This window comes from Rhinatrema bivittatum, chromosome 3, assembly GCF_901001135.1.
Source record: "Rhinatrema bivittatum chromosome 3, aRhiBiv1.1, whole genome shotgun sequence".
NCBI lineage: Eukaryota > Metazoa > Chordata > Amphibia > Gymnophiona > Rhinatrematidae > Rhinatrema > Rhinatrema bivittatum.
Window position 1 is genome coordinate 122,734,003 of NC_042617.1, and position 144,179 is coordinate 122,878,181.

The 144,179-nt window shown below is 44.0% G+C and overlaps 1 protein-coding gene and 1 long non-coding RNA gene across 6 annotated transcripts; one reads left to right on the forward strand and one right to left on the reverse strand.

Annotated features, from left to right (window-relative positions):
* Positions 1-7,112: 7,112 nt before the first annotated feature.
* Positions 7,113-86,092, reverse strand: B3GNT2 (UDP-GlcNAc:betaGal beta-1,3-N-acetylglucosaminyltransferase 2). Of its 5 annotated transcripts, XM_029593687.1 has the most exons (3): positions 85,904-86,002; positions 26,736-26,794; positions 7,113-10,727 (listed from the first exon to the last, which is right to left on the reverse strand). In XM_029593687.1, exon 3 carries the CDS (start codon positions 10,716-10,718, stop codon positions 9,525-9,527), a length of 1,194 nt encoding a protein of 397 aa, XP_029449547.1. In that variant the 5' UTR covers positions 10,719-10,727; positions 26,736-26,794; positions 85,904-86,002; the 3' UTR covers positions 7,113-9,524. The 5 variants fall into 5 exon arrangements, with proteins under 5 accessions (XP_029449547.1, XP_029449548.1, XP_029449545.1 ...); XM_029593688.1 differs by lacking the exons at positions 26,736-26,794; positions 85,904-86,002 and adding an exon at positions 86,017-86,092; XM_029593685.1 differs by lacking the exon at positions 26,736-26,794 and having other exon boundaries at positions 85,904-86,033.
* Positions 86,093-86,370: 278 nt separating this feature from the next.
* Positions 86,371-89,672, forward strand: LOC115087038. Its single transcript, XR_003855402.1, has 3 exons — positions 86,371-86,476; positions 87,043-87,109; positions 87,229-89,672. It is a non-coding gene; the product is annotated as an uncharacterized LOC115087038 (long non-coding RNA).
* The last annotated feature ends 54,507 nt before the right edge of the window (positions 89,673-144,179 follow it).

Sequence of the window (144,179 nt, forward strand, 5' to 3'; positions counted from 1 at the left end):
GAAGTAATCCGCCATGATGTTCTCTTTCCCGGCGATGTGGATGGCAGAGATCTCCTGGCGATTCATTTCCGCCCACGACATTAGGGGGGTCTATTTCCAGAGACACCTGTTGGCTTCTGGTTCCTCCCTGACGGTTGATGTAGGCCACTGTTGTGGCATTGTCAGACATTACTCTGACCGCTTTGTCTCAGTCTGTGACCAAACCGTAAGCAGGCTAGTCTGACTGACCGGGCTTCTAGGCGATTGCTGTTCCATCCCGACTCTTCTGCGATCCACTGCCCTAGGGCAGTTAGCTCTTCGCAGTGTGCTCCCCACCCTCATAGGCTAGCTTCCATGGTGAGCAAGATCCAGGTTGGTGAGGATAGTCTTGTTCCCTGGCTCAGGTGGCCATCTTGTAGCCACCATCATAGCTGGGTCCGAACTCTGCCTGGGAGCTGCAGACGTACGGTGTAGTTCTGGGACAGTGGATTCCATCGCGATAGAAGTGAGCACTGTAGGGGTCTCATGTGAGCTCGAGCCCATGGTACTACTTCCAGTGTGGATGCCATGAGAGCGAGGACTTGTAGGTAATCCCATGCTGTGGGGTGAAGTTCGCTCAGCAGGGCTTATAATTGGTTCCTCAGTTTTGATCTCCTTGTCTGTGTCAGAATGACCTTGTCCTCTTTGGTGCTGAATCGGACTCCTAAGTATTCCAGAGACTGTGAGGGCTGCAGACAGTTCTTGTTTGTGTTGACCACCCATCCGAGGCTCTCCAGTAGAGTTTTGACTCTGTTGGTTGCCTGGTGGCTTTCCTCTGGGGATTTCGCCCTGATCAGTCAATAGTCTAGGTAAGGGTGTACGAGGATTCCTTCCTTTCTCAGTGTTGCCGCCACCACCAATATGATCTTGGTGAACGTCCAGGGTGCTGTGGCTAACCTGAAGGGTAGTGCCTGGAACTGGTAGTGAAGGTCCAGGATTTTGAAAATTAGGAAGTGCTGATGTTCTTGATGGATCGGAACGTGTAGGTAGGCTTCTGACAGATCTAGGGATGTGAGGAACTCTCCCGGTTGTATCGCCTTTATTACAGAGCGTAGGGTTTCCATGCGGAAGCGGGGAATCCTCAGGTGACTGTTGACTGACTTGAGGTCCAGGATGGGCATGAACATCCCCTCTTTCTTGGGGGACAATAAAATAAATGGAATAATGCCCAGTATTTATTTCTTGTGGAGGTACTGGGGTTACGGCCTTGAGGACCAGAAATCTGGTCAGTGTAGTTTCCACTGCCACCCTCTTGGAGGGGTCTTGGCAGGGGGATTCCATGAACTTGTCTGGAGGAAATCCAGGTAGTACCCCTCTCGAATGATGGTTAGGACCCACTTGTCCTAAGTTATCTCGACCCATCTTTGGTAGAATAGGGTAAGTCTGTCCCCTATGGCTTCTGCCTTTGGACGGGTCGGCTGATTCTCATTGAGGGGTATGGCTGGGGCCTGGACCAGAGCTGGTTCCCCTTTTGTTGTGCTTGTTCCGAAAGGACTTGTTCCTGCCTGTAGGACGAGGTGGTTGATAAGTGTTTCTGTATGGATTGAAGCGCTGTGAAGCTCTGCCCCTCGAGGATCGGGGGGGAAGGGTCGCTGGCTTCTCTTATTCCTGTCCTCCGGTAGCCGCAGCAGTGGGGACTCGCCCCATTTGTTAGCCAGTTTATCTAGTTCACTGCCGAACAGGAGGGATCCCTTGAAGGGCATCCTTGTGAGTCTTTGTTTTGGAAGATGCGTCGGCCGACCAGCTTCGGCACCAGAGTTGTCTCCTGGCTGCCACAGCTGATGACACTCCTCTAGCTGCAGTGCACACCATATTGGAAGCAGCATCCACGAGGAATAATACTGCTGGTTCCATGGCTTTCCCAGGAGTATTGCTCTTGGTCTGTAATAGGCAGGCACATGTCACCACGGTGCAGCAGGCCGCTATTTGTAGGGACATAGCGGCGACATCAAAGGACTGTTTAAGGATGGATTCCAGATGTCTGTCTTGAGCATCTTTGAGGGCTGCACCTCCCTCCATTGGGATAGTAGTGTGCTTCGAGACCGTGCAGACCATGGCATCCACTTTTGGGCATGTCAGAAGGTCTTTGGCTGCCAGGTCCAGAGGATACATGGCTGCCATAGCCAGTCCCCCTTTGAATGTAGACTCTGGAGCAATCCATTCCAGGTCAATTAGCTGTTGAATGGCTTGTAACAGAGGGAAATGGCGGGAGGTCTGCCTGAGTCCATCTAGCAGGGTATTCGTCTTGGGCTCCCCCAAGGCACTTGTGCCCGGGATAGCAAGCTCCTTCAGGCTGTGGGTGACCAGGTCTGGAAGTTCGTCCTTGGTGAAGAAGCGTCTCATGGTCCGGTGAGGCTCTGTACCCGGAGGGAATTCCCCCTCCTCCAGGGGCTCTGATTCCTCCTCAGAGTTGTCCGTGTCAACATAGGTGGGGCTTCTGGGCAGTGGATTCACTTCTGTGGGCCTAGATGGGCCCGGGGTGTAAAGGTCCTTTGGTGAAGACTGTTATCGGAGGCGCCGTCTGCATGTGGACGAAGGTGTGCAGGCCTTTGAAGAATTCCACCCAGGAGATAGACGCTGGGTCCAAGTTAGGAGGTGCTGTGTCTCTGGGGGGCCCCATTTGAGGGAGGGTCCTGCTGGGATTTGCTAGGTCCGGGGTACTTATTGAGGCACTAGCACTCAGTCTTGGCTGGGGCTGGCCCTGGGCTGGATCCCCCAGGTCTTCCTCGCACTGGATACACAGGGCGTTGGCCTCTTCGTGTTGTGCGGCTCTGATGTAGCATGCTGGGCAGGGGCTCTGAGCCTTGAGCTCCTTTTCCAATGGTGCCATAGATGTAGGCGCGTAAAATCTGTTATGCGCTCCGGTGCGTCGACTGTACATGCGTGGAATTAGTGTGCGCTTAGGATGTGCGCCCAAGTCGTAGATATGCGCCCGGCACAGTGAGCGTGTTATGCGCGTAACTTGTGCGCACGGTAGTTGAACGTGCGATGTGCGAAAAGTAATCTGTGTGCAGATTGAGGCGGCGAACAGGGCCAAAAGGCGACTGCGACCACGCGGACAAGGTGGCGACCACATCAGAGGGTCTCCACGTGGGAGGACCCTTGGAACTAACCGGGGCCTAGCCCTGCTAGGGCGGATCAACCCAGTGACACCAGTCCTGGTCGGCAACCTGTGTGAAGATTTCTACCTTGTCTCGTTGCTTCCCGGTTTCGTTCTGGGTGGTCTCTGGCTGCGGGGGGGGAATACCTTCACCACCGTGCTCGAGGTTCCGGGCACGGCTGAGAGGCAGCCGCACCCCGATTGGCCGCCCCGCCAAGGTTGGCCGCCGGACCGAGGCTCACCTCCAAGGGATCATGGAAATCACCTCGGGAATTCTCAACTGAGGGAGGGACCCGAGGGTGTCACCGCCGGAGAGCGGGACTCGTCCATAGAGGTAAAATTTCTTCTTGTTTCGGGTTCTCTCAGTTAAATTTACTCTAACGCTGTGAGAGCGTGCAGGTAGTCCCTAACTGCTATGGAGATGGAAAATACTGAAGAGCTGCACTTCCTGCAGGGGTATATGTACTAGAGCTGACATCAGATTGAAATCTGATCCGTCTCCAACTGCTATCAGGAGTACACTATATCCATTGGTCCTGAGTCCATCTGCTACATGCTAGGAAATGTTTACTTTTATTTAAAGCATGGGATGGCACATATTTTCGAAACATGGTTCTGTGTTGGGGGGGGACTGTGTAAAGCTTCTGTCTAATCTGCAGCGCTATCCCGTGCTTTAAATAAGAGGGAAAATTTCTGCAGTTTCTGATAGTGGTGGACTTTTGAACTCTGATAACCTTCCTCGAGCAAGGGGGTGGTAATCACCACCATTGTACAGAGCTGCATATGTTTAGTAGCGCTATAAAAATGGTAAGCATCAGCAGAAACATTGTAATAACGATCCTACCTCCCTACAATGAAATACAAGTTAGAAAGGTTTCTGTCTCTTTACCATTTTTAACTTGATGTTCTAAATCACATTCTTTTTTCCTTACTCCCAAATAGAAAGCCTTTACAATTACTGGCATACATTTCTCAGATATTTTTAAAACTTGATTTAAGTAGCTCTTAAACAACTCAATAGGATCCATTTTTCTTATCACTGGGAAATTATTAATTCTTAAATTTAAAGATCTAACTGTATTTTCTAAGTTTTCCAGTCTTAAATCTACTTCATTCTCCTTTACCATCTGATGACATTGAATTTTTTCAACCTGGAGTATCCTTTTATCCATGACTTTCATTTCTTCTCTTTGTTTTCCCAGCTCTGTTGTATGTTGAGCTAGTGAGTTAGAAGTTTTAATAGCTACTTCCGTCAATTTATTTAAAGAAACATCTAACTTTTCCATGTAATTCCATAAGCTCTCTAATGTTACATTTACAGGTTTACTTGGTAAAGTATCCATTTTAATTATCACTTCAATCTTTTCTTTATTGCTATTGATAGGGTCAACATTTCTTGGCGTACTAAATTCCCTCGGAATTTGTGTAAAGTTTTCCAACATTTCCATTGATTTTTCGTCACGTTTTTCCTGGTCAATGGGGTTCATTTTCTCAATTTGTTTTTCCAATCCCTCTCTAAAATCCACAGAGCTCACATTTTCCTCTGATAAACCACTCGGGTTTTCTGGGGAGAATCCTTCCCCTTTCCCAGGTGGAGATGGAGGAACCGGCGCCCCAGGGCTCAATGATATTTCAGTGGCCAAGGAGGTAGTACTCCGTTCCAGTGCTATCCCTCCAGCGGCCTGCCCTACCGGGGTATTCAATGGGTCTAACCAATCCAGCACAGTTTTTTGTCCAGTAAAAGTATCAGCCACATCACTTGAAGGCTTTATTTTCGCCTTCCTTTTCGTGTGTGGCATTTTAAACGATAGTAAACCAGGAATCTAATCAGGGACAAACTTGTGTTGGAGGTTCGATGTATGTTTACTTAAGAAGGATCCACTTTGGAGATCGTGGGGAGAGATAGAATAAATTCAGTCCTACCTGGAGGCGCGCCGTTGTACCAGGGATTTATATCCGTAGCCAATAAAGCAGGAAATATGTCCAATACAACTAGGTTAGCTTATCCCGGCGAATCTCGGCGAAGTCCGGCAAAGTCCTTCTCGACAGTGCGCCCCTTTAGCGCGCGCGGCTTAAGCAGCGCGCCGGCGTCGTCTGCGCGCCGCTATAGGTTCTCTTAAGTAGGCAGGACTTCCGGGTTCGCCCCTAGTACATGCCCCTCCGGCGTCAACAGGAAAAAATCACAGCTGCAGATGGTTTCAGGCTCCGTTCGGGCAGCACTCTCCTACCCTCGGGCTCAAGCAGCTGCAATGAAGGTAAACGTCCACTCTTCTCACGAGATAGAAGTTGGGGAAAATTCCATAGATTTATCTGACCTCCTACAAAAATCTCAGGAGGATATTGAAATAAAAACAAGGGAAACCCTTTTAGTGCAATTTGCTTTTGCTTCAGATAGGGACAACACAATGAGATTTTTCTTTCGTAATAGACTCCTAACTTTTTACGGTCAAAAGGTGTGGGTTTTCCCAGATCTTGTTAAAAATACCCAAATTCGTAGGAGGAACTTCCTACAATATAGGAAAACAGTGCAAGAAAAAGGGGGGAATTTTACATTGAAGTATCCCTGTAAATGCATTATTAAATTGGAAGGGAAAATCTATGTATTCCATGATCCACAGGGTCTCAAAGATCTCCTCGTGATTAATGACCAGCAAGATAAAATTAGGTCTTAGACAGATGTATATTTTCACTGTTATGTCTTTTTTATCCTTATTACCGTTCAATATTTTGAAGTATCCACTTTATTTCCTTAAAATATCTTGAATGAAAGATGAAAGATAAAGATGTTTCAAGAAATTGTAATTTGATATGTATTTAATTCTGACATTCAAGACAATTTTCCAATGTAAGTTTGTTTATTGTATTAAAGATGAAAGCAATAAATAAAGAATTAAAAAAAAAAGAAAGGTTTCTGTCCTGGAGCCTACTGAAGCAATTTGTAAATGTGTATACAGGATATGGATTTTTCAGACAAAACAGTAACCCTTGGAATGATTTATAATGGATACTGTGTAATAAAACATGCAAACCTAATGGCTGATAAGATATATATTTCATAGAGTTGAAACACATGGTTATTTTTGTGGACAGTTATTTGCTGGCTGTTTTCTGGTATTTGAAATATGCTTCCACAATTACTTTGCATTACTTGAAATATAGCTGTTATGTGTACACACTACTGCTTTCAATAAAGTATTTTGCCAAAAAAAACATTTTCTCATTTATGTTTGAGAACTGTAAGAGACTTGCATAAAGGTTTTTCATTAAGGGTTAGGAGTAAGCCATCCCATTCCCCCTGGCGACCTCTTTTCATTATTATTTATATATTTCCTAAATGGAAGCTTTTAAGGAATTCAAAGCCACTAGGCCCAGCTCTTTTTATTGCTTCAACCATGAGGTGAGAGGAAGATTATATTTTGAATATGCAAATAAGTAGTAGACTCTGTTGAAGCTTTGATGGTTAATACTACTGCTCACAAGTTTCAAGCTTGTACTAATTCAATTTCTTTTTGTGTATGTTAGCATGTGTCCAGTGTTTATCACCTTGAAGATGAAAGACAGTACTCAAGCCAGAGCATTTCTTCTTTAGAAACCCCCTCCCACCAGACAGACACACAGACACTTCACATGGCCAATGAACAGAGACTGGGTGTCCATCCTTCCCCCCACATGCACATCTGAAGGCTTTCGCATCACTTTTTATAGTATTCTGGCAGCCGTTGTAAAGGTGACGACACAATCATACACATGAAGAGAAAGATAACCAGTAATAAATCTAAAGTTCTGATGGATATCTTTAAGGATAAAGTTCAGTTTGACTTGTTATGCCACGTCTTGGCATCTGCTTTTGTTTTGTCTGTTGACTCCTTATAATATACCTGAATTTCATCTTATAGCCTGGAAAATTAAAATTCTCATAAAACAGAGAAAAAGTTTAAAGAATGTTTTCATTTTAAACCCAGTCTTTAAATATAACAGGCACAAAATAGTTAAATCAAGTTTTGGTAACTTTAATTAAAAAATAACGGTTAACTTTATTAAACATATGTCAATTTAAATTACAGCAGATTTAAAATGTTTTCAATATTTTAACACTGTACAAAATAAAATGCTGCACAAGTTATTCAAGAAACTGTTTTGGTCTTCCATCTCAATAAATAAAAACACACAGGCACTTCTACATAGATTCACAGGAAGCAGTCAATATTATGAATTATACAGAGTGAAAATATGGCAAGAAAGAAAAATTCAGGTAAGAAGAGTATTTAAATTACCACAAAAAAATATTTAAAAACCTATTATTGATGGTGAACAGCATATTTTTAGCTTTCTGTTCAAATCTCTAGAAATGAGTGGAACCCAGATTTTACAAGTCATATGTAAATGAAGGTCTTTATTGATAAACAGAAATGTATGGGTGTGACTTGAAGGTCCCAGTGGCTGACAGCATCCTTACATGGGAGACCAGGGTTTGGAAATGATCCTGTAACTCCTATGGCTTTTACGACAGGCAGGGCTGCAAATATTGTGGTACTAGCTTTTTCTGGCCTCCTTGTGAGAAGGAAAAAAAAGGTCTACCATCATGAGTGCTATTAGTCAAATAAAAAAAAAGTGGCAGTGGAGGAGGCAGAAGTCAACTCCTAAGGTAAGCTGTCTTCCAAAAAATTAATGGATAAAGATAACCAGATTGCTTAGGACTACAGAGAGGACAAAATCAATGGCATCACCCCCCAGATTCACAACTATTCAAGATCTTTTCATAATAGGTTTGTTTCAGTTAACCAGAGAATGCCTACGCATGGCGAGAGGGGAAGAGAAAGTGTGCAAAGGTTCCTGCAAAAGTAAAAGTTAACTGAGAGTTAGCCACAGCAGAGAACAAAATTATAGGAGGCCCAAAGACAAAAAAGTGGTGATGCACTTGTCAGTGTATGCTTTGGAGTAAGCTTTCCAAGATGTGCACTTAATCTCAGTAACAACTGTAGCTCTCTGGATTCTTAAGCTGCTAGAATTTAGGTAGGTCATGAAGATGAGGTAGCATAACTTGAAAGCAAATGGCTGTCAAATAACCAATATTAATGGCTTTGACAACAGGCGTATTTAACTTTTAGCCACAGAGGCCTTGGGAAAAAAGACAGGTAGAACAGTCTCTTAGTGGCCAATGGGCTAAAGTACCCAACAAGACAAATGACCTATATAAAGAAAATATCAAGTGCCACCTACTCTTTAAAATATCTGCCTCATCTACTTAAGGTCTCTTATCTTTCCTTAAAACATTAATTAAGCAACTAACAAAATGAAGAAAACCTAGGTAATATACTTAGCGTGTCTTGCTTTCTCTGAATTCTTCTTAAACTGTTAGGAATCAGGCCACCAAATGAGTGCTTTGAGCAATACCAACTATTGACTGCCTTCCAAATCACTGAGGAGTTAAACAAAACAAAAAAAAAACCCCCACGCAAGAAATGAGTCTACTCTACTGCCTTGAATTTTCTTGATGCCTAATTGTTTACCTGCCTTCCAATTTTAGCCTTTTTAAAAATCAGACCAGGAGAAAAATATTTCCCTCAATCTTGCTGCAACATTTGTTTCAGTAGAAAAAAAAAGAAAAAAAAAAAAAAAAGGTATACAAACAGAAAAGGAAAATGGCTTGGGGAAATGCCCTCACTGTGCTGATTTGACATTTGCCAGCCAGTAGAATCATGTTTCACATAGTCCATTCCACTGCATTAGGAGCAGATTTTCAGCATAAGCTATTCCTGAGCATTAATATACATTTCAGCATTTCAAAGTTTGATCTTTGCTTCAAACGTCACAGTGTGACTTCAACAAAACTGCATTCTTTCATGTGGCATCTTTAATTCACCAATGCTAATTAAACATGACTTAATCTGAGTGATAAATACTATTTTCAGGTTTTTTTTTCTTTTTTTAAACATCCTATGTAACATAGTAAAATTTATATTTCATTAAGCCAGGTAACTCACACTAGCGCTCCCATTACCAGAACTCAAAAATATAATAGAATATGGTGATGGGATTTATTAACTTCAGACACCAGAAGATGAATCACATTTTAAAACCTCATTTTAGACTGTATATGTGAGGAAGCAAGGCCTCTAATGAAGAACAGGTCACATCATGCTATAATCTCAATAAAAGTACCATTGTACGAATGCAGATTTTTGAAGTAACACATGACAGTCTGTAGCCAACTCAGATTAACAATATGAGATATTGCAAATGACAGATTAGGAAGAGAGAAAATACATACAGAGGAAGTTGCAATGTTTTATCAAGGGAATTCCAATCATAAATAGGAAGAGTCTTTGGAGAAAATGTTGTACAATCTGCCAGGTTTATCAAGAGGAAAAAATACATAGCTTTTGATAAATACACTTTAGATCTTTTAACAGTTTAAATGTGGATCTTGCAACTGTGACCAAATTTTAATCATTTCTTGAGGTTTTCTGCTATGCACTAGCATTAAGTTTGTATAAGAACAAATGTTGTTTTTCTGTTTCTCTTCTATGTCAAATGTTTTGAAACCTTTATGTTTTTCTGGAGCAAGCCCAAGTTTCTGAAGGCACATTCCTGTATAAACATCATCAATAGGATACAAGAGGACCTGGTCAGTTATTTTGTACAGTCGCAATGCTAGATTGCCAGAATAAAGAAATCCTCCACCCCCTGCGTATGGAGGGTAAGATCCTGTATATATACTTTCTGGGATATAGTACTTCAGTTTTTTGTCTCTATGAGGTCCAGCATCTTTGATCACATCACCTATAAATAAATCTTTGGCTTTATCCTTTGTTAAACTCTTCAAGTAATCCAGGATCTGATGGGTATTTACAAAGACATCATCATCTCCTTTAAAAATAAACTGGACATCTGCACAGGAATGGCTAACCCACTTAAGGAATAGTACCTCCTTCAGTGTTAAGTTGAAGAATGTGTCCCTGTAATTCCAAAGAAGAAGGTCTTGATGGGTTTCACTCTCATATCTCAACATGTCTGAAAGGTCAGGGAAGTTATCCTCCGAAGGAGTCTGCCCCAGCAAAAATACCCTCACAACAGATAGGTCACCAACTTTCAGTTCTTGTCCCCACGATTCCCTAATTGCTTGTCTTCTATCAAAATGTGGTGTTAGTGACTTGATTGCAAGCAACAGAAAAGGTTTTTGCTGGCATTTATTTTGCTGGTCCACCAATAATGAATAATTCCTACATCTCAGGTAGAATAGGAAGTCTTTAAATCTGGTTGGCAAGTTTTCAAAATCTTTTATCTCAGAAATTACTGTAGTATCCATATCACAAATGTTCAAAAGACTAGTATTGTTAACCAAATTCTCTTCAACAGTCATGTTGGATAATAAAGTCAAAATAGGATTGTATAAGCTTTCCAGCTTCTGTTGATGTCTATTCCAATAAGCAGCCAATGGAGTGTATTTCCTCCAGAATTTGCCCTGGGGCATTATAACTCGTCCTTTTTCATTTTTGTCTCGACCATCACCTCTCGAGACCTCCACAATGACATAAATAAAGAAATTTACCATCATTAGAATTAGCAGCAATTTTAATCTTCTGCGTCCAACACTCATTTCTCATACCTAAACAAAAGGAAAAAAAATTGTTAGAAATAACATAAATCTTGCAGGAAAGCTATCAATATGAATAAACACTAAAAATGCAGCAAGGGGCTTTTACTCACAACAGAAATGTGATAAACCATGTATTTTCCATAACTGGCCAAATATACCTAAGCATATACAAAAGAAGTTAAAGAACAAAGTAATAGGACATGAAGTGAAATACCTGAAGTACTCTTAGAAAAGTAAGCAAAAAGTAGTACCAAATTACATTTTACCAAAGTATTTACTAAATTTACATCTACTTTTAACTTATAAAATAATTTGGTACTACAGAAACTTCTGGTGGCTTAAACTTTGTATACTGCTATGGAGGCGACCAAGTTGCAATCCACTTGAATATATTTTTAGTGGTCAAGTCAATTAAGTAAACTGGCAAGCTGAGTTCAGTTTCTACATAGGCCCTGTATCTCAAGGGCTATGGGACCAAGCATCAAAAGGCACCTGTGAGGCTGCATATAGTTTTAACAATGTAATTCTACTGGTAGTAGTGGAACTGAAGAAAAAAAAAAAAATCAGATCACAGTATATCAGTAAAGCAACACTATAAGATATCAGGTGCTTAATAATGTCTATGGAAAACATTTGAGGACGACTGATCATCCCCCAGGGGTCATAGGGACCCTCATCCTCACTGAATGCCACAGGAGGTGGGGGCCCTGGGTGCTCTGCCTACATCCAGAGCTACAGGCACTGATGGAACTGGATGGGGGGGGACGGGGGGGGGACGGACTATAGGCCTCAGCGTCTCCTGTGACCTTGGTAGAACTTCCTCAGAGGACATTGTGACTACCACTGTACTGATAGAAGTTGGCCTCTGTGCCCTGCTGGGCATTGGTGCCATCCTGGGAACTGATGCTAGCTGGGTCGGCAACGCACCGATAAGCACACTGAACTTCTCCAGAAGTGGTACCAGCTCTGATGCAATCGATACCACGGGACTGAAGCCCTGTAGCACCTGGGAGGAAGGAGGGGTGGTCAGATCTTCCTTAGAACTGTGAAGGGGGGGGGGGGGGGGGGAGGATCAGTGGCTGGCACAGGACCAGTGGAGACCGTCGCAGACCCCGGGTATCGATGGAGGATGGGCGCTCAACATTGGGTCCCCTTTGGGGGATCACGGTAGGAGCCAGTGCATCCCCGTGCATCAATGGGGACCCATGCCGGTACTTCTTAGGCTTCCCTTGATGCTTGGCCTGGGCCTTCCTGTTGCAGAGGACGACAAACCCAGAATCCTCGGACCAAAGGAGATAGACTATGGTTAGTCTCCTGTGCCACTGGCGACTTCGACGGAACTGATGGTTCAGCCGATGTCAATGGTCTGGTGTCCATCGGTGCGACTCAGAGGTCCTTCAATGCCGATGGTGCAGACTTCGACCCGAAAAGCTGATCCATCTTGTCAAATCATAGTTGTCTCTCTTTGGGATCATCTGGGCACATAAGCAGCAACCCCCGATGTGATGCCCCCAAGCAGAGGCATCGAGAGGGACCAGGTGACACACCTGAAGAAATGTGAAAAACAAAGTTTTCCACCAGGCAAAAGCTTTTTAGAACTCAAACTGCAAGGCTCATAGTTCTATAGGGGGGGGGGGGGGGGGGGGGGGGGGGGAGGGAAGAGACTGAAGAGGGACCCCACGTGGATGTGTGGTATAAGACATGCTGGCATGTTCAGTGTGCCTAAAAGTTTTTCACGTCAGGCTCCATCTGATGTCACCCATGTGTGAGAACTACCATCCTGCTTGTCCTCTTAAGAAATAAAATTTTATTGGTTAAAGAGCATGGGACAAGAATAGAATATCCTGGTCATAAGAAAAGGAGGACAAAACAAGTAGGGTCTGTGATATTGCAGGGTATACAGAAAATGAGCTGATTAGAAAGACTACAAAGTCCATTTGTCATCAGTTATGTTTCACTTCTCTTTTGTATTAAAAACGGAAACATTACCAACTAGAAACTACCCAAATATTCTAGGCCTCAACATAATGGCCATCAGTTTTCAGTTATTTAAGCAAAGAAATTTCCATTTTTGAATCCTGCATTCAGTCATTTTCTTCTAGGTCCCAGCATGCTCTAGGTACCATATCATTGTGGAGACATCAGATTACAAATACACAGGCAAATAAATAAAGGAGAACATTCCGGCTGTTGTAACTCAAAAGATGGAGATGGACAAAACAAGTGCTGCATGGCTCTTACCATCTTCATGCAGTTCCAGCAGCAGATAGAGGACTGGTCTCACTATACCCATTCCTATTATTACTCAGGCCAGTTGAAATGCCCTATCCTCTACTTTAGGTGAACTGGTGGTTTCAGACTAGATCCATGTTGACATGCCTACAACACAACAAACCATTATAATTTGGAACTAGCTGGCACCACTGTAGACAGGTTCAGCAAAGGGAACAAAAATACTATATAGCTATGAAGAATAAGGGTCAGGGGTGGAGTATGGTGGTGGCGATTGAGGGAGACACTTAGTGAATGTTAATGAAACAGTGTTTCATTTCATAAGAGAAATGACAAACAAGTATCTGTTTTCCAAATCATTTTAAATGACTGCATAATCTATCTGTATATGCTTAATATTCCATGTTTTCCAAAAATAAGGCACAAGGCGTATTACAAGAAGAAATGTTAAATAAATATGTACTGTATACTTTATTTTTAATTTTTATATATCGATGATCCTGTATAGAATACATATCGCACCGGTTTACAGAGAACTGAACTGTCGCCTCAGGGGCGGATACATTGAAACAAGGTTGAAATTAAACTTACAGAGAACAAGTGGAATGCAATTCAAAACATGATTAGTTAAAATAAAGTACAAATCAAAACATATTTACAATGGGATTGGTGGGCCAGCTGCTGTAAGGCTCGATTCATCAGCTCTTAGCTCTCAGGGAACGCTTGGCTAAATAGCCAAGTCTTTAGCTTCTTTTTGAAATCTAAGAGGCAGGGTTCTTGTCGGAGGTCCGGAGGGAGCGAGTTCCAAGGTGAGGGAACTCGCTCCCTCATAATGAGGAAAAGAGTTCCCTCATTATGAGGGAGCGAATCATACATAATGAGGGAGCGAATCTATAAGACAATTATATAGTTCAGAATGAGGTTGAGAATATGTAAATGCATACTGGCAAGGTACATTAACATTAAAGAGGACAAGGCTCCTACTTTGACTATAAGGAATGGATATTTAAGGGAGAGGGTGAAGAAGAAGTAGTATATGGTGTGGGGTTAGTTGGAAGTTTGACTATGGAGGCTAGCACTCGCTATAGTTTAGGAGGACTGGTCTTAATGAAGACAGAAGAACTTGTTTTGCATTGCTACTGCCCATGCTATACCTGCTGTGTATAAATGAAGGCTTTGGGTTTCTATGTCAGACACCTTAAGCCTCATTTATCAACAGGTATAGCATGGGTAGCTGCAATACAAGTTTCCCCAAACCAGCCACCATTGTTTCTCAAGCTTTGGAAAGAATTTGCCTCACTTTCGGGCCGATACAGTAAAGTCCGCGGGAGAGTGGGCGAATGCCCACTCTCCTGTGCACGCGATTCAGTATGCAAATTAAGCCCAGCGGTAAAAACAGGTAAAAGGAGGCGCTAGGGACACTAGCGCATCCCTAGCGCCTCCTTTTGGACCGGAGCGGCGGCTGTCAGCGGGTTTGACAGCCGACGCCGGTTCTCGAGCCCACTGACAGCCATGGGCTTGGAAACCGGACACTAGCAAAATTGAGCGTCCGGTTTTTGACCCGCGAGCCGCCTTCAAATTTTTTTTTTTTTCCCCCTTTGGTAACTTTCGGGACCTCAGACTTAATATCGCCATGATATTAAGTCAGAGGGTGCACAGAAAAGCAGTTTTTACTGCTTTTCTGTACACTTTCCCGGTGCCTGAAGAAGTTAGCGCCTACCTTTGGGTAGGCGTTAATTTCTGAAAGTAAAATGTGCAGCTTGGCTGCACATTTTACTTTCTGAATCGTGCGGGAATACCTAATAGGACCCTCAACATGCATTTGCATGTTGCAGGTGCTATTAGGTTCAGGGGATTGGACGCGCGTTTTCGGCCCCTTACTGAATAAGGGGTAAAACGCTAGCGTGTCAAATGTGCGTCCAATCGAGGGTTAACCGTGCGCTCCGAAGGAAATATTTAGTCACAGAAAGGGTGGTGGATGCATGGAATGCCCTCCTGGAAAAGGTGGTGAAAGCAATGGGAATGAATTAAAAAATGTGGGACAAAGAGAATCCCTGCTGGTTAGAGGATTGAAATGAAGTAATGGGATAATTTCTATTACACCTATAGTTTACATTTAGGCTTGGGAGTGGCTTGCATAGAGCAGCAGTTGCTTCGCCCCTAAAAATAAATTAAAATTGCTGAGTAGTCTAGCTGGACCATTCTGGTCTTTATCTGCCATTTTACTATGTAATAAATTCACTATTTATATAAAATGTAATTGAGAGCTTACCCAATATCATTAAATATGACAGTCCTATTGTCTGGCAAAATGAGTATAGTATAGAACAGACTACAAAATCCAGTTAATTCATATATTATTCAGAAGCAAGCTTCTCAAGCTCAATCATCTGTTTATAGGAAAATGGGAAAGGTGAAAATGCATGTTTCATCAAACAATTGCACTGAAAACAGTATACAAAATCTCGTCAAACATTTCTGAAAACGGAACACCAGTTCATTTGTGAAAGGAACACACAAATTTCCTTAGGTCATTGAGTTGAGCTAAAACGCTTTTGGTCACAATGCCTAGTAGTCTGACATCAGGGAATGAAAATTCAATACAAATTGTCTGAAACACTTAGCTTCCCTTTCTGTATAAATAATGTAGCAACATGCTTTGAATAGGGCCAACTACTTTGTTGAAAAACAAAAAGGCAGGCTTCAAAGTCCACAGCAATATATTCAAAATTTGGCTTGCATAATGTATCTTGCAGAGGTCAAAGGGTTAACTGCAATTATTCCTCTAGACTGAAGACAGTAGTCATGAGGCAAATTTTGAATAGACTGTAGATTACAGATTGGCAATTACTTGCTGCATTTCAAAGGAGGATTCATGCATATTGTAATGAGGCTGATAATGATTGCCATGCCTTGGAGCCAGCCAGGCCCTGAATGCATCATTGTCCAGTTTCTACTTTTTGGTATCTTCTCAACCTTTGAATAGCATTTAAAATATTTCACCTAACCTTCCTGAATAGCTATGCGCCATAGGCTCCTTTTACCATTAAATTAAGTGAATCAACCCCTTCAAAAAAGTAAACACACAGTTAAAATATCAAAATGCTAGTCTAAAACAATTCCAGTAAAATAAGCTGCACTGTTTCCAGTGAATGATTTCGGCTGTCACCACACCTAGGTGCTCGGTGTCAAATGATAGGTAACCCCCTCCCCCGGACCTCCAAACCTCTCCCTCCCTCATCCAGTGAGGCAATTTTATACTGCAGTGAGCATGGGGGACTAAGCTTATGCTTACAGGTCCCAACCTCTATGGGCTTCTGTGACCTAGGAATTAGTTTCAGGCATACTCTACTCTATACATTTTTAGAGATAGTGATGAATCTATATTCCATCAGGAAGAGAGCAGGAAAACTCCTGTAAGCCCCAGAAAAATGAAGACTGGCTGTGGGACGCCTCCAAGTCAGGTAGGAGAAAAAAAAAAGAAAAAAGGGGGAAGCTACAATTCCCAAAATGCCAAAGGGTCCTGAAGGAGATTCTCCAAGAATAGGGAGGAAGGGAAGATTCCCAATTAACTCCAAATGAGCAGTTAATGAATGGGCCAATTCAGAGTGAAAGAAAAAAAAAAAAAAAAGAAAAAGAAGACCACACCTAGGAAGCATAAAGCAGGAGAGAACAGCAGCAGAGAGCAAATAGAAGCCAACCTTTCAAGGTAAAAACAGCTTGTCAAATTGCATGGTCCCAACTGCTGCATTTTCTTGCATAATCTGTGAAAGAAAGGAACCTTGGAGGAACAGGGAATAGCAGTATTGTGACTAAAAAAACAAACAAGCTTATAGGAGGGTGGGTGGAAAACTGGCAGACCCAACTAGGGTTTGCCAGAAAAGGACTACAAAGTAAAGCCTGTGCTGCTAATTGGCTGCTTGCACATAAAAGGTTTTTGGAGAGCTGTACAGAAAGGGCTACCAAGTAAAGCCTATGCTGCAGTGATAATTGTTTACTGGCATTTAAAAGAGCTAAAATGGAAAGAACCCTGTAACTGTGTATTATACCTTCTCTAAATCTTGTTGCCAGACAAGAGACTAGATGTCCTGTCTAACCATATCAGGGAAAGAGAGAGGTCTTTTAAGATAGCGTGGGCGAGGCAGAGGGGCTACAATTGGTGTAGCCCAGCATGAGGGATCCATATAACAAGGACCATCTGGACCACTGGCAAGGTGATTCTCCAGAACCACAGAGGTAAGGGTACCTTATCTATTTTGAGGATTAAATTCCAGGTGTGTATCCAGCAGCACGAGTCGTGGGAGAAGAAGAGTTGGGAGGGTGAGTTTATGCGTGGTACCACACTATGTGGGCTGTTTTCTTCTTATTTCAGGGACAAGATGAAATCACATATGGCAAAGTGGATGGTAGAACATGCAATATGCTGCGAGAACTTTTGGAACAGGAAAAATAGCAACTCTTGTTTCAATTTCTGGAGGAACAAGCCAAAGGCACTGAAGCCCCAAGAGAACATGGACCACCACAAAGGACTATAGGAGTTAACTCCATTTGAAGGGCTACCAGATACAGACGAGCCTGCCTAAAATGAGCACACATGTTTGGTCATTTGGGTGGGTGGTTGGTATACCGGTAGTAGGGTACCTCAAGATCAATGCGCTGTGAGGTGGTCTCATTTTTAACTGGGGAAGGTCAGGCTGCTTATAGGCATTAAGTCCAGAGTAGGCAGGAGATTAGGCGGCAATTAAAATAGTAATAGAAGATTGGGTGGGGTTAACCAAGGAGGAGTATAGGAGAATGTTTAGAGCCATGAAATATGGGAAAGGGATGCAATCAAGGGCTGGGGTCCAGCAACTTCAAGATGTGGCTAGCTGCTTGTTGGAACTTGACAGGAAAATGCTAAGATATGCTGGAGCAATATAATCAATCATTCTCCCTCTATGAGATAAGAATGTGGATAGGCAGTCAAGGGAAATACCAACAGTACCTGAATGTAATCTGCTTTGAAATGCCAAAAGGCAGAATATAAAATAAAAAGTCCTAACTTGCGGAAATTCACCTTATATAGTGAACAATCTGTGGATGGGGATAGGAGAATAAAGAAGTAGGGAGTGGGGTCTACAGAGATCAAACAAGTTTTTCCTCTGCAGGGAAGAAAATCAAAAAGGAAGACAAGATCCCCTGCCAATTCTGGACAGACCCTCTAACATCTAAATTAGCACCTTACAAGTCAAAGGAGGAAAGAAACAGGCAGTCTGGAGAGGTGTTTTCCTTGTGGGGAGGAAAGACACTTCAAATGAAAATTGTTCATATTTGGAATTGTTCTCTCAGGATAGGTGACCTCTAAAAAGTAGGTAGAATAAAGGTCAGGATAAATTGCTTACCTTGTAATAGGTGTTATCCCAGGACAGCAGGATGTAGTCCTCACATATGGGTGACATCACTGATGGAGCCCTATCGCGGGAAAACTTCTGTCAAAGTTTCTAGAAACATTTGACTGGCAGCCTGAGGCTACTGAGCATGCCATGATATGCTCTGCCACAGGGGTCTCATTCCAGTCTCATATGTAGCAATAAGCTTTAGTAAAAATAAAAGAAAAAAAAATCTGAGTCCCAACTCTGCGGGGTGGCGGGTGGGTTTCATGAGGACTACATCCTGCTGTCCTGGGATAACACCTATTACAAGGTAAGCAATTTTGCTTTATCCCAGGACAAGCAGGATGCTAGTCCTCACATATGGGTGATTAGCAAGCTAGATGCTGAGTCATTTTGTATTGAGGCAACAGCGAAGTATTGTTGGTTGTAGAAGGAGTTGGGTTTAAACTGGAAACAAGTTCTTTAAGACAGATTGTCCATAAGCTGAATCTTGTCGTCCTTGTTTGTCCAAACAGTAATGAGCTGCAAAGGTGTGAAGAGAACGCCATGTTGCTGCTTTACATATGTCAAGAATTGGCACTGAACGATAGTGTGCTACTGAAGTTGACATTGCTCTTACTGAGTGTGCCTTTGCTCGCCCTTGGAGAGGAAGGCCTGCTTTTTCATAGCAAAACTGTATGCAATCTGCTAGCCAATTGGATAGAGTATGTTTACCCACTGCTTTTCCCGGTTTGTTTGGATCATAAGAAACAAAAAGTTGATTGGATTTCCTGTGGACTGCAGTGCGGTTTAAATAAAAGGATAGAGCACGTTTACAGTCCAAGATATGTAAAGCCTGTTCTCCTCGGTGAGAATGGGGCCTTGGGAAGAAAGTGGGTAAAACTTTGGATTGGTTCAAGTGGAATTCCGTAACTACCTTGGGAAGGAATTTTGGATGTGTACGGAGAACTACTCTTATGTAGGAATTTTGTGTAGGGTGCGTATGTTACAAGTGCTTGTAACTCACTAACCCTCCTAGCTGATGTAATGGCTATGAGGAAGATAATCTTCCTTGTGAGGAATTTAAGATCACAGGAATCTATGGGTTCAAAAGGAGAACGCATGAGTCTTGTTAATACCAAATTCAGATCCCATTCTGTGACTGGTGGCCGAATTGGTGGTTTAAGCCGAGTTAAACCTCTCATAAACCTACTGACAAGAGGTTGTGTGGAGACTGGTGCATCTCCTATTTTGTTATGGAAAACCGAGATTGCACTTAAATGTACTCTTACAGATGAAGTCTGGAGACCAGAGTCTGAAAGATGGTATAAGTAGTCTAGAAGTAGTGGGGCAAGTGAAAGGATCAATATGGTTTTGCCTGCACCACAAAGTAAATCTTTTCCATTTGGAAGAATAATTCTTTCGTGTGGAAGGTTTACGTGAAGCTATAAGCACTTGGGATACATTGGTTGAAAGATTGAGTGGTTGTAAAATCAAGCTTTCAAAATCCATGCTGTCAGTGATAGGGATTGAAGGCTGGGATGGCGCAACCGACCCTGATCCTGAGTTATGAGAGTGGGAGCTACTCCCAGGCGAATGGGATACCTGACAGGTCTAGAAGTGTGGGAAACCATACTTGTCGAGGCCAAAATGGGGCTATGAGTATCATGGACCCCTTGTCCTGTTGTAGCTTCACTAGAGTTTTGGTTATGAGCGGCATCGGAGGATACGCGTATAGTAGGCCTGAGTTCCAAGGGCGAGCAAAGGCATCCTTAGCTGGCTGATTGTTCTGTGTGTGTAGAGAACAAAATTCATCCACTTTGTGATTCAGATGTGACGCAAAGAGGTCTATTGTTGGTTGTCCCCAACGTTGAAATATCCTGGTCACTACTGAGGGATCCAGGGACCATTCGTGTGGTTGGAACTGATGACTGAGTCAATCCGCTACTACATTGTGAATTCCTGCCAGATAAGTGGCCCGAAGAAACATTGAGTGGTGCAGGGCCCAGCCCCAAATCTGTGCAGCTTCCTGACAAAGGAGATATGAGCCCGTACCTCCCTGTTTGTTGATGTACCACATGGCTACTGTGTTGTCCGTTTGGATGAGAACAGTCTTGTATGAAAGGCAGTCCTTGAACGCATGCAGCGCATAACGTATAGCTCGAAGCTCCAGGAAATTGATTTGAAAAGTTGCTTCGAGTTTTGTCCAAGTCCCCTGGGTTTGGAGATTGTCTGTGTGGGCTCCCCAACCCAAGGTGGATGCATCTGTAGTTAACGTTATCTGTGGGACTAGCATGTCTATGTCTGAGGATCGGACTTTCCTGTGATTACTGAAGAAGTGGTGGACTGTGGCATTTTTGCAAGTCACTATGAAATCCACTTGAGGAAGACCTTTGGCCCACTATCATCTGAAATGCACCTTGACAGAGTTCCCATTCTCCTGGATCCAACAACTCTCTGCTGAGAGTCTGCCTGAACATTCTCCTGCCCTGCAATATGTGCTGATACTTGTAAGATTCTCTTCTGTGCAGCAGACTAGGAGACTGGTTCCTCAGACATCCCCAGGCTCTGACCCCCACCCCCCTGTTCACATACACTATTGCTGTCACAATGACAGAGCACTCTTACTGCCTTCCCCTTTACTAAGGGAAGAAGCTGCAACAGAGCTACCCTTTAGCTTGTTTATGGACCAGGTGGTCTTCTCCTTTGTGCTACCTGATCCAGACCGTGTGCTCCCCAGATTAACAGACTCGCATCCATGATGATTAAAATATCCCTGGAGGGAAGTTCCAGACGCACGTTCTTCAATGAATTCTGAGGAGTTATCCACCAAGCGATATCCTCCCTCAACACAGCAGAGAGAGGAAGACAACACTTGTAATCCTGGGATTAGAGCGATCATCATATATGTAGAGTGGCCTGCAGGAGAGGCATATGAAGAAACAGATCCATGTGGCAACCACAGAGCCCAGCAACTGAAGGTAATCCCAAACACTTGGAGCTCCTTGAACAGATCACCTCTGCACCTGTTCTTATGGCCTACTATTTTTACAACTCTTTCTGAAGTCAGGACGACATCCTATCCTCATATTAAACTGAGCTCCCAGATATTCCAAAGACTGAGAGGGAAGGTGGTTACTTTTTGTGACATTGATTACCCAGCCCAAACAGCTAAACAATTCTGTCAGAAGCACCTATACCTTCTTGATCAGATTTGGACCAGAACCAATAATCATCTAGATTGGAGGGAATCCATGGATTCCTTTCTCTCAGATATGCAGTTACCACCATCATAACCTTGGTGAAAGTTCTTGGAGTCACAGCCAAGCCAAAAAGGGAAGCGCCCTGAACTAAACATTGGTTCAGAATGCAAAACCAAAGAAACCTCTGAAGATCCTTATCAGAATGTAAAAAGATGCTTCGGACAGATCCAGACAGGCAAAATATTCACCCTCCTGAACCGTAACCTATAACTGACTGAAGAGATTACATTCTGAAATGGGAGCCTCAGAACGGCAGAGGAAAGTTCAACGCTCGATATAGGAACACCACACGAAGAGAGCATGAAGAAAGTGAAATGGTCCTTACAACGTGCATTATCTAAATTTTATTTGAACTCCACAAACATGTTGAATTAAAAAGTCCACTTAGACGAAGGTAGTGTCCCCCTTAAACAGTCATGTTTTGTCTGCGAAGCCAGCCTATTTGAATTATACTTAATGGCCCCTCCTGATGCAGCCCATGGGGGCGAAACATGGTGACCATGTTGGGGGACTATCTTTGTCTAAGTGGACTTTTTAATTCAAAAAGTCTGTGGAGTTTGAATAAAATTTAATGAATTTTGATACTACATGTTGTAAGGACCATTTCACTTTTTTTTTTTTATCTTCTCTTCCTGTGGCTGCTGTTTACTCAGTTTAGATCAAGGATTGGCCTGCAGGTGAAGTCCTCCCTTGGAACTATGAAATAGATGAAATATCATCTGCAACTTTGTGCTTTACATGGAATTGGAACCATCAGCCTTTAATAGCTGCAGCCTCTGGAGCATGACCTAAATTGCCAAGCTTTTAGTGGTTAAGGAACAAGGAGAAACCATAAAAGCATCAGGAACCAGAATGGCCAACTCTAGAGCATAACCATGTTGAACATCGCCCACTGGTCTTAAAGTTATGTGGGTCCATTCCCACTAAAACTGCTGCAGGCAACTGCCTACAGGCAACACCAGAGCGTCTGGAACTTCCCTCCAGGCAGAAGACCAAACGGCCCATCCAGTCTGCCCAGCAAGTTTCGCACTTATTTTCTCATACTTATCTGTTACTCTTGGCTCTTAGTAACCTTTTGGTTCTATTTTCCTTCCACCCCCACCATTAATGTAGACAGCAGCGTTGGAGCTGCATTTAAGTGAAATATCTAGCTTAATCAGTTAGGGGTAGTAACTGCCGCAATAAGCAAGCTACACCCATGCTTATTTGTTTACCCAGACTATGTAATTCAGTCCTTGTTGGATGTCTGTATATAGATCCACTTTTCTTCATTGCCCCTGCCGTTGAAGCAGAGAGCTATGCTGAATATGCGTGAAGTATCAGACTTTCTCCCCTGCCGTTGAAGCAGAGAGCTATGCTGGATATGCATTGAAAGTGAAGTATCAGGCTTATTTGGTTTGGGGTAGTAACTGCTGTACAAGCAAGCTACTCCCCGCTTTTTTGTGAATGCAAATCCTTTTTTTCCACATTCATTCACGTCCTCTAGACTTTATGGATCCACAGTGTTTATCCCACACCCCTTTGAAGTCTTTCACACTTCTGGTCTTCACCACTTCCTCCGGAAGGGTATTCCAGGCATCCACCACCCTTTCCGTGAAGAAATACTTCCTGACATTGGTTCTGAGTCTTCCTCCCTGGAGCTTCAAATCGTGACCCCTGGTTCTGCTGATTTTTTTCCCCGATGGAAAAGGTTTGTCGTTTTTGGATCATTAAAACCTTTCAAGTATCTGAAAGTCTGTATCATATCACCTCTGCTCCTCCTTTCCTCCAGGGTATACATATTTAGATTCTTCAATCTCTCCTCATAAGTCATTCGATGAAGACCTTCCTACCTTTTTGGTCGCCCTTCTCTGGACCGCCTCCATCTTGTCTCTATCTCTTCGGAGATAGAGTCTCCAGAACTGAACACAGTATTCCAGGTGAGGCCTCACCAAGGACCTGTACAAGGGGATAATCACTTCCCTTTTCTTACTCTATATTCCTCTCTCTATGCAGTCCAGCATTCTTCTGGCTTTAGCTATCGCCTTGTCACATTGTTTCGCAGACTTCAGATCATTAGACATTATCACCCCAAGGTCTCTCTCCTGCTCCGTGCACATCAGCCCTTCTCCCCCCATCGAATACAGTTCATTCGGATTTCCACTCCCCATATGCATAACTCTGCACTTCTTGGCACTGAATCTCAGCTGCCATATCTTAGACCATTCTTCCAGCTTCCATAAATCCCGTCTCATTCTCTCCACTCCTTCTGGCATGTCCACTCTGTTGCAGATCTTAGTGTCATCTGAGCCATGCCCAATGTCTGGCACTTATGCCTGCTGCAGAAACCCTGGAGGCGGTATCAAAAGATATCATACACTGCTCTTATCTCATGCTTGCCAGCATCTAGACCTTTGAGAAGGATGTTAAGACCTTCCTGGTATTTGTCAGGTAGAGATTCAGAATACTCCTATACCCTATTCCAGAGGTTTCTGGAGTACTGCGTCATATACAGTTGATATGCTGCAATGCATGCTATGAGCATTGATCCATGGAAGACTCTTTGTCTGAAGGCGTCTAATGATTCCTGCTCTTTACTAGGAGGTGCCTGGTTCTTTTAGATTTCTTTTGAGCAGACTCCACAATGACAGACTGGTCAGGCAGTTGTGTTTTTTGGAATCAGAGGGCTGATTGCACTAGATAAATGGCATCAGCTTTGCTGTTTACTGGAGGAATTGAGCCAGGATGTTCCCAGTTACGGTGTAGCAAGTCCAGCAGCACTTCATGAACTGGGACTGCCATGACCTCCTTAGGTGATTCTATAAATTACAACACTTCAAGCATTTTGTGTCTGGCATCCTCTTCTGTTTGTAAATTAAAGGGAATGGTCTCAGACATTTCCTTTATGAAGTTTGCAAACTTCAAGTCCTCAGGTGGGGAGAGACTATGTTCCTCTGGGGGTGAAGGCTCAGAGAAGTTCTTCTGAATCATCAGAATCTGTAGAATCATCTCCCCAGGTATTATAAGGTTGATCACCAGCACCTCTAGGACCTTCAAGTTCATGTTTAGGTCCAAATCCAGCCAGATCTGGAGGTGGCACAGATGGGAATCGAGGTGGCATTGATGGGGGAACAGAGGATGGTGATGGCATCTGTGTTTTCGAAGGACGGTGAGGTGGTAAACAGCCAGATGGTCCTGGAACTGGCTCTGGCATCGGTAGATTCTGTTCCTCAGAGGATAATGGAATCTGCATCGGAATCGGTGGCTTCGCAGGAGCTGATGGCATGGCTGGAAACAGTGTTGATGGCAGAGCACAGATTCATGAGTCCAGTCTATCCAGAAGTGGCGCCAGCATTGTAGGCATCGGATCGGGCACCGGTATGGGGCCGGTGCCGGTGGAGACTGGAATCCTCGTAAAAGCTTGAAGCACTGCCTCTTGGACAATCCTGTCCAATTCCGCCCAAGAAGCTGGCATGGGAGGCACAGCCATCGGGGATGGAGTTCTGGATCCCTGCACTGGTACTGGCGGGGGAGCGCCTCATTGTCCCGAGTCCAGACGGGGATGGGGCCTAGTCTCCTCGGGACCTTTTAGCTGGTGGCTCAGTCTATGCCGATGGCCTTCCGGTTCAGACATCGGAGGAAGCATTACGTCGATGGCGATGCTTCTCTCGATGGTTGGTCCGCTCTTTTTCTGGCATCAAGGAGGAAGATGTCTATGCCTTGGACCGGGACAAGGAAGGTGAAGTGATATCATCGGCAGGTTTTTGTCATTTAGACTTTGGTGGTAACGGAGTCTTTGAAGAGGGAGGTTTTTGACTCTATGCCAGCTTAGCCGAAGTCTATGGAAATACTTTGAAAAGGAGTTCCATCTTCTCCAAGCGGGCCCTGTGGCTTTTTGGAGTCATTTGCCAGTACTGTTGAGAGAACCTTGCTGGGAACAGACCATAAAACGACGGGAAGAAATTTACCGGCGAAGAAGGTCGGTGGGGGACCCTGGGATAGGGACAATTTTTTTAAATTTAAAGTTTGAATTCCATGAGGAAAAAAGTTGCGAGGTAAACTCACAGAGCTCCAGAATCCGTGAGGGGACCCCTGCTGGATGCAGGGTTGCTCAGTGGTGCCAGTCAAAGTTCTAGAAACTTTGACAGAAGTGTCTGTGATTGGGCTCCATCCTGTCGTCACCCACGTGTGAGGACTACCATCCTGCTTGTCTTGTGAGAATTGCTGCATCCAATGTAGAAGAGCTTGTGCCAAGAGGTCGCCACAAATCTGTACTGCCAGTGCAGTAGTAGTAAACGTGCTATAGAGGAATCTCAATCCTCTTGTCTTGAGGATCCTTTAACAGAAATACCTCCTTCCACCAGGATAGTAGCTCTCCTAGAAACTGAGACCTGATCCACCTTGGCATTTGAAATGAACATTGTAATGCATCCTGCAAGAGTGGAATTGTTTGCCAAAAAGTTTAACTCTTGAGCCCAGAATCTGGGGATTGATGCCCCCAACAGCATCTCCTCCAACTTGGCATAAAGGGGAAAAGCCCTGGCAGGCTTAGATAATCCTATGATAAGATCCCAAACAGGAGCCTCTTCAGCCTTTTCCTCTGAAATTCTTAGGACAGCATCTATCTGCTCAATGAGGGACACTACCTCATCTCTATTGGACAGTGAACAGAATCATCCTCCCTTACAGAGCAAATTACCCTTCCACCAAGCAGACCATGCTACCTATATCCATAAACTCATCCAGACCCTCCAAATATGGCTCCTTGTGCAGAGAGGGATATATGTATCCCTGAATCAGAAGCCTCCCTGACTCTTTCGGGGGTACCCTGGGAAAAGACCTATTCCAGAAAACCATGAAGCCTTCCCTCCCTTCACCAGGCCTCTGAATAGCAGAAAACCTGGTGGAAAAACCTGAAGAACCTCAGGGTAAAGTCTCCCAAAGATGCAATGCCTGAAGGGAAAGAAGCTTCCTTGCTCCCAACTGCAGAGAATACTGGGTGATCCAAACAGCCTAGCTGTACAGAGGCCAACTGCCCTAAGAGCCCAGCAGCTGTTCCCACCAAAACCACAACCTCTGATGACTCCAGCATCCTGCTCTCCAGACAGAAGGAAAGTGACTGACCCCCATAGCAGCCAGTCCCACCAAGAGTCTAAGAGTCTGAGGCCTTTGAAGTCTCCCAAAATACTTCCCTTATTTTGAGGCAAACCACACGTCATCAGCCCTACTCCTTCTCCATTGGAACATCGCACTAAATGAGAAATAAAAAAAACAAAAAACAAAACTGAATGCCAGTCAAGCAAAATTCACCCCCAGAAAAGTGCACTTACCCCCCAAATTCCAGCTGCACTGCTCACCTAACTAGAGCCTCAATGCTTTCTGAAGCTAATCATAAGCCTCTTTTTTTTTAGGGAAAAATAAAAGACTAAGAAGAATCTCCTGTTATTTAGAATGATATGGAGAAGGAAGAAAAAAATTATGTTATCTAACACAGCCTGGAACTCCACACTTTTCTTAAACTAAATTTTGATAGGACCAAACCACCTGGTAAAATGTCTTTTCAGCATCTTAACTACCGTATTTTTCGCTCCATAAGACGCACTTTTTTTTCCTCCCAAAAGTGGGGGGGAAAATGTCTGTGGTCTTATGGAGCGAATATATATAAAAACAAAAAAAAAAAGAACCCCCCCCACCCTCCTGACCCCTCCAAGACCTGCCAAAAGTCCCTGGTGGTCCAGTGGGGGTCCGGGAGCCATCTCCTGCACTTGGGCCGTCTGCTGCCAGTAATTAAAATGGCGCAGATAGCCCTTTACACCCTTACTATGTCACAGGGGCTACTGCTGCCATTGGTCGGCCCCTGCGACTTAGTAAGGGCAAAGGGCCGTCGGCGCCATTTTGATTACTGGCAGCCGACGGCCCAAGTGCAAGAGATCGCTCCCGGACCCCCGCTGGACCACCAGGGACTTTTGGCAGGTCTTGGGGGGGGGGGGGCCTGTAGTTAATTAAATTTAAAGGGCTGGGGGGTTTTCACAGAAAGAGAGCTATAAAAGTTTTCTGATCTGGGGAGTGGACAAAATGGCCCTCCCCAGACCCAAAAATGAAATGGGGACAAAAAAAAAAAAAAAAAAAATGAATTTTATGCACTCCTCTAATTTGCTCCATAAGACGCACAGAAGCCCAGGAACAGAGCCTGTTTAGCACACTTCCCCTGAATCCTAGGTGCTTCTTGTGGAGCGAAAAATACGGTAATTAACATAAAATAAAATGTCAATCCCTGTGCCAATGCTGCCACAGATTTCCTGAAATTAAATAAAGCATGCTTCTTCTGAACAAACCCCTTGGTTCCCTGCAATCAGATATGAAAATATTCCTTTCAGTTATGATTTTAGCATCCAACCTGATATACTGGTTAAGGAGAGCTAATTGCTGTCTGGAACTGGGAACCCTTTCCTTCTTTATAAAATTATAGTGATTAGAGTAGCTTTAGAAGCTTTAAGCATACTTTGTGACTTGGCTGCGGTTTCAAATACCTCCTGTAAAGAACAGATACAAATGGGGCATTAAGGGTTCAGATGTTAATTTGGGAAGTTGTAAGTTAGCAAAAAAAAAAAAAAAAAAAAAAACCCCACACCTCTCTCCGAATACCCCTGCTCTGCTGAGTGCAGCCTAGAAAAGAATTCTCTCAGCAAATTAGCATATTAAACTATTTCCTTAATTTTTTAAACACTGATGTATAGAAAACCTCGGTCTCAATAACTTTAGCTACAGAATCTTCCCAGTTTTGTTTTCCTACAGCTACAATTAATGGGGTAACATGTTCAAAGGTGTCTGTCCAGATAAGTTTGGGTCTCAGCCAGACAGAGTTTTAAATATCCCACCCTACTGAATGAGCAAATTATAGCTGTGTAAATCATTACCCAGCACTTAGGCAGATCTAAAAATAAAAAACATTAAAAACACAGCACGATGGGGGCATAGCTTTAGTTTTTCCCAGTTAGCACCAATATTTAGTGCTAGCCAAGTAAAGCTATCCAATTAACTCAAGATAGGAAAAAACCCTGGCCTAAACTTGCCCTATCATGCAAAAAAGTAGCTGCCAAGCAGTGGCCACCCACACTCTCACATACTGCTCTCTTCAAAGGTGGAGGCTCACACCCTGCATCCCCCACTTGAACAAAATATTCCAAACAGAGCTTGGTCCGTCACTGAGCCAATCCATTAAGGAGTAAAGTAAATCTATTAATACAGAAGTGTCAGGAGCTATCAGAGCTATTATGTCAGCAGGAAAAGTAAGACTAGGACCCTGCTGATCTACACTGGGGAACTGTTTTGAGAGGTTTCCCCCCCAAATATTCTGTTTAAAAATGGGGAGGGGGGGCTAATATCATACCTGCCTAGGGTACTAACTAGTGTGTGGGGGTGGAGGGGGTGTCTCCAGCTCAGTCAGAACCAGGATAGGGATTCTGGCTTCATAAGTCTTCATTTGCAAATACCTATGATTTTTCCTCTTCTTTTAGATGTCCCCCCTCCCCCACAACGTACCTAGTTATTCCGACAGACCTCAACCAGTGGCACTCCCTCACAACCCTTTCCAAACACAAACTCTTTCCCCACCATGCCTCCTGCATGCCCTTTTCCCCCAAGCAATTACAATCCTCACCAACACATACCACCCTTTTCAATACTTTCCACCACAACCCCACCAGATCCAGTACAATCCTCTCCAACACATTTAAGGTACAATTTTCTGATTAGATTCCTTGGAGGCTCCACTTAGGAGTTTTGTTGGGCCTAGATCTGCCCCAAGTTGAGACAGGCGATAAGTACAGAGTCTGAGGAGTCATAGGCTCACCTACCTCTGTTCTGCCCAGAAGGGTTAGCTGCCATTCCAGTAAAGGGGTCAGAGAATTTTCTCTCAGTGTCTAAGTGAAACCATACACAAAATTCAAAGTTCAGAATGATGGATGGTTGTTCAGCAAGTGGCTGACTGTAGGATTAGGAAAAATGAAAAAAATTCTGCCTATGGCACAAAAGTCCCTTTTAAAATGATAAAATCTGAACCATTAGATTCCCCTTCAGGCCAGCCAAGAGGGTGCCCAAGACCCTCCAAGAACGGTCTTCCAAAGGGCAAGCAGTGGCTCCTGAAGGCAGCTATGCACTTTGACATCTGGTGTGACTGGGAGGCAGAAGACATGGGCCTCACGAAAAATAAACCCTGCAGACAAGTGGGTGAAACAAATGGCTGCCCCAAAGTGATTGAAGAGCCTGCAGCTACACAAATGGTTGCCCCAAAGTGACCGCAGCTACTCTCTCCCTCTACCTCACCCTCCCAATTCCACACCCTGCAGCCAAAGTACAGGTAACAAAAAGAAATCCATTGCCAGTGGCAAAGTCATATGCAAGCAAGAGTACATATGCTCTAAGCAAGTACAGAGTAAAATGTACTTCTCCCTAAAGCAAAGATGCAGAGGAGCTCTAAGGTTCTTAACAATTTGCAGTCTCTCTCTCTCTCTAGTATTTTAATTAAGGCCATGCCTGGTAGCAGAGAATATTCTTACAGCTACCATGGAAGGAGGGATGGAAATTCAAAATAAGAAAGGTGCCTGGGTGATTGGAGAACAAGATACTGAATGCATCAAGTCAATCTGTCACCAGTACTACCTCATGTAATCAACCAAATACAACATTGTAGAAGCATGGATTAAGGTGATATAGTATTGTATTGCCATGCTGTTATTAAAAACAGAAGTCTTAGAAAACATTTAAAGTGTATCTTCATAAAATGATCAATTAGGACAAAAATGGACATCAGATTACTAAGCTTAAGGGAAAAAAATGTATGAAAACAAATTGGAGAATAAACTGGCTCGACAGTAATGCAGAAAAAGGATCAGAGAGTTATAGTGAAAGCTCCTAGTTTCCTGTGATTCCATGGAAACTGCCACAGAATTCTGGGAAACCATGAGCTTTTGACTATAATCCTCTGAGCTTTTTCTGCATTACTATCGAGCCCACTATATTCTCCAATTTGAATTCATACATTTGATTTTTTTTTCCCTTAAACGTAGCAACCTGATTGTCCATTTTTGTCCTGATCATTTTATCAAGATACATTTTAAATGTTTTATAAACTTTAATTTTTTTTTTTTAACTTTTCCCCAGCGTACAGGGCAGCTATATTTAACCAATACATATGGCTGCTTATATTATCAGTACTACAAAAACCTCAAATACAAAAGATCTTGTTTACATGAGCAACTGAGCATATATTGTCATGGTAGCCATGAACCAATTGTAGTTGCCCATAGTATTCCAAATATGGGCCCCATATTTGCTGGTATTTAAACTTCTCATTTTTCAGCTTATAAACGCAGCTTCTCTGTGTCAGCTATCTCAAGTACCTGGACCCTCCAAAGGAGGGCTTGATTTCCAAAAGGTGGCAATAATAAATCTAGTCGCCAACAAGTGGCCCACCAGACTCCTGCTTTTGACTGGGATCAGGGGGGCCCACCCATCTACCCAACAATTCCAGCTATGATCCAATATGAATCAGGAATCCCACCTATATCAGCAATCGTTGTGTGTGGCCAAGGACCAAAAATAGCTGACATTTGTACAATACTACCACATATGTATAAAGGTATCGACCTCCCCACATCCTCGCCAGCAAAAGATCAGCTTCAGGAAATATTTTCAAGTAATGAACTGGCATTCTGTAGGTTCTATGTAACAAACTTATCATCCACACAGTATGTCTAGCACAAATAGAGAGAGGTGATGCAGACACCCAGATAGTTTTCTAGTCTTTATGCCACATCTCCTTACTTAAATCTGTATTCCAAGCACCAATAAGGGATTATGGTGTACAATTCCGTTCTAGGATACCTTGATGTATATGAGCCATACCTCGAATCCACACACCTAGATCACTAACATATTTCTCCATACCGTTTCAAGGCATGCAAAGGCTGCACCAAGTTAAGACATCTAGCCAAAGCATGACACAGCTACAGATACTGGGCGCGAGTTTCAGGGCTAAGATCAAAATCCTCCCTCAACGTTTGAAAAGCCTGAATGCCTCCATCCTCCCATAGCTGAGAGAATAATTAATCCCTGCTTCTTCCATTCCTTAAAAAAAACAGGGAGAAAAGTGCAGTGGCTTATCAGAGAGAAGGGAGATCAGCAATAAAGTTTCACCATCTAACCCCAAGTATTTGATATGTCTCCAAATGTGCTCACTCTGCATCTATGAGTCTAATCAGGAGACAAAGGAAATATCACCAGCTTAGCCACATCTGCCTGCTCTCTTTCCAGCACTAACAGATCCAAGTCTGAAGGCAGACCCCATTAATATAGATGAAAACTGGGCAAAGCCATTCTCCCCTGATCCTTGCTCCTGCACAGCTGTCTTAATTTAATCCTAGCCTCTTTGTAATTCCAAAGAAACTTGCCAATTAAGCTATTTAGACCAGAAGTCCTGTGCTCCATCCCAGCACAGGTTATGTTGAAATAGGTGCAATAGCTTAGGTAGCACGTTCATTTTCAAAGACTAATTTTACCCACCCAAGTCAAAGGTAACTCCCCCGAGTTATGTAAATTTTGCTTAATCTTCCTGATCAGCTCAGCATAATTCCTAGAGAATAAACTGTGATAATCTGTTGGAACATAAATCCCCGATAGGAGAAATCTGTGACCACATATGACCATATATTATTGAGTAAAAATTTCAGATTTGTCATAATTTACTCTGTATCCCAGAAGGGTACCAAGAGTATCCAACAAATACAGGAAAATCAGCTCAAACACCCCAAGGTCTATCAAGTACACCAACACCCTTCCAAGTCGAATGTCCTTAATCCGGGGATGCTGCTGAACCGCAGCTATCAGTGGTTTAATGACCAGGTCAAAAAGGCAAAGGTGACAGGACAGCTGTGGCAAGTGCCTCATGCTATTGTAATAAAAGGGGATAACAAGACTAATTAACACACAGGTTCTTGGTTGCTCATACATGGCTTGAATTTCATTAACAAATCTGGTAACCCCACATGCTTCATAACCTGAAAAAGGAAGGTCCATCCTAGCTTATCAAAAGCTTTTTTTTGCATCCAGGGACACTACCAGTGCGGCAACCCCCCTGTCGGCCACATGCAAGATATTAGAACCACCGTCTGGTATTGTTAGCAGAAGCCCTCCCTTTCACAAATCCAGTTTGATCTCCATGAATCAAACTCAGCAGTACCACTTCCAGACGCAAATGGAGTACCTTCGCTGGTATTTTAATATTCGAGTTAAACAGATGGGCCTAATAAGAACGCTCCTAGGGATCCTTGCCCTTTTTGTAAACAAACAATACAGCAGCATCGGCCATAGTACCTAGGGACCTTCCTGGTTCCCCTGCCCCTTGCAAAAAAAAAAAAGAGAAAGAATAAAAATCTCTTCCAGCAGATGTTTTTTGAAACATGTCATTGGGAACGCACCTGGATCTAGACATTTGCTTCCTGGCAATGCCTTAATTGCACCTTGAACTTCCAAAACCACAACAGGGGCTGCAATTTTTTTTTTCATATCATTCAGCTAAAGCGGATTTAAATTGTTTTGAAATGCTTCAATCCTATCTGAGTCAACAGGATCACCAGCATCATACAATTCAAAGTAATAGTGAACAAACGCTTAATCTCCAAGGGATCTGTAACTGCCTGGCCAGAGCATTCTTTCATTACATACATACTAGATTTACCTGCCTGTTTCTTGACAGCTCTAGCCAGCATAGCTCCTGGTCTGGCACCATGCTCATTAAATTTCAGCCTTGTGTATTTTAACACTTTCCCCCATTTCTTCTACCCTCCATTGTTCGTTACTCTGGGCAGCTTCCAACTTGTAAGTACGACTGGAGCAGTCCTCCTTACGTCTATACCTTCTAGTTCCTGTATTTTGCCTGTTAGTTCCTCAGCCTTTCTACTTTCCTTCCAGAGATAGCTGGCATAAAACTTATTTTACCATGTAGGAAGGCTTTGAAGATTTCCCATATTAAGTCTGGTGTATAGTCCCCTTCAAGATTGAATTCTGTTATGGCCTCCCACAATATACAGTCAGTTACAAAGAAATACAATATATATTAAAAGAATTAACAGCTAAAAAAGTATAGAAAAAAGTATAGAAAACAATTTAGCTGTTAAAAGCATTAAAAATGAATATATAGACACTGCACAATACTTAAAACAAATATTAAAAATAAAACACAATTACTAAGCTAAAAAAACTCTGACTATTAAGCAGGCTGAAAAGATAAGCCAATACGTAACTAGTGCTCTTGCTCTGTATAGGCACATTTAAAGAGCCAAGTTTTTAATTCTGCTTTGAATTTTTCTTGTCTGCTTGCAGTCTCAGTTGAGTAGGAAGGGAGTTCCACACCTTTGTTCCTGCAATTCATATTACACATTCCCTTACTTGGCCAAGTCTAGCGGATTTTATTGTTGGCACATTTAAAAGTCCTTTGTTATACGATCTTAAATTTTTTTGCAGAACGTACAATCATATGGATGTATTTAGCCATTCAGTTCTTTCATTATATTATGCATTATACAAACTGTTTTATATTGTACCCAATAAAATTCTGGGAGCCAAAGTGGGTGTAATGTGATCACATTTTCTTTGGCCAGTTAGTATTCTGGCCACAGAGCTCTGTAATACCTGGAGAGGTCTAATAGTAGATGCTGGTAAACCTAAAAGCATTGCATTACAATAATCGATATTGGCAAAGATTAATGCCTGTAAATCAGATCTAAAATCTGAATAGTCCAGAAATGGTTTCAGCTTTCTCAAGGTTAACAATTTGAAATAGTCATCCTTCAATTTGGATGATATATGTTTCTTCATAGAGAGCTCAGTATCAAGGATAACCCCAAGGTCTCCAGCAAAGAAGGATGGTACTATCTTATGGGTCGATACAGTAAAGTCTGCGGGAGAGCGGGCGAATGCCCGCTCTCCCAGCGCACGCACAGGCCACTTGCCTGTGCGTGCGATTCAGTATTCAAATTAGGCCCAGCGGTAGAAACAGGTAAAAGGAGGCGCTAGGAGTTTGACAGCTGATGCTCAATTTTGCCGGCGTCTGTTCTCGAGCCCGCTGACAGCCACGGGTTTGGAAACCGGACACTGGCAAAAATTGAGCGTCTGGTTTTCGACCCGTGGGCAGACTTCAAAAATTTTTATTTTTTTTTATTTTATTTTTTTTTAACGCACACTTTTGGTAACTTTCCGGACCTCCAACTTAATATTAAGTCGGAGGGTGCACAGAAAAGCAGTTTTTACTGCTTTTCTGTGCACTTTCCTGGTGCCCGAAGAAATTAGCGCCTACCTTTGGGTAGGCGCTAATTTCTGAAAGCAAAATGTGCAGCTTGGCTGCACATTTTGTTTTCTGAATCGCACGGGAATACCTAATAGGACCCTCAACATGCATTTGCATGTTGCGGGCGCTATTAGGTTCGGGGGTTTGGACGCGCGTTTTTGGCCCCTTACTGAATAAGGGGTAACGCTAGTGTGTCAAACGTGTGTCCAATCAAGAGTTAGCGGAGTGCACTGTACTGTATCGGCCCGTTAATGTTAGCATCGAGATCCAAACCTGGGATGGGTTTAAAATTACATTTTCATTCCAGTAGAATTATTTTGGTTTTTTCCATATTTAAGATTAGCCTCATATACTGTAGTACATTTTTTTTATAGCAGATATATAGATTTTAATAAAATCAAAGGCTTGATCTATAGTATTATCAATTGGTACCAAAAATTGTATGTCGTCCGCATACAGATAAGATTTTAGACCGAACCCATTAAGGAGATGGCAAATTGGTAGTACATAAATATTAAAAAGAGTAGCGGACAGAGTAGACCCTTGGGGTGCTCCTGTGTGTAAAGGAATCTTTTCTGATATTGAGTTCTTTATTTTAACTTGAAAAGAGCAGTTTTTAAGGAAGGACGTAAACCATTCTAGAACTGTATCTGTGATGTCAATTTCTTTTAAATGATTAACTAAAATGCTGGGATCAACAGTATCGAAAGCTGCAGATAGGTCTAAAATAACAAATACCTTTTCCCCGTATCAAAACCCCTTAAAACAGAATCGGTAAGCGCAATTAAAAGTGTTTCAGTATTAAAATGTTTTCTAAAACCAAACTGATTAGGAAATAAATTACCGAATTCTAAAAAATTGTCTAGCTGTTTTTGAATGGCTTTTTCTAAAATCTTAGCTAAAAATAAGAATTTTAGATCAATCTCAAACCTAAGTTGTATACTATCTAGTTTAGGTTTTTTGAGAATGGGCTTGATTATTGCGTTTTTTTAGGATATCTGGAAATGAGCCTTCTTCCAATCAGTAATAAAAGGAGCAATTGTGCTTGCAATGGATTTGAGAAAAGAAACTTGAACAGCATCAATGGGATGTTTTGCGGGATTTAGTCTTAATTCATTCTATCTCTAGGGATGAAGTTGGTTCGAAAGAGCTCCATTTTATGTCTTATTTGGAGGGCATTTTAATTTCCTGGTTTGAATTTAACTCATCAATTTTCTTTTTGAAAAATAAAAGCAATCTCATTACATTTCTCTTTAGCTAATCCATTATCTTTGTCAGTTTGGTTTCTAGTTAAGTATTTTACGATTGAAAATAGTACTCTGGGATTGTGCAAGGACATCTCAATATATTTTTTTTTTTTTATAACAAACGTTTTTTGCTTTTTCTATATTTTTTTTTTTTATAACAGTTTAGGGTTGATCTAAACATTCCTAACAGTTGGACAATCTTATTTCTTCTCCAGTGCTTGCTTTTGTATTTTTAATTCTTTATTGTACCATGGATTTTGATTCTTTTTAGGTATAATTTTTTTGGTTGTGCAAGGACATAATTTGCAATTTTTGTACAAACACTTATCCATTTCATGGATAACTCTTCTGTGTTATTTGCTTTGGGTCTCTTTGATATTCTTAAATTCATCAATTAAATCTTCTAATTTAGGTTGAGTTTGAAAAGTCATATAAACATTGTCTTTTGCATAAGTGTTCTTTAAGGAGAATCAAATTCTGCCTTGGTATACATTAGAAAATGATCAGTTCAGGGCACCTGGGTTATATTAGTTGTGATATTTTTGCAGAGATTAATATTGTAGAAAATTAAATCAATTGCATGGCCTGCTTTATGTGTAGGATTTTGGAAGGAAAGATTGTACCCCAAAGCTGATAATGATTCTAATATAGTAGCACAAGTATTGTCTAATGGATAATCATTCATGTGTAAATTAAAATCTCCTAAAATCAAAGATGGCTTGTTGGGGTTTAATGATAACGTAAGGAACTCTATAAGTGGGGAAATGTTCCTAAGAAAAGATGTATTCAGTTTCCATGTAAAGGCCATAGGGCCTGGAGGCCCCACATTAATACTGATTTGGATAGAATGGTGATCAGAAGTTGTACAAGTAGTGATCCTAGAGTAAGCATTAGGAGAAAAATGAAGAGTCAATTCACATACAGGCCGATACAGTACAGTGTGCTCCGATGGAGCACACTGTTAACCTGCCCTTGGACGCGCGTTTTCCCTTACCCCTTATTCAATAAGGGGCAGAAAACGCGCGTCCAACCCGCGGCACCTAATAGTGCCCTCAACATGCAAATGCATGTTGATGGTCCTATTAGGTATGCCCGCGCGATACAGAAAGTAAAATGTGTAGCCAGGCCGCACATTTTACTTAAATTAGCGCCTACCCAAAAGGTAGGCGCTAGTTTCTGCCGGCACCGGGAAAGTGCACAGAAAAGCAGTTTTTACTGCTTTTCTGTGCACCCTCCGACTTAATATCATGGCGATATTAAGTCGGAGGTCCCGAAGAATAAAAAAAAAAAAAATTTAAAATGGGCCGGCGGCTGTCGGGCCGAAAACTGGACGCTCAATATTGCCGGCATCTGGTTTCCGAGCCAGTGGCTGTCAGCGGGCTCGAGAACAGACACCGGCAAAATTGAGCATCGGCTGTCAAACCCGCTGACAGCTGCCACTCCGGGTCAAAAGGAGGCGCTAGGGACGCGCTAGTGTCCCTAGCGCCTCCTTTTTGCCCCTTTCTGCGCCGCACTACCTAATTTAAATACAGAATCGCGCGCGCCGGGAGAGCGGGTGTTCCCCTCCCCGCGGACTTTACTGAATCGGCCCGATAATGTTTATAGGAGAATAGTAAGTAAAACCTGTCTCTAGGATGATGACATCCCCAGCTGTCTAATAAATGAAAGGTGTCAGTAATGTTTCTAGAACTAGTATAAGGAGTTTGTTCCACTAACCTTAGAGGTCCTATCCACAGTCACCTCCAATATAAATTTTCAAAACCAAAGAAGGCAACAGTATCAGTCAAATTACAGAAGGTTTGCTGATCAATATTTGGACCAAATACATTCATAAATGTATGACGTATCGCCCCTCAGTGCCACCTTTGTTCTGTGCACTTGTAACGGTAAATTCCTATCAATTAGAATGTAGACTCTTCTGCTCCAAGATTGTAAGAAGATGAATAATACCCATATTCCCAAAGCAACCTAACTTCTCCGTCCTCACTGTTTTGTTAAGGTGTCTCCTCTTAAAAGAGAATTGGAGCGTTATTTCTACGTGCAAACTGCAGATACACTCCCTTTATAGTGGCGAAGAGATCCCTCTGAGTAAACTGGTTAATTTGTCTCTCTAAATGTCATAGTAGCAAGAAACAAACCAAGGTAGATAGCAAGCCTATCACAATCATCCTATATACCTATGCCATACCTAGGAAAAGGACATTGCTTGGATTACATTAAGTAGTAACCTGCTCTGATAGCTCTGTATTTGTACATTTAACAATCCAACAAAAAATAATAACTCAGCAAGATTGTAGCTTGCTGTTTCCCCTGCCCCACACCCTCATCCTAAACACTAATCCAAACTCCCACCCAACCCACCACACCCAGTATTAACTACCACCTCAGGAATACAACTGGCAATCGATCCTGAATAAAGAATCCTTGAGGCCAAGACTGAGCCTCTGCTCTCCTCCCCCTTAGAAATCTCCACCCTCCCAACCACCTGCCCCACAAAACCTGAATCCCTGATCAGGACCTACCATGGATATCATCCTGAAATCAATCACCGTCAAAATACACAAAAAGCCATAATGGATTGACATGTCCATATGAATTGCCAGACGTAGAGCTGGACCACATGCATCTCCAAAGACCGCTCCAATGTGTGTACCTTACAGCGGCAGTCTGATAAAGGTCCAAAGCATGAGAGCACCCCGCCTGAGCCAGTACGTCTCAGCTTGCTGCCAAGAATCACAGTACTAGTTGCAGACACGCCATCAATCTACAGCATACAAAGATGTAAAAGGTGGTGCAGGGCAACCAATATTTTCTTTCCACAGTGACCCCTTTCAGCCAGCTTTCAACCACAACTCTCCACCTTGTATGTTTAGTCCATTTTGTTCAACAACAACAAAAAAAAAAAAAAAGAAGGGCGAGAAATATCCATACTAAGGGTCAGGTACTTGCATCCCCCCCCCTCCTTACCCCCAACCTACGTAATTTCTCCATAGCATTTAAAAGCAAACAACAAAAAAAAACCCCACAACAATTCCCTGCCCCAGCTCCCTCCCTTCCCCCACCAATCTTCCAATCCTCCACCTCTCCCCTTCCAAGCTCAGTAATTGAGACCCTAATTCTAGACAGGAAAGAGAGTAGGATTAAATGGTCAATATTCTCAGTGGAAAAAGGGTAAACAGTGGAGTGCCTCAGGGATCTGTACTTGGACCGGTGCTTTAATATATTTATAAATGATCTGGAAAGGAATAAGACGAGTGAGGTTATCAAATTTGCGAATACTACAAAATTATTCAGAGTAGTTAAATCACAAGAGGATTGTGATACAATACAGGAGGACCTTGCAAGACTGGAAGATTGGGCATCCAAATGGCAGATGAAATTTAATGTGGCACAGTAACAAGGTGTTGCCATATAGGGAAAAATAACTTTTGCTGTAGTTACAACTATTTTAGGTTCCATATTTGGAGCTACCACCCAGGAAAAAGATCTAGGCATCATAGTGGAAAATAGTCGGCTCAGTGTGCTGCAGCAGTCAAAAAAGCAAACAGAATGTTTAGGAAAATGTCATAATGCCTCTGTATATCGCTCCATGGTGAGACCAGCACCTTGAATAGTGTGTACAATTCTGGTCGCTGCATCTCAAAAAGATATAGCTGCGATGGAAGAGGTAACAGAGAAGGGCAACCAAATTGATAAAGAGGATGGAACAGCTTCCCCTATGAGGAAAGGCTGAAGAGGGTTAGGGCTGTTCAGCTTGGAGAAGAGATAGCCAAGGGGGAAATGATAGAGGTCTTTAAAATCAGGAGAGGTCTAGAACAGGTAAATGTGAATCTGTTATTTACTGTTTCGGATAATAGAAGGACTAGGGGGCATTCCATGAAGTTAGCAAGTAGCACATTTAAGACTAATCGGAGAAAATCTTTTCCACTCAATGCACAATTAAGCTCTGGAATTTGTTGCCAGATGTGGTTAGTGCAGTTTGGTTTAAAAAGGTTTGTATAAGTTCTTGGAGAAGTCCATTAACTGCTATTAATCAAGGATATTCTTGGTGTTTGGGTACTTGCCAGGTTCTTGTGGCCTGGTTTGGCCTCTGTTGGAAACAGGATGCTGGGCTTGATGGACCCTTTGTCTGGCCCAGCATGGCAATTTCTTATGTTATCACATATGAGAAGGTTAAAAAATGCATTTAGTTTGTGCTGAATTGGAGAAATTACTTATCTGATAATTTTGTATTCCTTAATGTAGACAGATTGACTCAGGACCAGTGGATTTATGCTCCCCTGCCAGCAGATTGAGATGGAGCAGCCTGCTAGTATTCTCTTCAAAGCAACTGTGGACAGAATTGCAAAAAAAAAAAAACCAAAAAACACCAACCCAATTAAAACATGATTAAAAACAGTAACCATAACTGTACTCAAACAAACACTGAACTCACGTAAGATTCTAGGTATTCCAAGCTATGGACTGGATCACCACTTACCAATAATCCCTGGGAACCCAGAGCCCCACAGGACTACTGACACGCTCATACGGTAAATCAAGGGCGGGAAACTGTCCATCTGTCTACACTAAGGAAAATGAAATTAACAGGTAAGTAATTTCTCAATTTCCTTAGCGTGTAGACAGATGGACTCGGGACTAGCGGGATGTATCAAAGTTACTCCCCAACAGGGTGGGAGGTGAACCGCAATCCAGTCACACCGTACATGCAAAGGCTGCATCATAAGAACACAAGAAATTGCTTACTGGGTCAGACCCAGGGTCCAGCAAGCCCAGCATTCTGTTTCTAACAGTGGCCAATCCAGACTACCTGGCAATACCCAAACACTAAGTAGATCCCATGTTACTGATCCTGGTAATAGCAGTGGCTATTCCCTAAGTCAGCTTCATTAATAGCAGTTAATGGACTTCTCCAAGAACTTATCCAAACATTTTTTAAAACTACATCCTCTGGCAACAAAAGTCCAGAGCTTATTGTAGTTGAGTGAAAATGTTCTGCGATTAGTTTTAAATGTGCTACTAGCTAACCTTCATGGATTACCCCCTACTCCTCCTATTATCCGAAAGAGTAAATAAACCGATTCCCGGTTTACCCATTCTAGACCTCTATCATATTCCTCCCTTCAGTCATCTCTCTACAAAGGTGAACAGCCCTAACCCTATTTCGCCTTTCCTCGTAGGGGAGCTGTTCCATCCTCTATCATTTTGGTCACCCTTCTCTGTAACGTCCTCCACTGCAACTATATCTTTTTTGAGATGCGGTGACCAGAATTGTTACATATTACTCCAGAGTGTGGCTCTCACCATGGAGCAATAGAGGCATTATTGACTTTATTCACCATTCCCTTCCTAATAATTCCTAACATTGTTTTGCTGGACTGCCGGCAGCACACTGAGCCGATGATTTCAATGTATTATCCACTACAATGCCTAGATTTTTTTCCTGGGTGGTGGCTCCTAATATGGAACCTAACATCATGTAACTACGACATGGGTTATTTTTCCCTCTATGCATTTCCTTGCACTTGTCCACATTAAATTTCATCTGCCATTTGGTTGCCCAGTCTTCTAGTCTCGCAAAGTCCTTCTGCAATTTATCACAATCAGCTTGTGATTTAACTACTCTGAATAATTTTGCATCAAATTCAAATTTGATTAGCTCACTAGTCATATTCCTTTCTAGATCATTTATAAATATATTGAAAAGCACTGGTCCAAGTACAGATCCATCATGGTCCATACCATTTACCACTGAGAAAACTGACCATTTAATCCTGTCTTAAGTTTGTATCTGCCTCTTATCCCATGACATTTTAGTCCCTCATGAGAGGTTTCTCGGGAAAACTATCAAAACGCCTTCTGAAAATCCAAATACACTACATCTACTGGTTCACTTTTATCCACATTTATTAACCCTTTCAAAAAAATGAAGCAGATTTGTGAGGGAAAAAATGCAGTTATCAAGCCCATCCTCAAAAAATCCCAACTTGATAAATCTGATCCAGCTAACTACAGACCAGTATCCAACCTCCCGTTCATAGCGAAAACCTCGAAAAAAAATCAGTTCAAATCAACTCACGGATCACCTAGAAACCCATAAAAATCCTACAACCAGCCCAGCATAGGATTCAGAAAACTCTTCAGTACTGAAACCCACCTTCTTACACTCCACTGATACCATCCTCAGAGGAACTCGACTGCGGCCCACTCATACCTCCCTGATACTCCGACATATCCGCCTCGTTCGACACCAACCACCCACAACACACTCCTCAGACTCAAAGAAATTGGCTTAGGAGGACACTTCAAATCAAATGGTTTGGCTCATATCTCAAACAGATCCTACAACCCAAGGATAAATACATCAGAATCCCTCCCAAATAACCACTTACACATGGCGTCCCAAACAAGGATCTTCACTTTCCTCCACCTATTCAACATTTACATCCTCCCACTCTGCAATTCCTCTCAGAATCTAACCTCACTTATTTTGTATAACCTGATGACATTCAACTATTACTTACCCCATAAACAAAAACCAATCAATTGATACAACTAGACAGATGGAACCAATTCAAGCATGAAAATAACTCATCTACTATCACCAATTGTCACTCTGTCTCAACCAAAACAAGAACTGAAATCTTACATATCTCCATCACCCCCCCAATAATGTGAGAGCCACAGCTGACACTATCTACAAAAAATCTGGGGAGTGACTATTGACAATGAATTCAACTTCAAGCACCACACTCTCCAAAATTGATCAAGGACGAATTCTACAAACTTCAACACTAAAAATAAACTCAAACCCCCTCCTTCACACTCAGGATTATCGAACAGTCCCTACAACAATAATCTTTTCAAAAAACTCGACCTACTGTAATACATACTCCTTGGCCTCCCAGAAACCTACACCAGACCACCTCTACAAGTATTACAAAACACACCGCTGCCAGGTCCATCACAAACTTAAAAAAATGCAACCACAACACCCCCACACTAAAAACTGCACTGGCTTCCCATAAGCCAAAGGATACAATATAAAACCCTCACCCTTATCCACAAAAAAACAAGGAAATATCATGGCTTAATACCGCCATATTCCCATACACCACACAAAGAAACCTCATGTCCGCAGACTCTGGCCTCCTCACCGTTCCCAACTCCAAAACTGCGCACCCCACCTAGACCCTAGACCCGAAAACGAGCCATTTCTGTAGCTGGCCCCACAATTTGGAACTCCCTCCCGCCCCAGAAATGAATCCTCCACGCAAGTATTCAAAAAACAACTCAAAATCTGGCTCTTCAGAAAAGCCTTCCCGCCAGATACTTAGCACCTCCCTGGGCTCATCTCTGCCTCTAAATGAAACCCACCACCTCATTTACCCACCCAGTCAATCACATCCTACATCCCCTCCCCCCCCCCCCCCCCCCCCCCCTCACCACAGAATACACGACATCTCTCGATACCTTTACTCGAGTTAACCACTATAAGACTCTATATAGATTGCTCTTCTTTAACTTATTTTCCCAAGTTTCAAAGTTGTAAAGTTAGAAAAGAAATGTTTATCTTTAATCATTCAAGTTACTATTGTTTCAATGTAAAATAAGCAGCCCTTGACTTATCTGTTCAGTTATATGTAAACAGACGTGATATTTCGATCGAATGTCTGTATATAAAAGCAAATAAATAAATGCTGTGTTCCATTTAACCATGTCTTTCTATATGCTCTGTAATTTTGATCTTTAGAATAGTTTCCACTATTTTTCCTGGCACAAGTCAGGCTCACTGGACTATAGTTTCCTGGATCACCCCTCGAGCCCTTTTTAAATTTTGGGTTACATTGGCCTTCCTCCAGTCTTCAGGTACAATGGATGACTTTAATAATAGGTTACAAGTTTTAACAACAGACCTGAAATTTCATTTTTGAGTTCTTTCTGAAACCCTGGGGTGCATACCCTCCGTCTAGGTGATTTGCTATGCCAGACGATAAAACCTAGAAAAAGCGAGTAAGGAGGAAACACGTCGCAGTTCGGCAGAATATAGATGGGGACAACTAACCTCCACCCATGACTCTGCCTGAGCCCTAGTGGATATGAGCCCTACCCTGAGTAGGCAACAGCTTTTTTCAGCATCCACATACACAGCTGTAACTACCTCCTTAATCCCAGCGACCTATGGTAGCCCGTAAGCCTTGAACCACCCTGCTTACCCTCCCGCCATGGAGAACAACAGGCTATCCCATTCTTCGAAAAGGTTCAGAAGCATCCAGATACCTACACAAGTCTCTTTGACATCAAGGAGCACAAGAGGCGATACTCCCCACATCCCTGACCTTATCCATGGTTGGCAAGAGATAGACTGATTCAAATGAAAGTCCAAGACTACCTTGGGCAAGAGGATGAACAATATGCAGCTGTAATGCCCTCGGAGTCACCCAAAGGAATGGCCTCCTGGCAAGACAAGGCCTGCAGCTCAGAAATGGACATGCTGAACATATAGCCACCAGGAACACAGGCTTAAAAGGTTCAACACAACCACAAGGAAAAAAAAAAAAAAAAAAGCTACGGCAGTGGGCAGAACATAGGGACCATCAAAAAAATCCAGCACAAAGTTTAAAACTCCACAAGGGAACTGGTAACCTCAAGGGAGGCCTAACAATGCTTCCAACGCCTTTTCCAAAAAATAGATCACATCAGGGTGAGACATGAACCACCATTAAACCTGGCCCGCTGAAACAGGTAAAGAGCCACAAACTGCATGTTCAAGGAATTAAGGGCCAACTTTTTTATTCAACTCATCCTGCAAAAAGCCCAGAATGAGTGGAATCTTAACTAAGTGAGGAAGACCACCACACTCACACCAGGCTCTCAAAAACTTTCCAAGCTGCACATAAGCGAAGAAAGTGGAGAACTTGTGAGCATTGGAGTAAGGTGGAAATCACTGCAGAAGAATAAGCAATGCTTCAACAGGAGAGCCCTCTCAAGGGCCAAACTGCAAGACACAGTCTGATCCTCATGAAGAACTGGACCCTTGCTGTAACAGATCCACGTATAGCGGAAAGCGAAGGGGGGTCTCCACCAGGTGTCTTCGCAAATCCGAATACCACGGATGCCCGGGCCAGTCCGGTGCCACCCAGGAGTCTAGCCCCCTGTGGCCTTCGATTTTGTGAATTATCCTTCCCAGCAAAGGCCATGGAAGAAAGGCATAAAGCAATCTGTGTCTTCTGGCCAGAACCTTACAAGAGTTTATTCCCAGGGACCACAGATCTCCTCCTGCAACTGTAGAACTGAGGACCCTTCCACACTGCGAGAAGTCACCAAGCAGGTCTAGGAATAGAAGGCCCAGCGATACACAATCAGCTGAAACGGCCTAGGCTGACAACACCCACTTTCCCGGGTCCAGATTCTCTCTGCTTAGAAAGTCTGTTTTTATATGGGTTTTTTTTTCCTGAAATATGAAAAGCTGAGATCTGCAGATGAACTTCCACCCATTCCTACAACACTTGCTGGCTCTTGGTTCCTCCCTAGCGACTGATGTAGGCCCTTGTCGTCATGTTGTCTGAAATAACGCAAACTGCTTGACCCCCACAGCCTGTGGCTGAACTGCAAGCATGCCAGCCAGGCTTCCAGGTGATTGATATTCCAGCAGGACTCTTCTGTATTCCAATGCCCTTGGGTCATTAATTCAGACAGCAAGCCCCCCCCCCAACCATGGAGACTCGCATCTGTCGTAAGTACCAACCAGGTCAGAGAGGACAAGGGAACTCCCTTTCTCAGATAATCCTCAGGCAACCACCACTGGAGGCGGGAGCAGATTTCCATCGGCAAGTGGAACCAAACTGCATAGTCCTGAGACTGCGGGTTCCAACAAGACAGCAGAGCTCGCCAAAGAGGACGCATATGCACCCTCGCCCACGGCACCACTTCCAGGCTTGCCACCAAGCAGAGTTCCTGTAGGTAGGACCATGCTGTCAGGGTGTATGGTTGTTCACACCACTGACGCACTTGAGACATCAATTTCTGAATCTGAACTTCCAGTAGGAAAAACGTTTGTCCTGCTCCATGTCAAGTCAGGACCCCCCAGATACTCCAATGACTGGGACGGCTGAAGATTGCTCTTGGTCAAGTTCACCGAGCCAACCAAGCTCCTGCAATAGGTGATCACCTTGTTGTCACCCAGGCAGCTCTCTTCCTGAGACTTGGCTCAAATCAGCCAGTTGTCCAAATATGGGTGCACTAGGATCCCTTCTCTTTGCAAGGCCACCACTACAACCACCATAACCTTGAAAAATGTTCTGAAAAAAAAAACCAGTTGGCTAGACCAAAGGCAGTGCCCGAAAACTGATAATGGCGCCCCAACACTGCAAAAAGCGTAGAAAAGTGTTGGTGTTCCAATTGGATGGAAATATGTAGGTAAGCCTCTGACAGATGGATTTACGTAAGAAAACCAAAATGGGATTCTCCTCGGCTCAGATATGGCATCCTCGAACCAGGGACACCAGGCTGTTGCAAAGTCTGGGAAATCAGGACCGGCAGTTCATTTCTATGAAGAACAGCAAACATGGTTCCAAATATGGGTCCAGCCCTGAAGGAATTTCCCATTCTTTCCAGGGAATCAGGATCAACCTCATCATCAATGCCATCTGGATTCCTGTCAGGAACACCCGCAGGGAGCAGAGGCAAACTCTGGTGCTTAAGCATAGGACTGGAAGAGGGAGAAGCCATCGGCTGAGAGTCCAACAGGACAGGAATAAGTGAAGCAGAGGATTGCATCGAGGAAAAGCTTGTAAGCCTTGAAAAAATTCCACCCAAGAAAAAGCAGCCGGATCCCAGACCAAGTTACCGAAGGAACTGAAGCTGGTGCCACAGAACTGTCCTCACCTTGGAGGAGCCAGTCAAGGAAGAACCAAGGAATGACATCCCTCCAGTCAAAAGAATTAAAGTCTCACTTCACAAATCCAGATGTTGTAACTCAAAACAAAAAAATACTGGGTTTTTTCTATATGGAATTTATTTCACCCTTAGGAAGGAAGGCCTTAGTTTCTTCTGAAACATTGCAATGTTGGGGATTTAAAGAGAGGTTCACTTAAGCCTCCAAGCACAAGAAATTATCAAGCGCATCAGCAGAGATTTAACTGGATATCCGTAGGGATCTTCAGTGATTTTCTTCCTGGTTCTCAAGGTTATAAAGTGAAGTTTTTCGGATTATAAAATTTAATACATAATTTTATAAAAATTTTAAAAAAAAAATTAAATCAAAACATTGTTTCTTGAGTTACATATCTGGATTATGAAGTGAGATTTAAATTTTAATATAGACACTTTCATTTCTGGATTTTTTATTTTTTCTATTGTCCCTCCAGTCAAGTCAGAACCAACCAATCATCAGAATGGGAGGAGCCAGGCTTAGCAAAATCCGAGGAAGAGAACCCTCCCTGAGCATCTGAGCAGCACTGACACAGATTAGAAGCCAGGTCAGGTTGAGAAGCCCTAATATAACAGGCAATACAAATAAGAAGACGCTTAGGCTTCTTGTTTACCGGTGCCATCTCGGCGGGAAATGTGTCTGAACAGCTTGTGCTCAAAAAATGTATGTGCACAAAACTGAAGCGTCACAGAAGCAAGCACAAGGCGCACGCCAACTTGTGCATCAAATACCAAAGCCTGAAAAGTTCCAAAAGTTGTGCATAAGTGCACCCAAAAATGAGCGCACAATGCGTGCGCAGAGACACTGTGCACACTGACAGCCTACAGAGGGCAGCAGAGCAATGCACAGGAGTGTGCGAAAAAGGCCGCCTGCAGCCTAGTTCGCATGTGCAAGAAAAAATCCGAACTGTGGGACCAGCCATGGGGCCACTCAACTCACCACACTGCCCCAGTTCCCCAATCCTAACAGGAGCGAGAACGGGACGCACAGCAAGCACAGAGATCTGAGGAAGACCTTTAAAAACAAAACAAAAAACAAACCCCACACACTCCTCTGTCTCTGTTTTAAGGTAAACCTTTTTTTTTTTTTTTTTTTAAACCTTACCTGAGGTCAGTGCTTACCAGCTGAGTACAGAGATAGTCTCTGGCTTGCGGGGGGGTAAAGGGGATCTGCTGTCACTGCCACACTCAACCTCCTGCACCCGCTGCCTTTCAGCTGGACGTGAAGCCAAGTACACGCCAGAAACCCGGCTACCAGACCAAGGCACACCTCTGAGGGATCACGGAAATCACCTCAGGAATTCTCAATTGGGGGAGGGATCTTTTGGTATCACCGTAGGATGAGCGGGTCTCTCTTTTCCTTAAATTCAGAATTTCAAATTTCTCCTTCAAAATTCAGGAAAATATACACACACACACACTGACACGTCAATTTGCTATGTCTCCATCTGCTGGCAGGGGAGCATAAAACCACTGGTCCCGAGTCCATCTGTCTACACACTAGGAAAACATTTTAACTCTGGTATGTGTGTACAAACTAATCTTGATGTATTAATATAACATTAGCTTACTGCATCAGAAGTTAAAATAAATGTGAGCATTAAGAAACCATGCACTGAATTTCAGTTTTAATTCAGCTTTAACTCACAATATTGCATCAGTCTCAAAATAAGGAATTAGAAAAAAACAAACCCCCAAAAAACCAGAGCTATTGCCAAGATTAAAAAAAGTTTAAAATACCTTCTCCATGCCTCATGCAATCTTGAAAGCCCAGGCAAAAAAAAAACCAAACCAAACAGTATTCAGTGGATTTAAAAAGAGAAGGAGGGGGCATTGAAGGAAGACCAAATTGTCAGCTTGGTTTAATGGTGAGCTAAAAGAGAAGCCAGAAGGATATCAGGAAATGGGAAAACAGACCAAATGAGGAAAAATATGCTTTACCCTAAGTACTGGCAAGTGACATGTAAAAAAACAGTAAAAGCAGGCCAGAAAGATTTTGAAAAGAAGCTTGCCTCAAAGGTAAAACAAAAAAATAAACTTTTAAGGATGTGCAAGCAAAAAGCCTGTGAGAGAACGTCAGCAGGACTGCTAGATTAACAGATAAAAGGGGGTGCTCAGGAAGACAAGGAAATAGTAGAAAAAACTACAAGAATCCTTTGCCTGATCTTTACTGATAAGGATGTTGGGGACATACCTACCAAAAAATACTAAAGGTATCGCCAAAACATACAAATAATCAACACAGTCTGTTCAAAAAATAGAAAAAAAAAAAACCTTAAAAACATTTTGAAAAGTGATTGCTAAGTATTTCAGTTCGAATACTTAGCAATGTACAAACTGGTATTCAAACAATGCATGATCGGCATCTCATGCATTGTTTGAATACCAGTTTGTACATTGCTAAGTATTCGAATTGAATGGACCAGAGTGTGTGAGTTTTGAAAGTGACACTATTTCACCTTGCTAGAGCTGATTTTTTGAACCTCACGTATTGTGATAAGAAACACTGGAGGGTGACATACATCGTGGGATTTTTGAACTACACTACATACTGTGAATCTATACAGTTGAAGATATCAATACAGTTGTGAACACACACTGTTATATTTAATTAATCCAGTTTGAAAGAACACCGGAGAGTGTATCCACAGGCTGCAAGTGATTGATAAGACCGGACGGCTTAACATGATTATACTGAGCACGTTGACAAAGGCTTGCTGATGCAGTCCTGTTTTCCAAAATAATCATTTTCAAAAAGTTTTTTAAGTTTTTTCTATTTTTTGAACAGACTGTGTTGATTATTTGTATATGTTTTGGAGTTACCTTTAGTATTTTTTGGTTAGTTTTCGACAGGTTCGCGAATAATTGCTCTTTGTGTTGTTGTTGGGGGACATACCTACACCAGAAACTTTCTTTGATGGGGTTATTTTGAGCAAATCATTTTTGAAACTGGAATATGTAATAGATCAAAATTGACAAAGTTAAAAACAAATTTTTAAAAAGTAACAAAAAATCACCCACACCATGATATTCACCCCAGAGTTCTGAAAGAACTGAAACAAGAAATAGATTACATATACAAATAATCAACACTGTCTGTTTCCTTGCTAGCAATCTGTAATCTATCATTTAAACAGCCACAGTACCTAAGAACATAAGAAGTTGCCATACTGGGTCTCAAAGGGACCATCAAGCCTAGTATCCTGTTTCCAAAAGTGGCCAAATCCAAGTCACAAGTACCTGACAAATACCCAAACATTAGATAAATCACAAGCAGTTTATGGATTTATCTTCTAGGAACTTATCCAAACCTTTTTTAAACCCAGTTACACTGACTTCTGTAACCACAAGCTCTGGAATTCATTGCCAGAGGATAACTATGTGATGAGTGAAAAAATAAATTTCTATTATTTGTTTTTTAAATGAGCTACTTGCTCACTTCCATGGCGTGCCCCTGGTCCTTCTATTATCTGAGTAAATAACAGATTTACTAAAGTCCTTTCGTGATTTTGAAGACTTCTTATCAATATTCCCCCCCCCCCCTCAGTCATCTCTTCTCCAAAACTGAAACAGCCCTAACTTCTTTAGCCTTTTCTTATAGGGCAGCGCGGTTCCATGCGCCTTCTCTGCACTCTCTCCAGTACAGCTATATCCTTTTTGAGATGCGGGTGACCAGAACTGCACACAGTAATTCGAGAGATACAGAGGCATATATGACCATCCTCAGTTTATTTTCCAACCCTTCTTAATTCCTACATTAACACAGCACACTGGGCTGATTTCAATGTATTACCCACAATGTCGCCTAGATCTTTTTCCTGGGTGGTAACTCCTAAGATAGAACCTAACATTGTGTAACTGCAGTAAGAGTTATTTTTCTCCATATGCATCACCTTGCACTTGTCCACGTTAAATTTAATCTTCCATTTGGAAGCCCAATCTTCCAGTCTCGCAAGGTCCTCCTGCAATTCATCACAATCTGCTTGAGATTTTACCTATTCCGCATAATTGTGTCATCCGCAAATTTGATCACCTCACTCGTTGTACCACTTTCCAGATCATTTATAAATATATTAAAAAGCACTGGTCCAAGTCAGATCCCAGAGGCATTCTACCGTTTACCTTTTTCCACTGTGAAAACTGGCCATTTAACCAGCTTGTAATCTACAAAAGGACATCACTTCCATGACTAAAGAACAGAGGGTGACCAATGTAATGCTGATTTTTCTGCAGGTGTGACCTGAGAAGCTATAGACTGGCAAGACCAACTTCAGCGGCAGGCAAAACTGCAAAAACTATTCTGAAAAATAAAACTGCTAGCATACAGGCAGAAATGGCTTAATGGCCAAGTCAATATTGATTTAGTAAAAGAAAGTCTTGCCTTATCAATTAGATTTTTTGAAGGTGGAAAAACAAACGTGGCTAAAGGTGAGCCAGCTGATTTGTATTTTTCAGCAGGCATTTGACAAAAGTCCTGCACCACTGGACAAAGGAGGAGCTTATGCTGTGGAAAAGATGAGAGGTGAATATTTGTCTCGCCGTATTTCCCTGAAGTCTGCAATGAAATTGGACTGACCTACACCTTAATCCTCTAAGATCCCTGCTTCCACATATTCTGCAAAAAGTGTAAGGGGGAATCAGAGCTTGGTTGGAGGAGTGAGAGATCAAGAGATGACAGGGATAAGGTGTTGTATGAGAACCATGTGGGGGAAATGGAGATGGCATGAGAGAGACAGGGATGGGGGATAGAAGAGGTTCAAAAGAAAGGGGAAAGTCAGTGGAAGGGTGTGAAAAAGCCAGGGGGAGGGTATCTGTGCAAGAAAGTCAGTGGTGGTGAATGGAGGGTGAAAAACCCCCCCAAAAAACAAACCAGAAATAGCACCAGGGTGAGGAGGATGTGTGAGAGAGATCCAGAGGGAATGAAAGGGAAGGGAGGATGAGGACTGGTGACAATCATAGGTAATGAAGGTAGAAGGGGGAGGAGAGAGAGAGAGAAAGCGAACTAGAGTCTGAAGGGGAGGGGTAACTGTCCCGACATGCTTTCTGGCTCTAAGGGGAAAATGGAAGCTAGAGGTGTGACTGGGTGGAGGAATGAGCGAGCCAGGAATGGTGATTGAGAGGGACGGATTTGAGAAAGACACACGTGCAAGAGAGGATGAATGCTTCTAGGGAGAGTGACTTGAAAAGAGGTGAATTTTGGAAGAGATGCGGTGGGTCTGAGAACCAGAAAGGGTAATTGTGGAGGATGTATGAGAGAGAGCACTGGAGGAGAGGGATCAGAGGGAGAGAGTAAAAGGTGGTGGGAGCAGGGGGTTATTGGTGGTAGACATAGGGCGAGGAGAAGTGAAGTGGACAGAATAGCACATGGGATGGGGAGGGAGGTGTTAATGCTGGAGCTACTGACCCCTGTTACTGTTTTTGGGGAATATTATGCTGGGGTGATTGAGTGATGAGGGTCAAAAGAAAAACAGGCAGAGTAAAGGGGGAAAGAAAGAAAATGCTGGTCAGAGAAAGGTGTGGACAAAGTGGGAGTATTGAGAGAGTAGGGGGTCAGGATGGGACTGAGAGAGGACTTGTAGGAGTATTGAGATACCTGAGGACAGGATAGGGAAATGGAAAGTGACTGGTGGAAACAGAATGAGAAGACTGAAAGGCTCAGGTGGACAGGGTGGAAGGATTATGAGAAACTTGGGGAATAAGAGTATAATAGGAACAGAATGAGATTAACTGCTTCGGACAGGGTTGGAGATTGAGAGACTACTGGGCACAGGATGTAACTGAAGGAGAGAGACCTGGGGGACAGGGTGGGTAGATTGCAAGAGGGAAATATACTGTTGGAAGAGGGGGCCCCACCACCTCATCTTTTGGAAGTGTGAGGCTCTCTGGTACTGTGCATCCTGATTTCTTTGCTCTTGGTGGCATGAAAGATTGGCCACCCATGCACTAGAAAGTCCTACGGACTGAAGTGGAGAGGTTTACCGTGTGGTGTGAGAAGGCCCTAGAACTCCAGTCCTCGAATGCCACAAACAGATTTGCATATGCATCACTTATCTTGCATATCTTTCTCATCCATATTCATTGTAGATATCCTGGTCTGTTTGTGGCACTCGAGGACTGGAGTTCGCCATCATTCCCCTTAAGATCCTGGCCTCTGGACCAACATAATCACTGCTAATCAACTCGCTCGACTATCCTTCTACCCTACTGGAAGCGGGCCTTGAAGACCAACTCCATTAGAGTTCACCCGAGTGCAGCTGCTGCACACCCACCATAGTGTAGATAGTATGCCCATCTCTGTGCAGCCTATAGCTGTACTTTTTATGCAGAGCCTGCTTCAGCTGAAGCCTCCCTTAAGGCCTCCTGCTGTGTCTTGGGACCTCAATGTGGTGTTAGCTCAGCTGATGAAGACCTCCCTTTGAGCAGCTGCACTCCTCTGACCTGAAGTACCTGACCCAGAATGTCATATCTTTGGTGACAGTCACTTTGGCACACAGGATCAGCAAGCTCCAGACCTCAGTGACTTCTCCATCTTACACTAAGTTTTTTCCGTGATAGGATGTGCCCACAAGACCACCCCAAGTTCCTTCCTAAGGTGGTGTTGGACTTCCATACTTAACCAGTTCATCATCCTGCCACATTCTCTCTCAGCCCCATTCGAACCAAGACAAACAGGCCCTGCCGTTTGGACTGCAAAAAAGCCTTAGCCTTTTATCAGGAATGGACAGAAGCCCATAAACAGTCTTCCAACTTTTAGTTTCTTTTGATAGGAATAAGGTGGGCATTGCTGCTGTCAAACAGACACTTTCTAATGGGCTAGCAGATTGCATCTCTCCTTCTGTTATGCCCAGGCAGGACTACATCTTGGGGACCATATCAAGGCCCACTTGTGAGCAGTTCCCATGGAGGAGATCTGCAGAGCTGTGACATGGAGTTCTCTCTACTCATTCACACCACATTATTGGTTGGATAGTCGATGCAAACAGCAGGTTTGGGACAACCTGTCCTTTGGAACTTATTAAGGTTTAGAACCCAACTCTGCTCCAGCCTAGGGCCCCATTGTGTATGTTCCAGACTGCCCCCTCTCCCCTTAAACTAGCTTTTGTCATGTCTGTGGCTGATTATATGTATGATATTTATATTATGTATGTTTTTACTGTACATCGCTTAGGTCTGCTTGTGTTAAGCAATTAATAAATAAAATTGGCACTTGTGCATTTTTTGTCCCCTTTTATGTTGGGGGAGGGGGCCAGCCTGTAGCTAGGGATTCACCTATGTGAGAGGACTGCTATCCTGCTTGTTCTCAAGAGTTGCTTACCTGTAACATGTGTTCTCCAAGGACAGCAGGATGTCAGTCTTTATGAAACCCACTCGCCAACCTATTATGTGGGTTTCTTATTTCATTTTATTCTTGAATTCTATATTATCGGACTGAAGGGGACCCCAAGTAGATATGTGGTAGTATGCATGCTCAATGAGCCTCAGGCAAAGTTCTAGAAACTTTGACGTAAGTTTTCCATGCTAGGCTCCATCCGATGAAGTCACCCATGTGCGGTGACAGACATCCTGTTGTCCTCGGAGAACACCTGTAGCAGGTACACAACTCTGCTTTCCAGCCTGAATTAAGAACCACAAACCCCCCCCCCCCCTCCCTCTCTTTCAATATATTTGCAGGTGTACAGGACAGAAAGTCATTCAGAAAAGTGAAGCTAGTGTGATAAGCAAATTCAGGAAGAAAAAAAAAAAATCTAGCTAACAAAAGTTATACTCCACAAATTGAAAAAAATCTTTCTACCCCACCCCCAATCACTCTGAAACATCACAGCAGGCCAACAGAGCGCAGTCAAGTGACTTTCAGAGTTACACAGCCAAACATTCTTGCAAAGCTCTAGCCTAGAGTGCTAGATTCCATGCAAGTTACACAGGTACTTCACACCACTTTGAAATACATACATGCACTTCTCTACCTCTTGTCAGAAAACTCACATCTCTCTAGAACTAATCCAGCATTCACTAATAATTGCAGACATCTAAAAGATGTTTCCAAATGTCTTTTTATTCCTTAAGATCATATAAGGAAAAAATGGCTTTGTGTATGCCAGCAGACAGCATACATCTTTAAAGTGTGCCTTTTCTTTATAGCAGTGCTTACCAACCTTTTGAAGCCCAAGGCTCATCTATATTAACAAAGCTTTTGTGAGGCACAGCAGCCTCCACAGGGCAGGACAATGTGGATATGGCAAGGACTCATATGGTTGCTAGGGAAGCACTGAAGTCCACCAGTCTCTTCCAAATTAAGAGGGAAAGGGGGCAGACACAAAATCTGTCACAATGTACAAGCTCCTTCTATATGCAAGTACAAGAGAAGGGAGAAGTCAGTGGGATGTAGGTAACCAGCTCAGTTAATTACCTTGGTTGTTGCATGAGACTGCCAGAGCTCTTCTACATTGCCGCGCCCCAACACTGAGTGAGAGTCATATTGTGTGATCAGTGCAAATTCTCAGATTCACTCAGCATGGATATAAGTCAGAGGATGGAAGGACTCAAAAGGAAGAGACCGTTACCCATGCCTTGCATGCTATCCATTAAATTACCAAACTCCGGGGTTTATGCCATGATTAAAGGAGGAAAAAAAAAAAAAAAAAAAAAAAGGCATGCATGTTTTCAGAAATAAATAAATAAAATATCTTACAGCCTGTGAGGTGCAGAGCACAGCCCAGGTGCTTGTCTGGATTTGAGCATCAGGCAGTGGCGACTTTTCCATGGAACACCTGATCATCTGGAAGCACGCTTATGGGAAATGCTGCTTTAAAGCACTTCCCACTCAAGAGAACAAAAATTGCCTATTCACAGCAGGTACAGATTTTAATCCGTTAACCACAGGCTTGAACATGTGTTACACACATGCATCTTGTACTAGCTATGACCAAAAAGGACTGTTTTGTGTGTTGTAATATTCCTGTTCGAATATAAATGTTAAAACAGTTTTTCAAAGTAGTCACAGCACAAGCATGCAGGAAGATAAGCCCATGAAGTAAATGTATGGGGTATGGAATCAAGAGTTAAAAAAAAAAAAAAAAACCAAAACATCTCAAATCATTCTTCTTACAATTATAAAGCAAAATTGCTTACCTTGTAATAGGTGTTATCCCAGGACAGCAGGATGTAGTCCTCACATATGGGCGACGTCACTCACGGAGCCCTAATGCGGGAAAACTTCTGGCAAAGTTTCTAGAAGCTTTTGACTGGCAGCCTGGGGCTACTGAGCATGCCCAGCATGCCATGATATTCTCTGCCACAGGGGTCTCACTTCAGTCTCGTATGTAGCAATAAGCGTTAGCAAAATAAAATAACAGTGAGGCCCAACTCTGCGGGGTGGCGAGTGGGTTCTGTGAGGACTACATCCTGCTGTCCTGGGATAACACCTATTACAAGGTAAGCAATTTTGCTTTATCCCAGGACAAGCAGGATGCTAGTGCTCACATATGGGTGATTAGCAAGCTAGAGGCTGAGTCATTGTCTATGTAGTTAGCAGTGATGCGTTGAGGAAATGAGGCAGCCGAAGATCACAGCAGGTTGGTTGTAGAAGGAGTTGGGATCAAACTGGAAACAAGTTCTTTAAGACAGATTGTCCATAGGCTGAATCTTGTCGTCCTTGTTTATCCAGACAGTAATGAGCTGCAAAGGTGTGAAGAGAACTCCATATTGCTGCTTTACATATGTCAATGATTGGCACTGAACGAAAATGTGCTACTGAAGTTGACATTGCTCGTACTGAATGTGCTTTTTACTCACCCTTGAAGAGGAAGGCCTGCTTTTTATAGCAAAAATTGTATGCAATCTGCTAACCAGTTTGATAGAGTATGCTTGCCCACTGCTTTACCTGGCTTATTTGGATCATAAGAAAACAAAGTTGATTGGATTTCCTGAGGGCTGTAGTGCGGTTTAAATAAAAGGACAATGCACGTTTACAGTCCAAAGTGTGTAAAGCTCTTTCCCCTTGGTGAGAATGAGGCCTTGGAAAGAATGTGGGTAGGGACTATGGTTTTGATTTAAGGGGAATTCCGTAACTACCTTAGGAAGGAATTTTGGGTGTGTACGAGAGACCACTCTGTCATGTAGAACTTTGTATAAGGTTCGTATGTGACAAGTGCTTGTAACTCACTAACTCTAATGGCTATAAGGAAGATAGTCTTCCATGTGAGAAATTTGAGATCACAAGAATGTATGGGTTCGAAAGGAGAACACATTAATGCTGTTAAAACCAGATTCAGATTCCATTCTGTGACTGGAGGCCGAATTGGTGGTTTAAGATGAGTTAAACCTCTCATAAACCTACTGACAAGAGGTTGTGTGGATATAGGTGCATCTCCCAGTTTGTTATGATAAGCTGAGATAGCACTTAAATGTACTTTGATAGATGAAGTCTGAAGACCAGAGTTTGAAAGATGGTATAAATAGTCTAAGAGAGAAGTAGTGGGGCATGTAAACTGATCAATATTGTTCTGGCTGCACCACAGCGTGAACCTCTTCCATTTGAAAGAATAATTTTTTCTAGTGGAAGGTTTATGTGAAGCTATAAGCACTTGAGAAACATTCGTGGATCGATTGAGTGGTTGTAAGATTAAGTTTTCAACATCCATGCCGTCAGGGATAGGGATTGAAGGTTGGGATGGCGCAACCGGCCCTGATCCTGAGTGATGAGATTGGGAGCAACTCCCAGGCGTATTGGATCCCTGACTGAGAGGTCCAGCAGTGTGGGAAACCATACTTCGAGGCCAATATGGGGCTATGAGTATCATGGACCCCTTGTCCTGTTGTAGCTTCACCAGCGTTTTGGTGATAAGCGGTATTGGAGGATACGCATATAGTAGGCCTGAGTTCCAAGGGCGAGCAAAAGCGTTCCTGGCTGGCTGGTTCTTCTGTTTGTGTAGAGAAGAAAAGTTGTCCACTTTGTGATTGAGATGCGACGCAAAGAGGTCTGTTGTTGGTTGTCCCCAACGTTGGAATATCTTGGTCACTACTGAGGGATTCAGGGACCATTCGTGTGGTTGGAACTGACGACTGAGTCGATCTGCTAGCACGTTCTGAATTCCTGCTAGATAAGTGGCCTGTAGGGACATTGAGTGGTTCAAGGCCCATCCCCAAATCTGTGCGGCTTCCTGACAAAGGAGATACGAACCCGTACCTCCTTGTTTGTTTATGTACCACATAGCTACTGTATTGTCCGTTTGGATCAGAACAGTCTTGTGCGAAAGGCAGTCCCTGAACGCATGCAGTGCATAACGTATAGCTCGAAGTTCCAGAAAATTGATTTGAAATGTGGCTTCGAGTTTTGTCCAAGTTCCCTGAGTTTGGAGAGTGTCTATGTGAGCCCCCCAACCCAATGTGGATGCATCTGTAGTTAATGTTATCTGAGGGACTGGTTTTTGGAAGGGTAGGCCCTTGCGTAAATTGTCCTTGGTTGTCCACCATCGTAGCGATGAACGCAGTTGGTGGGTTACTTGGATTGGATAATGTAAGGGCTGAATGGCTTGGATCCACTGTGATTGCAGAGTCCATTGGGTTACCCTCATGGCGAGTCGTGCCATCGGAGTGACTTGAACAGTTGAGGCCATGTGGCCTAGTAAGGTAAGAAACTGATGGGCTGTCGCCTGTTGTAAGGAAATAGAGTGAGCCAACAGGGACAGTGTGTCTGCACGATCTTCTGGTAGAAAAGCCTGTGCAATGTCCGTGTTTAATTCTGCTCCTATGAATTGGAGTAGATGAGAAGGGTTCATGTGGGATTTTTGATAATTGATGAGGAATCCCAGTCTGTGAAGTATAGTTATTGTGCGATTCAGTGAAGTTACTGCTCCTTGTTGTGATTGACTTTTGATGAGCCAATCGTCGAGATAAGGAAAAACATGAACCCCTTGCTTGTGTAAGTGTGCTACTATCACTGCCAGGCATTTGGTGAATACTCTGGGAGCTGAGGCCAGGCCGAATGGTAACACTCTGTATTGGAAATGATGATGGCCTACTGTGAATCGCAGATACTTGCGATGAGGCGGGAATATAGGAATGTGTGTATAAGCATCTTGAAGATCCAGAGAACAAAGCCAATCTCCCTTTTGTAGAAGTGGAAGCATGGTGCCTAGCGAAACCATCCTGAACTTTTCTTTAAGAGTTTGTTCTGAGATCTAGAATGGGTCATAGGCCTCCGGTTTTCTTTGGAATGAGGAAATACCGAGAATAGAATCCTCTGCCCTTCTGACTGTGTGGTACTTGTTCCACAGCTCTTGACTGCAGAAGAGCGGATAATTCTGTTTGTAATTGAGGTATGTGATCGTGATTGAGATGGGAATTGTGTGGTGGAAACTCCTGAGGGAGTGATGTGAAGTCGAGGTGGTAGCCTTGATGAATTATGGAAAGGACCCAATGATCGGATGTTATTGATGTCCACTCCTTGTAGAAATGGGATATTCTTCCTCCAACTGGCAAGGTGGTTTGGGGATTGGAATATAGGCCTTGTTCTCTGAATTTTGTTTCAAAAACCCGAGGCAGGTCCTGTTTGAGGAGCTGGTTGGGGCCTTGCAGACCGCTGTTGCCTCTGTTGAGGTCTTTGTTGAGACCTTGGAGGTCTCAATAGAAGTGGGAGGATAGTACCTTTTTGGCCTATAGAAAGGACGTTTTGGCTCCCTACATGGTGGTCTGTGACTTGTGTGCGTTGCAGGGTCATGAGGCAACATGGAGAGTTGCTTTAGAGTCTGAGTGCTCTCGCAGTTGAGCCACAGCATCCTGAACTTTGGTGCCAAACAAATTATCTCCCCGACAGGGAAGGTCTACCAGTTTTGTCCTGGACTTCTGGGCGTAAATCAGAAGCCTTTAGCCAGGCCCACCTTCTGGCGCTAATGCCTGATGCTGCTATTCTAGAATATATGTTTCAAAAGCATCATAGGTGGCTCTGACCTTGTGCTTCCCTGCATCCAAGCCTTTTTGGATTATGTTTTGTGCTGCCTCTTGGTGTTGAGGCAGAGAAGGTACAAATTCTTCAATCTGTTTCCAGAGATTTCTCTGGTGTTGAGTCATGTAAAGTTGGTATGCTGCAATTTTTGAGTTGAGCATGGCCCCCTGATAGGTTTTTCTTCCCATCTGATCTAAAAATCTATTGTCCTTTCCTGGAGGGATCGAGGCATGAGTTCTGGTCCTCCGAGATTTCTTCTGAGCAGATTCAACTACAAGTGAATTATGAGGAAGTTGAGTTCTCAAATCCTGGTGCAGATTGAACTAGATAGGTAGAATCTACCCTTTTATTAACAGCAGGAGTTGTACAGGGGTGTTCCCAAATCCTCTGCTGGAGTTGTAGTAGCACTTCATGGACAGGGATGGCCAGATTGTGCTTAGGAGGATCTACAAACTGTAAAATTTCCAGTGTCTGTTGCCTCATCTTTTTCTGCTTGTAGTTGGAAGGGTATGGACTCTGACATCTCTTGGATAAAAGAGGAAAAAGAAAGGTCCTCTGGAGGTGACTTTTTTGGATTGAGGTGGGGAGGGATCAGACATAAAGTCCTCTGATGAGGGCTCAGATGCTGTATCCGACCAGGTATCAGAAGTTGGTGTTTGATATGGAGGAGGTACCGGCCTTTGAGGTGGAGGTATCCCAGAAGGGCCTTGTAATGGATCTTGTGGATCAGGTGAAGTTTCTTGCTCCTCCTCTTCTTGCCCATGCATAATGGGCAATGAAGCTAGAAGGTCCTGATATCTCTTAGTGAGCAGGTTGTGTAGTGCTGCTTCAGAACTGGAAGTGTCTGGAGCTGTGGTAGAAGGTTTTGGCAAAGAATGCTTAAATTTCCCAGATGACTTTTGCATGGAAGTGGTTTTCCTTTGCAAAGGAGGTTTGGATGGTGCCATGGTATAGAGAGACATCGATTGTGTAACAGATGGCATCGATGATGTAGTAAAGGAAAACATCGAGATAGGAATCATCGATGTTATAGGCCAGGTTGGCATCAAAGGCATCGAGAATGGTAAAGGCACCGATGGTATGAATGCCGGAACCGGCTCCGTCATCGATGTTGTCATTTGCATCGAGGTAGACATCAGCGGAATCGAAGGCATCGAAGATACCGCTGGCATCGGCATAGTTGCCGGCATTGGCTGTGAAGCCGGTATCGAAGAAACTTCTGACATCAGCGATCCCGCTGGCATCGACATGGTTGTCGGCATCGGCGATGGCGCCGGAATTTGATGTTTTAAGGCATCGGTGACTATTTGTCTGATTAACACAGTCAAGTCAGGAATCGAAGTCGATGCCTGCTGTGAGGTCGACTGTATCGATGCTGGAACAGAGGGAACGGAAGTCACCGTAGGTGAGGACAACTTTTGCTTCTTAGCGCTCGGTTCATCAGGCGGCGGAAGCGGCGGGATAGATCGATGCCGTCAGTGCTTGTGCTTCGATCTTGGTTCAGATACCGACCTTGTCGATGAAGTGGAGGGTGTTGGAGAAGAGGCATCGCCCGAACCCTCCGGAAGTCTTTTCTTGAGAAGAATCTTTTAGTAAGGCCTACCAGCGATGATTTTGTGGAAGTTGTCGGTGAAGGCCCCGATTGGATTTGAAAAATCTGTGCCATTTTTTCTTGGTGGAGTTTTCTGCCTTTTGCAGTCATCTCCTGGCATTCTGGACAGGAAGCGATGTCGTGCTGTCCTCCGAGGCACCGAACGCATGCGATATGCGGGTCCGTTATGGACATTGTTCGGTTGCAGGCTGGGCACTTTTTGAAGCCTGATGACATCTTGACTCGACATCAGTCGATGAAAAAATGCTAAATTTATTAGTGGAAGCTAATTTCCTTGTCACCGTCCGGTGACAAACACTATGAGACCCGAAATGGGGCAAATTTTTTAAAGAAAGTATTGACTTTTGTCAACTTGTGAGGAAAACCTCACAGGGCTCCTGTGACCGCGATGTCGATGGCAGCGCAGAAAAATGAAGACTGAAGTGAGACCCCTGTGGCAGGGAATATCATGGCATGCCGGGCATGCTCAGTAGCCCCAGGCTGCCAGTCAAAAGCTTCTAGAAACTTTGCCAGAAGTTTTCCCGCATTAGGGCTCTGTGAGTGACGTCACCCATATGTGAGGACTAGCATCCTGCTTGTCCTGGGATAATGCATGTTTTACATGTCCTTCCCTCCCCCACCCCAATTTTGAAGATACGTTTCCATGAAATGAGGTAGACTACAATTCTATTGCTGCCCAACTGTCCTCTGTCACAAGTAGTTTGATACATCTTCATTCAACATAAAAACCTCGATTTCTCTATTTGCTTCTTTTAGGATTCGTATTGCTGTTTTGAAGGATAAGTCAGGTTTAACCTAAGTATCAATTCAACTTCTCTATATGCCACTTTTTGGGAATAAAAAGATTGCTGTCTTGTGGCTACAGTGTCTATTTTTCTCCTTTGTGTTCTATTCATGGTTTTTTTTGGTTGGGTTTTTTTTGTGTTTAAACTGTTTTTATTGGTTTTAACAATAAAAACATAAAACAATCCCGAGGTGGGATGGTTTCTGTACCCTCCTCAAGCATACGAGCAATGAATACCACTTACTAATTTTGAACCCCATCTCCCCCCTTCCCCTCCCCCCCCCCTATATATAAGCAAACAGCATATATTCTGAATACACTTCACGGTCCACAGTCCATGATGTAAACAAACCAAAGTTCTGATCACTCAAGCATTGAGAAGACGACTGCGAATGCGATGTGGGAGAGTTTGAATATATAGTTGCCACACAGAGAGGAATCACTTCCTAGCGTTGAAGGATTGCCGAGACGCTATATTTTCCATGTTCATCATCGAGTGTAGACTATTTCTCCAGGCCCAGTAGGATGGTTCATCAGTCGTCCTCCATCCAGATAAAATGATTCTTTTTCCTACAAGACAAGCTTTAGCCAGGAACATACGTGAGCCAGGATCTCGGATCCGAATTGGTGATATACAGCCAAATAACAACCATAATGGGGTAGCAGGAAAGGCTACATCCAGCAAATCTGCTAAATAGTCTGTAATAAGTCGCCAAAAATGTTTTATCGGCGGACAAGCCCAAAAGGCATGCGATAAAGTACCCAGGCTATGACCACACCGGAAACATCCTGCCGTGGGCGCTATTTTTAGGTGAAATGCTATTTGAGGGGACACGTATGCCAGACTCAAAAATTTGTATTGTAGTTCGATAATATTGATTAATCGAGATCCTGGCTACACGGCGAAAACACCTCTTTAATATTGCCTGAGTAACAACAAAGTCTCCATCTTTGTTCCACCGTGAGGCCAAGAGTGTACACGTCTTCCTCCGCGCCCTGTCGCATCCGCGCATAGTAACAGGACAAAGACGGGGGTCACTCTGCTCTCAAATTGAAATATCTGGTTTATGGAATGAAATAGGGCTGGGCTTTTATGTTCTTCCGGGAGGGACTGCAAATAGTGGCTTATTTGTAAATAAGAAAACGTGTGTGCATTACCCAACCCATAGGTAGCTTGGAGTTCCTTGTAGGAAAAAATCCTCCCCTCCGTGGTAAGCAAGTGTCCCAAATATGGGATGCCCCTCATCTGCCAGGTCCAAAAACCTGATGACTGTGATCCCGGGGTAAACTCAGCGTTTCCGCACACCGGGGCGAAATATTCAATTTCGCCGCCATGTCATTCGAATCGGGCGGACCAACGGAGTACCTAACAAAAATGAAGGGAGATTGGCCGATGTCGCCTGCAGCGTATAAGCTGGGGCTAATGGTGCCATCACTGCCCATTCAGAGTACATGGATGTAAAAGTTCCCACATCCAACACCCAATCTCTAATAACCCGCATATTACATGCTAAATTATATGTGGCCATGTCCGGTAGGCCCATCCCACCCCTGCCCCATTTAGCCTTCAACCAAGACAGAGAGAGTCGTGAAGGTACTTCCCTCATAGATCTTTCTATGAGTCAGTATATCCTGGGAAATGAAAGACAATACAGGCCCGAAGACCCACGAACTATCAGCTTGTGTCTGTGGATCATCTACAGAATACTGTCTATTGCAGCTTCTTATATTCTCATTATCTAGCTCTAATCCAGAATCTACAAGTTTTATATGTTCTAATTTGCAATCACAACTTTGACAAGATTTATGCCCAGCTATAGCTCATTAGGATATGGCCTGTTAGAAATCCTATACTGCCTCACTCTAAACACTGGCCTTATCTGATAGAGAACGGATGTGTTCCTTGCGCTTCTCAGCTCGTTAGAAAAACAGAGTATGCTAAATTTTCATACTTTAACGATCCTTATGTTTAAGCTATGTGCAATATATATATTGATCCATATTTATCAATTTATTGGTGATTACTCTGATCCACTATTAACCCCACCTTCATATAACAATGCTCTTCCGGGAAACTAAAAAATAACTCCCTAAAATCATCTTCAGTAGTTCTCCAGCTCTAGCCAGACCCATGAGTCAATCAATCTATAAGAGAACTACTTAAAAACTTCAGGTTTTCAAACAACCGACAAGAGATCTATATAAGAAAGAGACAAGTTCAACTCTAAACATTCCTCGAACCCCAAAGAATACCCCAATGAATAACAAATAATACCCCAAAGAACTCATCAATTCAGTTTCAAATCCTTGGCAGTCCAAAAAAAAAAAAAAATCAATACCCAACCCTACCGACAGTCCTAAATTCGATACCCAACTCCACGCCTATGTTTTATGCCAATGCCTACATTAGGCTTTATATATTGTATCTATGTTATAATCCCCATATATTTATTTCCAAGTTATTTCTTCCTGTTCATTGTAAGACAATTACTTGTCACTGTTAAAGTTTAAAATGTAAACCGAATTGATCAGTAATTCTGTTATTGGAAAGTCGGTATAGAAAAGCTATAAATAAATAAATAAATGAGTGAGTCTAGGACTCCTTGCCTGCCTGGTAAGCTCAATGAAAATTCTTTAAATCCTTTTGAACCCTCAAGCTCTATACTGGCTTTGCTCTCTTTTCCATGCTCATAGCCCCTCAGGATTCACAATGCTTTATGGGAATGGATGGAGTACAAATGTGTGAATTCCATGTCTCTAGAACAGTGGTCCCCAACCCTGTCCGGGGGGCCCACCAGCCAGTCAGATTTTCAGGATACTCACAATGAATATGCATGAGAAAAAATTTGCATGTTATGGAGGCAGTGCATGCATATTCATTGTGGGTATCCTAAAAACCCGACTGGCTGGTGGGCCCCCAGGACAGGGTTGGGGACCACTGCTCTAGAGGATTGCTTTTATTGTAAGGTACCTATAATTTCTGACCAAATACCTATTGCTCCAAAACCTCCAGATACTAGAGCACTGCCGTACAACCCTTGTTACTGGGAATGAAAGGGGTTGCCAACGCACGAGTCCATTATTTGAATGGGTATGTAGTTGTTGCAATCTTCCTAGTCTTGCAACACCTTTTTGTAGATGAGAAAAATGCTATGGAGAATATAGCTGCTTGGTAGTAGCAAAGTGAAAGCGGGCTACTTCAAAACCAACTTCTAAGACAAGATTCAGTCACAGAAAACTGACCTCAGAAGAGGTAGGCCCTTGTAGCGTTCAAGCCACTATCATTTGTGTTAACGTCTGCCACCTCCTTTACCCATAATGGGAAGGTAAAAACCAAGCCAGTTAAGTCTTGTGTTTAGACTAGATTCTGTTGAACCTGACTTACAATCACTGAATGTTCCTCTTAGAGCAGTGGTTTTCAACCTTTTTTCTGTCAGGACACACCTGACAGATGATTCTCACATGCATGACACACTGACCCATGATCATCATGGGGCTAGATGTAAAAGTACAGTTTGCATCCACGGGATGCAAACTGTACTTTACATCCACAATAATGGATGTAAAGCAGAATTGACATTCCCCATACAACTCACCCTACAAAAAAAAAAAAAAGATATTCTGGTTCTGGTGTCATCTCTGTAACAGCAACTCAAACTCCTACTTCCAGGCTCAATAGCCCTACTTATGAAAAGACAGCAGTTTACCACCAATGCATGTCCTCTTGAGAAAACACAACAAATAAGACTGAAAACGCTTACATGCTAGTAAAATATCTCATCTCGATAACAAACACAGAACCGACCTAACATACTCCCAGGATCTGTAGTAATGCACATAAACTAATCCGCACACAGTTACACCTGTATTATGGAATACACTCAAACAAGAGCAACCCTATCTATGAAAAGGCAACACTACAAATATTAAATCAGGTCTTAAAAACCAATACACCTCTTATTAGGAAAACAGAACTAGCAAGCAGCTATAGATCCCCACACAGAAATAATTGTAAAACTATACTAATAAGCAGAATAAATGTTTCAAAACAGCTATGAACAGAACAACATCCAACAATTAAAAACTCATAAAAACTATTAAACATTCTCCAAACACCAATAAAATATTTCAAAAAAGCAGACATCACATAATATTAAATAATTAAAATGGCAGTCAATCAAGAAAAATAAACTTAAAGCCACCTTTATTTACCCTCCTCCAGCAGCTCTCCTACAGGCCATGGCACACACCAGAAGCAGCAGTAGAAGCTAAGCTCTATACTCATGGTCCTCTTCCTTAATGCCCATGTCTCTCACACACACACACCATACCAGTCATGCCCCCATGACAGGCTTCTCACTCCCTGAATCATATTCTCTCTCACATTCACACACACCAGTCTCTTTCTCTCACATACACACCGTCACCTTACCAACCAGTCTGTCTCTCTCATACACACACACACACTTCCATGCTCTCACATAGAAAGCATGGGAGTGAGAAGCTTGATTTTCACACACACACACACACACCCCCCCCCCCCAACACAAGGCTTCTTACGCCCATGCTCTCACATACCCAGATTTTTCACTTCCATGCTTTTTCTCACACACACACACACACACACACACACCAGTCACCTCCTTGACTAATGTCTCACACACACATCAGTCTCCTGAGCAGTCACTTTCATCGTCTCTCACACACACACACACACACACATCAGCTCTCTGACCAGTTTCTCTCAATCACACAGGCTGGCTGCTTCTCTCTCTCACTTCTTCCCCCCCCCACCCCCCGAGCACAAATGGTAGCTGCAGCAGCCTCCTCCTCTAGCCCCCACAGGCCAAGAAAGAAGAATCCCATCGGCCGCGGGAGGCTCATGCTGCTGTCTCCTTTCCCGATTACCGGCTGCTGCTATTTTTCCCCACGTGGCACGGCTCTCTCTCCTTCCCGCGCACTGTGTATCACTTCCTGTTCATGGCGGGGGGGGCACGGGAAGAAGAAAAGGCCAGCTGAAGGTGCCACTGCTTCTTCTACCACCGCTGCTGTTCCCACTGAGCTTGAACGTCTGAAAGCCCGGTGGCAACGGCAGCAGGGAAGGAAGAGCAGTGGGAGAGACCGGGAGCATGCGACACACTGGTTGAGAAGCGCTGTCTTAGAGGTAACCTCTCTCCTCAGAAGGTAGTAAAAGAGGATTCCTCTTTGTCCACTGCAATTAACAGGAAAAGCACCTTGCAAGTAAAACTGGTGAAACCAAGGTGGGAACAAAACATGGATTCAGTTAAATTGCAGCACCAGACACTGGGGAAAAAAAAAAAAGAAAGAAGAAGATCATGGTCAAGGGCTAAAGCTACCTGTTTTAATTCCTTCTGAAGGCAATATCTAATCAGCAGAAGCTCGTGGGGAGGAACATTGCAATCAAGTTAAAAAGGAATATTAATATAACCAACTTCCAAGTTTACTTGTTTTGAAGGATTCTTCTACTTCAACTCTCAAAAACTTCAGCCTTAATCTTGTCAGGTTAACAGCCCCACCTAAGCGTGATCAAGCTATCTGCAATTTCATCTCCAGCCAAGGTTAACTTTTAAAACCAAACTCTGAACAAGAGGATTTTGTAAGATCCACCTCAACTGCCTTTGGGTTCTCCACTTTGTTAAATACTAAAAGCCTTGCCCCAAGACCTGAAACTCCATCTTTAGCTAATCAGAGGTTAATTGGAGCTTGAGCCTCACAGAAAACAGCCTATACAATTCCCACAATTACACTAGGTCATCTTGCCTAACTAAATCTAGCTATCTGGATGATGCATTAAAAACTACCTCAGTAGTGGAGGTCACTCCCACCAATAATCCTGCAGCAATGTCTTAGCCAGCCTGGATAATTACCTGGGAAGAATCTGGTATGCAGGACCCATTCTGCCTTTATCTCCTGAAGAGACGTCAATTATGTTCCAGTCTTTAGTTCTGTTCCAGATCCTGCTCTGAACAATCCTCTCCAGGATGTGAATGCTACCATAGCAGCTCCAGTCATACTGCTCCAGGTGGAGCTCTAGTTTGCCATGACCACTCCGACTGGAGCCTCAGCCAGTCTCTGATATACTTCTGATGGATCCTACTTCTTCAGCCTTGCCTGAGGGAAGCCAGCCTTGCTTTGAGACTAATGTGCCTAAAACACCCTGAGTCTGACAACCCACTCCCAGGTGTTCTCAGTGGACCTTCAAAGACTTTCATTCATAGTCTCCTATGACTTCTAGTGTCTGGTTCAACCCTGGCTATAGCCCCAATGCCCAAGATCCTCCTGTCCAGTGGGACCCAGGGGAAGTGGGCTTGAGAGGGGAGGGTACTGTTAGGATCCAGCCTGCTATGCAGCCTCCCTGCAACCAGAGGTCCCCATGGAGCTAAACCTGCTCTCACTACAGCTATAGTCTCCATAGAGACTCATAACTCAGCAGAGCTTGGCCTATTTAGCCCTGCCTCTTGCAATACCTGATGCCTTGTTGAGTCTACCCTGCTTGGCCCTGCTCTATGGCTTTCTCAGGCCTTCTGCCTAGCCCTGTGGCCTCCGAGCCTCCTAGTATCTCCTTGTCTGGTATCTGGGCCTTATGCTTAGGTGCCTATGGGCCTCAGAGTTCCTTGTTTTGTTCTATTTTGTCCCCATCCTGTCCTTGTCTGGCCTAGTCCTGACTTGTCAGTGCATTGCCTTGTCCTAGTCTGCCCAGTCTAGTTCCACATGTGCCCAGCCCTTGTCTCCAGTCCTGCACTGCCTAAGCCCATGTCTCCAAATTCCAGCCTCAACCTAAGGACTCAACCTGCGTGGGAGGTAGCTCTTCCTTGCCTTAAGTCCGCCCACAAATTTAAGACACTTATTATTCAACTGTAAGAAATAAACATGGCCATTATACTTGTGAAATTTGAGGCTTGAATACTGGGCATTGTATTAGACTAAGATTTAATATGCAATCCCAGATCAGTAGAGTAGTGAGGGCTTCCTTTCCTCAAATATGTACAATCTATAACATGTACATATTTAATGAGAAATAACCCTTCATCTGTAATTCTCTACTCCAGTTCTCAACCTTTGTCGGGACACACCCGACAGATGGTTCTCACATGATAGTCATTTCATGTACAAATATTGTGATTCTTTTCCAAAATTACTATTCCTTTTATAACGACCAAACAGGTTTTCCTCTTCTATGCAGCTAATCAGCTTGCTATCAAGTGAATGAGAATTTCTGAGAAGAGAAGTCTTTGGATAGTTCCATCTTTATTAGTCACTATTAGTTGCGCATAAGAGGAAAACCTGTTTGGTCGTTATAAAAGGAATAGTAATTTGGAAAAGTACAATATTTCAGTGCACATTATTAGCACATGACATAATGTGAAAAGAGGGAAAGGTAAACATATTGATGTGATTTAAACATTTTTATAAATGTTATAACTGATATATACACACACACACACACCAATATATGATTGTATCCTCTATTCAAAACACTTTGATATTTGTGTTTTTAAAGGTGTGAATGTGGAGTGATTGAGATTTTTAGATATAGGTTGTAGATGTTCTATGAAGCTGTAATAAAAGTTTATAGAAGTTTGGAATGAATGTAGTGAATTTTATTTTTACTCTCAATTCAGTGGATTTTCACCTAATCAATAGCAGACAGATAGTCTTGTGAGTAGCAGGGGCAAATGACAGTCTTTTCTGGTTATTTCCTGTCCAGAAGAGATCCAAGCTAAGTATATATTACTGCCTTAAATCTCTGAAATATAGCCTAAAAGTTTTGTATATATGCATTGTTGGTGTGTCTTTGAGGGGATTGCTCAGACCGCAGCACTGAAGGGCAGGAAGTGAGGCGTATTGATATTGATTGTTAGCAGTGCTAAGAGGATTAAAAAAAAAGAAAAAGAAAAAACCTCACTTAAATATACAGAAGATCCTACAAAATCCCTATAACTCCTTGTAAGCTAAAATTATAGTAGCTAATATTAACTGTGGTACAGAGAGATTTCCAGTCTCTGGCGAAGCAGATTAGTCACATGGCAAAGACGATTGCCTTTTCAGAACTGTTACCTGTTCATGGAAAGGGGAAAGAGGCTAAGCCATATAGATAACTTCAGTGCATGGCTCAAAACTTGGTGTAAGAAAGAAAGTTTTGGATATACTGGGGGCTGGGGCCGTGTATGGAACAGTAAAAGGCTCTGTCAAAGATGGCTTACATCTGTCTGTAGCAGGAAAAAGGATCCTAAGAGATAAATTCAAATCCTATGCCATAAGGCATTTAAACTAGAGGACAGGGGTGGTGGAAGGAAACTGGAAGGTCACCCCCCCAAATCTCAAAGAAATGGGTGAAGGGGGATAACAAAAGTCGGCTGAATAAGGCACAAAAGAAGTCCAAGAAGAGAGGAAACCTGAAGGAGAGAAACTGGAACGCTATGAGCACAATAAAATCCCAGACCTATAGGCTCTAATGGTGAAAATGGGTCCGGATAGAGTTGCTGTTTCAGAAACATGCCTGGGATACAGCCATCCCTGGCTGTAACTTATTAGGAAAGGACACAGAGAGGACAGGAGAGGTGTAACATTGGCACTTTATGTCAGAAGCAATATCCAAGCAATTGAAATGCAAGGGACATGGGGTAGCGAAGAAGCATTATGATGCTTTCATTTACATTGGCGTGGTCTACAGGTCTCCAATTCAGGCAGCAGAGCTGGACAGAGATCTGATTGAAGACATCAAAAAGATGGGAAAGAAGGGAGAATTGTTGCTCGTTGGAGATTTTAATCTGCCGGATGTAGACTGGAGTATGCCTTCTGCAGAATCTACAAGTAGACAGATGGTGGATGCCCTCTCCAAGGGGCTATGCTCAAACAAGTGGTAATGGATCCCACAAGGGACGGTGTAATCCTGGACCTAGCATCACAAATGGGGATAAATGTCTATAATGTACAGAGGCCCACCTGAGTACAAGTTGTATGGTTTGATATTGCAAATAAGATAAAGGAAGTCACACAAAGACCTGAGTTTTGAATTTTAAAATATACGGACTTTGACAAAATGGGGATGTACCTGGCGGAAGAACTAGAAAACTGGGAGAAAATGGGTGAGGTGGAACAATTGTGGGCTAAATTAAAAGGTAACAAATCTATTTGTGAGAAAAGTAAAGTAAACAGAAGTTCAAGGAAAAAGAAACCAATTTGGTTCTCAAAGGAGGTGGTTGTAAAAATAAAGGCAAAAAGATCAGCATTCAGGAAGCATAAAGGATCCCACAGGAAACAATACCTGGTGAAAATGATGGATATGAAGAAAAAAAAAAATTAGAAAAGCAGAAAAGCAAAAGGTCAAGTGGAAGAAAGGATTGCCCAAGAGATAAAGGGGCAACAAAACAAAACATTTTTCAGATATATAAGAGAAAGAAGGAAAGCCCAAAGCTATATAGTGAAATTGAAAGGTGACAATGAGCAATGTACAGAGACAAACAAGAAAATGGCGGAAATATTAAACAAATACTTCAGTTCTGTGTTTACTAAAGATGACCCTGGAGAAGAACCGTTGCTGGTTGAAATGAACATAGAAGGGAATGGGCTAGACAACTTTTACAGAAAAGAATGTGAGAAGAGCTAGAAAAACTGAACATGGACAAATCCATGGGGCCGGATGAGGTACATCCCAGGATAGTACGACAACTCAGATGTCCTGGCGGGTCCGCTAAATGACCTGTTCAATAGATCTCTGAAAACGGGAGTGGTGCCGCGAGATTGGAGAAGAGGAGTATTTGTGGTCCCGCTTATTAAGAGTGGTAGCAGAGAAGAGGCTGGAAATTACAGGCTGGTTAGCCTCACTTTGTTGGTGGGAAAACTAATTGAGACGCTGCTGAAAGAAAAGATAATGAACTACAATCCGATAAGTTGCTAGACCCGAGGCAGCATAGAGTCAGAGGAAGATTCTGATTGGGTAACTAGAAAATTGGATTGATGAAGAGCACGCGATGTCATCTCTTTGGATTTCAGCAAACCTTCTGATACCGTTCCACATAGGAGGCTTGTGAACAAAATGAGAAGCTTCGGTGTGCACACCAAGGTGGTGCAGTGGATTACAAACTGGTTGACTGATAGGAGACAATGGAACCTACTCTGAAGAGAGACCTGTGTTAAGTGGAGTGCCACAGGGATCGGGATCAGTTCTGTTCAATATCTTTGTGATTAACATTGCAGAAGGGATAGAAGATAAAGTTTGTCTATTCGCGAAAGATACAAGATCTGCAGAGTGGACATGCCTGAAGTAGAGTGAATGAAAAGTGGTTGCAGATTTGGCAGCTGGGATTCAATGCCAAGAAGTGCAGAGCCATGCATCTGGAATGCAGAAATCCAAAAGAGCTGTACGAGATGGGAGGGAGGCTGATGTGCATCCTGGGGTGATAGTTTCTAGTGATCTGAAGATGGTGATGCAATGTGACAAGGCGATAGCTAAGCCAGAAGAATGCTAGGCTGCATAGAGAGGAATAGTCAGTAAGAAAATTGAGGTGGTGATACCATTGTACAGGTCCTTGGTGAGGCCTCACCTGGAGTATTCTGTTCAGTTCTGGAGCCCTTATCTCAAAAGGGATAAAGACAGGATAGAGGTGGTCCAGAGAAGGGCTACCAAAATGATGTGAGGTCAGTATCAGAAAACCTATGAGGAGAGACTAAGGATAAGAATATGTATACCCTGGAAGAGAGGAGGTGCAGGGGTGATATGATACAGACCTTCAGATACCTAAAATGTTTTAATGATGTGCAAACATCAAACCTTTTCTGTTGGAAAGAAATCAGTAGAACTAGGGGTCACGAAATGAAACTCCAAGGACGATATTTATTTATTTTTAATTTTTATATAACCGACATTCCTGTAAAGAATACAGATCACACCGGTTTACATTGAAACAGAACTTTCACTGGGAGGCGAAACATTAAACAATGAACATTAGCGTCTTATAACATTCAAACATTTGGAAACAAGGAACAGTTACAAACCGAAAGCAGCTTCAACGCAGAATTAATAAAAATAAAATAAAAATAAAATATAAATACTTTAATACAAGATAACCTTCCTACTTGTTTTGATGTAAGTAGCTTGGATAAGGGAGAAGAGAAGGAGGGAAAGGATGGCAAAGGGGTTGGGAGGGGGCAGGAAGGAGTAAGGGGTAGAGCCTACGGAAGAAAATAGGAGGGAGAAACCTGGATGAGTCCTGGGAGGGCTGTGTAGAGAGATCCGTGTGCCCATTAACTGTTGGCCTTAGTCCATGTTCTAAGAACAGCGTCAGAGAGAACTTGGGTTTTCAGGGAAAGCTTGACTGAAGCGCCAAGTTTTTAAGTCTTTCTTGAAAGTTTGGAGACAATGTTCTTGACGGAGGTCTGGTGGGAGAGGGTTCCATGGAGTCGGCCCTGCTGTCAGAAAACATTTCTTCACAGAGAGGGTGGTGGATGCCTGGAATGCCCTTCTGGAGGAGGTGGTGAAAACCAAAACAGTGAAAGAATTCAAAAGGGCATGGGATAAACACTGTGGATCCCTAAAGGCTAAAGGACGGAAATGAAGAAAGAGTGCATGTAGTAACTTGATGGCGTGGCGGTTATTACCCTTAACCAATAAGCCTTGATGCTATTGATGCAATTCCATCAGTGCTCTCTGCTTCAACGGCAGGGGGAAAAGGGAAATTGGATTCATTTAGCAACTGAGAGCCTCAACTTTTACAGTCTGCGGAAACAAGTATGGGGGTAACTTGCTGATGCGGCGATTACTCCCCTTAACCAATAAGACTGATACTTTGATGCAACTCAAACATTGCCTTCTGCTTCGACAGCAAGGCATAACAGGGAATTGGATTCAACAGCAGTCAATGAGTGCCCTGACTTTTATGGTCTAGGAAACAGATAAGCATGGGGTAACCTACACAGCATAGCAGATACTGCCATAAGCTTACTGGGCAGACTGGATAGACTATTTGATCCTTTTCTGCCGTCATTTTTATGTTTCTAAGTTAGTATTTAATATGTACTGCAGGTAGGGAGGGGCGTGGGGGGCCTGCACCATTGCACAAGACAATTTTCACAGAATTGGGTGTTGGGGGGGGAGGAGAAGACAGCAGCACCAGCCATGTGGGCTGTAAGAAGGAAGTGGCAGAGTTAGGGAACAGAATGGAAGAGGAAGGGGTAGTAGTGGGAGTGGAGCCTAGAGGAAAGAGACAGGGAAAGTAGTAAGAGAAAAAACTGGGAGGAGGAAATTCAAGAGCATGCACAGTGTGATGGGAGTTGAACTTTTGAGGGGGGGGAAGAGAAAAAGCAGCAAACTTTAAGGTGAGAATAATGGGGAACATGAGATCAAGCCTGGGAGAGAAAGCTTATGATGGAGGAATTCTGCATCTGATTAGTAAGTTTGAATAATTTTTATTTTAAAATACAATACAGGAAAAGTGATTATTTGGATAAAAAAAGGTATGTAGAGTTTTAAAATACTGTGCACAATTTCCTCTGCATAGAATTCCCCCAGGTGTATGGGATGGCTGATCACTGTTTTAAGAGATCAGGATTATTGATAACAACAACTATGCTAGCCCGACTCTACAATCCCTATCTGACCATCACACTATACAACAAGTCTGCAGTCTTGGCGTCATAATTGACAATCATTTTACATTAAAAAAATTCATCTCCTCCACCATTAAAAATGGTTTCCACAAACTTCATACTTTGAAAAGGATAAAACCACTACTACACCCTAATGATTTCCGGACTGTACTACAGGCTACTATATTATCTAAATTGGACTACTGTAACTCCTTATTACTAGGTCTACCAAATAACTCAATACAACCATTACAGATGCTACAAAATGCACCTGCACGCCTGCTGACTAACACGCACCGCCACGAACACATTACTCCAGCTCTACAACTCCTACACTGGCTTCCGATTGTATCTAGGATAGCATTCAAAGTACTCACCCTTATACACAAGACATGCATTGGTTTTCTGAGTTCTTTACATGCCATACTTCAGACAGACCAATTAGAAAAACGCACCAGGCTAAGCCAACTACTCCAACGCTTAAACAAATAAAATATGTCCCAACGAGAGAACGAACATTTACAATAGCTGGAATCAACCTGTGGAACAAATTACCCACTGATCTGCGCCTGGAACCCTGCCACAAGAAAATTAAACAGAACTTAACATGGCTGTTTAAACAAGCCTACAATTTGTGAACCTTTCCCTTCAGATTAAAATATATAATATGACATTTATATAATACTATCCTCCCATTCCAATCAGTTACTTTTAATAACACTAAACACACCTTGGTGACCTATTTACTTGCAATATTATTAATATTGTTATATATGTCAATTAATTCTGACCTTGTAAATATCTGTACTGTTAATAATGTACCTTTAATTTGATCCTCCTGCTCTATGCGCCCCTGCCAAATCTAGTTTAGTTTTAATTATATTATAATTTCAATGTTATCTGCAATGTATCATTATTTAATTATGTTGGATTGTAAAGCTTGTTGCTAATTTAATGTTCATTGTAAACCGAGGTGATGTTTGCTAACGAGCCGCGGTATATAAAAACCCTTAAATAAATATTGGGGGCGGGGGGAGTCCAACCTACAATCAAGGAAAATATATGGAATTTCCTGAATAGTTGTTCATATATCTATCTCATATCTAAAAATAAGTCCATAGGCAATATATAGACAAAGGCACAATTTTTTTTTTTTAAGTTATACATCCCATTTTACATTTTTAGATATTTTGAAAAATACATGAGTTGTAACATGCAATCTATTTCTTTAAAAATAGCTTTACAGTTTATTTGTTGGTAAGTGTCCAGGTCCTTGATGTTTATTAACCAATAAAAAACTATTTCAGCATATTTGGGAAAATGTATTTTAAAAAAAATTTTGCCTGTACCACTTAGTCAATTTAAGAAGCTGGTGCCCAGCTCTTATACGTCATAACTTATGCAGATAAAGTTATACATTTTCCCTGTTGCAGTAGGTAATTATCTAATTGTTTTGTTTTCCATTGTATTTATTAATTTAGAAAAATATTTATAAAATGTTTTGGTGCACATTTGATTTTTTTGTGTTTTATTCACTTCATGCCTTTTTCAAAAATCGTATGCATTTTTTTTTTAAATTCGATACAGCTTCCATGTTAACTATTTCACAACAGACTGCTCTCACTTGTACAGTCTTCATTTATTTTCCATTCAACAATGCCTTCTAGCTTGTAATGTTACCACAGTACAGAAGTCTCCAGTGAGACCATGCCTTGATTGCTGTGCTTAGTTCTAGAAACCATGCCTACAAAAAGGACATGGATAAGATACAGGCAATTCAGAAGACTATCAAAACAGCACATGGCCCGCACTATAAGCAGTATATATGAGACTGAAAGAGGGAGAGGGGAAATTTGATACAAAAACATTCAAATGGTAGCGCACTCGCTTTGCACGAGAAAGGCAGTGGGATCAGTGCCCACGTACTTCAGGTAGATTTTCTCATGCTCCATTTTTAGGGCACACTCAGAGGCAACAGGGCTGTGCTCTGAGTCCCAGGAGCTGTGGGTTTGAGCCTGGCTTGGAAGAATAACTAGGGAGGCAGAAAGTGAAAACTAAAATCAAGCTTTGTATGCTACTATGGCTTTTTTTTTTTTTTTTTTGGGGGGGTGGCAAGAGGACTGTGCTTTGAGTCTCAGAGGCTGCGAATTTGTCTGGATTAGAGGAATGGGAAGGAAGACCAAAGTGGATACTAGTCAAGATTTTGGAATCTTGGACCTTCGGTCTGACCCAGTATGGCAATTCTTATGTAGGCTTCAATTAAGTATGCAAGGAGAGCGGAGTAAAGAGCACACACACATTTCGAAATACAGCAACAAAATATTCTGTAATTACTTATTCTAAATGTTAGGATTTAAATCTGGTGCACTATTGTTGTGTGCACATATTAAAATTTAACATTTTCTTTAAAGTGGTATTGTTCAGTTTAAGTTATTGCCGCACATTAATATTTTGTTGTGGCTTCAATTAAGTACCAGAAAGTAGCATTTCCCAATGAATGAAAAGCTCAAGGGGAAAAATTAAAAAAAAAAAAAAAAAGGGTCATAATATAAAGCTGAAGGAAGAGAAGCTCAAGAGATTATTTCCAGGAAAGCCGATAGTAACCAGAACTCAAGCACACAGAGGATCTTACTGGTAGAAAAACCACAGATTGGGTAAGACCCAACATACAGTAGGCAGGCACAAATTTACACACTGGGTGGACCAAGCGCTCCTTTTCCCGATAACATCTGTTTCTCTGTGACCTCTACAGATAAAGAAGCTATAGGGGATGGAGAAAGTTCTTACCCTGCTAGGCTGTAGAAACACAAATAGAACTACACACCACAGGAAAGCATTTCAACACCACTATTTTGGTAATTTGTGCTGAACATAGTAATGATGGCAGAAAAAGACCAAAATGGTCCATTCTGTCTGCCCAGCAAGCTTGCCAAGGTAGTAACTGCCGCTCCATGCAGGTTACCCCAAGCTTTTTCATTCATTCCCATCTTCTATCTAGCCTTTAGGGATCCAGTGTTTATCCCATGCCCCTTTGAAATCCGTCGGTTTTAGTCTTCACCACTTCCTCCGGAAGGGCATTCCAGGCATCCACCACCCTCTCCGTGAAGAAATATTTCTTGACATTGGTTCTAAGTCTTCCTCCCTAGAGTTTCAAATTATAGCCCCTAGCTCTACTAAATTGCTTCCATTGGAAACTGATTGTTGTTGACTATAGATCATTAAAACCTTTCAAGTATCTGAAGGTTTGTATCATATCACTCCTGCTCCTCCTCTCCTCCAGGGTATACATATTCAGGTTCTTCAGCCTCTCCTCATAAGTCATTCGATGGAGACCACCCACCATTTTGGTCACCCTTCTCTGGAAGGCCTCCATCCTGTCTCTTGTCCCCTTAAAGCTGTACAACAAAGCCCACTGCGGGAAAAATATGACTAGAATTTCTACAGCAAATATAAATCACACAAAAGTTAATGAGTGCAAAGAATGGGCAAAATGTTACTCTTCAAAAGAACATTTGTGCCAAGTTTGGATACTGCTGATGCTCTAACGCTCCATAATAGCATCGCACCAACAATCTCTTAATTTAGAGAACAGTACAGATAGCAGCCAAATGCACACACAAAAAAAGAAGAAAACAAAATCTAGCAAATTCCACAAGTCAGACTTTATGCATGAATTTCTGGCTTATACATTTTCCATCAGTTCAGCTGTTTGCTTATATTGCAGTGTATTTCATCAGGCTCCACAATGTCTGTCCTCTCAAACTGAAGGAACAATTGTTAATTTTTAAGACCATCAGCTGGTAAAAGCAGGAATAAAAACAGGTGGTAGTGTGTAACAGAAAAACAGCAGAAAGAAAAACCACACAGAATATAATCGAATAGCAAGACTCCAACATCAAATATTCCTCTAGCTCAATTTTTAGCTATTTCTATATGATTAATCCGGGGCTTCGCTGGCCAACCCTGCCAGTGGGCTCTCCTCTCTAGATTCCATGTTCATGCCTATGTGAAACATGGAAGCTGGGTAAGGCAAGTGACTAATGAAAAAGGCAGGGAAGGGAGCTATAGAATTCTTCACCACACTCCCCTTGACTGTGTGCCCACAGGATGTTAAAGGAACCCCTCCATCAGATGGATGTGTACATTATCGGTGTCTTGCACTTGCTCTGTTGGGGGTGGAGGAATGAGAGGGGGGGGAGGGGGTGCATTCAATGTGGAAGGTGTAAGCCAGATGGCTTGCAGAGGATATGTGAAGGTGGGCAGGGGCATTGGTGGTGGGGTACATGGGCACTTCTCCCCTTGCACTCTCCATGTTTTCTCCTACCCTTCTCCACACCACCTGTGTGGAAATGGTCTGCACACGCTGTGGTAGTAAGTGGTGGATATGTAAGTGGTATGGGGAGGTAAGCGAAGAGTATGTGGGGGGGGGGGGGGGGGGGAAGACCCTCCCACATTTTCCACCCACCCTCCCTCTCTTCACATGTGCGAGTGAGTGGGTGCAAGCATGCATGTGCACATGTACACTGTCTCCCTCTCCCCTACTGTACTCCCCATGAGTGTATGCATGGGGGGGGGGGTTGTTGTGGGAAGGTTTATCCATTATGCATAAATCCATCCACAACAGCAACATTAAATGGACCAACAATATAAACCAACCACACGACTCCAAGCGCCCCACTAGATCAGTAAACCAAGGCACTCTTCACATTCCCCCACACAAGACATACAGACTAACCTCCACCAAAATGCGAGCACTCTCGATAGCAGGTCCCATTCACTGGAACAGTATGCCACCTGACATTAGACTTGAAATAAGCACTCAATTTAAAAAGAAACTGAAAACCTGGCTATTCAAACAAGCCTACCCTGAATAAACAAATCACCACCTCACCACTGCCCTACTCTCCCTCCACCCTGCCAATATCTCCTAGCCACTCACTGCTCTTGTACATTTTTCTGCAAAGATATAACTAATTATATATTAATTTGTAATCTTCCCTAGCCACAACTCGATGTTTTTACCTTATTAGCCATGTGGTACCCTCAATCTGCCAATACTTATGTATGCTTGTTCTCCCTAAAGATTGTTATTCTCTTCTGTATATTCGCCAAGTTCCGCTTTTCCCCTTGTTTATTGTATTTCCCTATTGTTATAAGTTAATTGTAAACCAATATGATGTCTCAACAAATACCGGTATATAAAAACCTTAAAATAAATAAATAAGATGAGAGCAAGGTGGTGGTGAGAGCAAGGTGGTGTATGTTGGAGAATGGACTATTTCCCCTTTGCAAACTGCACAGGTTCCCCCTGCTGAGAGAGGTATTAGGATGAATTGAGTGTGAGCGCATTTGTCCCCTCGCTGTCTACTTTGCTCCTCCACACCTCTCTCCCCCACCCAGGTATGTGGAGAGGGTTGGTATGAAAGACTGGTATGTGTCAGGGAATAAGTGTGCGTGCATGTATCAGATATAGGGATGTGGGGAAGGGTTGATGGGTGGGTGCCCGTGCTGGAATGATCGAAGAGTAGGGGTGTGTGCATGAGGAAGAGAATAAGGGGGTTGTGCATGGAGGAGAAGAGGAAGGGATGTGCACTCTTTCCTTCTCATCACTCCCCCTCTGTACCTCACTGCTCCCCTCCTGCAGCCCCCCCCCCCTCACTCACCTCCTACATCACTATCCCACTCCATCCTCCTTACTCTCCCCACTGCTCGCTCCCCACTCCTCTTCCCACATCATCTTTTTGCCTGGGAACCACCATCACTCATTCTGATGCCTGCCACAGCTTCTCTTTCTCTCATGAGAAAGTGGGGCAGGGGAATCCCACCGGCTCTACTGCTGGTACCTCAGGTTTTGCTGTGTTTTAAATTTTGCTTCCTTGTGCTGATGGGGCCCAGGAAACTGTCACCAGCTCTTCTGCTGTGACTGCACTCACTGTCCATGCTCTTCCCTTGCTGCCTATTGCCCCTCCTACTTCTCTGGGTAGTGTTATGCACATGTGCAAACAATGCAATGCTTAACCAGAGCCCCTAATATTTTTATAATATAGAGAAATATAGATTAAAGCTGTAACATTAGCTTGATTCTTGAAAACAGATATACTATTTCTTAGCTCTATTGGTTCCTCCTCTGCTCTTATTCCTTCCTCTATTGTTAAAAGCTTTTTTTTTTAAACTTGCTAAACTAAGATGTGCTCTATAAATTAAAGGTGTATATTTCCTTACACTAAGTACTTTACAGTACATACTGACAATGTCAACTAATTCATACACACACAGTAAGTACTAATGTTTTTGAACCTTGCCTACTGCAGTTCCTTGCTCCTAAGTCTTCCTGCATGTTGCACAAAACCTCTTCAACTTCTCCAAAATGCAGCAGCAAGACTTATCTGACGCCAGAAACTATGAACACATCACTCCTACAGTGAAGGCACTACACTGGCTACCAATTCAATCAAGAATCCAATATAAAGCATCAACGATGATAATCAATAACATTAACCTAAATATGAATGATCTGCTTGGGGTGTCACTTAAACAGCACAAACCTGAACAAACTGAGATCACAAAATAAAGGTCTCCTCAATCCCAACATTACAAATCTCTCACTTGTCGCAAACTTGTTAATAGCGAGTCCTGAACTATGGAATTCTATGCCTGAAGACGTAACTATAACAGACAAAAAGAAATTAAACAGGACCTGAAAACATGGCTGTTCCAAAATGCATATAAACAAACTGTCCAATTACATAAATCACATAATAAAATTAACTGTCCAATTTCTCAAATCCATAATATCAACAAAAAACTCAATAGAATGATTCCCATGAAAATTATAGTTATGAAACCGATTGAATGAAGAGACTTTACCATCTCCTACACTTATTACTTATTCAAGTTGTGTTTTTTCCCTTTGTCTAGTCATTTATAATTGTGAATGTTTACGCTGTAAACCGTTGTGATCTAGTCACTGTCACTTGGAATGATGGTATATGAATCCTCTAAATAAATACTATTACACAGCACTCGAAAATCCCCCCCCCCCCCCAAAAAAAAGTCTAAAAACAGCAACATTATAATGCACTAAAAGAGCTAATTTTGGACTTTTCTAAAGGCGGTGTCATTGTACTCTAGCCTTAGCACACAAGGAAGTTAATACAAATCAGGTGCTGTGGAAAAGAAGGTTCTTGATCTAACATCTGAATTCTTTACAGCACTTTAAAATTATGGTCACAACTGTTTTAAATTGTGTATACACCAAAAGCGCAAATAAGTTCTTTTTTGGTCACGATTCAAAATATGTGCTGAGTGCAATTCTCGCTCCAGTGTGACATTGCACAACTGTTTTAAAACCATCTTCCTCCCCAACTCCAGCCATCAGTTCATAAATAAAATCAAATGAGTGATGACTGCAGGAGTTTCTGATCAGAATAGTATAGCACCTTGATTCATTTACAAGGAAAAATCTCAGGATCTAGGTTACTTAGGTGCCTGGCACTGATGCCTAAAATTCTGGAAAAAACAGAAAGAGTAGCAAAAAAAAAACAAAAAACAAAAAAAAACACACACCCCCCAAAATCAAGAACTAAATAAAAGTCAAAGAAAAGCAAAGCAAGATAGCAACAATAAAAATAAAATGAAAAAGCAGAAACAAGTTTCTCTGGCTGCTAAAAATATTTAGACTAGATTTTCACTTTATTACTTTCACTCAGTCATAAGGGTTAAAATGATCCAGTTAGAGTTTAAAAAAAAAAAAAAAGCCTAGATTAAAATCTCCTCCAAAATTAAGTGCTGTGGTTACCATGTTAGTCCACTTGGATATATACAAATAAAGGTCAACAAGTCATAGGAAAAGTTAAGAGAGAATAAAATAAGATTTTAACTGCCCACTGAGATACCTAAAACAACTGCTAATACTGTAGCTCTGAAGAATTATTTCAAATTAGATAACCAAATATGATGCAGTGTGCTGTCTCAAGCATAGTTTTAATAAGCCAGGCAAATATGAACAAAATTTGCATTATTTCCTTCTTTGGGGAACGGTGTGATGCCATCAGTGGCAAAGTTCTTAAACCACACAACTTAAAAGAGAAACAAAAACCATGGGTGAAGACCTGGGGCAGTTAAACTGTAGACGGTATGAATGAATGGTGAGGGGGCAAGGGCACCATTCACCCTCAAAGTGTTTTGAGCCTCCATGATATGAATTACAGCTAACAGGTTTTCCCCAAATATATACTGCTGTGTAAGATGACATCTGCCTGCTATTCAGTGTGTTTTTGAAGCACGCCAAAAGTTATTCATAAGGTCTGAATAATGATATTCCAAGCACACAGGAGACAGAGCTCACCCATATTCTTTATTGCAGGCTGCTTTCTACCTCTTTAAATGGTTATTCACCTCCAAGACCTCTACCCTGATTATATTTACATGTGTTCAAAGCAGGGGTATGTTCACTTGGCCTCCATTACATGCATGTTTCCCATTCTATTTAAAATTTCCTCCAAGAGCAAAACATGAGACGGCTCATAACATCCTCTTATCAGCAATGAATTCTCAATAAAGAGTTGGATGGGGGTAAGGGAGGGTCCTGTTTTAGAGCAATTCCTTAATACTTTTAAAGTAACAGAATCATAACTGCGGGGAAATATTGTCCATTCCATAGGTATTCACTCACAGGTGGGATTTATTATATCATGATCATTCATAAACAAAAACAAAAAACAAAACACCACCACATTCAAACCAATGCAATCTAGGTTAAAAAAATGTAAGCTAATGAACTATCAAATGCAAATATCACAATATTGAAGATTCATAGCCCCAGAATACCAGCCCTGGTTTCAACTGAAATGGTGCTCCAAAAGAATGAGAGTGAAAAGTGGCAGGTCAAAAAAATAAAGGCACAAGATTTCTAGTTCAAGAACATGACTACTGTAAAATGATCAGTACTAAAATCATACTAAAAAAAGAAAAAAAAATAAGGGTGCAAGCCAAAAATAGTCAATAAGCAACAATACCAACTGCAAAACTACTTTGGGATTTTATAAACCAACCCCCACAGCACCCCAAAATGTACTTAGTCTGGCCCAGTGCCATTCCTTTGGATTGAGGCCCTGCATCGGAGATCCCTCTGGAACCCTGCAGTCAGGGCCCTGAATCTGGCCACTAGGTTGTCAGCGAGTGGTGACCATCACTCCCTTCCCATGCAGCAAATGATGCCTCTGGAGCATCCTCTGCCCACCTGGCAAGCAAAAAGAACTGACCTGAGCTGGCTCTTGCTCTGCTATTCACTTCTTACAGAAAGACCTAGAAGAAAGCCTTCTGATAAGGTAGCAACTTGTTGCCATGTTTCAACACCATGATTAGAAAAGCATCAGAAACAAAAGGAATAAGAGGGTTTTTTTTAAACTGTCAGTGAAATGCAAGAGTAAAAGGGGTAAGAACTTTTTGACCTCCAAAAATCCAGCATCTTTTCTTCATGCTAAAGGACCCATCAACTTTTAATTCTGATGTGATCCGTTTTTGTTTACAATAAATCAGAAGATACCATGAAGTGCTCCAGCAGTGGGAGACAGCAGCTTTCTCAAATTATGAAAGGAAAAACAAGCCCTAGTACCGGTTCGTACTCACCATAGCCAGGACTTAAAGTAGCACAAGTGCCATATTAGTCTATTCAGATATGGAAAGGGCAACAAATAATTTGAAATATATATATAGCACAATTAAAAAGGTAATAAATTGGACGAGCTTTTGAGTTGGTACTGACCTGATGAAGGGAGACTAAATGTAGTTCATTCTATACTGATTATAACTTTTAATAGCTAGTCACAGATATTAAAATTAGTCCAAAAGGGTATCCCCTACAATTTGTTTACTGTTATTTCTATGGATGGATAATTCCACTTGCAAAAGACTGAATTTAGCTAAAAATAGGAGGTAATGCTACTTTAAAAAGTCACATACATGAGCAAAAAAGTGTTGCATATGTTCAAAATGTATACGATGGTCTAAAAAAAAAAAAAAAAAAAAAACTATCACACGACTTTTTTTTTTGGGGGGGGGGGGGGAGGTAAATAAGGAACGTCAGATTATAAATTTTTGTATTCCGTTTTCAAGCGTCAATTTATTCCCTACAATAGCCTTTACAAATCTCAACTGCTTCCTGAATCTATTCATTAAAATTAAGATCCAGTTCTAAAGCATAAAAACGTTACGAAACAGTTCAGATGAATTTTAGAAACCCTGAGTCACTTGATGGAAGAAGGTTTTAAAGTACCTGGCTGTTAAGTGTCCAAAGAGCCCGGTCATGACAATCCTCTGCTATGAGCGAATACAGAGATTTCACCAACTTGATAAAATTTTACCTTCACAAAGACACAGAACCCACTGGGACCAACATCTGCAACGTGCTACTTCCTAGGGAAATGACTACAAGGTGGAGCGTCTTTGCAAAGCAGCTTAAGAGACCTACAAACCAAACTCGCCGGGGGGGGGGGGGGGGGGGGAAGTATGGGAGAAGGAGGGTGCACCCCAGGCGGAGGCAACAGCAGCCACCGACGCCGACCGAAACAATAAAAAAACATATTTCCCAATAAGGTTCTCGGGCCGGGACTGTCTCCTAATCTACAAAGCGGACGCAAGAACCCAGGCCAAACATTACAAGCGAATCGGGGAGGGGTTTCAAACTCCCATGATCTTCGCATGGGGCAGAAAGGTCGGAAAACGATCAGCGGCTCAAAAGATACAACGGTGGGGAAAAGCATTAAGCTAAAGAATGAGATCAGCGCCCCTCGTCCAAATGAATAAAACCCTACCACCCCTTCCAACAGAAACACCCAGCAGTGTCGTCGAACCTGGGACAAACCCCGAACTCCCCCCCAAAACCTACCTATCGGGGGCCGCAAGGAAAGTGCTGCATCCTTCTTTATCAATCCACCACTTTCCAAAACGTAACACAAAAACAGCGGGGGAAAAAAAAAAAAAGAATGAAACTAATCAAACCTTCATCCGGTACAAGTTTCGTTTACTGTCAAGTCGACAGTCTAAAAGTCCCGAGGTGGTGTGTGTGTGTGTGTGTGTATATGTGTGGAGGGGAGGGGAGGGGGGTGGGAAGGGGTGTTGCCAACCTCGCTTATTTACCGCGAGATTGGGCTTCTTTCCCTAGTCATTCGCGTTTTTTTTTTCCGATTCGCGGGCTGCTTTTAATTGGGCTATTTTTTCTGCCAGTCGCGGTTTTTTTGGGCTTGTTGGGCGGGACTTGTGCTCTGATGTTGCAGTGATTGGCTGCTGCTGCAATGAAGCCTGTCCATAGCAGGCGCACCCTAAACTATTGCAGCGGTAAGCCAATCAGAGCGGCGCATGCGGAAGCCTGGTAGATGGGCAGACCTGGAAGGCCAGCACGACTTTGCAGCTTACAGTAAGCATCGGAGAAGGAGTCTTCTGACTGTGCAGCTACAGCCAGGTATCAGGAGGGGAGGAATGAGAATGTAGGGGCCACAGATGTGCTCGGAGGGGGTAGGGATGTGCTTGGAGAGGGGAATGAGCATGAGGGAATTGAAGATGTGTTTGTAGGGGGTGGGAGAGGGGAATGAGTGTGTGGGGGGCCAGGGATGTGCTTGGAGAGGGGAATGAGCATGAGGGAATTGAAGACGTGTTTGTAGGGGGTGGGAGAGGGGAATGAGTGTGTGGGGGGCCAGGGATGTGCTTGGAGAGGGGAATGAGCATGAGGGAATTGAAGACGTGTTTGTGGGGGGTGGGAGAGGGGAATGAGTGTGTGGGGGGCCAGGGATGTTCTTGGAGGGGGGTAGGGAGAGGGGAATGAGTGTGTGGGGGCCAGGGATGTGCTTGGAGAGGGGAATGAGCATGAGGGAATTGAAGACGTGTTTGTAGGGGGTGGGAGAGGGGAATGAGTGTGTGGGGGCCAGGGATGTGCTCAGAGGAGAGAATGAGTGAGAGGGGCTGGTGTTTTTTAATATGTTCTACGCCACTTGATTTCATCTATTTTTTTCTCATTTCTTCTCCCTGCAGCAGATCACCTTTATAAAAAATCCTTATTTTGACAAAAAGACAGCTTGTCCATACCTGCTGACTGCAGGTAAAAAATGTGACATGGAAACTTGTAATGCTGTTTTTTGGTTTTTTTTATTTGTTCTACACCACTTTTGCTTTCATCTAATTTTGCTTTTTTTCCCCCTTCATTTCTTCTCCCTGCAGACGATCACCTCTGTAAGAAAGCCTGTCCATACCTACTGTTTCCATCCTTGGCTGCTACACTACTAAATGGTTTTGATCTACTATGGCTAAAGTAAAGAACTGGGCTAAGTACTGTAAAAAGTACTGCAAAGCGTGGGAAGAGGAACGTGAACTAAAAGCATGGATTCAGCCTGTTTTCAGCAATGAGAGTAAGGCTATGTGCAAATTTTGGAAGTGTGACATTTGTGCACATCATGCAGACCTTCTGCAACATGCTAAAACAGAGAAACATGCAAAAAGCTAAGCTCCTTTGTCATCTATGCAACTCACAGACATTGGTGTTTCAATTTCACATGTTTTGGGCTTGTTGGGTTTTTTTTGTTTGTTTTTTTTTTAAAGTGCTTGTTCTTTCATGAAAACCTGGCAACCCTGTATTCTTAAGTTATCGCACTCCAGCACCAGAAAAAAAAATACAAATCAAATATTAGCCCCAGTCCTTGGGAAAGAGAACTAACCGTGCTGGGAGTCCAAGGGCATGAAAGTAGAAGACCGGACGCGAGATCACGAGGCGGAGAGGCTCGGAGCTGCCCAAGGACGGCTGTAACGTGAAGGTAAAGATTCATATAAGCGGCTTCTTGGGTGGTGAGAGAAGAGGACTCGCCCAAGGAAACTCTCCGCCGCCGGCGGTGTGACCTACCTCTCCACCACCGCCTCTACAGTCCCGTCTCACTCGGCCTTTGGAAGGCTTTTCATCCTGCTGGACTGGAGCAGCTCCTCACCTGGACAGGAGACGGACAGCGGCGCGCACTCCCTCACGCCCTGGGCTAAGGAGTGGGGAGAGGGCATGGGTCGGTGCCAGGTGCAGCGCGGAGAGAATGTTTCAAAAGAGACAGGCGCCCTCTGCGACTGCACGTTCCCCAGCCAGTCCTCGTCCGGTGGAAACCAACACTCAATGGCTTGCTGTCTGTTGGAGCCGGGCCTTCACATTCGGAGCTGGCTGGATGAGGGCCACTTGTTGCTCCGTCCGTCGATCCTCTCCCCGCCGCAGTGCTCCCGGCTCCACTCTGTTGAAATTAGGAAGCTACGCGCGGAGCCACGCACAGGCTTGGCAGGGCACAAGGGGCGTTCTTGCAGGCCAGTAACGTCTGCATGTAGCAGCCGATCCAAGGGCGGTGTTTAGTTGCGAAGAAGGAGGTGGTTTGGGAGGTTGGTGGTACTGCAGAGTCGTATTCCGCTAGAGGCGGAGTGACGTAGGGTGCCGGCTCACCCCGTGACCAGTCCTCCTGGCCCCTCCCCTTCTTACGAAGCTTTTATGAGCTCCCTGTAATAGTCAAGAAGATGGGGAGGGGAGAAGGTTGTGTAAGTGCGTGAGGGTCGTTCAGGAATACGGAGAATGCACTTCAAAAGTAAACGAGTAACAAGGGGAGGAAAGACGATGTACTCGGAATCTGCAGCTGTACCCCCCCCAGAAAGAAAACTCCACACCAATTTGGCTTTTAAACTTGGTCGCAGTTTAATGCACCAGATCACGAGCCCTTACAGTTAAATAGCCTTAACGCCCCTCCACCACCTTCAGCCCCAATGGTGGAGATAGCCTCCACCTGCTCCGCCTCATGCCAGAGAGAGCAAGCTTGACCGTGAACCTTAGCCCCATGGTTCCCCCGGTCTTCCTACGTAGTCGCCCCCCTCAACTACGCAGGGCCCATCGCCCCCTCCTTTTTTTTTTACAACATAACAATGGGCTTGGGTTATCCGCCACAAAACAAGTTGCATCGCGACTTGTTTCCCCTCACTGCGGCCATCTAGTCTCTACTACTTATCTCTTTCTCCAACCCCTCCTGAAGGGTATGATTAAATAGATCCATTCCAATGTCAGATAAATGGACCCCGTCCCCACTAAAGAAACCTGCTTCTCCCTGCCACGCCCAGGAGTGCCTAATCCAAAACCCCCCTTCCCATCCCATCCACTTGCCCATTTGCCGATTTTAACTTTTTAACCCCAGACATCCTGACTGCCTCCTCGCTATGTCGCAATCTGATGATAATGTCCAACCACTCAACTTTCACAGAGGGCCACCGCACCATAATTTGCGCTATATCTTTTTTAATACAGGTCAGCAACTCCCAAGTCGTCTTACCCACATCATTACCCCCCAAATGCACAACTAATATGTCCGGTACTCCCCACATGTCCATTCTGTCGCTCAGGAATGGCAGCAGCTCGTCCCACTGCATGCCCCTGCAACTGAACCACGCCAATTGCCACCCTAGGCTCTCCAAGTCCAGATGTTCTCCGTAAGGGCGCTTCATGGCTCGGCGTTGTACTCTGTGGATATAGGAATGGCCCACGATCCAGGCACATCCCTTCCTGCTCCTCCGCCCCCAGGCTTCTGGAAAAGAAAAGTTGCGCAGCCACAGGAGTCGTCACGCAACCACCAAGACCATACTCCTGGCTGCTGTGCGCATGAGGTCATACAATGTATCCGCCGCTTCAAGGCGCACCGCCCGATCATGGGATAGCACTCTGAGGATGTCGGCTCCTGTAGCTTCTGAATCCAACATAAGCAGGTGTGTTGCATCAAGCTGGCACAAATGGCTGCCCGGAGGCCCAAGGCGGGCACCTTGAACTTGCGCTTCAAGTGCCCTTCCTGCTTATGATGCTGGCCGACTCCACTACCAGAATGGTAGTCTTTTTGGTCACTGCGGAGACCTCCGCATCCACCCGAGGCGTTCTCAAACGATCCAAATGCTCATCCAGCAAGGGATATAGCTTGCACATCGCTCTCCTCACCTTTGAGCCCGTTTCCAGGGAATCCCACTCCCAGCTAATAAGCTTTTGAATCTTCTTAGGAATGAGAAAAGTGCTGGACCACCGCAGACCATCAAGAACTGGATTGGTGCCCTTGCTGCCCGACTCCTCTGGATCCACCTTCACCCCCAGCTCGTCTAATACCTGGGGAATGAGAGGGAGCAACTCCTCTCTTTTAATAGGTGAACTACACCAGGAAGCATCCACAGAATCTGGGTCATCCTTGATGGCATCAGGGCCAGGACTCAGACCAACATCTGGGTCTATCTCCGGGTCCTCCTGAGGCTCATCTGAGTCATCCAGGTCCTTGGGGACAGGGTCCAGATGAGAGACCTGTGATCCACAACACTTGGCTGTATGGCTCAAAGAGCCCGCAGATATTTGGTCAAAACCGCCCCATTCTCATGCACCAAGAATGTCCCGCTAGTCATCGGCCTGACTCCGCTGTACGAACCGGACAGACCAAAGGGCTCTTGGCAGGCACTAAGTGAATAGCAGCACCCTTACCCTTTTGATCGGGCAGCAAGGGCACCAATCCAGTTCTTGATGGTCTGCGGGGTCCAGCACTTTTCTCATTCCTAAGAAGATTCAAAAGCTTATTAGCTGGGAGTGGGATTCCCTGGAAACGGGCTCAAAGGTGAGGAGAGCGATGTGCAAGCTATTTCCCTTGCTGGATGAGCATTTGGATCGTTTGAGAACGCCTCGGGTGGATGCGGAGGTCTCCGCAGTGACCAAGAAGACTACCATTCTGGTAGTGGGGTCGGCCAGCATCATAAGCAGGAAGGACACTTGAAGCGCAAGTTCGAGGTGCCCGCCTTGGGCCTCCGGGCAGCCATTTGTGCCAGCTTGATGCAACACACCTGCTTATGTTGGATTCAGAAGCTACAGGAGCCGACATCCTCAGAGTGCTATCCCATGATCGGGCGGTGCGCCTTGAAGAGGCGGATACATTGTATGACCTCATGCGCACAGCAGCCAGGAGTATGGTCTTGGTGGTTGCGTGACGACTCCTGTGGCTGCGCAACTGGTTAGCAGACGTGTCGTCCAAGATTCAGTTATGTAATCTGCCTTTTAAGGGGAAGCTTCTTTTTGGAGAAGATCTGGATCAACTGATGAAGTCCCTGGGTGAAACCATGGGCTTTAGATTGCCGGAAGACAATAAGGGCATTAGGAAGCCTTATTCATCTCGACCACGTTTTCTCGAGTCGAGACATTTTCGGTCGGGCAGAGGGGCTTCCTCTTCAGGTTCCAAGCAGCCATCGGGTCGTCAGCAGTCCTGTCGGGGCTCTGGCAGATCTGCCAGAGGTGGTGCTGGTCAGGGGGACAGAGCTGTCAAGCCATACCTGTGATGCCAGGCTGGCCCACTCCTCTCTGACAGCAGTAGGAGGCAGGCTGTCCCTTTCTTTTTTTTATGAGAAGTGGGTCAAAATCACCTCTGACCAATGGGTTCTAGAGATAGTGAAAGACAGTTACACCTTAGAATTTTCACAGCGTCCCAAAGAAGCCTTCCTGGAGTCACACTGTTCTTCTCAAAATAAATGCGAAGCAATAGAGGGGACTCTTCGAAGGTGCTAGGATTTGTGGACCTTTGGCCCGAGGTGAGGGTTGATACCACCTGCGGGGAGGAGCCCCACAGGTCCTCACCATCGGGAAGCGAGGTCAGCTGCAGCAGGAGATACAATAGTAGTGGTAGAGAGATGGAGCATCCTGCATCACAGCCACGTGATCGCAGGAGCTTGTAGAGAGTACTGTGAGGGATCCCAAGGAGCGGGGGCAAGAGAAACAGTTCGGAGGGAACCCTCAGTATTCAGGTGGAACTGGAGATGTAAGTACCAGAGCAGGAACCTCCGACAGAGAAGTGCTAGGCAGGCCCTGAGGAATGGGGAGCGCGAGACAGGAACTTCTGGAGGAATGCAGCAGAGACTGTCCCAAGGGGCGGGGCAGCGTAGCAAGAGAGGCTCTGGTGTGATGATGTAGGCTGACCCGCAGAGCGGGAAGCCCGAGTCGAATCTCCGAAGTAGTGACGTAAGCACCCCGAGGAGCGGGCCTGCGCACAATGGAATCTCTGGAAGAGAAACAGAGGTACTACCCCAAGGAGTGGGGAGGTGCAGAGTACAGTCACTGATGTAGAACGTAGGCACTGTCCCGAGGAGCGGGAAGCACAGAGTAAAGTCACTGGCATAGGCACTGCCCCAAGGAGCAAGGAAGCATAGAGTCGAGTCTCCAAAGCAGTAAGGCAGTTCGAGGGACAACCCTGAGAAGCCAGCAGGCAGGACCTCTGGAAGGTGCAGGGGCTAGCCTGAGGAGCAGGGTAAGCCTGGAGACGAGATCTCCAACTGGAGTGCAAGCAGGCCCCCGAGGAGCGGGTACCCAAGCCAGAGTCGTAGGTAGATCTGATGCAGGAACCACAGGTCCGAGGAGACAGGGGCAAGCACCAGTAGCGAAGGAACTCATTGCCAAGTCAGCTAGCAAAGGGCGAGGGAGGTGCTTATGAATCCCAAACTTGTGATGTCATCAGTTGGGGACGCCCCTAAGGTTCCCGCCATTGGGCCTTCAAATGGAGATTTGGTGGCTCACGCGCCTAGGAAGGTCCAGAGTCTGCGTGGGTGGCAGCGGCGTCCCGGCCACCACAAGGAGCCTTGAGAACCTGGCGGTATGCGGCGGCAATGGCTAGCCCCAGCCATGAGTAGGCCCGGAGAGAAGAGCAGACAAACACATGATGTGAGTTGAATCGGTCGCAGCCGTCTGCGACCGACTGTCATAACAGAAGGTTGATAGCTCTGGATGCCATAGTGCCAATGCTGCCAAACGAACAGGGGCAGGGAAGGTACTCTATTTATTTTGTGGTTCCAAAAAAAGAGGGCACCTGCCACCCCATCTTGGATTTACAGTAATGAACTTGAGCCTACAAGTGCTGTGCTTCAGGATGGAGATGCTTCATACAGTGATTGCAGCGGTCCGCAAAGGCGAGTTCCTGGCATCCTTGGATCTGACCGAGGCCTATCTGCACATTCCCATTTGGAAGGACCATCAGAAGTTTCTGCACTTCAAAGTGCTGGGTCAGCATTTTCAATTTCGGGCTCTCCCTTTCGGCCTAGCTACAGCCCCTCATACATTCACGAAGGTGATGGTAGTCGTGGCTGCATCCCTGAAGAAGGAAGGAGTGTTGGTCCATCCGTACTCGAACGATTGGCTCATCCATGCGAAGATATAAGAGGACTGCGTTCGTTCGGTGGAGCAAGTGATGCAGACTCTGAGCGACTTGGGATGGGTGATCAATGTGGCGAAAAGCCGCTTGGTTCCATCTCAGTCTCTCGAGTATCTAGGAGCCCGTTTCAACACCCTGAATGGCTGAGTGTTTTTGTCAGCAGACAGGGTACGAAAGTACAAGGAACAAGTTTCTCATCTGCTGCGTCTACCAGTACCACGGGTGTGGGACTATCTGCAGGCCTTGGGTTCCATGGCATCGACGTTGGACTTGGTTCCGTGGACCTTTGCTCATATGCAGCCCCTGCAGAAGGCACTGTTATCCCAGTGGAAACCAGTGTTGGAGCAGTTTTTTCTTCCACTCCCCCTTTTGAAGGAGGCCAGAATCGGCCTGGATTGGTGGCTGTCGAAGATCAACTTGGAGAGAGGAATGGGCCTTGAGATCCCGGATTGGGTGGAGGTGACTATGGATGCCAGTCTCAAGGGATGGGGGACGGTGTGTCTGGGTCATTTGGCTCAGGGTTTGTGGTCTTTGGCAGAGCAGACCTGGTCTATCAATTGACTGGAAAAAAGAGCAGTCCGCAGAGCGTTGGGTGTGTTTCTGCCTATGGTGCGGGTGCTGTCGGACAATGCAACAACGGTAGCTTACATCAACCGCCAAGGAGGAACAAGGAGCTACACAGTGGCATGAGAAGCGCAGCTGCTCTTTGGGTGGAATGCCACCTAGAAGGAATAGCGGCCTCCCATGCTGCAGGAGTCGACAATGTACAGGCAGACTTCTTGAGCCGTCAACAGCTGGATTCCGGGGAGTGGGGAGTTGTCCCCGGAGGTGTGGAAGCACCTTAACTCCTTAACTGGATCTCATGGCCACGTGGGCCAGTCGAAGACATGGCGGTTTTTCAGTCGCAGAAGGGAACTCTGTGCAGTGGGACTGGATGTCCATGGCCACCGGGGATTCTGCGATATGTCTTCCTCCCATGGCCTCTCATAGGGCATGTGCTACGATGGATAGAAGCACATCCTTGGATGGTGGTATTAGTAGTGTCCGAGGGGCCGCACTGTCCGTGGTTCGCCGACCTAGTCCATCTGGCGGTAGATGGTCCTTTTCAACTGTCTCGTCTGCGGGGCTTACTGCACCAAGGTCCCATATTTTTGGATCGGGAGGATCACTTTTGTCTCGTGGCCTGGCATTTGAGAGACACCGTTTGTGCATGAAGGGATATTCGGAACCAGTGATTGCTACCCTTCTCCAGGCTAGGCGACCAGCTACCTACCTGACGTATATCCGGATTTGGAAGGTGTTTGAGACCTGGTGTACACAGCATGGCTTGGATCCTCTGTTGGCTTCCATTCTGCACATTTTGTGCTTCCTGCAGCAGGGTTTATCCAAGTGTCTGGCTTACAGTTCGCTGCGGGTCCAGGTTTTGGCTCTGGGCTGCCTTCGAGGCAGGGTCCAGGGCAAGCCTTTGGCTTCTCATCCGGAGGTCATTCATTTTCTGAAAGGAGTGAAGCATTTAAAGCCTCCAGTTAGAAAGGTCTGCCCAGAATGGAATCTCAATTTAGTATTGCGAGCTTTCTGTGACGCACCCTTTGAGCCTTTACTTCAGGCCTTACTTTGAAGACGGTCTTTCTAGTGGCCATTTGTTCCACCAGACGAATTTCGGAGCTTCAGGCCCTTACATGTCGTGACCCTTTCTTGCGAATCTCCAGTGACAAGGTATCCTTATGCACTGTGGTAGCAGCCTTTCATGTTAAATCAGATGGTGGAATTACCGGGCTTCCCGGAGTGGTCTCGGCATCCTGGGATGGGCAGGTACCTTCACTTCCTTGATATTCATCGCGTCTTGTTGCTTTATCTGAAGGTCACTGATTTTTTCCGATGGACAGACCACCTTTTTGTCTTGTTCGGTGGAGCGAAGAAAGGGGAAAGTGTGTCAAAGGCTACCGTGACCCGCTGGTTAAAAGAAATGATTTCTTCATCCTAAATTTGCAAGGGCTGCTCTGTCCCATCTGGCCTTAAAGCGCATTCCACGCGGGCACAAGCAACATCTTGGGTGGAATGTCAGTTGCATCTCCCCAGGAGATTTGTAGGGCAGCCACCTGGTCCTCACTCTGTACCTTTACCAGGCATTATCGCCTGGATGTGTGTGCTCCGGATTCGGCTAATTTTGGGGAAAGCGTTCTTTGAGCAGGTCTTTCAGGTTCCCGCCCAGTGTAGGGGAGCTTTGGTACATCCCACTGGTCTGGAATTATCTGGGTATGTCCAGGAAAGGAAAATTGGTTCTTACCTACTAATTTTCATTCCTGTAATACCCTAGATCATTCCAGAGGCCCATCCCGATGTGGCTGCCGAAAGACTGACTCCCGACTGGGTTTCTAAATGCATTTTGCAAACAAAGCAAAAACCTTTTTATTTGGCTATTGAGAATTTTTAATCTGGTTGAGTTCCACAGTTGTCAGCAGTTATGGTTGTGGCATTGTCTAGGTTCAGTTCGGGGTATTCCAGCCTTAGTTTCTAGTTCACCCTAAGGGGGTGATATTTCTCTTGGCTTGGGTACAGGTTAATACTGAGGGACTGCAGGTGACACTCTCTGTGTTTTAGGGCCTGGAGTAATATTTGCAATGTTGCCTTTTCATAACTAACGTTCTTACTGTTTGAGTGCTGGCAGTTAGTGCTGTTTTCATATGGGAGGTTTACTACATTGTAATTCAGTTTACTCAATGCTTCCTGAAGGCTGACATGTTGTTGTGGGCATGGACCCCTGGACCAAGGTGGAGTTGGCACAACCTGCAGGGAAGAGCCCTGCAGGTACCCACTGTCGGCTGGTGGAGCTGGCTGTGGCAGAGGCCCAAATGGCACTTCATCTATATCAGCCCTCATTCCCCTTAGGTTGAGCCCTCAGATTCTGGGGCTGGCAGGACTTAGGCACAGGGCCTCTGCTGTTGAGATGAAGATCTGTTGAGGAAGTTGAATCACAAGCCAGGGTTCTAGGCAGGTAGAATACAGACGGAGACAGAATCAGGCAGTGGTCAGGGCAGGCAGCAATCAGAGTCAAGCTTCAGGCAATGATCAATGGCAGGCAGAGTTCAGTCAGAGTTGGTATTCAGGCAGTGGTCAGCAGCAGGTGGAGTTTGGTCAGAGTCAGTTCCAAGTTGAGGTCAAACCAGAGATCCATTCGAGGGAAACACAGGGTGGAGATGCAGGCAGGGAGACTAGAAACAGCACAAGCAGGTGGAGGAAGAGACTGAAGGCTAGGGACTGACCACAAAAAGATACTGAAGGACCAAAGATTGGCCACAAGGAGATGAAGGAGAACAGAAGGCAAGGAATTCAGGAACACAGACCAGCACTGACAAGACGAGGACCAGGAACTCAGGAACAAAGGAGCAACCAGGAATACAGGAACTCGCAGAGGCAACTCACTGCACCAAATAGATAGTGGTTGCTGGGGAGCGAGGCTCTTTTAAGGGCTGCTGGCAGTGACATCAGAATCGGGCACTGCAGGGGATTTCCTGCCATGGGCCCTTTAACTCCTGGCCAGACGCACGCGCTCGCCTAGGGGAAACACAGAGTGAAGTCGGCAATGTCCTACCTTGGACCGCATAGAGCGGCGGGTTCCATGGCCTTGCCCCACGGACTGGTAAACACAATACATGCTTTACAATAGTCCTAATACCAAATCGCTGCAGGTGACTTTTCTTGCAATGTTTTCTGGTTGGTACCATAGGAGAGTACGTGAATAATATACATTGTAAGTGATATTTTTATCTTAGAATACTGAATGTTCTTCTTCATTTAAAATCTGTTACTATAAATGCATAATTTTGAATTGTTTGTGGGAAGGTGGAGCCAGGAGTATGTGCAAGGTTGTAAGGCTCGCCTTGTACCTGCCCTGGCTGCACGGCTCCACAAGAGAAAGCAGGATTCCATCTGGAGTTATGCTACTTTGAGTTAGTGGATCTCCCCAGTCTCGGCCAGAGCTTAATTTTCTCTGTTTATAAGCCCAGGGATCAGTATGGGTCACTTCTTTTCCCCCCTCCCCTGGAGTAGGTAGGTAGAGTAGAGCCTGAGGAACCATAAAAGCAGCAGATTGTATAGCCTGAAGTCAATGGAAATGCACTAGAGAGGAGGGAGGGTTTTGGAGAAATGGAGACAAGCTACAAGCATAGGAAGGAAGGGGATGAGCAGGGGTGGATTGGCCTATTGGGGGATCGAGCATCCCCCAGTGGGCCGGTTGTTCCGTTCATGTTTTGGTTTTTTTTTGGTTTAAACTTCCTGGCTTGAAGAAAAGGTCAGTGGGGCCACAGCCCAAAGAGAGGCCTGCATGATCGTGGGAGAGCCCATTCTGTCACAGCCCGAAAAGAGGCCTGCACAGCTGTGCCTGACCCCATGCTGCTGTGGCCTGAAGAGAGGCCTGTGCAGCTGAGGCCCTCTCCCTCTCACCCCACATCTTGTAGGAACAGCTGGTAGCAGTGGCCATCTTCCACCTCCCTTCTGGCATTGAGGAGCAGCACTGCCATTGCACAGCAGCCAAATAAAAGGCCAGAAGAAAGGGGGAGGCCTGAAAGCTCTATGTGTGTATGCTTATGTGTATGAGAGTGAGTCTGGTTGTCTGAATGTGACAGCGCCTCCACGTATATTTGAGAGAGTGCCTGCATGCATGAGACAACCTGTATATGTCTGTATATCAGCCTGTGTGTGTGCGAGAGAGCCTGAGTGTGTGTTTCAGAACCCGCATGTGTATGCGAGAATACTTGCATGTGTGTTTCAGAACCTGCATGTGTATGCGAGAGTGCCTGCCTGTGTTTTAGAACCTGTGTGTATGTGAGAGCACCTGTATGTGTGTTTCAGAGCCTGGTGTGTATGAAAGAGCGACATAGCATGTGTATATGTAAGACTGCTTATATACGACAGAGCTCGCCTGTGTATATGTGACCGAATGAGACTGTGTGTATATGTGTGTGTGTGTGTATGTGTGAGAGTTTCAGGGCCTATGTATGTGACAACATATATGTGAGTAAGCGAGAACCTGTGTCTGTGACAGCATGTGTGTGTTTTGGGGAAAGAGAGAGGATAAACATTGTGAGATCCCCCTCCCCCAATCTACAACAATCTGTGGGTATGGAGAGCTGGAGAATTTTAATCCTATTATTTTAAATTTTGGTCTATTATTTCCACTGTTTGAAATATTTGGTATTTGGGAAATATTAGAACAAAATTGTGTTATTTAAATTATTGGATGTTCATTGGTTGTTGCCTGCTTCACATACTTATTCATTTTATTAGTATGGTTTTAAATTGGAATGATGTTTTATATCTCTTGACTTTACTGCTTAATGTTTAATGAGGAGTGATGTTTCTATTTTTCCATAGTAGTTAGGCTTACTGTGATTTCCACTGCATGTGTGTGGGCGAGAGTGCATGAGCCAATTAGCATGTGTGTGAGTGAGAGAAAACGAATGAGCCAATGAACAAATGTGTGAGAAGAGGACTATTTAAACCAATGAGCATATGTGTGAGCCAGTTAGCATGTGTATGAGAGAGAATTTAAGGGAGTCTGTGTGAAAATGAACATATATGTTAGAACGTGTGTATGTATAAGAGAGATGAGAGACTGCGCATACCTCCTATCCCTGACTAATCCATGACAATCTCAGACTGACGGGAATCTGAAGTTCCTAGGTATGGAGAGCAAGGGAATTTTTTTGGCCTTAGTTTTAATTATTAGCTGTTATTTGAGGCATCTGCTATTTTGAAATATATTTTGAAAGGAAAATTAAAATTTTTTAAAATATATTTTTAATCATTGGATGTTATATTCATCAGCTGTTTTGAAATATTTATTCATTTTCTGAGTATTATATTATAATTACTAGTATGTAGTATATTACTATTATAATTAATGGTTTATATATCTTGATTTTATTGTTTGATTTTTAATGAGGAATGGTGGTGATTCTGTTTTTCCATTGTTGCACTGCATACGGAATCTGTCTTATGGTTTCCAATTCAGTTTTTGTTTTGTGTTTCTAGTTAAACTTTATTGTCTCTTTAGTTTGTATTTGGTGAGGGTCTGTGTGTTCTGCATATATGACTGAGGTGAGGTATTCTGCTAGGTTGTAGTTGTAGGAATCTATACAAGTTTTGCTTGTTCTGTTTCCTAATATCAAGTGCATTGGTGTTTTAGGGCCTGGTGTAATATTTGCAATATTGCCTTTTCATAGCTATAAGAGATATATAAGCAGATGTATTGGGGACCCAACCAATATGCATGGATGGAATGGGGGCTGCAGCTCTGCTCACCCCTGGTCTAGAATGTGCTCTAGTTGTTTAGAAGGTAAAGCTTATTTTGGAGATATTTTGGCTCAATTCTGCCAAGTTCCAGGGTCAGCTTGGAGTTGTTGACACATGTGCTGCAGGGAAAGTGCATGAGGGCATAAAATACCCCATGGGCTGTTTTTGAAAAAATCCCCCAGGCAGATATTTTCCTGCAGTTCACCCCTGGAGCTGAGAAGATTGCAGTGGTTGCCAATAGCTGGTAGGAATGAATTTATTTTTAAGGTTTTGAACAATATAGGCCCTTTATATTTTTCTATTTTGTTATGAAGATAAATGCATGCTAGGGCTTTATGTTCTGCCACTGATTATTTGTAAAAGTTCCATTTTTGAGAGAGATGAAATTGGTGAAGACCGGTAAGAGATCTTTTTCAGGCACAATTTTTCACCTTTTGGAATTCACTTTCCAAGAAAGTCCATTTTTTTCCTGATCTTAAGCCTTTTAGAAAAAGTCTGAAAACATGACTCTGTTCCTTAGAGTTCTAATTATTCATTGTACTTACGAAATCTGTGCTGAGTACTAACAGTAATTTGTGGGACTCATCTGAGCTTTGATATTGTATTCTTTTGTCTTCGTTCTGGGTTAAGAAAGTGGATATAAATCTAATGAATGAATAAATGAATATTAATCATTATTCTTGTGTATGACTTTTGCTGTGTGCCTCTGGAAAGAGTAATGGACCTCTGAGCAATGACCCACCTGTTGGGTTTGAGGCATAGTGTGGACTCTTAGTCGCAGTGGTAATGACTCCTCCCATGGGGAGGGGCCCCGTGGGGAACCACAGCGATAGGCTAGACTCAGAGAGCAGACACTGGAGATGGAAAGCTTTATTGTACTGCTGTAGAATGAAGATAATGGTGCAGGAGGATATGGCCCAGAAGTCCAGCAAGGTGCCAATACATTCAGACAGCCTCAGATGACTAGGTCTCACCCAGATGTAGAAGGTTGGTAGTGTTCCGCAGAGCGGCATAAGCCAAACCTGGTGGGTGGAATTGGAGAGCTGGATCATAGAAGTACTCACTGAAGAGTAGTGCAGGAATCCCCTGGTGGATGGTGACGTTGGGACCCGAGGTCCGTGGTGCAGGATTCTCTGAGCTGCATAGGCCCCACGATGACCGAGTACCTGGAAGTGCAGAATCCTGAAAAGAGAAGAAAGACCCCCGAGGAGCGGTTGTCTAGTTAGTGGAAGAAACTCCAAAGGGTAGTTGGAAGCGAGAGGCCCCCAAGGAGCAGGTGCCCAGAGCTTCTTCAGGAGCGAGATACCCTAGAGCAGTGGTTCTCAACCCTGTCCTGGGGACCCCCCAGCCAGTCGGGTTTTCATGATATCCACAATGAATATGCATGAGAGAAAATTTGCATGTTATGGAGGCAGTGTATGCAAATTTTCTCTCATGCATATTCATTGTGGATATCATGAAAACCCGACTGGCTGGGGGGTCCCCAGGACAGGGTTGAGAACCACTGCCCTAGAGGTTAGCGAGGAGTCTAAGCGTGCAACTTAGAAGCAGTCAGAGTAGCTAAACCGAAGTCCTTGCTAACTCGTTCGCTCTGAGTAGAGCAGAGGTTTAAATACCCAAAGGTATGAACGTCATGCATTGGGGACGCCACCGAGGTTCCTGCCATGACATGTAGATAAGCGTGGGCAGCGTGAGTGCACACGCCCTAGGAGGCCATGGGAAGAGCATGGCGGACGGGGACGCCCATGCTGAGTTGGAGACGCCGAGGGTTTCGGCACCGGAAGCAGCCATCTTACCCATGGAGGCGGAGAAAGGCAAAAAAGAGGTGAGGCAGAGCAGTCGCAGCTGTCTGCGACCGACGGATGCAACACCACCCATCCAACCTTGATTCCTCCGGATCCATTTTACCCACATCTAAACTGGGCACAATCAGCTCTAAACCAATATGTTTCAGATGGGTCTGTCTACCACATGTTAATGTGATGCCCTTTCACAGATTGCAAATCACATTGTTACAGAATATTCTATTTTCCCATTGGTCTGGAAATTTCTCTATGCTCAATGACCTATAAGAGTTTGGCTTTGTTCTGTGCCTTCTGAAATATGACTTAGATATATTCTTATGAATAAAATACCAATTTCATATTTTGTGTGCAGTATTGTATGAAAAAATTGCCTTTGTATTTTGGCATATATCCTATCTGCCACAGAAACCCTACTATAAGTAGGATCATTTTCAGCAGCATGTGGAAGTCAGTTCAGCTGCGTATAAGTATGTGCCCACAAAGTTATACCTTTATTTTATAAATTGTGTAGCAGGAGCTGCACAGTGTATAAAACACGGCATATCTCAGTCCCAAAATTATGCCCATGTGTTTCAGTATGTGCACATTATTATAATGCAGAGAGCCACATGTTTTCTATACCTATTTTATAAAAGTTCACACGCATATTTTACATGCAAAATAATTGTAACATGGCCGTGAAGTTACCATAGATTATGCACTGAGGGAGGTAGTTTATTAAGTATGTGAGTTCTCCGTTAATGAAAATACTTACTTGTGCATGTATCTTTAATCACCAGCTTGCTGACACTTCCACCATTTCACCCGCATTTCCACCAGTTCATCTAGACCCTCCACCAATTCTTCTGAGCACCTACCACTTAACCCACACCTCCCTCCTAAAAACTAAAGACAAAAGATAAGTGCGATTTCATTTCTGCAACTGAATTAGCAGGTGTAATAGCATGCATATAAGTTTGGTAATGGTCGTGCATATACTGTTTACAAAATGCTGACTTGTGTAGGAACTCCAAACTCTACCCCGGAATGCACATAAACCGCCCCTTTTTCGTATACATTCACAGACACTGCTAGTATGCACATACCTTGTCCCAGCTGTTCCTAAATACTACTTGCATTCATGCTACTTACATGCAAAACTTCCAGTTTTACTTGCTAAAACCTTTTGAACATTATCTCCTAACAGTGTCCGTTTTGGACAAACTCCCATTAACACAATGTATGCCTAGTATTATCAGGCTGAATCAGACAAAATTCAGAAACCATTCAAGGAGCTTTGGTTATCATAAGCTTTAGTAAAGGCACTTCATCAGTTAAGTGCTCTGCAGAGCTCAATTGTCAGTCACAATCCAAGGACCCTGACTTGGAGCAACAATTCTTTCACATTTTCCTCTGATACTGATAGGACAAAGGGCAAGTATCACTACATTTCTATGCTATACAAAGATATTCTTCAAAATAACAATGGTCATGGAGATCCATTTTTATCATGCTATCCTTTTTCATTTTCTTTTCTCTTCCTTTGAAATGTCCATTCCAGGGAAATTAGAAATTTCAAGAGATTGACATCTTTCAGATCCCAGCAAAAGCCTCGTTAATATTTTTGTAAGTTGATGCTTTATGCAGTTCTTTTGCATTTTCTATCTGTAGTTGGAATTTTATCCCCTGTTTGAACATGTAAAGAACATAAGAATTGCCATACTGGGTCAGAACAAAATTCCATCAAGCCCAGCATCCTCTTTCCAACAGTGACCAAACCAGGTCACAAGTACCTGACAGGATCCCAAGGGATAGATATATTCTGTTTATCCCAAGAATAAGCAGTGGATTTCTGCAACTCAACCTTAATAATGGTTAATGGATATTTCCTCCAGGAACTTGTCTAAACCTTTTTTAAATGCAGCTTCATCATAACTTTCACCACATCTTCTAGCAATGAATTCCAGAGCTTAATTATGCAATGAGTAAAAAAATATTTTCTCTTATTAGTTTTAAATGTGTTGCCTAGTAACTTCATTGTGTGTGTGTCTTTCTACTTTTGGAAAGAGTAAACAATTGATTAATGTTTACTCGTTCCATTCCACTCATTATTTTATAGACCTCTATCATATCTCCCCTCAGTCATTTCTTCTCCAAGCTGAAGAGTCCTAATCTCTTTAGCCTTTCTTCATAGTGTAATTGTTCCATCCCCTATATTATTTTGATTGCCCTTCTCTGTGATAAATTGCAGGAAGACCTTGTGAGACTGGAAAATTGGGCATCCAAATGGCAGATGAAATTTAATGTGGATAAGTGCAAGGTGATGCATATAGGGAAAAATAACCCATGCTATAATTACACGATGTTGGGTTCCATATTAGGTGCTACAACCCAAGAAAGAGATCTAGGTGTCATAGTGGATAACACATTGAAATCGTCGGTTCAGTGTGCTGCGGCAGTCAAAAAAGCAAACAGAATGTTGGGAATTATTAGAAAAGGAATGGTGAATAAAACGGAAAATGTCATAATGCCTCTGTATCGCTCCATGGTGAGACCGCACCTTGAATACTGTGTACAATTCTGGTCGCCGCATCTCAAAAAAGATATAATTGCGATGGAGAAGGTACAGAGAAGGGCTACCAAAATGATAAGGGGAATGGAACAACTCCCCTATGAGGAAAGACTAAAGAGGTTAGGACTTTTCAGCTTGGAGAAGAGACGACTGAGGGGGGATATGATAGAGGTGTTTAAAATCATGAGAGGTCTAGAACGGGTAGATGTGAATCGGTTATTTACTCTTTCGGATAGTAGAAAGACTAGGGGACACTCCATGAAGTTAGCATGGGGCACATTTAAAACTAATCGGAGAAAGTTCTTTTTTACTCAACGCACAATTAAACTCTGGAATTTGTTGCCAGAGAATGTGGTTCGTGCAGTTAGTATAGCTGTGTTTAAAAAAAGGATTGGATAAGTTCTTGGAGGAGAAGTCCATTACCTGCTATTAAGTTCACTTAGAGAATAGCCACTGCCATTAGCAATGGTTACATGGAATAGACTTAGTTTTTGGGTACTTGCCAGGTTCTTATGGCCTGGATTGGCCACTGTTGGAAACAGGATGCTGGGCTTGATGGACCCTTGGTCTGACCCAGTATGGCATTTTCTTATGTTCTTATGTTCTTACCTTTTCTAAATCTGCTATATCTTTTTTGAGATGTGGTGACCAGAACTGCACACAATACTCAAGCAGGCTGATGCAATATGGGCACATAGAAAATGGGTGCCTTTGCTGAGCACCTGCTTTCCTCTTCTGGGCATGCGATCCAATATTTATATCCGGGGTCATGCTAAAAAGGAGGCACTAGGGAAAATGTATGTATCCCTAGCACCTCCTCGGCATCAGGCACCCAGGAGAGGTGGCTGTCAGTGCGGATTAGGAAAATGGACGCTCAATACGAGTGCCTGTTTTCTCCTGCCTGGACCATGTATCTTGTGCGTGTATATTGGGCGCCCAGAATTTTTTTTTACCTGTATCTGCTTTCTCTGGTTCCTCCTACTTAATATCCCGATGATACTAAGAGGAGGAATCACAGAAAGCAAGTTTTGTGTTTTTTTTCCAATGAGCCCTTGAGCATGGTAGATCTTTGCTGCATTGCAATGGGCGCATTGGCCGCATGGGAAATTTTTTTGAATCGTGGGGATTAGCTATTAGCCTCATGTGCATGTACTTTACATGTGTTGTGTGCTATTAGCTTTGCGGTGGTTTGGATGAGCGTTTTGGATGCGCTAATCCCCATATTGCATTGGGAGTTATGGATGCATGGCCAATCGCATGTAAAGCTATATGCTTGGCTGAGCGCAGTATATTGCATCAGACTGAAGATGAAGTCACACCATGGAGCGATACAGAAGCATTATGATATTCCCTGTTTTATTCTCCATTCCTTTCCTAATAATCCCTAGCATTCTATTTGCTTTCTTGGCGGCTGCTGCTGCACACAGAGCAGAAGATTTGTTTTGAGGTAAATTGTTTTACATGGCATCAAGAGACCTTCAGACAATGTGCTGAATAAATTAATTCATTAAATCAATTAATAAAAAATTTAATTGGTTAATTATCGATTTTGTACTTTTTTTAAATACTCCTTTTGTAAGATGCTATTTAGGAACTAAAATAATAAAATACCATGAGCATCTCCAGATATTTGGCCATTTATACCAACTCGGCCCCCCCAGCCATTTGGGTTTTCAAGATATTCCTAATGAATATGCATGAGATTTATTTGCATGCCCTACTTTCTGTGTATGATTTATACTATTCAGGAATTTTGCAGGACTGAGAGTTTAAATTATAGTGAGGAACCTCCAGGCCTCAAAGACCATGTGGTGGTCAGATCCCTAATGAATATCCATGAGATAGATTTGCATACATTAAAGGCAGCTTATGAAAATTTATCTCATTCACATTTATTAGGGATATCCTGAAAATCTATTTATTGTGCAGCCCTCAAGGACTAGACATTCTCCACCCCTGCCTTAGATTGCAAGTTCTTTCACAGGTGATTAATGAAGTGTCTTGTAACCAACTCTGTTCAATATTTTAGTGAGTGATATTGTGGATGGGTTAGAAGGAAAAGTTTGCATTTTTGCAAACAACCCTAAGATCTACAACAAAGTGGACACTTCTGAGAGAGGAGGCAGAATAAGAATTGATCTAAGATATCTTGGAGATTCAATGCAAAAAAGTAAAGATTCATGCATTTGGGGTACAGAAATCCAAGCAAGTGGTATACAGTAGGGGGTTAGATACTGATCTGTACCAAACAAGAGAGGGACCTTAAGGTGATAAGGTCTGATGATCCCAAGATAGAGACAGTGTGGATCCAGAGTGATACTTAAGTGCATAGGAAGAGCAGGGGCAGCTGATGTTGCATCAGAGGTGGACCCTTGGGCTGAAGTGGGGTTGACGCAACCTGTAGGTAAGGACCTATGAGTCCCCACCGTCAGCAGGTGGAGTGGGCTGAAGCTGGAGGCCGCTGGAGCTTCACCTATACCAGCCCTTGCTCCCCTCGGGTTGAGCCTTTGGGTGCCGGGGCAGGCAGGACTTAGGTAGGCCTCGAGGTTAGTTAGTAACAAGAAGCCCAAAGACAGCAGTTGGTAGATGGTGTAGTCCTACCCTGGACTGGATTCGGTACAGGAACTCAGGTGCCAAAGGAATAATAAGTAACTAGAGGTGCTCAAGCAAAGGAAGGCCTAAGCCTTGTACATCCACGTCCAGAGGATAGGCAAGAGGAGGCATCGCTGACAGGCTAGGATCAGAGCCGGTAGCAAGTGGAAGTCGTGGCAAGCGGCATAGAACTCTGGACACAGAAAGGTCTATAGCGTAGTCAATCAAGGCAGTGGTCAGGGCACGGAGAAGGCAGGTGTAGTCAATCAAGGCAAGGTTCAGGGCACGGAGAAGGCAGGCGTAGTCAAGCATAGCTGAGGTCCAGGGTTGGAGACAGGCTGAAGAGTAGTCAGGTGTAGCGGAGGTCCAGGGCTGGAGATGAGCTGAAGAGTAGTCAAACAAAGCAGAGTCAAAATCCCAAAGAGTCAGTCCAACACATAGATGAGACAAGAACGAGGAAGACAGGAACTGGGAACCACAGGAATCAGGAACCCGAAGTAGAGAGGATTCTCTATCAGCAACAAATAATCGGAGTACAAGGAGACATGTTGCAAAGGCAATGCTATGGAGCGAGGCCTGAACTTTTATACGCTGAAGAGTCTGACGTCAGCATCTGGGGCCACAGCCAGGTTCCCGCCGCGGGCCCTTTAAAAGAACTAGTGATGCGTGCGCACTCGCCTAGGGAGGGGGCGCGGCGCCGATGGCGTCTCTCCACGGGCCACTCGGAGAGGCCCGATGAGCAAGGACATCTTGGCTGGCAACACTGGGGACCATGGCAGAGCCGGAGGCACTGGAGGCGACCCGAGGTTGGAGCTGGCGGCCTGCATGAGAAGGAGTCTGCATGAGAAGGTGAGAGGCCGTGCCGCCGGACTGCCGTGGGCGGCACTCGTAACAGCTGAAGACAATCTGGTGCCTGGGGCAATGGTTGAGAGGCGCCCTCCCTACTCCAAAGCGTGGTGCAGATCAAATCAACAAGATGGGGGGGGGGGGGTGTTTGGGAAGGTCCCTTTGTAGTCTGGCCCCTTTGACTGAGAAAGTGGGCAGGCACAGGTCAGAATTTCCAGAGGAGTTGCAGATAGGAATGTCAGTGATAATATTTCTAGGAAGCTGGCAACTAATATTTCTAGGAAGCTGGCAACCTGCCACATTCCTGGGAATCCAACCATTTGATTCTCAACCTTCCCCAACATTTGCATCCTGAGGATGAGGGAGATGAGTGAGTGGTGAGTGTTGGTGCAAGGCACTCAACAAATCTTACAGCCTTGTGCCCCCACCAGCCCTACTATGCACACAATTACAAATTATGCGTTCATAACAGATTTTACATGAAAAAAGACATTCAAAATACAGTCTTCTGCCATAAAAATATCACAACAACACAGATATTATATTTACATGAACTGCTGTGGTGACAACATGGAAACCCTGCAAAAAAAAAAAAAAAAAAGACACTTCGCGCCCATACGGCATTAGACCTATTGTAAAGTGAATTGGGTTTAGGCTTGACCCTCAGAAAGCCATGAACTACAATTGCAGTATATTAAGCCTCTTATACCAAAACTGCACTAAATACCAGCACCCAAACAGTAAGAACTCTACTCATGAAAATGCAACACTGCAAATATTTCCCCAGGCCCTAAAACACCAATATGCCTCAAATAAAGAAAACAGAACAAGAAAGCTGCTATAGATCCCTAAAAGGAAAACTACACATTAGCAGAATACCTCACTTCCATCACACACTAGAACACAGATGGACCCTCAACAAACACAAAATATAGTGACCGACAAAAACTGAACTGGAAACCACAAAAAGCAAGACTCATCATTCCTCAGAAACAATAAAATCAGGACACATAAAGCATCAATCATAGTTGTAAAACCATACTAATAAAAATACATTTTTCAAGATAGCTGATGAATAGAATAACATTACATAATTCATATAAATATTTTTTTTAATTCACAAAAAATAATAAAATATTTTGAAACAGCAGACACATCAAATAACATCCAATGATCATGAAAAAAAATTAGGATAAAAAAATTCCCAGCTTTCCATACCAGGAAGATTTCGATTTAGTCACTCTGAAATTGTCCTGGATTAGTGGGGGGAAGGGGTGCTATAGACAAATTTTGTCTATTCTCTCTCATATACACGCACTTTTTAACACACACATGTTCATTCTCAAAACACACGCTCACTCACACTCTCACATATATACATACATATGCTCCCTCACACTAGCATGCTCACACACATGCTCACTCATACTCTCACAGGCTCACATACACTCATGTATACACGTGCACACGCTGGCTCACACAGACATACACACACACTTGTACTTTCTCACATGCTCTCACATATGTAGTCACTCAAAGGCTCCCTCTTGCTCCCTCTTCCCTTCTGTAGGCTTCCTCTTCCTTCCCCTTCCCTTCTCCTCTCACTCAACCCCCATCCCCTTCTGTCTCCTGTCACTCAATCCCTTCTCTTCTCTTCCTCCTCATTCACTTCCTCCACTTTCTCTTTCATCCTCTCTCTCATTCATCCCTCTTTGCTTCTCTTTCCTCTGCTCTCATATCTTCACTTACCCCCTCCCTTCCCTTCTCATTCACCACCCTTCATTCACTTCCATCCCGTGTCACTCACTAATTCTCTCTCTTCTCCCTTGCCATTCTCTCTAATTCGACCACCCCCTTTCCTCATACCCCACTCATCCTATTAACTTCATCTTCTCTCACACCTTCCCCACCATGTCTCTTCAGACTGCGGGGCCTGGGATCCCGGCCAGCTCATGTTTTGTCTTCCTCCCCATGTGCCTATGAGCCCCAAGGTAAGTCATAATCCTGCATCACTGAGGGGAGGGTGATCTTCCACCATGCTTCCGGCTCAGGATTTGATCTTCCTGCCTGTGATCCTCTGGGTACATCAGTGGGGGTAAGTTCTTCCTGCTCGCAGGGTTTAGCTATCCCGCAGGCATGTCATAATTCTGTGCCACCAGCTTCCTCCCTGTGAGGCCTGGGATCCCCAAGGGCATGCCATTATTTGGGCAGCTGGTGACATTGTTCTGTGCAGATGTGGATGCAGGGAGAGGCATCAGATGCAGAGGTGTTTTGAGGGATACTTTATGCCGCTCCAAACTTTTGCCGCTTGAGGCTGCCGCCTCATGATAGAACCGCCCCTGAGGAAGAGGCCTAACCAGCAGAAAAAAGGAAGTACAGATCATTGGTAAGACCTCATCTAGACCACTATATCCAGTTCTGGAGGCTGTAACTGTGCAAGTGTAACGGTAGCTTCACACCCTTACTGAATATTTTTCCTTTTTTTTTTTTTTCCATCTGCTGGAAATGTTTTGCATTTTTGGAACCCTTCCCAAATGTTGGCCCTTCCTCCTGTTCTTGGGATTTGTCAATGCTCCCCTTTATAAACTGGGTTGAGCATGCTCAGGATGTGGTTGGATGTTCATTTTGGTTACAGTTAAATTACTTTTGGAGAGAAGTGGAGTTCTGGTGGATCCTGTGGGTCCCATAGCCTACAATAACGGGATTTTCTTTTAAGTGCAGAAGCCCTGCTGCAGCCTTTACAGATTTAGAGGGTTCTGACTTATGGAAAAGGAGGAGAGGATTTTTGGACTTTAAGAAAGTTGGCTATTTTTTTGACCAGCTCCCAGCTCAGAAGGGCAAAACCCTCTATCTGAAGTGACTGGATTTTGGTCCTATGCTCTGTGCCCAGCTAAAGCAGAGTCATTAAGACCAGGGTTCTGCATTGCCTGCCACCCAGTGAAAGTGGGGTGTGTGGATTCCCAGAGTAAGAACTAATTTTTGGAAGTGCTGTTTGTTGAAAGTTGTTTGGTTTTTTTTCCTTTTTTCTTGGCAGGAGATAATTTTACACAATCATCTTCCCACAATTTGTGGAAAAGAGAGATTTTTTTCTTTCCTATCATTGAATGGAGCTTGGACATTGAATCAGAGGCTGAACATGAACAGAGACTGTAGTACTTCTTATCCTTATGATGATTTTTGCCATTCTTGCCTGGATTCTGTTTTTTAAGTTGCAGTAAAATATTTTTTGTTTGAACACCAAGTCTCTGTATGCTTTTTCCAGCTGGATGACCAGCCTACCGAACTGCTAAAATCTACCTGATGGAGTATTATTGGGAGTATGGTTGAGTGGCAAAAGAGACTTTACCAGGTACCCATCCCCAAGAACCTAGGGCCCCAGATGTTTGTCCTCCCTGCAGGTTAGACCTCAGCTTCCTAGTAACTGACTACTGCAGAATAAATGGAGAAATGAGTGCATGGTACATGACGTGAGTATGGTCCTGGGACTGTGTGACCCCTAAATTAGGGATCTCAAACCAAGAAGAGATTACACAGGCTAGAGATGATCCAGAGAATGGCTACCAAAATAGTTCTGGGTCTGCACCAAAATACATATAAAATGAGACTTTAGGATCATAAGAACAAAAGAACATAAGACTTGCTATACTGGGTCAGACCAAAGATCCATCAAGCCAAGTATCCTGTTTCCAACAGTTTTAAATAAATAAAATAAATAAATTGTTCCAAGCCATTCCCGCACAAGTTAAGTCCTAATTAAAAGTATATTTTTAATTTTTCTTTGTATGCACACCCTGCTTATTAGCAGTTGCATAGGTAGCTTGGGGTTTTTCATATTTGTCTGCTCTTTATTTAAATCCACCTGGGCTACTTCAGCCTTAACAACAACCTCTCTATCAGGATATTCTAACTTCCCTGTTTTGTCAGCATTCTTGAAGATACACTATCTCCTTCCAAACCCTACACTCTGGGTGACAGCTTTCTCCAAATTGTCTAGTTTAAAAGCTGTTCTATATCCTTTTAAAATGTTAACATGAAGCCCATCCTATCGAAACAGGGTGTCCCTTCTCCAAAATATTTCCCAGTTCCTAACAATTCTAAAGACCTTTTCCCTTATAGTCATCTTATCTGTGCATTGAGGCTCTGGAGCACAACCTGCCCCTAAGATCTTACACGTGGAATGGGGAGCATGTCTGAGAATCTTACCCTGGAGATTCTGGATATCAATTTCCTACCTAAAATCCTAAATTTCACCCCCAAGACCTCCCTCCTGCACCTTCCTATGCCATTGGTATCCACATATACCATGACAGCTGGTTCTTCCTCAGCACTCTTTAAAAAATTATTTAGGCAATGCATGGACCTTGGAATCATTTTATACTCAAACTTATGTATGTCCCAAAACATTTCCTCTGTAAAATCCTCATTTTAAAAGATTCACCTTCTGAAACGTCTTAAACCATTACTGTATCCAAATGATTTTTGCACAGTATTGCAAGCTCTTATTCTCAACAAGCTTAGATTATTGCAGTGCCTTATATTTAGGTCTTCCTACTAATGCTATACATCCCCTTCAATTAGTTCAAAATACTGCTGCCCGCATTCTTGTAAATGTAAAACATTATGACCACATAACACCTGTTCTTTGCTCTTTACGCTAGCTCCCTGTGTCTCTATGCATTCAGTATAGAATTCTCACGATCATTCATAATCTCATCTACAAGAAATCAGCAATCTGGTTATGTTCGAGTTAATGCATTTATCAACCTACACATCACATTTGTTCTTTGAACAAAAGCCTTCTTGAAGTCCCTTCATTTAAACTAGCCAGGCTTCATCTCACAAGGAAGCGTGCCTTTTCAGTTGCAAGCCCTATGCTCTGGAACTCTATACCAGATTCCCTAAGGCTTCTGTCGAATCCCAAGGAGTTCAAGAAAAATCTGAAGACTTACTTATGTGCATTGGCTTTCAGGCAGTCTTTGTCTGATTGATTTCCTTCGCTTTTCATTTGAAGCAAGCTGTAGCTATTGTTTTCTCTGTTGTGTTATGATATAAGGGTTGTTTCATGCTTTTTTTTTTTATCGATAACTTTTGTGAGTTTTTATATTTTTATTATGTATGTGTCTTTGGAAACCGCTTCGACCTACCCCCATTGTAGAACGCGGCATACAAAAAAGTTTAAATAAATAAATCCAGGCAATTTCTGTGTGTACAGGACTGATTTATCCAAAGAAATGCTTTAGATAATTACTGTCTTTGGAGGGAATTTTCAAACCCCATGAATTTTACTGATACCTTTTTTATAGATATCAGTAGTCACATATATGACTGGGTGTTAAGATCTATGCTCCCTTCATTAGGTCCATTTTGAAATGCCAGGATTTGAACATGGCCAGAAGGAAGAAATCATGAACTAAATGTGTATACAAAGTCATTTTGAAGATAATTATCAAAAGGCATTTAAACAGTAAAAGTGTTTTACCCAAAGAAATGGCCTTGTATGACAGTGCCTGCCGGATGTGCGGGTAAACGTGTGCACATATGTCCTGTTCATGCACAACTTTATCTGGATTGAGAGATGTTCTTGGTGGCAGAGTTGGGGGAGGGGCTTGGCTTACACACACTCACTTTTTTCAAAAGTATGCTCCTAAAGTTTCTTTAAAAATTTCCATGCACAAAATAACAGGTGTAATTGTGCACCAATCTATTTCGTGGGATAAGCTTCAAAGCAAATTCATGCATGTTAAGTCCGTTTTGAAAAGTGGTGTAATTTATTTGCATTTTTGTCACCTAATCTAAGTGGGATCCTTGAAATTACCCCTTTCATTAGTAAAAGGTCTACCTTTATGGACATCAAAATTAAGCCTTTTGTGTTTGCAACTTGTCTGCTCTCACATGTCTCTATAGCTGCTGACTCATGAGCAAAATGGGCTATAGTAATGAAAGTCAAGCTGATTTAGGAGAGGTTTCCCAGGAGATTATGCAAGCATTTTCAAATGGTCAGCATACTGGCTATAAAATAAATTATTCCTTTGACCTAAAATGAGTTTTGGCTGTTTTCCTGCTAAACTATTTGCGGCCAAACCGCATTTTAAGGTCCAAATTCACTAACAAGTAAATGTTAAAAGCCCGCCGTGTGTAAAAAAATGGGAGTTACGTGTGCGGCCTGGCCTTGCACGCACCTCGCACATTTTACAAAGGGCCCGGCCGCGCACGTAACCTCTGTTACATGCCGAAGTACTGCGTCCTGAAAAAGGGGCGGGCCAGGGGCGTGGGAGGGGCAGGGGCAGGGAGGGGCGGGACTTAGGCCGGCTGGGACAGTGGCCTAAGTCCCAGGGAAGCGAACGCCGGCAGCTAGCCAACGAGTGGAAAATACTTCTGCTCTGAAGGAGCAGTAAGTGGTAAAATAAAAATATTTGGGGTAGCTAGGTAGGGGTTAGGGGTCAGAGTGGAAAGGGAAGAAAAGATAGGCAGGAGAGTAGGGAGGTCAGGGAGGGAACTGGGAAAAAAGCCGATTGCATCACTGCGTGTAATTTGAAAACTCTCCCTCGTGCCCATGGGTCGCAGCCTGTCTGCACGTGCACGCACGGATTTTAAAATCAGGCGCACGTGTTCGTGTGGACATCGGATTTTATAACACGCTCGTGCTGGCGTGCGCCTGTTATTAAATCAGCGCATCCATGTGCATGTGCTGGGAACCGCGCAGACATGGACACGTGCGTGCAGTTTTGAAAATCGACCCCAGAGTAGGAGAAAATCTTAGTAAATCAGGTTCTAAGTAATAAATGATTTTCAGTCAGTTTCTGTGTGTATGTGTGTGTCTTACTGCAAAGGCAATTCATAGTGTTCATTACCTAACCCTGTTCATCTGAAAGAATGAGCCTGAGATATTTATACATTCAAGACTTGATACAGGTTATTCATTGAGGCTGGTCTGAAAATCAATCCCATTGGGTGGGCCTTGAGGACCGGGCTGAGAACCATTGCTTTGCCTGCCTCAGAGTAACACCTGTCTGATGTTCTAATATAAGGCTCAGCATTGCAGCTCACCAATTTACTTAGATCCACAAGGAGGAAAACTGTTGAGCTGGAGGAATTTTTCGAAAACTTAATGTCAGTTCAGAAATTTAATAAGAATCAGAAAAATAAAATAAGAGAGATCTAATTGTAACAAGAAGCTCATATCTGAAAAAACAAATGTTCAGCCCTGCTACTTTAAGTCCAGTAGTCTTCCTCTTGTAAAACGCGGGTGCGATATTTATGAGGACCTTCATAACACCTGTGTTAAGGATTCTTGCTCAAGGCTTCCTTTGAGCAAACCGGGTCATAATTAATCACTGGTCTATAAATGTCGTCGCTGCTGACTTCAATTTTTTTCAAAAGTATTTTTTATTTCAAATAAAACTAGTACTTTCCTTCAGAAGCTGAAAAGGCCCAGCAGAGTTCCATGTTTCGATCTTCTGCATCAGAGGCTTGCATGGCACTTTTTATCACACTTCGAATTGCCAGAATGTATCTGTAAAGCAGTAACGACAGGTTAAAAAGCAACTAAAATTAAAAAGTCACTGCTAATATCTACTGAACATGCTCTTAGGTGGCAAGGACCATCTTTAAAAATGGCGCGGGCCATCCAGTGCTCCTACCATGTGACAGGGGCCAGCCAATGGCACGGATACTCTGTCACATGGTAAGGGCAAAGGGCCATTGGCGCCATTTTGATTAGTGGCAGTCGACGGCCCGGGAGCGGGAGATCGCTCCCGGGACCCCCACTGGACCACCAGGTACCTGTAAAATGTTTTTGGGGGGGGGTCGGGAGGGTGGGGGAAGCAAAGGGATTAGTTTTAAAGGGTCGGGCGCAGCTGATAAACAAAACCGCGATCGGGCCCGATGAAAAAAAAACCACATGTGAATCGGAACCGGAATCCAAACCGATTCCAGTTCCGATTCATATCTCTACTAGGTAATCCCCGATTCAAGATGACGGATGAGATCGCCCACGCAGTCCCGGGAACGCCGAGGAAGGCAGTATTTGCAAGCGGAGGCCGCCATTCTTCCAAGAATCGCTGGTGCAGGGAAAAAGGAGGTGAGCAACAGAGGTCGCAGTCATCTGCGAGTGACGGGTGCAACAGCAGCGCAGCTCGGCGTGCGCAAGGTGTACAATTGAGCACTCCCTTGCACTCGCTGACCCCTGATTTTATAACATGCGCGCACCTGCACTCGCATGTTATAAAATCACGTGTCCACGTGTGCACGCCAGGTAGCATGCACACATGGACGTGCTCGCGCAAGTTTTAAAATCTACCCCTGTATGTATATTTAGAAGTACTGAGGGATGGTAGTTTTCAGATGAACAATTTTTGTGGGCAAAGAGCAATGTGCTCATGTAAATTAGCCAGAAATCATTCAGAATGACTGTTAAAAAAAAATGTCAGTCATCCTGAACAACTTCTGTTCAAATGAAACAGGTATTGTAGTGTATCCTTGTTATAAGAGCATTTACACTCTTAAGAATATGGGCACCTATAAAGAGTTTCTTTTGCCAGTAAGATATAATAACTGTACCCTTCGGAAGAGATAGCCAGAGGGTAATCATAAAAATGTTATATATTGCTGCCCCTGGAACCCTGAACCTATGTCTTAGGTCTTCTGTTCAACTATACATCCTGCTATACGGCCACTGGATCCAATCCCTGCAAGTTCCCTGAAAATAATACACCACGCAATTACGCCAACAATCACAACTATGATCAACCACTCCCTATCAGAAGGAGTGATCCCCAATAAAGCAAAATAAGCTGTGATTACACTCATCCTTAAAAATAAATCCAGCAAAAGTGATGATTGGGACAACTATCGACCAATTCCAACCTGCCTTTCATAGCTAAAATCCTAGAAAAGCACAACTATAAAACTACCTAGAAGACAATAATATTTTATACCCTAACCAGTTCAGCTGCAGGAAAGATCGCTCAACAGAAACCCTTCTCATTTCACTAACTGACCCTGTACTTCAGGGGTTTGATAAAGATGAATCCTATATCCTGGTACTAATTGAGCTCACCCAAATACACCAAAACAGGAACCAAAGCACCATATCAACAAAAAGCGTGCAAGAATTATTTAATAACAAAGGAATATAGTGAAGTGATATAGTGAAGGGCGTCAGCAAGCCAGGAGACTAGTGTAAGACCACCTCTAGGGTGGTTGCCCAGACCTCTCAATCATCCACCCAAAGAAATTAGAGAAAAGTCAAAGAAGTGTTCAAAGAAACAAATAATTTCTTTTTGTATAATTTTTAAATTGCATATAAAATCATACAGTGTTCAACTGAACTAGCATAGAAGTAGACAAAGCAAAAGCTCCTTTTTAGTATATATGTACAAGCCTCACAGTGTTCAGATAAAGTAGTTTTGTAGCAGACAAAGCAAAACTCTGACGTCAGCTGGCGTTTTGATTTCCCTGCATCACGGGGGCTTACCTTTTATAATTCAGCATGCTTCAATAAGATCACCCATTCTCCTTCTTCATTAAAAAAAAGTGTATTTGCACTAGTCTAGAAGAATTCAAGACCCAAGCTGCTATTTCCCAAGGTTATCCACAATCCCACATAAAAAAAAAGCTTATTTGCGCGCTAGGTTTTCTCACAGGGGATGGCTCTTAACCCCACAGCAAAAGGATTCTTCAGATTCTTTAACCTGCATATTTCCTTTTGTTCTGGGGATTGGGACTGCTTGTAAGATCATTCAGAAATACTGGCATTTATTAAAATTGTATCCAACATTCCAAGATTTTTTCTGTTTTGCTTTCACATGGGGCAGAAATCTACGTAACCATTTGGTTTATTCTAATTTCCAGCAAGAAACTTTGCAAGTTTTGATTTCTACATCTAGGCATACCCCTTGTGGGCATTGTTCTGTATGCCCAATATCCCTGAAGGTCTATAACTGGTAGATGTAAATCCGTTTACGTCAGATAATAGAAAGACTAGGGAGCACTCCATGAAGTTAGTATGTGGTACATTTAAAACTAATCGGAGAAAGTTCTTCTTCACTCAGTGCACAATTAAACTCTGGAATTTGTTGCCAGAGGATATGGTTAGTGCAGTTAGTATAGCTGTGTTTAAAAAAGGATTGGATAAGTTCTTGGAGGAGAAGTCCATTACCTGCTATTAATTAAGTTGACTTGGAAAATAGCCACAGCTATTACTAACAATGGTAGCATGGACTAGACTTAATTTTTGGGTACTTGCCAGGACCTTATGGCCTGGATTGGCCACTGTTGGAAACAGGATGCTGGGCTTGATGGACCTTTGGTCTGACCCAGTATGGCATGTTTTTATGTTCTTATGAACATGGCTACTTTGGAAGTGACATATTTACTAGGGATGTGAATCGTTTTTTGACGATTTAAAATATCGTCCGATATATTTTAAATCGTCAAAAATCGTTAGAGGCGCGATACAATAGGAATTCCCCCGATTTATCGTCAAAAATCGTAAATCGGGGGAAGGGGGAGGGCGGGAAAACCGGCACACTAAAACAACCCTAAAACCCACCCCGTATTGCTGTATTGCAAAATGGCGCCGGCCGTACGGCCGGCGCCATTTTGCAATACGGCCCGAGTGCAGGAGGTCGCTCCCGGAGCCCCGCTGGACTTTTGGCAAGTCTTGGGGGTCCAGCGGGGGTCCGGGAGCGATCTCCTGCGCTCGTGACGTCGGGGGACAGGAACCAAAATGGCGCCGGCGCTACCTTTGCCCTGTCATATGACAGGGCAAAGGTAGCGCCGGCGCCATTTCTATTAACGCAGCCGTGGCCCGAGAGTGGAAGATCACACCGGGACCCCCCCACTGGACCCCAGGTAATTTAAAACATTTGGGGGGGGGGTTCGGGAGGGTGGGGGATTTATTTTAAAGGGTCGGGGTGGGTTTTAGGGTTGTTTTAGTGCGCCAGTTTTCCCGCCCTCCCCCGATTTACGATTTTAACGATTTTAAAAAAAACAAAACCTCGACGATCAGATTCCCTCCCCCCCCAGCCAAAATCGATCGTTAAGACGATTGATCACACGATTCACATCTCTAATATTTACATTGTGTGATTCAGCTTCATCACACCATGGCTTGCCAATCACATGGGGTGGTATATATTATTAAATACCCATGTGAGAAGTTTTATGTGGGCAAAACTACCCGTACAATTTGCATTTGTATGACTGAACACCAGAGCTGTTTAAAACACAACCGACTATCTGCACCCTTGGTTGAACATTGTTTAACATTGGGACACACATTTGAAGACCTCCGTTTCTGTGTGCTTGCTCAGCTGACTCAGCATTGGCGAGGTGGAGATTTTTCCCGCCAGTTGTTACAATTAGAGCAGAAATGGATTAAAAACAATTTGTTCTCACTATTACAATGATAGATTATATATTATTTCATTATACCATTAATCACGCTAATAAAGTTTACACTGTTGTAGGTTCTGATGTCATACGTATGATGCAACATTTTTGCAAGTACCACCATCTTTTAAATATTATTACGGATCGGATCGGTTTTATGCCACTTTCTTTAATGAAGAAGGAGATCCGGTGATCCTATTGAAGCGTGCTGAATTATAAAAGAACTCTTCGCTGTCAGATAAGTCCCACTGATACAGGGAAACCGAAATGCCAGCTGATGTCGGGGTTTTGCTTTGTCTGCTATAAAGTTGTTTTATCTGAATGCTTTGGGGCTTGTACATATATACTAAAAAGGAGCTTTTGTTTTGTGATTTTATATGCAATTTAAAAATTATACAAAAAGATATTATTTGTTTTTTTGAACACTTCAACTTTTCTCTAATTTCTTTGAGTGGATGATTAAGAGGTCCAGGCAACCACCCTAGAGGTTGTCTTACACTAGTCTCCCGGCTTGCTGACACCCTTCACTATATCACTTCACTATATTTCTTTGTTATTAAATATGGGGCGGATTTTCAGACTCCGCGAATAGGCCTACTTTTGTTTGCGCTCCAGGCGCAAACAAAAGTACGCTGGATTTTAGTAGATACGCGCGGAGCCGCGCGTATCTGCTAAAAACCTGGATCGGCGCGCGCAAGGCTATCGATTTTGTATAGCCGGCGCGCGCCAAGCCGCGCAGCCTACCCCCGTTCCCTCCAAGGCCGCTCCGAAATCGGAGTGGCCTTGGAGGAAATCCTCTAACGCCCTCCCCTCACCTTCCCCTTCCCAGGAACCAAAGCACCGTATCAACAAAAAGCGCACACATAGGGGCGGATTTTCAGAGCCCTGCTCACCTAAATCCGCCCAAAACCGGGCGGATTTAGGCGAGCAGGGCCCTGCGCGCCGGTGAGCCTATTTTACATAGGCCTACCGGCGCGCGCAGAGCCCCGGGACTCGCGTAAGTCCCGGGGTTCTCCAAGGGGGGCGTGTCGGGGGCGGGCCCGGTCGTCGCGGCATTTCGGGGGCGTGTCGGCAGCGTTTGGGGGTGGGTACGGGGCGTGGCTACGGCCCGGGGCGGTCTGGGGGCGTGGCCGCGCCCTCCGTACCCGCTCCCAGGTTGCGGCCCGGCGCGCAGGAGGCCCGCTCGCGCGCGGGGATTTACTTCTCCCTCCGGGAGGCGTAAATCCCCGGAGAAAGGTAAGGGGGGGGTGTAGACAGGGCCGGGCGGGTGGGTTAGGTAGAGGAAGGGAGGGGAAGGTGAGGGGAGGGCGTGAGAGGATTCCCTCCAAGGCCGCTCCGATTTCGGAGCGGCCTTGGAGGGAACGGGGGTAGGCTGCGTGGCTCGGCGCGCGCCGGCTATACAAAATCGATAGCCTTGCGCGCGCCGATCCAGGTTTTTAGCAGATACGCGCGGCTCCGCGCGTATCTACTAAAATCCAGCGTACTTTTGTTTGCGCCTGGAGCGCAAACAAAAGTAGGCCTATTCGCGGAGTCTGAAAATCCGCCCCTTACTTGAGTAAAGTGTATTTACTCGAGCAAAAACCAGTTTTGCTCGAGTAAATGCTTTTTAAAATCTACCCCTTAGGGGATAGGGGAAAAACCATTCAGTACCTGAATGTAATCCACTTTGAAAAAAGTGCAAAAAGCAGAAGGTAAAAAACTAAATAAGTCAAATATTCCCAACCTCATATGGGATCAATGACAGAGAGAAAAAACACATTTAGTAATTTAGCAGTACCTCTTCCTGTCTTTAATGGCTCTTCATGCCAAATGCCTGTTGATTGCAGGCTTGAATGAGGTAGAAAACAGAACAGTAAACCTTCCCACAAAAACAAACTATAGTTAATTTTGTCAGTAAATTTTAATTTTGTAACTGTATCTCAATTCTCAACATGTATAGCAGAACCATAGACCACCATTTTAATCAGGAATGGCTCAGAATTAGTCACTCACGACTTTTTCTTGTCATCACTTTCCACTGGCAAAGGGGTCATAATGCTCAAGATGGGGCTTCTTGATTTTAACTCCATTTGGAAGAAAACACTGTATATTGAAGCGATTTTCATACCAATCCCCATGTTGGTATATTACTGCATGTTTATAGATGCACCATCCAATCTTCATCTCTTTTACCCAAAGGGGCATCTTAATGCTGTACTTTGGGTGACTGCATGCAAAATCATAATGAGTTTTGTTTTTGATTACATGCTTTTCTGCATATTTCCATAGCCATTCTTTGTGGTGTTGCTCGATGTAGTTCATGATATAAACAGGCACATATGGGTACTGCAGTCCAGTGCTCTGGTCTTCCTCCAAATAAGTCGCTCAACTTGTAAGGCTCACCTAAGAACATAAGAACACAAGAAATTGCCATGTTGGATCAGACCAAGGGTCCATCAAGTTCAGCATCCTGTTTCCAACAGAGGCCAAACCAGGCCACAAGAACCTGGCAATTACCCAAACATCTTGTTCCAGGGTATTCAGCACCACTCACGACTGGTCCCACACTTCCCACCCCTAGATCCCATGATAAGGGCAGTCACTTCACTCAGCAACAAGAGTAAATCTTCACCCTGCCCGCTACTTAAGGAAACAGGAGATGTCAACCACTGAACAAACTTGTGGATGACACTCCCAAACTAGAATAGGGAGAAAAACTGTCTACTTACTGTTGGCAAAACTCCAGGACGGTTTCAGGGCTTTTTACCAAAATGTTATTGTGTGGGATCACAATCAGAAAATGCCGCCATGCACTGAAAGAAGACACTGCAATGTTCCACTCTCTGGTGTTGAAATTTTGCTAACTAGAGTCCTGCGATCCCTCCTTGGGAAGCAGGAACTGACTGATGCCTCATCCAAGGAGCAGTTCCCACAGTATTCTGAATTCAGTGCTGGTAGCTCAATTGTACATCTAGGCCTCACTTGCTGTGGATTGGAAGAAATGATTCTGCGCAATGTTGCTTGCCCTCATAGTACATCCACTCTTCCTTCTCCCATTGGTGTTCTTCCACCCAAATCCCCTCGCTCATCTCACTGGGTATTCTGGGTTGCCAATGACATGACATCTGAGGCCTCCTCTGAACTCTCATTTCTTACGTTAGAGGGAGGACCTTCAGATAACAACTCACTCGCCACAGGAAATTGCACACTCATGTCCTCATCTGACATCACAACAACTATGGGTTCGACCTACAGTCTTTTGAATTTGGCTTCCTACGCCACTAGATGCAAAACTCTCTTCAGACTTGGCAGGCGACACTGCTAATAACCCACCCTAGAGCACTCACCATTACTGTCTCGGTCCATATCAGTCCAGAACTTTCATCAGCCTTGAAAAGCATCAGGGCATATCAGTGACAACACTGCAGTGCTACCGGTAAGGGCTTCTGGAAGGTGTGGTACTCCGGACACTCAACTATGTTCACCAGGGTTAACTGTAGTCACTCTCAAGGGTAGAATAGTCACATCCCCTCACCTCTTGTGGTGATTTAAAAACTTCTCCTGGACAGCAAGATGGTACTAGCTGAGGTCCCACTAGTTAGTCTAATCTTTCTCTGAGCATGATAGCTGGATGCCTTCTCCCACTTGGAATGCAGGAAGGTCAGCCATGGCTCTCCACCTACATATGAGCTGATCAATAGTAGCTTGGTAATCCAATAAGGGCAGACTCCAAGACTCCCAAGCCTCTCAATTGGGGTGGGGAGTCCAAGCAATAACTTTCCATTCTTGTTCTCATGCTTGCAAAGATCCACCCCCAACTGGGAAAAACTGTATCTGCTGAATGGTTATCAGGTGACGACTGTCTGGGTGACATCCCAGTCCTGTGCACAGACAGCTTCTTCTAGGAGTTTGGCACGTGATCGTATCTTGCTCCCCTTCTGGTGGGAAAGGTGCCATCTTATCAGTTGTGCATGGTTTTAATCCAAAACCCCTAAGTTGACGCAAAGGTTGAAAAATAGGCAATTCTTTCTCACTGTCATCTTCCATCACATCCACCCCATTGAGTCCATGTTTGGGCGCCATTTATATCCCCCTCTTGGGTTCACAGTTCATAATGGAGGGACTACAGCAAAGTCCTAGGGCCTAAGTTCATCATCCAGTACTTTTTATCTTTCTCTCGCACATCAGACTTCCAGCTCTAGGTGTCAGGGTTCCACCGGCAGGGAGTAGGTATGACCTTCGGAACCATAGATGCAGTGGTGGGGATCCAGGATACTGTCAGACACTCTCAACCACTCTATAACTCTCAGTTCAAAAAGTACCCATAGAAGGAGGAATTTCAATAAGTCAAGGTTAAATGGATAAAACGCAGCCAACAATCTAGAACAGTGGTTCTCAACCCTGTCCTGGGGACCCCCCCAGCCAGTCGGGTTTTCATGATATCCACAATGAATATGCATGAGAGAAAATTTGCATGTTATGGAGGCAGTGTATGCAAATTTTCTCTCATGCATATTCATTGTGGATATCATGAAAACCAGACTGGCTGGGGGGGTCCCCAGGACAGGGTTGAGAACCACTGGTCTAGAAGTGGTGCTCAACAAAAATAGGTTTTCTTCAACTTCAAAAAACAGGATCCATGCCAAAATGGAAAAGATCATAAAGATCAAAAGAAGCAAAATAACAATTCCAAGGACTGTAGTTTCTTTGTCCATAATGCATTGTCTCTTAACTCTTCTCCTCTGATCTGAATCAATTCTAATATGCCCTCCCTTTGAAGGGTGGGACAATTCTCCTCTTTGAAAACAATAAGCCCATGGGTAAAATAAGAAAAACCCCTCCTTGACTTCAATCTGGAAACCAACAATTTTTCTAGACCAGTAATCTCTGCCCCACTGTTAATTGGTCACAGGGTCAAAGTAAATGGAAAATACAGCCTGTCTAGGAAGGGTATACTGGCCTTACAGTTAGGAAACTGATGTAAGGAATTGCAGGGTTTCAAACCCTTCGCCTTGTATGATAAGGATCATGAGCCCTGGCAGAGGAGCTATGCTGGCTCATGAGAAATTGGGGAAGTGAAAGTTTAGTAACTTCCCAGGTACTGTGGGCAGGGCTAGGCCCAGCCAGACTCCCATTGGCTGTGAGTAAACCCACCCCAATTACACAGCTGTGCTTAAGCAATAACCTACAATGAAGTGTCATTGCCTGCACAACGTCTTCTGAGGATTTGGAATGGACTTTGGGTTACTATGATGTAGCACCAGATGGACTGCTAGCTGTTTTGGTTCTCTCCCTCTCTGCCTCTGGTTAAGGGAATGTATAGCTTGTTTATTTTGGTTATGCCCTCCTGCAGCCATAAGTCAGGAAATATCTGTTTTGTCTTGGTTTCCTGCATTAACGAATCAGTGCAAGTGCAGCTACTGTGTGGTCCTTTTTTTCCCTAACAACTGGTCAAAATCATAAAAATCTCAGTTTACACAAGAAAACTTCTGTGAGTGTAGCCACTTCTGCTAGAAGTGATCGTGAATGGTAGTAATATAGGAAATGTGAATTAGGGGCTCAAAGTGTTCTCTCAGGGTCACTCCCAGAAATCCCTCTTTCCTATTGGGTGCTATATGATGAGGTCTAAAACTCATCCAATCTAGTGTTCTCTCAGGGTCACTCCCAGAAATCCCTCTTTCCTATTGGGTGCTATATGATGAGGTCTAAAACTCACCCAATCTAGTGTGTTCTCAGGGTCACTCCCAGAAATCCCTCTTTCCTATTGGGTACTATATAATGAGGTCTAAAACTCACCCAATCTAGACTCTCGGAGGTAGGGACGAGTAAAACAATCAGGTATTGTGACAACTTTTAAGAAAGTCTAGCTTTCATCTTTTCTTCCTCTCCACAGAACCAGTTCTGAATACTCTGCTGCTGAACTTATATTAGATAAGTATAAATTCCATATGTAATCTAATCTTACTGTTACTTTAACTTTAAAAACAAGAATTTGTGTCTTTGTGTGCCAGATTTTATAACATGTGTCTTTGTGTGCCAGATTTTATAACATGCGCGCAAGTGTAGATTTGTTCGCGCAACCCGGCGTGAAGAAATCTATGCCCGATTTTATAACATGTGCACGTGCTACCGCGCGCATGTTATAAAATCCAGGGTCGGTGCGCGCAGGGGGGTGCACAATTGTGCAACCTGCGCGCGCCGAGCGGAGCAGCCTGTCTCCGTTCCCTCCAAGGCCGAAATCGGAGCAGCCTCGGATGGAACTTTCCTTCTGCCCCTCCCCGCACCTTCCCCTCCCTTCCCCTATCTAACCTGCCCCCCCCTCCCCCAGCCCTAACTAAACCCCCCCTGACCTTTATTGAAGAAGTTAAGCCTGCCTCCGGGCAGGCGTAACTTGCACGCGCCGGCTCTCCATCCCCCGGCCCGGTTGCTGTTCCGGAGGCCTCTGCCCCGCCCCCGGAATGCCCATTTTTTTCAAGCCCCAGGACTTACGCGTGTCCCGGGGCTTGTGCGTGCCGCCGAGCCTAAGAACATAAGAAAATGCCATACTGGGTCAGACCAAGGGTCCATCAAGCCCAGCATCCTGTTTCCAACAGTGGCCAATCCAGGCCATAAGAACCTGGCAAGTACCCAAAAACTAAGTCTATTCCATGTAACCATTGCTAATGGCAGTGGCTATTCTCTAAGTGAACTTAATAGCAGGTAATGGACTTCTCCTCCAAGAACTTATCCAATCCTTTTTTAAACACAGCTATACTAACTGCACTAACCACATTCTCTGGCAACAAATTCCAGAGTTTAATTGTGCGTTGAGTAAAAAAGAACTTTCTCCAATTAGTTTTAAATGTGCCCCATGCTAACTTCATGGAGTGCCCCCTAGTCTTTCTACTATCCGAAAGAGTAAATAACCGATTCACATCTACCCATTCTAGACCTCTCATGATTTTAAACACCTCTATCATATCCCCCCTCAGTCGTCTCTTCTCCAAGCTGAAAAGTCCTAACCTCTTTAGTCTTTCCTCATAGGGGAGTTGTTCCATTCCCCTTATCATTTTGGTAGCCCTTCTCTGTACCTTCTCCATCGCAATTATATCTTTTTTGAGATGCGGCGACCAGAATTGTACACAGTATTCAAGGTGCGGTCTCACCATGGAGCGATACAGAGGCATTATGACATTTTCCGTTTTATTCACCATTCCTTTTCTAATAATTCCCAACATTCTGTTTGCTTTTTTGACTGCCGCAGCACACTGCACCGACGATTTCAATGTGTTATCCATTATGACACCTAGATCTCTTTCTTGGGTTGTAGCACCTAATATGGAACCCAACATTGTGTAATAATTATAGCATGGGTTATTTTTCCCTATATGCATCACCTTGCACTTATCCACATTAAATTTCATCTGCCATTTGGATGCCCAATTTTCCAGTCTCACAAGGTCTTCCTGCAATTTATCACAATCTGCTTGTGATTTAACTACTCTGAACAATTTTGTGTCATCTGCAAATTTGATTATCTCACTCGTCGTATTTCTTTCCAGATCATTTATAAATATATTGAACAGTAAGGGTCCCAATACAGATCCCTGAGGCACTCCACTTTCCACTCCCTTCCACTGAGAAAATTGCCCATTTAATCCTACTCTCTGTTTCCTGTCTTTTAGCCAGTTTGCAATCCACGAAAGGACATCGCCACCTATCCCATGACTTTTTACTTTTCCTAGAAGCCTCTCATGAGGAACTTTGTCAAACGCCTATGCAAGATAAGCTCGGCGCGTGCAGGGGGAAGCAGGGGTAGGTTTTCAATACGCACGCAACCCTTTGATAATCTACCCCTTTTTGTTTTGTTTTCTCTGCAGGATTGTGAAACAAAGCTGAAGACTTCCTCAGGGAAGTATAAAATTATTTTAACCTGTCTTCTTTATTCTTTTCTTTCTTTCAGTGTTACTTGTCTTAAAAATAGAGGTCCTGTTTTTCTTTTTGTGTGTATTCTGCTCTCTGTTCTTGATTTCTGAGTTTTAACTTTTTCCTGGATTATCTTAGGGAAGTGTTTGTCGGCGTGTGGCACTTTACCACTTTTGAGCTGCTTGAGGGCACTGCTTGTTAGTGATGCTAGGATTTGATGTTTTGTTTTGAGTACATAAGTTCCTTCCTGATGGGCGCCATCTTTTCTAGACCTCTGTATTCTTCCACCTACTACACTAAGAATGTAATTTGCAAAGGAGTTATGCGCATAAATGTAACATACTATTGTAGCAATTTTCAAAAGCCACTAAAGTAAGTCCTATAGACAATTCAATGGCATATATTGTAGCAATTTTCAAAAGTCCGCTTACTTGAGTAAAGTGCATTTACTTGAGTAAAACCCAGTGTTACGTGTGTAAATGCTTTTTAAAATCAGGCCCTATGCTTTTAAATAAAATAATAGGATGGAAAAGAGAACTATTCTCCTCCCATTTCTCTTTCAGTATTCTTTCAAGAAGACTTGTTGCACTCTTCTTGCTATTCCCAAAGCAAATAGATAATGAATTATCCCTATTCTTTTTATTAAAGGAACAGTAAGAAACCTCCCTTTCTCAGGTCTAGTAAGGATTTATGGTAAAGGTTATAATACTTCAGTCTTTGACTCACTTTCCAGACAGGGCTTGCTCACTCAATGCTATGAAAGTTTTGTCAAGCTTAGCAAATATTTGACAGCTCACCTTATTCAGATAAGTCAGCTTTTGTCAATTTCTCTATTAACTGAAGTTCTAATTTTTTTCCCTGTTATGTTAGGGAGTGACTTATTTTATTCTGGAATCACCTTTGTATAACTAATGATTCCTGTCCTCATATGGGATAGGCTGACAAAGTTCTGAACACACAGTGCTAAGATTACTGTTCCTACCTCACTCTTTCTCTCAGCCACACTTACATAAATCTAATAAAAGCTGATTGTTAATCACTGTGGCTCAGCTTTATAGTCTTTAATTTTAACTGTTCTATTCCGTAACTTATTTGGGAATTATGCCAAACAAACTACCTAGAAAGCCGTTAATAATTATCACATCCATCACTCAGTGTTCTTGATTGTTCCTTTAATTTTTTTTTACTGTAGAGACAAAGTAAGCTGTGTCTGTTAGAGTAACAGCAGAGCAACAGCTATGCAGATCTGCCTCTATCAATCTCTAAGGTAGTTCTTCCTAAATTCCAAACTTTAACTTCTCCTATGCAGTATTGTAATATCCATTCTCCCCTCTGACTATTTTTGAGATGTCTGAGTCTCACTGGCACAAGTCAGTATTGGAGCCATAAGCACTCTGCCACATCAAGCAGATATTTTTTATGTTTTTGTGTTCGCTTAAATTTATTTTGGGGCTAATAAGTTTAGTCACCTCACTCCCTTAGAATTGTCCTTTCCCGGACAGATCATTTGTTTGTTTACCCAAGCCATACTCAGGTTCCCATGGCAATGGCTTTTTGAAAAGCTGAGTATGGCTTGGGAAAACCCTGCCTAGATTAGTTTCTGGTCCCAAAGCAAAAAAAAAAGTTCTCTCTTTATTTTGCTTCTATAAATGTACTTTGGGCATTAGTAAAATAATTCTAGGTAGCTAAAAATAATTTTGTTGTTTAATTTGTTCTCTATGACCTGACAACTGCATCCTTTTCATTCACTATTAAATTAGCCTCTCTTTATAATTTTGAGCATGATGTGAGTCAGTCTGGAGGTCCTTAATCCCTGGACTGAGATCCCCTGCATTCGTTTTATTTTTATTCCTCTTATTTTTGTTGCTTTTTTTCCCATTGTGGCAATGCTGCTACTGCCAATTTTTTAAATTCCATTTTGGAGTATTCTGGGGGTCATGGACAGAGTCCACTTACCATCCTCACCCTCCTTATGTTTGTTTAATTTATTTTTACTTATTTTGCTTTATTTTTTAACTTTCAGTTCTCTGCCGGCTGTTATTGATCAGCTGTTATTGATCACGCTGCCATGGGGCGGAGTTAACAATCTGTTGTGGATCTCCGTACGGAGTTAGCCATCTGTTGTATATCTGCTAAGGGGTTAGTAATCTGTTGTATATCTGCTAAGGGGTTAGCAATCTGTTATGGATCTCCTCCAGAGGGAAGGAGATAGTAATTTGTTATACTCCATAGGCGGGGTCGATGATATGTTGTGGGTTGGCACCCATGCTGTGGCAGTCTGTATGATACTGCTCTAGTAGTGTAAGGAATAAACACTGAGTGGAAATTGGTGAATCATTGGGCTGATGGCAGATGACAGCGCCCCCAGGAGGATATCCTGAGAGGGACCACCGACTAGGCTGGCATGTGGAGACAAGATAGTTCTTTATTAGACAGGAAGTAGAACCACCAGAGGTGGCAGTAGTGAATTGCTGTGCCCAGCAGGGCTGAAGTCCCTCAGATACTGGAATTGCGATCTCTGGGTTGCTGAGCTGTAAACAGAGACTATAGGTAGTGAGTAGACAGGGTATGCTGGATACATAACCAGTAGTGGATGATACACTCACAATTGTAGATATCTGTAATGGCTTCTATGCAACAGAGAGTCTTCAGTATATTCAGGAATAGGAGCCGTAGGCGAGTACTGGTTCCTATATGCAATCTGGAATAAGAACTCACAATATCTGTGTATGAGATGGCTTCTGGAATAGAAGAAAGTCTTTGGAGAGTTGTAGGAACATGGGCCCTCGTGGAGCGAGTACCGGTTCCTATCTGCAATAGTAACTCACGATCTCCGTACCTGCGATAACATCTTAGACAGAAGGGAGTCTTCAGAGATTAGGAACATAGGCCTTCGTGGAGCGAGTACCGATTCCTATCTGTAATAGAACTCACAGTGTTCATGTCTGCGATCGCTTCCAGGCAGCAAGGAGTCTTCTGAGCATTCAGGGACGTAGGCCCTCGAGGAGCGAGTACCGGATCTTGTCTTAGCAGTCTGAAATCAAGAAGAGAGAGCGGGGCCCCCGAGGAGCGGGTACTCCTTGGTAAGTTTGTGGAGGCAGAGCAGCAGAGAGAGATTTCCCCTTGCTAACTCGATTCGTAGTAGCAAACAAAGACCTTTTAAGTTGGAAGCGGATGACGTCACTATGGGGGGACACCCCCGAGGTTCGCGCCCTTGCCGGTACAACTCTGGAGCGCGTGCCCTTACGTCATCAGGAACATGGCGGATCCACAGCGTCAGGCCAGCCTGGGGATTCCGGAGAGAAGCAGCGAGGAGAAGCCGCGGCAGCATCTGTCCATCAGAGCCGAAGGGAGTCGCCACAAAGGTAGAGAGGGTGGAGCGAGGACGAGAACAGGCACGAACGCAACACAGGCATTGCAATGGTTACCATCGGACTGGGTCTGTGGTTTTTTTTCTTTTTAACTCCAGGAGCTTCCCCAAGGCCCCCAGAGTTTATGGTCATATTTTATTTTTAAGCCTGCAGCGGTAGAATCATGTTCTGCTGCTGCTGCTGCTGCTGCTGCGTTCAGGAAGTTAGCGGCAGCAACAGTGCTGGAGCTCACGTGTTTCTTCCCTATTCCCAACCCTGAAGTCCAGAAAGTCTAGCCAGGACCCTGGCAATGCAGCCTACAGCAGCTTTTACTATCAGGCCAATTTCAGCAACGGTGGGAGAAAATGAAACCACTCCCAACATTGCTGTCAAAGCAGCATGTCAGTGGCAAACAAAAACGCCCAAATAGCACTGCTTGCAAACTTCCTGACTTCTCCAGTATGTCAGCAAACCAATCCTGCTACCAGCTAGGTAGCCAACCAACAGCTCAATACTGTAAAATGTAGGGATGTGAATCGTTTTTTGACGATTTAAAATATCGTCCGATATATTTTAAATCGTCAAAAATCGTTAGGGCCACAATACAATACCAATTCCCCCGATTTATCGTCAAAAAATCGTAAATCGGGGGAAGGGGGAGGGCAGGAAAACCAGCACACTAAAACACCCTAAAACCCACCCCCGACCCTTTAAATTAAATCCCCCACCCTCCCGAACCCCCCCCCCAAATCCCCCCCCCCCCAAATGCCTTAAATTACCTGGGGGTCCAGCGGCGGTCCGGAACGGCCTCCTGCAATTGAATCGTGTTGTCTTCAGCTGGCGCCATTCTGCGCCATTTTGCAAAATGGCAGCGCAAAATGGTGGCGGCCATAGACCAACACGATTCGACTGCAGGAGGTCGTTCCGGACCCCCACTGGACTTTTGGCAAGTCTTGTGGGGGTCAGGAGGCCCCCCCAAGCTGGCCAAAAGTCCCTGGGGGTCCAGCGGGGGTCCGGGAGCGATCTCCTGCCGCGAATCGTTTTCCGTACGGAAAATGGCGCCGGCAGGAGATCGACTGCAGGAGGTCGTTCAGCCGGGGTCCGGAACGCCCGCTGAACGACCTCCTGCAGTCGATCTCCTGCCGGCGACATTTTCCGTACGGAAAACGATTCGCGGCAGGAGATCGCTCCCGGACCCCCAGGGACTTTTGGCCAGCTTGGGGGGGCCTCCTGACCCCCACAAGACTTGCCAAAAGTCCAGCGGGGGTCCGGAACGACCTCCTGCAGTCGAATCGTGTTGGTCTATGGCCGCCGCCATTTTGCGCCGCCATTTTGCAAAATGGCGGCGCAGAATGGCGCCGGCTGAAGACAACACGATTCAATTGCAGGAGACCGTTCCAGACCGCCGCTGGACCCCCAGGTAATTTAAGGCATTTGGGGGGGGGGGTTCGGGAGGGTGGGGGGTTTAATTTAAAGGGTCGGGGGTGGGTTTTAGGGTGTTTTAGTGTGCCGGTTTTCCTGCCCTCCCCCTTCCCCCGATTTAGCTACGGACCGCCGCTGGACCCCCAGGTAATTTAAGGCATTTGGGGGGGGTTCGGGAGGGTGGGGGATTTAATTTAAAGGGTCAGGGGTGGGTTTTAGGGGGTTTTAGTGTGCCGGTTCACGATTTTAACGATTTTCACAATACTCTAAACACCCAAACGGCGACGATACGATTCCCTCCCCCTCCCAGCCGAAATCGATCGTTAAGACGATCGAGGACACGATTCACATCTCTAGTAAAGTGCGGCCGCGGTTACCCTGCTCCTAACCTGCTTTCTACTCACTTTCCGGCCGCGTTAGCCCTTCCTGCGATACACTATCCCCTTTAACCGATTCTTACCGCCTCTTTAAATCCCCGGGTAACCCCTTCCGCACGCGGCATGTATATTACATGTAAACGAGCGAATTAGCTATTCCCTCCCATACAGTAAATTGCGCCCCGACTATCGCTATTTTACCCTGCCATTTTGCCCCGCGTTTAACCTGCTAACTTACCGCCTACCCCTACCCCTGCGTTAGAGGCAAGGGTTAAGGGTAGACGGCAAACTTTCCCACAAAAGAAAACCTAAAAACCTAAAATGGGTATAAATACCTTGGATGTCACTTTCCGAATCCCCCATCTCCACGCGGGCGGGCGGGCGGTCATCGAGGCGGGAGCCGGCGGGCGCGCGTTCATCCAGGCGGCGGCGGGAGCCGGCGGGCGCGCGTTCATCCAGGCAGCGGCGGTGGGAGCCGGTGGGCGCGCGTTCATCCAGGCGGCTGCAGTGGGAGCCGGTGGGCGCGCATTCATCCAGGCGGCTGCGGTGGGAGCCGGCGGGCGCGCGTTCATCCAGGCGGCTGCGGTGGGAGCCTGCGGGCGCGCGTTCATCCAAGCGGCGGCGGGAGCTGGCGGGCGGGCGCGCATTCATCCAGGCGGCGGCGGGAGCCAGCGGGCGTGCGTTCATCTAGGCGGAGGGAGCCGGCGGCGAAAGCGGCCTCCAGCAGCCCCCACCGGCAGTGAATGAATGCACGCCTGTGTACGCCCGTGCAATTTCGGCGCTCAAGGCAGGGCATTAGAGAACGCCGACGTCACATGCCGTGACGTCAAACGTCTTGACGTCACGCCTTGAGCGCCGAAATTGCACGGGCGTACACAGGCGTGCATTCATTCACTGCCAGCGGGGTCTGCTGGAGGCCACTTTCGCCGCCGGCTCCCTCCGCCTGGATGAACGCACGCATGCCCGCCCGCCGGCTCCCGCCACCGCCGCCGCCTGGATGAACGTGCTCGCACCGCGCCTGGATGAACGCGCGCCTGCCGGCTCCCGCCGCCGCCTGGATGAACGCCTGGATGAACGCGCGCCCGCCGACTCCCGCCGCCTGGATGAACGAGCGCCCGCCGGCTCCCGCCGCCGCCTGGATGAACGTGCGCCCACCCGCCTGCCGGCCCCCGCCTCGATGACAGCATGCGCGCCCGCCGGCTCCCGCCTCGATGAACTCGCTCCCGCCTCGATGAACTCGCTCCCGCCGGCTCTCGCCAGCAAGTTTACTTTTTTTACACTTTATTCCCTTTTGTTTTAATTTTCGCCCTGCGCCTTGCTTCGGGAGGGGGGGAACCTTCCACTTCCTGGTACCTGTCATTTCAAATGTCAGTTGAAATGACATTTGAAATGACAGGTACCAGCGCACCCAGGATACTGTATAGGCGCTGTATTAAGCGCCTATACAGTAAAATGGGTTGCGCGGGCCTAACGCTTCGCCTAACGCTTCGCAGACGCGGCTTGCATTTGCAAGCAATTTAAATAGAGTATCGAGCGGTATGTGAGCAGGACTGTGCCTGCGGCGAACGAGGGTGCGCCCGGCACTGCTCACTCTTTCTAACGCGGCCTTACTGTATCGACCTGCAAGACAGGCTCAGGAGTATTGAATAGTTTGCTCAAGAAGGTAATCCTTTTATTTTATTTATTTATTTTAAAATGGCTCTACTATTCAAAACTGCCATCCTGGGGACTTTGATGTCTTTTATTTATTTTTTTAATCTTAACTTGCTTTCCCCTATCACATACACAAAGCTCTCAGCTTGGTGAGCCATGAGGCCTACCAGGAACTCCATCTCAAAAAACACCTTCCACTTTGAGCATGCTTACCCTCATATATATAGGGCAAGACACATCTCAAAACGTGGATGGTCCAAATAGAAGAGGGAAACTTTAGTGAGGGTGTGAAGCCACCGTCACATAAATAAATAAAAATAAAAACAAGGAAAAGAGAGGAAGTAATTTCCAGTTTTGTACTGCATACAATCTGAAATCCAAGTAGATCACATTGAGTGCTCTTCCTCTTCCTCCTGCAGATAGCAGCCCTTTGTTCTATAAATTACAAACACATTTATTTCAATACACCAGCCAGGAGTCTAAAATACCAGCTAGATTAAATAGACAGAGATTTCAAAACATGCAACAACAGGAAATATAGGAGAAAAGAGAACAATGTCAGCAAGAAATCAGTTTATATTATGGCTATCGAATTAAAAATTAAACTTCTCTGGTCCCAAGCACAGGTATGTGTGTCTCTGGAGAGGTACTTGAACAATTATTTCTCTTTTATTTAAATTACTTCTTAATCAACCCCTACAGAGCCTTGTGAGTCACTAGACCCATAGGCTAATACTTTGTTTTTCTTAAAACTTAAATACATTTATTTCAATACACTAGCCAGGAGTCTAAAACACTAGCTAGATTAAATAGATAAAGATTCCAAAACAATCAACAACAGGAAATATAGGAGAAAAGAGAACAATGTCAACAAGAAATCATCTATATTATGGCTAGCAAATTAAAACTTCTCTGGTCACAAGCACAGGTATGTGTATGAGTGAGACTGAGTGAGTCATTGAACATTTGTGTGAGCCAGAATGTGAGCATGTGTGTCAGTGAGAGAGAGTGTATGTGACAAAGTGAGTGTGGTGTGAGAGAGAGCATGTGAGCCAGTGAGCTTGTGTGTGAGAGAATATAAGGGAATTTGTGTGAGAATGAATGTGTGTATATATGAGAGAGAGGAGAAAGTTTATGCATTCCTCCCATCCCTGACTAATCCATGACAATCTCAGGGTGACTGGAATCCATTAAGTTCCCTTGTATGGAGAACAAGGGATTTTCTTTAGCCTTAGTTTTAATTATTGGGTGTTATTTCATGTACCTGCTGTTTTGAATTATTTTATAGAGGTTTGGGAAATTTAAAAAAACCCCAATGTTATATATTTTTAATTATTGGATGTTCTATTCATTAACTGCTTTGAAATATTTCTTCTTTATATGAGTATGATTTTATTATTATGACTGATGTTTTATATTACCTGATTTTATTTGACATTTAATGAGGAATGGTGTTGTTTCTGTTTTTCCATTGTTTCACTGCATATGGACTCTGGCTTGTTACAGTTTTTGTCTGTGATTCTATTTATACTTTATTATCTCTTTATTCTGTATTTGGTGAGAGTCTGTCTGTGTTCTGCAGGTGTCATTGCGATGAGGTATTCTGCTAGTGTCTAATTTCTGTGTAGGGATATATAACAGACAGCTATATTTGTTCTGTTTTCCTAATAGCAGGTGTATTGGTGTGTTAGGTCCTGGTGTAATATTTGCAGTGTTGCCAACAAGTCTGAGTGAGACACGCAGATGCGCCCACACTTTCTTGTTCTCAATGTGTTGGTGTGTCTGAGAGAGAGTGTGAGAGTCTGTGAGAGAAGGTCTGAGAAAGAGTGTGTATGTCCGTGTGTATATGCCAATAGAGTTTCTGCAATATAAAAATCTGCTTGTGTGACTGAGCGTGTGTGTGTGTGTGTGTGTTTGTGTGTGTGTCTGGCTGGCAGTGTGGTTGTCTCTTGCAACTAGTTCAAGAACTGATTGGTTGACCAGACTAGGAATGTCAGATATCTATGTGTGTGCACATATATTACACACACGCATGCACGCACACACACACACACACAATTGTTCATGTGCATATATCTGTAAAATCTTTTATAGAGATATAAATAGACTTGTGTGGTGCCCAACCAATTTGCATGGATGGAACGGAGCTCTGTTTTCTCAACTTTGGTCTAGATTGTGCTCTACTCCTTAGTTATTTAGGAAAAAAGTGGTTTAATTTGGACATATATTTTGGGTCAATTCTGCCATGTTCCAGGTTTGTCTTGGCTTGCTTGGTGGGACCTATTGATGCATATGCTGCAAGAAAAGTGCACGAGGGAGTCAGACACCCTGTGGGCCAGTTTTTGAAAAATTCCCCAGGTTGATATTTTCCTGTAATCCGCCCCTGACTGAAAATGTCCTTCACGCGAGCATGCTTTAAAATTCACTTACCTTACTCATTAAAACTGACAAAGTCCTAAGGAAGATCCATGAAATACGTTTGTTTGAATAACGAGCTCCTCCTATAGAGGGAGGAGATAGTAATCTGTTATGGATCTCTTCCTGGAGAGGGAGGAGTTAACAATCTGTTATCAATCCCTGCTGCTAGGGATTGATAACAGATGGCTTTTCTGAATTTGATGTCATAGTTGAGCCATGCCCAACTACCATAGCTTTTGTGTGCCTTCATGATTGAATCAAGATACCATATGAGGTATGGTGATTGTTCGGGCTCCCTCTCCACTATCACACTCATGAATATATGGAAAGCTGAAACCCAGTTACTAAGCATTTTGGCTACCCTTGGTTTTTTTACTTTACTTTCGGCAGTGTGATATATCATTTCGCTCTTCTTCTTGATCTGGTAAGAGCAGTGAAAAGATGTCGATGAATTCTCTCCTCAATATTCTCTTTCTCATTTTCCTTGATATGCCCCTCGCTAACTTGCTAATACCGCAGAGCTCGTCTTTGTGCCTCATTCTGTCTCTTTTTGCCTGATTTGAGGTATCCACTGGTGAGGTTGAAGGTTCTGGCTGCTCAGCTGTGGGGTACTACCTTCTCTGACCCCAGGCCTTAGCTGGAGATGCCTCCTTGCAGGCCGCCCTTCTTTTTTTAAAGTTTTTTTACATGCTTTTCATTATTGTGACCAGTGTTAGCTCCTCGTCGCTGTCACTGATTCACAATCAGAAGATAGTAATAGTGAGGGTGCACTTTTTATCGACTTACCCAAGCTTAGCCTTCGTGTGTTATGACCTGTATTGTCATTGTCTGTGATGGGGAGGAGCATGCTGTCCTCGCCCATGTTGCCTCTAGTTCTTGTGCTCTTTTTGTGGGCAGGGCTTGGAGATCTGTCGCCGCCAGCCAACATGAGCTGCTTTAACTATTCTGTGCCCTGTTCTTGTGCTTGATGTCTGATTTCTGACATGAGCTCTTCTAGTTCTCACTGTTTTCCTTAGGAGCCCGTCAGCACGGTCTGTCGATAAGGGTTTGCTTGATTGCTCTCGCAGTTGGGGCTTGACTTTTCCTGGTGTTTGTTTTCTTCTTGGCTGGAGCCTTGGCTTTGTTTGCTTTTCGTGGAGCCATCCTGTGGTTTTCACCTGTGGAATAGATTACTGCAAGGGGAGATAGTAAGCGTATTGAGTCATGAAATTCTTGTAATGAATAATTACCCGAATTATTTAGCGATTGCCTAATTGCTAGTCTTAATTATTGATTATTATTATCCTGTTGTTTTTTTGTTTTTGTTTTTGCCTACACCAAGATGGCCGCCACCTTGCTCAGTTTTACCTTTTGCCTTCCCCAAGATGGCCACCTCCATAATCAGTCTCATAGAAATGGTTACCATGAGCAACTTCCCTTTTTTTCCCTCAGGAACATGGCTGCCGCCCTGCTCCGTTTCCTCTTTTTGCCCACCCCAAGATGGCTGCCTCCCTAATCTGCTTCCTCTTTCTAGTTCACATAATTGGTCCTCATAATATGGCTGCCGCTGAGCTCCTTGCATGTCCATGCTTGCCAGCCTCAAAATGGCCACCGAGCTGTGCCTCTGCGCCATTTGTGAGCAGCAACAGAGCCTCGAAGCAGCTGGTTGGGCTTTAAATTTTGGGCCCTTAAACGCTACATATCGCCGGCATTTTTGATCCTCGCCCTCCCGCTGTGAGCCAAATGGAGTCATGCACTGAAAGGGGGGAGTGTTCTACGTACCTGATATGGAATGCTCCATTGTTTTTTGTGCCATTTGCCTGGGCCTACCGGCCTCCTGCCTGAAACACCACCTTGGACTCAGGCGCCGAGGGGGGAGTGTCCCTTGGCTTCAAGGGTAGACTCTATCCACCAAAGCCGCCTGCCGGGACTGCCCTCAGTTGCCAGGACCTCGCCTGGGTGATCCTCTTCCCCCCCCCCCTTGTTTGTTTTTTTTTTGTAAAGCTGTCCCATGGTGGTTCCGTGGCTGTGAGGGAAAGACCTCGCCGCGCAGTGTGGTGGTGGACGGGCACCTAGCGGCTACCCCTGCCACCGGCAATCCCTGACCTCAGCCTGTCCCAACATGGGATCTTGAAAGCCCCGTCGGAGGGGGTGGGCCATCTCACTGTTTCCCCCCTTTTTTTTTTTTTTTTTTGTTCGTAGCCTGAAAATCCTCCCCACCTGCCTGCAATCTATCTCGCACGTTCCCAGCGCTCCGTTATGACCCGGCTGCCCGTCAGATATCGAGGCTCCCGGCGCTTTCTCTAGGATGAGATAGGAGCCCGGAGATGCCGAATGCACTCACGCTGCACAGATGAGTCACCGCTCTCAATGTCCCCGCCGATGCAGGGCAGGGGAGAAGAAACCTGGTGGTCCTGCAGCTGCCAGTGTGTTTGATGAAGAGGGGGTTTTCTCTGCAGGGGGTGCCCGAGGCATCCAATGGTAAAATGTCCCCCCTCCCCCTTCTCCCGGCCTTCCCCCTCAGCCTTTGCCTTATGTCACCTTTGTATCCCGCCCTCTCCTTCCATTTTCTTTCCCTTTCTTTCTTTTAGGACTAGCCTGCAGTCAGCTGACCTGCACATATTTTTATTTATTTATTTAAGGCTTTTATATACCGACTTTCTTGATACAGATCAAATCAACTCGGTTTACATCGAACGAAGCAGAACTATAACCAACCATATAACAAGAGACAATTTGAAAGAGCATAAAAGTTACATTCTAACAAGGTTGCCTTAACACATATTGTGCCCTGCCCCAGACAACAGTCGGTTTGGCAGAGAACTGAGGTTTCGTTATCACAGCAGATAAGCAGAGAAGGATGGAATTACAGTAATCAGCTATTGTCTAGCTGATAACACTATGTTTCCTTTGGAACAGTTACAAAAAGATTTTAATCTTCCTAATCATATTTGCATCTTCATTCTAATCATTCTAATTCATTCTAATCTAATTCTAATTCTAATCTTCTAATCTAATCTTCTAATCTAATCTTCTAATCTAATCTAATCTTCTAATCTAATTCTTCATTCTAATCATTCTAATTCATTCTAATCTAATTGTATTATCTAATTTGTTCAGTTATGCCTTCTATCGCTCCGGCTATTCTAGCCATCCAGGTTAATACCCCCTGTTATATGTAACTTTCATTTCTTGTTATATGATTGACTTTGTTATTCCCCTCATGTTAATTGTAAACCGATCTGATATGAATTTCTTTCATGAAGGTCGGTATATAAAAATGTTAAATAAATAAAATAAATAAATAATCATATTTCCAGGCTCCCCACCACCTAAATGCAGTAAAACAAAAATGTTCCACTATTTTTAGTTCTGAATCTATTACACACCAAATATTGATAGTTGGTGTTCATGCAATCAGATCACTTTTTTGGTATTAAGATGGGCAATCATAAGCAATCAACAGTGGTATTGGATAGGTTAGCACAGCATTGCTCTACTGAATTTAGTACCACTTATAACTAGTGACACTATTTGGACATTTTTTTTTTAATTTTATTTTTATCATTTTAACACTTTCAGCAAGATAAATCTTACTTACAGAAAACAGAAAAGCAGTTCAATAAATTTATAAAGAAAAACATATTCTTGCACTTCAACATACTTACAGAACTATTGCAATTCCCCTTAAAGAAACCTATACCAAGGGGGCAGAAAGTAAAGGGAGAATACAAAGAAAAACAGCATGCATGTAACAGAAAATAACAGTCATTTACATATGATGATCCTCTCACTAGGGTTCCTTATTGGAGGTGATAACTACCCGCCTGATATTAAGGAAAGATTTTAATTGCTCGGGATAAAAGAAAATAAAGCACTCTGTTGAAGATTTAGCAACACATTTACAGGGATACTTTAAAACAAATGAAAATCCCAAAGCAACTACTTGAGCTCTTAATGCTAGAAAATCTCGTCTCCTGTCCTGCATAACAGGAGCAAAATCGGGATATACATGTATCTGTATGCCCCAAAAGGGCACATCTATATTTCTAAAGTATCTTTTCATTTTTTCGCTGTTATCCCATTCCGAAATAAAAGAAACCATTAACGTAGCACATTCATAAAATTCAGAAGTTGAATCCTTCAAGAATTTGGTCAAGTTCCCTTTATTTGTACTACTTTGTAGGATATCTCTATTCCTTGCTGATACTGGTAAATAAAAAAGCTTATTTACCGAGGGAATCTCTCCCTCCTGGAATTTCAAGATTTCCATAAAATATTTTTTTAACAAAACATAAGGGAGTTCGCCTACTATCTTGGGGAAGTTTAAGAATCGTAAATTCAAATGACTCAAATGGTTCTCTAAATGTTCCAGCCTGCGAGAAACAGAATTAAGATCTTTCACCATCTTAGCATTACAGTCTTGGGACCTCATCAAATCAACTTCCATAGTCTCCAAATGCGGCTTTATTTCTCTTATCTGGGCATTGTGGGACTCAAATTTATGATCAAAAGAATCTAATTTATCTTGAAATTCTCCCATTGAGTTCCCTAGTGCCGCCACTAGAGCCCAGATTGCGTCCAGCGTGACTGTTGCTGGCTTGATGGGCATCTGAAAGCGGGGACACTGGAAAATCTCACCCACTTTCACCACAAGCGATATTCCAGCCGACGAATCTTCCCCTACAGTAACCGCTGCTCCCTCCAGTACCTCCATCTCCCTCTCCCGTGTCGGAGTTGACTCGGGAGGCACTGAAGTCAAAACTTCCACTCCCGATGGTTCCAGGCACTCTGGGGGCTGTAATGGAGCTACGGTATCTCCTGCTTTCTGACCTCCTCCTGCTGATGTCACCTTAGCCACGTCATGACTCTGCGACCCGGCCGTCTGAGTGGTCGGGGAAGGTAGTAATCATGGGCATATGAGGATCTGGGGAGTGAGTGTAATTTACCTGGCGAGACCGACGCTCCCTCGCCGGGTTCCGCAACGGAGACTTCTCCTCCCAATTCCAACGCCTTAGCAGATACAAAGGAGGTTATCAATCACTGAGTTATAGGAGTCTCCGGATCCGAAGGAAAGACACAGAGTTTTCATTTTCTCTTTGCAGGCATCTTGAAATTATTCCTGGAATGGAGCTCAGTGTTTTCATAACCTGCTCACGCCGTCATCTTGCCCCCAGCTATTTGGAAATTATTTTAAAATTTATGATCTATTTGTTGCGCCCGTCGGATACAGACGGCTGCGACCTCTCATGCTCACCTCTTTTTTCCCTGCACCGTCAATCATGGGAAGAATGTCGGCCTCCGCCAACCAACACCGACCTCCCTGGTGTCCTCGGGAAGGCATGGGCGCTGCCAACCACCATCTTACTTCCGGAATCACTTAGGCGTGTGCGCAGGGCCTCCTTTTGTATATGTCATGGTGGGAACCTCGGGGGCATCCCCTCCCGATGACGTCAACCCGCTGGTGTACTTAAGCTGACTGGCCCACTGCTAAGACGAGTTAGCAAGGAGTTCTCTTGTTGTTAAATCCGCTCCACTTTTGGATCTCCTGTTCCAGTATCTCTTCATGGCATTCGGGCACTCTGGGTAACCACTCCTCGGAGGGCCTTCATGCCTTGGACTTCACCTAACCCGCAGCGGGTTACCCGCTCCTCGGGTCTCTCTCCTGGAAGTTCCTTGAGTGAGTACCTTCTTCAGTTTTCTACGATTCCAACATTGCTGAATTCTCCACAGTGTACCCCGTTCCTTGGGCCACTACCATTCTTCAGCATTATCGCTTCTACATATCCTGAGCTACAAGGTATTGCTGCAGCTACTCAAGATCCTCTGCTTGGTTCCTGTAATTCAAGACCTCATCTACAGTACAGTTATCCTTGGCATACCCTGCGCTGTGGGCCACTACCGGATCTGCACTCTGAGGTATCTTCACAGCCTGCTGGAACTTCTGGTGTACCCCGCGCTGCAGGCCACTACCGGATCTTCTCATCTACAGTACCACCCTGGGTATATCTTTTGCTCAAGAACTGTGTTTATTGCATTTGCCGCTCCTCGGGTTATGCCTTATCTTTTTCTCTCTAATAAAGTCTCTCTCACAGCTGTGTTCTACATCGCTGAGACCATGCCCACCGACGGTGAGGCTCATGGGGCTCCTCTCTGTGGGCTGAGACATCTCTCATCTCGGCCCGGGGTTCACAATATTACAACAAACTATTACAGTAGATTCTTAGATATAAGAACTCCAATATTGTATTGAGTTTATTACACTGCAGAAAGAACTTTCCGGTTGGGTATTGCTGCTTCCAATTTGTGCGTTAAATTCAAAATGAATAAGGGGACATTAATGTTATTTGTGAAACTTTATGATTTTTGGGATGAAGTGCTGACTTGTATAGAGAAGGTTGTTAGCATTAAACCACCCTTTCAAGGTAAATTTCTTATTTTGGCATTATTGTTATCTAAGGGTTACTCTAAGTTTGCGTAGGTAGTCTTGTTTCTTGCTAAAAAAAAAACAAAACAAAAAAACATTCTTCAGTTCTGGATTAAAGAAATAGCACCTTCTAAACAGGTATGGTATATGTATATGTTTGAAGGGAAAATGATTGAGAAATTGGATGCTAAGTTTATGCATAAGCAGCTCAATAATGATTATGTGCATGCATGGGAAATTTTTACAAATATTGAATCCTTAGGAGATAACAATTGTTATGACTCGGGTCCTGGCTGGATGTAGGGAACACCATCCTCAGAGTAGCAAATGATAGCAGGTCAAGGCTAAGGCTGGTTTTCCACCTAACCTTCCCCTGCAGGTTGAACCCTGGGGGCCAGCAGATATCTATGGCAGCAGGCCATCATGGTAAGTCTGGAGCAAGGCTTGGACAGGAAAAAATTGCAGGCAAGGACTGGAACTGCAGCTTGAATGCAGGCAGGGACTGGAACTAAAGCTGAAATCAGGCAAGGATTGGAGCTGGCATGCAGGCAAGGACTGGAACTGGAGCTTGACTAAGACAGGACAGGACAGGACAAGGCAAGACAAGGACAACACAGAACATGGAACATAAAGACATGAAGGCAGTGTTAGGCAGGGAAGGCCCCGAGGGGCAAGACAAAGAAAAGACCTAGATAGGCCAGAGGGCAGGAGAAGAGAGAGGCCAGAAGGCAAGGCAAGGAGTAATAAGGCCTTTAGACTACAAGACAAGGCAAGGAGCAGGAGGGTCCTTAGGCCACAAGGCAAAACAATGATAGGCCTGGGTAGGCTTCAAGGCAACAGTGGCTGGGGCAATGAATCAAGGGCGACTCAATGTGAAAGTGTGGAATGTTTGGCAAGGCTGGATTATGTAGGGCTGAGGTTTGAGTGTGGTGCAGGCAAGGATGAAGAGCTTGGCAAGGCTTGGAGACACAGTTCACTGAGAACTACTGGTGGTTAAGAGGCTGTACCACAGGCTAAGCTCGATGGGCCTTGAGGAGCTGACGGGGGCAACATGGAATGGCATTCCAAGGAGACCACTGCTGGTGAAGAGGCATCATAGTCACGGTAGGTTGAGACTCTATAGCAGCTGAAATCATAACAGTACCCTCTCTTTAAGACCCCCTCCTCCTGGGTCCCATTTTCCATGGAATTATAGTTGAGACAACAAGGTGAGGCTTAGCCTGGAAGCTGTTTGTCCAGGCAGACACCCCCTGCTGATTGGACTGGCTGTGGATGGACACCCCCTGCTGGGAAGATTGGCTATGGACACACGCCTCCTGCTGGGTGGGCTCGCTGTGGACATGTGCCCTTTGCTGGACTAACTGGATCTGGGCTGGAGCTCTCTGCTGAGCTGGCTGGATCTGGACTGGAGCCATTTGATAGGCTGGTTGGAACAGAGCTGGAGCTTTTTGCTGGGCTGGCTGCATCTGGGCAAAAGCCCTTTGATAGGCTGGCTACATTTGGGTGAAAGTCCTCTGCTGGGCTGACTGGATCAGGGCTGGAGTGCCCTTCTGTGCTGACCGGATCATCCTGTGGGAGATGAGCAGCACTTTCTTCTGGGGGCTGAGAGCGGTGGACAGGATGCCTGAGTAACAGGCAGGGCCGCTGGCATAGGTGACTGACAGGCAAGACCACTGGATCAGGATCCTTTGTATACCAGACTACAGGCACAGGATGAGTGTGAAGTTTGACCCTTAGCACAGGGAGTTTTTGAGGCTGAGATGACACCTGAAAGTCTTTCTGTAGGAGGACTGGAAAATTGGAGTCCTCCCAGGTCTGTACTGGTCCAGGACGTCTGGGCAGCTGAATAGCAGGAGTCACCGTACCAGAGCCATAGCATGCCTATGATCAATATGGCCACGGCCATAAGCGCTGTTACCAAAAAGGCTCCATAGCGCCGCCATCATATGGGGCCTCAGTAAGT

Coding starts and splice junctions, on each gene's coding strand:
- B3GNT2 (XM_029593688.1), bottom strand. CDS start 10,718: ATGAGTGTTGGACGCAGAAGATTAAAATTGCTGCTAATTCTAATGATG.